Here is a 144,179-nt window from a genome sequence, read left to right as displayed (position 1 = left end):
ATTAGCAGCAAAGGATCTTTTATATGCACCATCCCACGGACAGGATAGTACATACCACGGCCTTTGTTACACCAGTTGTGGAGCGCTGGCTGAAACGAGAAATAGCCCAACAGGTCCACCGACGGGGAGTGGTGAATACAGGCACTTTTAGTTTTAAAACACTACTGAATATTTTTCATTATTAGAGCCGTTTTTATTAATTGAAATCAGATGTTACTTAGATTGTATTGTTTAGATCATCCATTTCTGTACACCGGCCTCGGTGGTGTCATGGTTAGGCCATTGGTTTACAGGCTGGTAGGTACTGGGTTCGGATCCCAGTCGAGGCATGGGATTTGTAATCCAGATACCGACTCCAAACCTTGAGTGAGTGCTCCGCAAGGCTCAATGGGTAGATGTAAACCACTTGCACCGACCAGTGATCCATAACTGGTTCAACAAAGGCCATGGTTTGTGCTATCCTGCCTGTGGGAAGCGCAAATAAAAGATCCCTTGCTGCTAATCGGAAAGAGTAGCCCATGTAGTGACGACAGCGGGTTTGCTCTCAAAATCTGTGTGGTCCTTAACCGTAAATAAAATGTGTTGAGTGCGTCGTTAAATAAAACTTTTCTTTCTTTTTCCATTTCTGTACATGCGAAGTGTTTCTGGTCATTTTGATATTTCTAATACCACAAAATGCATTTTTCATGTTTTCAAAAAACGCACGTATCTTTTTTAAAAAGCACGTATCTCTGATAATAAAGTACGGAATTTAGCTCTGTCGGTTGAGTGCTTGCCCGAGGTGCTTGCGTCGCAGGATCGAACCACCTCGGTGGATCCATTCAGCAGATAATTTTCTCGTTCCATCCAGTGCACCACAACTGGGCAAAGGCCGTGGTATGTGATTTCCTATCTGTGGGAAAGTGTATATAAAAGATTCTTGCTGCATTAGGAAAAATGTAGCGGGTTTCCTCTGTTGACTACGAGTCCGAATTACGAAATGTTTGACATCCAATAGCTGATGATTAATTAATCAATGTGCTCCAGAGTTGTCGTTAAAAAACAAAAATTCTCTGAGAATAACGTGCTGTGGTCTATTCTAAGAGTATTTCCCCATTTTAACACCACAGACTCGTGTTTCACTCTGTTGTAAATTTATCCAAATGTGTTATAAGTTTGCAAATTAACCACACTTTGTGGGGGCGGGAAGTAGTCCAGTGGTAAAGCATTCGCTTGATGCGCAGTCGGTTTGGTATCATCGATCCCCGTCGGTGGACCCACTGGGCTATTTCTCGTTCAAGCCAGTGCACCACAACTGGTATATCAAAGGCCGTGGTATGTGCTATCCTGTCTGTGGGATGGTGCACATAAAAGAGCCCTTGCTACTAATGGAAAAAACGTAGCGGTTTCCTGTCTATTGTCCGTCCCACAGGGATCGCATTTTTTTCATACTATGTAATTTACTACAAGTTATTATTTCCGAGCCGAATGATTTGTAAATTGCATACACAAATTATATTTCTTTGTTATTTCCAAAACAGTTGTACTTTTCTTCTTACGTCAAACCAAACTGAAATTATTTACAAAAAAAACATTGTAATAGAAAGATGGGACGGACTATAGGACTATATGTCAAAATTACTAATTGTCTGACATCCAATAGCCGACGATTAATAAATCAATGTGCTCTAGTGGTGTCGTTCAACAAAACAAACAAACCAAACTTAGTGTCCATGTTTACATTTGAAACTAGGGCTTGTGACTTTAAAGCGTTAAAGTAAGTTACGTAATCATCAATCAGTGATATTTATACATAAATCTATTTCTATACAGGTGGTGTTCTTTTTAAATCTTTGATGTTTTAATGAATGAATGTTTGTTTAACGACACCCCAGCAAAAAACCCATACATATCGCCTATTGGGTGTTTGTGTCTCATAGCTCTTAGTTGTGGTTTAAATCGCTTGAATACGACAGTTCTATACACTATTTTTAATATTTTAAACATTGATTTAAAAAACCAAAAAAAACAACAACAAAAAACATACATTTTTGTGAAAACTAATTCTATTTTATGTTGTATATCATTGGTTCTTTGACATGTAAAAGTTTGAAGGAAGGAAATTGTTTATTTAACGACGCACTCAACAAATTTTATTTACCGTTATATGGCATCGGACATATGGTTAAGGATCACACAGATATTGAGGGAGGAAACCCGCTGTCGCCACTTCATGTGCTACTCTTTTCGATTAGCAGCAACGGATCATGTATATGCACCATCCAATAGACAGGATAGCACATACCACGGCCTTTGATGTACCAGTCGTGGTGCACTGACTGGAGCGAGAAATAGCCCAGTGGGCCCACCGACGGGAATCGATCCCAAACCGACCGCCGTAAACGTTTGACGTCCCGTGTTCATTCTAGGTATTGTTAAACTTTCATTTATGCATTGCATAAGGGTACAACACGGAGGGGGTGACGGCAAATCCTCCACCCCCAGCAGTATACTTATATAGAATATATTTTAAAGTCACTGATTTCTAATTCGCAATGATTGCAATGATATAAAAAAAAATTGATGTGTTTTAGCATAGACGTGCGTATATCAGTGATACAATAAGACGACAACACAAAACAAAAGGTTTTATTTTTTTATTTATTATTTATTTATTTTTTATTTATTTATTTTTATGTGAGGAGTATATTTACGTTCCATTATATGATTCGTGTCTCTTCATTATTTGAAATGAAAACTATTTATTATTAAGAGTGAAGACCTGTGTACCACTATTATTTTAACTATGAACATTTAACATTTATCCCCGACTTATAAGTGGTTTAATTTTTTTTAAGTATTTGTTTTACTGAGCATAATATCGTATAGTATGAAAGATGAAAGAGCTGAACTTAAACATACCATGTATATTTACCATAAAAATACAATTAGTCACGTGCAGTTACACCTGAGACTCATCACCTGTTGGGAATAAAAGGAAAGGAATGTTTGTTTTTTGTTTAACGACACCACTAGAGCACAATAGTTTACTAATCATCGTCTAGTGGGTGTCAATAGCCTTGTGTCGAAACCTCTAATTTTTTCCATAAACAGCATATGCTTATTTCGACATTTAGTCTAGAAAGAAAGAAAAAACCTGTTCGTTACGGAATTACCTTGATATCTTAGACATTGATCTACTACTATCCGGGTCAATAAACCTACCAATTGAAGAAAACCATTTAATTTTTAACGCAGTACATAAATATATAGCTGAAAGTAAGAGATTCGAGTTGAACTAACTTATTATTCTGATCTTACTGCCCCATATAAGGTTAGCTCCAACAACAGGATCATTACTATATTTTCTCAACTATCCCATTTCTATTCTATCTATTCTGTACCTTTTATTACTATATATTAAAAAATATTAATTATGTTAAATATTTTATGCCATTAGACATTGTTATTATGCTTTAGATATATATGATTATGAATATTGTCTGATGTCCATCTTGTTTAGGAGAGCACTTATATAAGATCTGCCTGTTGTGCAATCCTTTTGATTCTTTTTGATCAATAAAATATCTCAAAACAAAACAAAGAAAAACCCCGCAACCACTATATGGGCTAACCACAACAATAAAGTAGCAAAGGGATATTGTTTTAATACACTTTCGCATAGACAGAACAGTACATACCACGGCCTTTTATGAGGTACACATCGTGGGACACTGGTTGGACTAAAGAAGAAACCCTTATTGCCACCATGAACGATGGACCCTACGACCCATCGCACCTCAGACGGGCACTCTACTACTGAGCTATATTCCGCTTCATTTTGGGAATGAAAAAAGTTAAAGTTTGTTTTGTTTAACGACACCACTAGAGCATAGTAATTTATTAATCATTGGCTATTGGATGTCAAACACTTGGTACCCCGCTACATGTTTTCATTAATAGCAAGAGATCTTTTATATGCACCATCCCACAGACAGGATAACACATACCACGGCCTTTTGATATACCAGTCGTGGTGCACTGGCCGAAGCGAGAAATAGTTCAATGGGCCCTCTGACGGGGATCAATCCCAAACCGACCGCGCATCAAGCGAACGCTTTACCACTGGGCTACGTTCTGCCCCTCATTTGGGAATGATGTCATAAAATATTTTTATAGAGGACTACAAAAAATGTGCACTCCAACAAGCGCGCCACCTGCACGACGAATCTACGTGTTACCGGGGAAACGGGACACTGCTCCACGTCAGACTTCCATCTCTGATTAACAGGACAAATCGCAGAATAGCTGACTGTTTGAGATTTGAGACGAAATCGGTTGTCAGTTTAACGACACCGCTAGAGCACAATGATTTATTAAAGGAATGCTCGCGCAAGGCTTTTGGACTGGTATGCATATTCGACGATATATAATGCACATTATTGCTTAATATCAATAAGTATATTATTATATTTAATTAATAAAACGGTTAAATGTGACGCAATAAGTATATATTATTTTTCAATACAAAATAAACCACCATTGTCAAAGTGGTCGAAATAACTGTATCATGTTTCGTCCATGCATTAACCTACGTACTAACATGATAATCGGAGTGTTGTCTTAGTTAATTTGTCTATCGTGTACTTGCCTCCACCAGTGGCACCGGCCTCGCAGAGTTCGCAGCCCCGTACCGGCTCTCTGAGCGAGTTCTTAAGGGTCCAATGGGTAGGTATAAGGCCACTACACCCTCTCTCTCTCTCTCTCTCTCTCTCTCTCTCTCTCTCTCTCTCTCTCTCTCTCTCTCTCTCTCTCTCTCTCTCTCTCTCTCTCTCTCTCTCTCTCCGGGGCAGCGTGCTTGAACCCTAATTGGAAATAAGCACGAAAATAAGTTGAAGTCAAGTCCACCTGTGATTCCTCATTGGCAGGTGTATATTTGGTAGGTAACCAGACGAGGCAATTAATTACTGCCATCTAGGCACAAAAATACGTACCGATATTATTAACATCACAGTATATGGTGAAATAACCTGCCATTCCTAAAATGGTAATAGACATTATCAGCCGTTATGCCTTATTACTGTAAATAGTTCTGTAAAACCCTTGATTAAGAATACTTTCCCATCTAAAATCGCAGAACTGACCAATTACGTAGTTCAAAAGAAAAGAAAATTAGCATTTGGGTATTATGAATATTTTTGCTCCAACGTAGCCTACTAGTATGCATTTTTTTCTTTGGATTTTTTAAAAGAGAAAAATACTATAACCCCATTTTGTTATATTGATGCAAACTGAAATATATTTAGTTAAATAGTTTATTACATTATCAAGTCATTTATGTTGTTTTACAAGTCAGGTTGATGAAAGGGAAGCGTCCTGTCGTAAATTACTGCGTTCGTGTGCATACAGGAGTTGGTAGGAGCTGACGACACTTTCTTCCAAACTAGATTATCTCACGCGACAAAAACGAAACAAAATGGCTGACCCCAGTTAGCAGGAATAATCACGTTTTTTTTTTTATTAACTCTAAAATTACGCGTTTTTCATTTCTTAAAGTGTCAGTATGTGTTGGTGGTCCGGGTATGCATCTTTCCAACACATAAGGCTCATATTTGACTTATCCTCCCCTTTAATCATCGGCTATTGGATGTCAAACATTTAGTAATTCTGACATATATCTTAGAAAGGAAACCCGCTACAATTTTGCATTAGTAGCAAGGGATCTTTTATATACACCATCTCAGTCACAGACAGGATAGCACATATAACACGGCCTTTGATACACCAGTCAGCTTGTCGAGGTATGGGTTTGTATGTGTGGGCTTGTGGTGATGATGGTGGTGGTAGTGGTGGTGGTGGTGGTGATGTTGACCAGTGAATCTTAAGGTCGCCAGCATCTATCCACCCTTAGTGCCGACAAAACTGGATATTCGAGAAACTACTATATAGTTTAAGTTGGACGCAAAACATGATTGGCATTTTTGTGAATTTGGTCAAAACATTTGTGGCCAATTAGCAAATTCAAGTTTAAACAACCAAACTAAATATAAGAAGGTTCAAGTACGCCGTTCTGGGCAAACTGTCTTTCTACGAGAGGAGGTTATTAACGACCACTTGTTTAATAGATACAAGTAGGTGTAGCCAGGCGCTCGCCTGAGGTGCTTTTGTCGCAGGAACGAATCTCCTCAGCGGACCCTTTCTTACTCTCTTCACCACCCCCATCCGTCCCAACGAGTGTCACGCGACTCGTATAATAAAAGACATGATACGTGCTGCCCTGTTTGTGGTATATCAAAAGGCCGTGGTATGTACAACCCTGTCTGTGGGATGGTGCATATAAAAGATTCCTTGCTGCTAATCGGAAAGAGTAGCCCATGAAGTGGCGACAGCGGGTTTCCTCTCTCAATATGGTCCTTAACCATATGTCTGACGCCATATAACCGTAAATAAACTGTTGAGTGCGTCGTTAAATAAAACAATTCTTTAATTTTTTCTTAAAGACTGCGTTTCAGAATTATCAAATGTTTGGCATCCAATACCCAATGATTAAAAAACCAATAAGCTCTAGTGGTGTCGTTAAACAAAATAAACTATAATTTTCCCGCTGAGCCGTATGGGTTAGAGCCGGTATTGGGATGCGAACCCAGCAGTTACCAGCAATTACCAGAAAAAAACACAATGACTTAGCCACTGCGCCACAAACGCCGATACTATAGTTCATTTAATTTGTACATTTAATGAATGTAGTTTATATCACAGCCCTGCAGAATAATCAGCAAATTAATATTTTTACTAGCAGCATTAATTACGGACAAGACAATGCGCGTGAATAGGGGAGTTTCTGACATCAAAATCTTTACTGTTCAAACACGTCATAACTCTTGTCCTTACAAGCCAGTTTCATTTTCCCAGATTGTTAGCGGCGCGTGGCTAGCACGCGACTTGTCATCCAGTCTCAACTCCCGTCACGCATGGGCGAAGTCTCGTTCACGGGAACTTTGATGTTACATCTACAAGTTCATTTGATGTCCTGTCGGGGAGCGATGACCAAAAAAAAAGAAAAAGAAAAAGTGCTTTGAAGTACCGCGGGACACACAACTCTTTACCCAGTCCGCGCATGAATCATTGCTCATTCGCTGCTCAATCAGCTAACGCTAATAGCAAATCGCGTTTAATTACTGCACGTTTTGTGTCATGTGACCCCGACAGATGGGCGGCGCCTCCTGTAGGCCATGATGGACCGAGAAACCAACAGATGGGCATCTACAGATTTTACCGTTATCCACAATTACCGGGGCCACGGTCTTTGACTGAGCGTAAACGCGTTTTAATATCACTCATTTTGTCTATTATCTTACCGCTTCACGCGCTGTCAATAGAAGGCGACAGATCTTGTTCACAAGGGGATCGCGAGAACTAAGAGACGAAAACCAGTCTATTGTTCGCGCCGTCAGAAATAGTCCGAACAACTGCTTCACAACTGTTCAACATAGAAGAAGCGGAAAGAGAAAAAATAAAAAGAACCTTATTGTTGCATCTTGAGCAACCAGTGGAGCAGAGTTTTTACCCTCCATGCTGAAATATTTAAATTGAATTCATTATATATTAATGCAGATGGCGATGCTCTGTTCCATATTCATATTTAGAAACTTAAAAAACTGTGTACTATATTTATGATCCTGTCTTGGCGGTGACGCAGACCAGAATACTGACGCCATGACGTTGGGATATTTCTCTTTCTAGTCAGTGCACCACGACTGGTATATCAAAGGTCGTGGTATGTTGTATACTGTCTGTGGGATTGAAGAAGAAGAAGAAGAAATATTTTATTTAACGACGCACTCAACACATTTTATTTACGGTTATATGGCGTCAGACATATGGTTAAGGACCACACAGATATTGAGAGAGGAAACCCGCTGTTGCCACTTCATGGGCTACTCTTTTCGAATCTGTGGGATGGTGCATATAAAAGATCCTTTGCTATTAATGGGAAAAGCTGGCGGGTTTTCTGTTTAAGAGACGGGACCCAGCTCAGTGGTAAAACATTCGTTTAATACACGGTCGGTCTAGGATCGATCGCCGTCGGTGGGTTCATTGGGCTATTTCTCGTTCTAGCCAATGCACCACGACTGGTATATCAAAGATCGTGGTGTATGCTATTCTGTGTATGGGATGGTGCAAATAATAGATCCCTAAATTATTACTAATGGAAAAAATATAGCGGATTTCCTCTCTAAGACTATATGTTAAAAATATCAAACGGTAAATCAATGTGCTCTAATAGTGTCGTTAAACAAAACGAATTTTACTCATTTCAATTTATTTACGTTTAAGCTAAAATCAAGAAGGGGGGGGAAAGTAAATCTTTCAAAAACAAAGAGTCGTTTTCCATGTGCGAGGTTTTTGGCGTGGATGCGGTACGTAAAAAACCGACGCGCAAAACTGGCTCATGTGAAATTTCTGCTTTGATAACCATAAGAATTATTTTCTTATGAATCCATTTTGCAAAATGTCAAACCCATCGCATTTGGAAATCCTGTCCTAATTGAAAGTGCATTTATGTTATTGGCCAAGAATAGTCATTATTGTACAAACATTAGTTCTCAAATTCGTTAGTTGCAGAAAAAAAAAAAAAAATGATGAAAACATATACATTAAGAAAATCACGGTTTAATGACACTAGTAGAGCACACTGATTTATTAATCATCGGCTATTGGATATCAAACATTTCATTTTTTCTCTACTAGACTAGCCTGAGGTTCTTGGGACGAACCCACTGAGTTTTTTTCCACGTACCAACCAGTTCCCCACGACTGGTGTATCAAAGGTCGTGGTATGTGCTGTCCTGTCTGTGTTAAAGTGCATATAAAAGATCATTTGCTGTTAATGGAAACTCTAGCGAAGACTACGTGTCAGAATTATCAAATGTTTAACATCGAATAGCCAATGATGATTAATTAATCAATGGGATCTAGCAGTGCCGGAGCGGGGCGTAGCTCAGTGATACAGCTCTCGCCTGATGCGCGTTCGAACTAAGATCGATTCCCGTCGGTGGGCCCATTGGGATATCTCTCGTTCCAGCCAGTGCTCCATAAATGGTGTAACAAAGGCTGTGGTATGTACTATCCTGTCTGTGGGATGGCGCATTTAAAAGATCCCTTGCTGCTAATCGAAAAGAGTAGCCCATGAAGTGGCGACAGTGGGTTTCCTCCCTCATTATCTGTGTGGTCCTTAACCATATGTCCGACGTCATATAACTGTAAATAAAAATGTGTTGAGTGCGTCGTTAAATAAAACATTTCCTTCCTTCCTTCCTAAAATGATGAAACCATTTATACGTAGGAAATGAATGTATAGCTAACGCCACGCTAGCATATAAAATGCTGTTTCTTGTTTGAACGCTATAATAGAATACACAAAGCCTTTTTATCAGTTTTCCATCATTCTGACAGCTTTTTTTAATTTTTTTATCTCCACTGTCGACAGTCGTCTTTGTATTTACCCGATGCCGCATTTCGCAAGGATCTTTTTGCACCCAGTCAATTACCATACATACATCGTGCTAAATACTGCGTACATAGACGAATTCGATAGATACAACTGCAATGGGCGTTGTCATCTTTCTCACTTAACTAATATTAAATAGTATTTAAATGTACTCACCTTTTTATGACACCCAATAGCCGACGTGTCTTTTTGTGCTGGGGTATCGTTAAACATTCATTCATTCATTCATTCATTCATTCCCACTTAACATAAAAGTGGCTATTCACACGGCGGCCGTGTATATAGCTTCGGCTAATGCGGTCTGCTTATCTACACGGTGATCGTATTTTGGGAGGAAAGCCTAGTAGATCACCACACACTAATTTAACAATCCCGTGTGTAGCAGGGATTACATCTAGAAGTAATCTACTTTATTTCCGAGTGTATTAATCACCTGGTATTAATCGTCTGGTACTCCTCAACTAAAAATGTTTAAATCGAATAAAGTCTTGTATCTATGATCACCAGATGTGGGGTTTTTTTTTAATTTGTCCCTCATCTTGGTGATTCAAATAGGATGTATTTTTAAAGGTACTATCAATAGCAACAACAACCCTACCGCCCAACCCACCCCCAACAAAACAAAACATAAAATCCCCACCCCAAAAGAACTAACAAAACAAAACAAACAAATAAACAAACAAATAAAAACAATGACCCCCCCCCCCCCAACCCCCCCCCCCCACAAAAAAAAAACCACAACAAAAAATCATCACCAAACAAACCCATCCAACAACAACAAAAATAAAACAAACGCAATACCATCAAATATTCTGTTGCGCACAACACATAGCCATTGGGCTATTTCTCGTCCCAGCCAGTGCACAACGACTGGTATATTAAAGGCCGTGGTATGTACTATCCTGTCTGTGGGATGGTGCATATAAAAGATCCCTTGCTGCTAATCGAAAAGAGTAGCCCATGAAGTGGCGACAGCGGGTTTCTTCTCGCAATATCTGTGTGGTCTTTAACTATATGTCCGACGCCATATAACCGTAAATAAAATGTGTTGAGTGCGTCGTTAAATAAAACATTTCTTTTTTTCTACTGAGAGGACTTCATATACTACTACCTTTGATATGTCAGTCATGGGTAATTGGCTGGGAAGGGAAAACCAGTTGGTCCGCCGAGGAGGTCACATCATACGATCCTAAGTTCAAATTTGTTTTATTTAATGACACCTCTAGAGCACACGGATTAATTAATCATCAGCTGTTGGGTGTAAATAATTTTGTAATTGTGACATAGTCTTAGAGGAAACCTATTGCATTTTTCCATTAGTAGCACGGGATCTTTTGTATGCACATTCTACAAACAGGACAGCACATACCACGGCCTTTGATATACCAGTCATAGGGCACTGGATGGGGCAGAAAAACCCAATCCAATCAGAAAATGGGACGCAAGCACCTCATGCGAGCACTCTATCGACTGACCTAAATCCCGTTCCCATATAAGGTTCAAACTAAGTTAATTAAAAAAAACCTATACATATTACTGGTACCGCAGTACATTTTAAACTACGGCTAAATGGTGACAGAAGAGAGAGAGAGACAGAGAGAGAGAGAGAGAGAGAGAGAGAGAGAGAGAGAGAGAGAGAGATACAGACCACACACCCACACAGAGAGAGAGAGAGAGACGAGAGATGAGAGAGAGAGAGAGAGAGAGAGAGAGAGAGAGAGAGAGAGAGAGAGAGAGAGAGAGAGAGAGAGAGAGAGAGAGAGAGAGGAAACCTAGGTTACTCCTATCGAAAATGCCACAAGGGATCTGTATATGCACTTTCATCCTCATAGATACTGGTCACATTTGATGTATCAGTCGTGAGGCACTGGTTGGAACGGAAAAAACGACTCCAGTGGGGTTTTCTCTAATACCATATGTCAGAATTACCAAATAACTAGGGTATCTAGAGGGATTTTAAAACAGCAGCATTTAAAGAAAGTATTCTATGTACATCTATATACAAAACAAATATTACGTCTGTGTGCGCATGTGTGTGTATGTATATGTTTATGTGTGCGTGCGTGCGTGTGTCTGTGTGTGTGTGTGTGTGTGTGTGTGTATTTCTTATGTCCCATATCAAATCATACAAAGCCATCACTCCGTACGTGGCATTGCTGTCATTGTTAAAACCGTTTTATCGAGTTTTATTATTATTGACTGGTGTTAACTTCACAAAGTAAATCAATTCGCTTTGCGTGTCTCAGTCGTTTGGCAAAGACAAGGGAGAAACACAGAAAGAAAAAAAGTCCCTTCTGGTTGTTCTCACAGAATTCCTTTTAAATGGTAAACCATATTTATGCATCACCCTTCTGTACAAAGAAATATTGGTATTTGACTCGCGCTAAGTCAAACGAATAAAAAAAAAAAAATGTTTTCAAGTTTACCAAGCAACAAGTTCGGTGTGTAATTATCCGCCGTTGTCTGAACAATGGAAAGCACTTTACCTGTCGCAGGTAAAGCTTTGTTTGCTGAAATGTTTGCAAACGACGATCAATACTCTGAGCCGAGACGGGCACGTCTGGCCCTAAACAATAAACGGGCTATTATCAGCAATTATAGGCCCATTAACCGTGCATCGACCACCTGTTAGAATCTTGTACTTGCGATAAAACAAATACTGGTACATGTCTAGTCTACTAGTGTGGTTGCAGACTTTCCAAACAAGCGTTAGCTGCAGGTAACCAGGAACAAAAAAAATAAAATATATATATATAAAAAAATAGGTAAATAAAATTTCCAAGAATATTTAGCAAAACAGCCCCAGTTTGTAAATACATACAAATATACTGGATATTGCACCTTTAACTGCGCATCACCAAAATGTGATCCATACTAAATATAGTAAACTAGAATACGATAACAAAATAATGGGGACTATATTTTGTACTCATCTTTATCACATAAAAAAAACAAAAAAAAACAAAAAAAACACACACACTAAGGACAAGCAACGAAAACAGCAGCAACTACAACAAAACATCGTTCCATAACTGACCGGCCTCGGTGGCGTCGTGGTTAGGCCATCGGTCTACAGGCTGGTAGGTACTGGGTTCGGATCCCAGTCGAGGCATGGGATTTTTAATCCAGATACCGACTCCAAACCCTGAGTGAGTGCACCGCAAGGCTCAGTGGGTAGGTGTAAAACACTTGTACCGACCAGTGATCCATAACTGGTTCAACAAAGGCCATGGTTTGTGCTATCCTGCCTGTGGGAAGCGCAAACAAAAGATCCCTTGCTGCTAATCGGAAAGAGTAGCCCATGTAATGGGACAGCGGGTTTCCTCTCAAAATCTGTGTGGTCCTTAACCATATGTCTGACGCCATATAACCGTAAATAAAATGTGTTGAGTGCGTCGTTAAATAAAACATTTCTTTCTTTTTCCATAATTCTACCCGCAACATCAGTTGTAATCCATGTAAAAATTAGTGGTGTAACAATACAGCGAACTATCAATATGTTGCAATAGTCCGTGTCTCGATAGATATGCATCGATAGTTAAATTCAACTATCGATAACTATCGCAATTGTTTGCTCAACTATCTATAGTTTCGATAGTATGCACAGTGAAAGCTGCTTAGCATAACAACGACAAAGTGTGGTCTTTACATTATAAATTTATTAAATATGGTTTCACTACCTTGTGACATTATTACAAATAAACAAATATAAACATACGTACACACACACACACACACACACACACACACATATATATATATATATATATATGTACATACACACACATACATACATAATAGTTTTGCGAAATATCTATTCATATTACTGTTATCAAGCGATTTAAGAATCCACAATAGTATTGCAATACTATTGCAATAGTACTATCACTATTGCAATGCTATCACAATAGTATTTTAACTATCACAATATTATTGCAATGGTAAAACTGACCGCAATAGTCACCCCTAGTAGTGATTCGATTGCAACCTTATACATGGGCGTACATAGGATTTTGAAAAGGGGGGTTCCAAAATAGATTGCAGAGATATTGGGCATATATTTCTATGTTGAGTAAATATAATAATGTCAGATATCAATGTCAGATATATTAATTATTAAAAAAAAGCGATTTCGGGGGGGGGGGGGGTGGGGGGGGGGGGTTCGGTCGAACCCATCGAACACACCCCCCCCCCTATGTGCGCCCATGCTATATAATTGTTTAACAGTAATGCTAATATGAAAAAAAAGTAGTTATACAGATTCGGGAATTTTCGTTTAATTCGAGAAAAACCCAGCCTATCCGCTTACAACAATGGAAGCCCGTGCGTCTATGCTTACCCCCACCCCTCAACTCTGAAGATTATGCACTCCTCACAGTTTAAAGGGGAAGTAATATATAACTGCCCTCCCCCCGTCGAACCAGTTGCTAGCATCTTCAAACGCCAAGATGATTAGTGGGGGTAGCGGCGCCAACATAGATCCTTGATTTGCATTCAACATTAGCATTGTGTCACATTATAAGTGCATTCAACATTAGTATTGTCACATTATATAAGCATTTATCTATAACTGTATCATAATCAGTGAATGTCACCTGCCACGCGATCTACACCTGCTCCCGCCACTCCCCCCCCCCCCCCCCCAACCCCGCCACACACCAAGCAACACCGTGCTAGATACTGGAATAAAGCCAGAATTGTTCTTTATAATTAATTAAAATATGTCAGAGATTGTACACAAGGCACCTGTTAAATAACGGTCTTGGATCGATCTCTGTCGGCGGGCCTATTGGGCTAGCCCCTATTTCTCGTTTCAGCCAGTGCACCACGACTGCTATATCAAAGGCTGTAGTATTTGCTATGCTATCTGTGGGATGGTGCATATAAAAGATCGATCCCTTGCTACTAATAGAAAAATATAGCGTGATTCTTCTCTAAGGTAATATGTCAAACTTACCAATGTTTGACATCCAATAACCGATGATTAATAAATCAATGTGCTGTAGTGGTATCGTTAAACAAAAGAAACTTTAATTTTAGATACTGGAATAAAGCCAGGACAGTTCTTTATAATTAACTAAAATAGGTCAGAGAGTGTACGCATGAACCTGTTAAATCACTGATAATCGGTCTCTGAAATATTGGAGAAACATACCATGTTGGAAGCAAATAGCGTCTTGCAGCGCGAAATTTCCACGCGTTTGCGTTTGTCGGCTAACACTGGTTTACAATTTGATGTGTGTGTATTGGGTTATATTAACTAGTAAACAATAAGAATGAATGTCATCTATTCAGTGCTAAAAGACATCGTGGCATTTTATTGCTTTTTATTTTACGTTCTCAATACTTTATAATCTTCATACCCATCGCAACAGGTCCCAAAGTACATAGCAACAGGCAGCGCAGTAAATTTACCCGCGATTTTGATTGGCTAAATTGACGTCCTTTTCTTTAGTTTCTTCAAATCATTATTGAACAGGTTCCAGTGGAAATATTTGCCTGGTTGGGTTTTTCAATTTGCACAAGCCGTGGCATCGATTTTGTTTTGTGTTTGAATTATGTGTTTCACAATTTGTAAAGATATACACGACTATTTACGTCAATAAGATATTTATTGCGTCGTTGATTAACCTTGTTTCGTAAATCACCTGTTTATATAATGTCATGCATTCGGTGACATTCAGGCACGGCGGAGCCGGGGGTGGGGGTGAGGGTGGCTGGGTGGGGGTGGGGGTAGGGGGGAGGTGAGGGGGGATTTCTAAAAAAAAAATATGATTGGTAGTAAATCTTAAGCCAGAGATAAATTTTACTTGTAGAATGGAGAACATTGCATTTTCGGACATCTAGTTTTCTAAGCAAACCCCCGAACCCTCTAAAAACTTTGCTTTGTGCCCTCGATCTTAGTCAGCCCCCTCTCCGCCATTTCCGCCGTGCCTGACATTATTGACAGTGTTAAAGGCGGTACATATATTTTTGTGTTACTCATTTACCCAATTACCATAATAATGTTTTACTCACTCTCTCTCTCTCTCTTCTCACAACGTCTCTCACTCTCTCTCTCTCTCTCATCTCTCTCTCTCTCTCTCTCTCTCTCTTCCTCTCTCTCTCTCTCTCTCTCTCTCTCTCTCTCTCTCTCTCTCTCTCTCTCTCTCTCTCTCTCTCTCTCTCTCTCTCTCTCTCTCTCTCTCTATCTCTCTCGTTTGTGTTTTGAGGGGGCAGACACGCTGATTTTTGTCCGAATTAAACGAATATGCCCGAATCTGGATGACAACGTCTATTCATTCATATTAACATCGCTGTCAAACGGTTATATAAGGTTGCAAACGAACCACTAAGCATTGTACATGGATTACAACTAATATGGTGGGTAGAATGATGGAAATACATGGTGACAAGGTTTCAGGCCAGTTCATTTTGCTCGAATATCTCTGTCGTTTTTGCCCCAATTTGAGGATTTGCACCCACCCCCGTGTTGTACGTTTATGATTAACATTTGTCCATTCAAAATAAACATGCTTCTAAAAAATAGTTTATAAGAAATACTTCTGCTCATATATATAAATACAGTCTTGTTGTTAGATTAAACAAGCTAAAATGACAATGCTTGAACTTATTTAAATAATTGTATGTTATAAATAAAGATTCCTGCCCATATTTATAAATATAGTTCTATTATTATCAGTGTTTCGAGATAACTTAGCGACTGAACAAACAAGCAAAAGAAACAACCGTTCAGTATGGTTAGCCACGGTAAGCAGTTAAGATAGTTACAAAGTTTGTTTTGTTTAACGACACCACTAGAGCACATTGATTTATTAATCATTGGCTATTGGATGTGAAACATTTGGTTGAGATAGTTACCGAAATTCTATTGGTCAGAATGTAGAAAGGAAAGAAACATTTGTTTAACGACACACCAGAAAGAGACAGATAGAGAGCGAGAGAGAGACACACAGAGATAATATGTGTGAGAGATACTGGGAGAGACAGAGAAAGGGCGTAGAAAGAATGTGTGTGTGTGTGTGTGTGTGTGTGTGTGTGAGAGAGAGAGAGAGAGAGAGAGAGAGAGAGAGAGAGAGAGAGAGAGAGAGAGAGAGAGAGAGGGGAGGGAGGGAGGGATATATATATATATATGATACGCAGCAAGAGATACACTTCCCCGCAAACAGAACAATACATACCATGGCCTTTGGTTTGCCAATCGTGGGCACTAGTAGGTACAGGAAAAAAACCCAATCTGAATTCATTGAGGGCTATCCCCTGTGCGTTCTGTAACCTCACCATGGTGCAGGGGTGTAACATTCTCTTTGAGACCCCTGCGCGTGCTGTAACCTCACCGTGGTGCAGGGGTGTAACATTCTCTTTGAGATCCCCGCGTGTGCTGTAACCTCACCGTGGTGCAGGGGTTTAACATTCTCTTTGAGAACCCCTGCGTGTGCTGTAACCTCACCGTGGTGCAGGGGTGTAACGTTCTCTTTGAGACCCCTGCGTGTGCTGTAACCTCACCGTGGTGCAGGGGTGTAACATTCTCTTTGAGATCCCCGCGTGTGCTGTAATCTCACCGTGGTGTGCAGGGGTGTAACATTCTCTTTGAGATCCCCGCGTGTGCTGTAACCTCACCGTGGTGCAGGGGTGTAACATTCTCATTGAGACCCCTGCGTGTGCTGTAACCTCACCGTGGTGCAGGGGTGTAACATTCTCTTTGAGAACCCCTGCGTGTGCTGTAACCTCACCGTGGTGCAGGGGTGTAACATTCTCTTTGAGAACCCCTGCGTGTGCTGTAACCTCACCGTGGTGCAGGGGTGTAACATTCTCTTTAAGAACCCCTGCGTGTGCTGTAACCTCACCATGATGCAGGGGTGTAACATTCTCTTTGAGATCCCCACGTGTGCTGTAACCTCACCGTGGTGCAGGGGTGTAACATTCTCTTTGAGACCCCCGCGTGTGCTGTAACCTCACCGTGGTGCAGGGGTGTAACATTCTCTTTGAGAACCCCTGCGTGTGCTGTAACCTCACCGTGGTGCAGGGGTGTAACATTCTCTTTGAGACCCCTGCGTGTGCTGTAACCTCATCGTGGTGCAGGGGTGTAACATTCTCTTTGAGAATGGTCAATACAGCACACATTGAACTTTTGAGTAAAAGTCAGTATCTATCTGTGATATTTGTATTTTTATACAGTTCTTTACACTGTTTTTATTTAAATCTTGAATTTTGACACCCGGTAGCCGATGTATTTTCGTGCTGGGTGTCGTTAAACATTCATTCATTCATTCATTCATTGAGGGCTATATATTCTACAACTTATCTGACATTACTGGTGGGTTGCGATAAGAATATCGATACAGTTACTGTTTTCGTAAACACTTGTCCTAGGGTCGTTCTATCAATTATTGTACACGAGAATGGCTCTTTTAAGTCAGTGTCTTGGAGTCGGTTTATTATGCTGTAAGTAGCATAATCAATTCTACTCGGCAATATCGGGATTTAGCTCAGTCGGTTGAGTGGTTGTCTGAAGTGCTTGTGTCGCAGGATCGAACCACCTCAGTGGATCCATTCAACTGATTGGGTTTTTTTTTTTATCTAGCTCACCACAAATGGTCAAAAGCCGTGGTATGTGCTTTTCTGTCTGTTGGAAAGTGCATATAAAAATCATTTGTTGCTAATGGAAAAATGTAGCGAGTTTTCTCTGTATCAAAATTATCAAATGTGTGACATCCAAATAGCCGATGATTAATAAATCAATGTGCTCTAGTGGTGTCGATAAACAAAACAAACTTCAACATTTGTTTACACAGACACCGATATGCTAAAGTAGAACCTGCATTTACTGTGCAATTTTCTAAACGAGAACATGCATTTAATGTGTGCACAGTAGTCGTTAAAAAGGTTCTACTAGTCGAAAGCACGTTACAGCAGCGGCAAACTCGGAACAGTCTCTTTAATAGAAATAGAAATGTTTTATTTAACGACGCACTCAACATATTTTATTTACGGTTATATGGCGTCAGACATATGGTTAAGGACCACACAGATATTAAAAGAGGAAACCCGCTGTCGTCACTTCATGGGCTACTCTTTCCGATTAGCAGCAAGGGATCTTTTATATGCACCATCCCACAGACAGGGTAGTACATGCCACGGCCTTTCATATACCAGTCGTGGGGCACTGACTGGAACGAGAAATAGCCCAATGGGCCCACCGACGGGGATCGATCCCACACCGACCGCGCATCGAGTGAACGCTATACCACTGAGCTACGTCCCGCCCCAGGCTCTTTAATAAGTGCACACACTACTACTATTATATTCGTGGCGGATGGTGAAATCTTACTTTGGTCGATCAATCAGTGGCGTCCATTACCAGAATTGCTGCACTGTGTACGTTATTGATTGTCGGATTTGTGGCCCGCGACATCTGCCTGTTGCTCTGTACACAGCACGTACCCGAGAGACCGCCAGCCCGCATACGTGTAGCAACAGGCCTCGGTGGCGGTGTTTTGATTAAACCATCGGACTTAAGGCTGGTAGGTAGTGAGTTCGCACTCCGGTACCGGCTTACACTTAAGAAGAGTGAGCTTTATCAGCTCAATGGGTAGGCGTAGGGACACTATACAGACGTCTTTTCCACTCACTCCTTGTCCTGAATAGGTAGGTTGGTAGGTATAGGGTTCGTATCCCTGTACCGGCTCTCAACCAGAGCGAGTTTAGCTGCTCATTGGGTAGTTTGAAGACCACTACACCGACTTCTATCTCACCAACCAACTACGTAATTATAACTCGCTGTCCTAGACAGACAGCCCACATTAACAACCGAAGTGTGTTCCCAGTTAATGGGATATAAACACCATTCTCATATTAAATGAAAAATCGTTCTTGTTGTTTTCTTCTTGGGGCGGGATATGACTCAACGGTAGAGCGCTTACCTGAGATGCAATAGGTCGTGAGATCGATCGCCGACGATAGACACATGCTTGTTTCCTCTCCCTTTCGTTCCAGTAGAAGTTTGTTTTGTTTAACGACACCACTGGTGCACATCGATTAATTAATCATCGGCTGTATGTCAAGCATTTGGTAATTTTGATCAGAGGAAACCCGCTACATTTTTTCTAATGCAGCAAGGGATCTTTTATATGCACTTTCCAACAGTCAGAAAAACACATGCCACAACCTTTGTCCAGTTGTGGTGCACTGGTTGGAACGAGAAGAAAGAAAACTAATCAGCTGAATGGATCCACCGAGGTGGTTCGATCCTGCGACGCAAGCACCTCAAGCAATGGATCCAATAGAGTTCCACAACTAGTGTACCAAAAACCGTAGTGTATACTGGTCTATTAGAAACAGCATAGTGATTCCGTGGCGCTTGTTTGGCAGTAGTAGCCTATGTGACGGATGTGGGCTTCTTTTCTTTCTCTCTCAAAGACATACAAATAGAGAGGCAGAGACAGAGAGAGGCATACGCAGAAAAAAAGAGAATTAAAGAGGGAGGGAGGAAGACGGAGAGAGAGAGAGAGAGAGAGAGAGAGAGAGAGAGAGAGAGAGAGAGAGAGAGAGAGAGAGAGAGAGAGAGAGAGAGAGAGAGAGAGAGAGAGAGAGAGAGAGAGAGAGAGAGAGAGAGGGACGGACGGACGGACGGACGGACGGAGAGAGAGAGAGAGAGAAGGGGGGTAGAGAGAGAGAGACGGACGGACGGAGAGAGAGAGAGAGAGAGAGAGAGAGGGGCGGGTGGTGGTGGTCATTTGTTGCACCGGTAAAACAACAAAACACGATCAAAGCACAACAAACGAAAAAACAAACAAGAAGCAAGCAAACAAACAAACAAGCAAACAAACAAACAAACAAACAAAAATTAAGAAGAATATCTCATTTATTAATACTGAAAATAAACAGTCATATTCACATTCTTAGTATGATGAATACTACTAATATAGTTTGTTTTCCTCCCGTCTATCTCAACATCAGTGGCATATGGGCGACAGAAGGTAGACTAGTACGTCCAACAAAGGGCCGTACGTATTCCAATTGGGACATATCTATCAAACAGCGTTAGACATTGTCCCCCGTCGACAGATCTATGTCCCTGGTGATGCGAACAATCACATGTACGTCCATATTAATCTGGGTTATAGGGGCCGTATAAGGTCACCGCCAGATACCGCTTAGAAATGTCCATCTGGCGGGCAGTTCCGGGTTTACAGCTTCTGTATGGTAGATATATACAAAACAACAACATACAATGAATATATCAATCAATCTGTTGAGTTCGTTATTAAAAGGAGGCATTAGTATTTATCAAAATAGATTAATGGCAAAATAATGGAATAAATGAAATGACTGTTTAATGATATCCCCAGCACGAAAAAAACATCGGCTGTTGGGTGTCAAAGAAAGATAAGTAAATACATGTATATTATAGTTATCAATTGAAATATTAAAAACTCAAAGGTTAAATTAAAATGCGTGGATTTGTATGGATGCAACTTTATCAATGAATGAAATGAATGAAATAAAAGCCGATGATATTTAAATCAGTGTGCTCTAGTGGTGTCGTTAAACAAAACAAAATTTAACTTTTAATATGAAAGCGAAAATTGCAATTCAAACAAAACAATTAAAACACTTATTTCACATGTACGATATTACATACCACGACCTTTTAATGCAATTCCCGAACTATTTAAAACATTAAATGTTGTTTTTTTTTTTTGTTTTAAATATATACACCACTAGAGCACATTGATTAAGTAATCATCGGCTATTGGATGTCAAACAGATGGCAATTGTGACACGTCTTCAGTGGAAATCCGCTAAATATTTTCCATTGGTAGCAAGGGATCTTTTATATGCACTTTTCCCACAGACAGGACAGTATATACCACGGCCTTTAATATACCATTCGTGGGTCACTGGTTGGATCAGGAAAAAGCAATCAGAAAATGGGTCCACGGAGGTGATTCGATCAAACGACTGAGTTAGATCCCGTCCCTGGATTAAAGTACAACGGTGTCGTAAAACAAATTACTTTTCAGGCTATCAAATAAAAGTTGGTCTTGGGATCCCCAGGCGTTCTCGCTTGAGAAGCTTGCGTCGCAGGATCCAGCCACCTCGGTGGATCCATTCAGCTGATTGTTTTTTTCTCTCGTTCCAACCAGTGCACCACAAGTGGACAAAGGTCGTGGTATGTGCTTTCCTGTCTGTGGGGAAAGTGCATATAAAAGATCCCTTGCTGCATTAGGAAAAAAAGTAGCGAGTTTACTGTAATGACTACGAATCGGAATTACCAAATGTTTGTGACATCCAATAGTCGAAGATTAATTAATCAAATGTGCTCCAGTGGTGTCGTTAAACAAAACAAACTTCTTCTTCTCAGGTGTTCCATCCTTCCACCAAAGCAACCTGGGCTAGTGCTCTACCGACTGAGCTGAATGGCGCAGTGGTTAAGCCATCGAACTACAGGCTGGTAGGTACAGGGTTCGCAGCCCTGTACCGGCTCCCACCCAGAGCGAGTTCTTAAGGGCTCAAGGCTCAGTGGGTAGATGTAAGACCACTACACCCTCTTCTCTCTCACTAACCAACTAGCAACTAACCCACTGTCCTGGACAGACAGCCCAGATAGCTGAGGTATGTGCCCAGGACAGCGTGCTTGAACCTTAATTGGATATAAGCACGAAAATAACTTGAAATGAAAATGACTGAGATGAATCCATCCCTTCACTAACTACTTGGTCCTCTAAATACGGAAAGTTGTTTCTAAAATATAGCATTTTCATTGAAATAGTGATTTTTCCATATCTAGTAAAGTGGCATTTATTTACGAGTGTACAGTTAATTGTCTGTAAATTCGTCCGGCACTGCGCAGTCCAAAATTCCAAAAATCGTGTCGGACGACGAGTACGTTTTTAAGAGCTTTATGTAAATTTAGAATATCATTACACAACTCTTTTATATTATTTCTCGTTACACCCAGTGCATCACAACTGGTATATCAAAAGCCGTGGCATATCCGCTATCCCAAGCGCGTGTGCAGGAAATTATGTGCGTGTGTGGGTCTAGTCTGTGGTGAACGAATTTTCTAAAGGGGTTCGAGTTATGATTCCCCGGAAAATATATTTTAAAAATTTGCTTAGAGCAGGGAGGGGGTTCCACCCCCTGCCCACATGTCTGTATCCTGTCTGTGGGATGGTGCAAATAAAATACCACTTACTATCCTAGAGAGAGAGAGAGAGAGAGAGAGAGAATTTTTAAAAATAGAAAGAAAAGGGGGAAAAGTAGTAGTTCTTAAGAAATAAAGAAGATGACAGCGACGACGACGCCCACGACGAAACGAAGAAGCAGTAGTAGAACAAAAACATAATCAATGACACCAGACACCCGAGACCTTAAAACGAACCGAAATTTAATTTGGAATCTTTAGGAAAGGGACATGCATTACGTTTCATTACCCGACTTAGCCGTGTTACAAAGACACGCACATGAGTTGTTGCTCTAGGCTTCTGAGATTGTATTTTTAATTCCATCAGCTAATCAGGATTAAAAAAAAAAAAAGAAGTTTATTAAAAAAATTGGCCGCGACCGCCGCTCATCTCAGGAATTCAACACCCTGTGCGGAAGCCGGTGTCTTCTGTTGACGGTTCCTTTCTTTGACGCAGCGCTCAGCGCTTCCTTTACAGAAATGAGTCAACCGTTGGCAAAAACGCTCCGTGATCGAATTCGCACGAATATCTAAATATCGTTTACCTTTTATGCCTGATGGGAATACACCGCGATTAACACGATCCTCATAAAACATACAATGACCCGAGTCTAAGAAGGGTAAATATTTTTTCGAAGTAATTGACAACTTGGTGTAGCGCGTGCCGGCTCTCGTGCCGGTCACGAGCTAACGTATCAGATGTCTGGGATTACTAACGGCATTGTTTCTTTTGTTCTGTAACCGAAGGGGTCGTTTGTTATTCGATGCCGGTTAGCATTGTTGCTACAAATAACGTGTAGACGTCGTAAATTGGCTGGGTGGGTAGTTTGAATCCTGTGTGTACAGCAAGGTCTCAATAATTGTCCAACATTTTTTTTTTTTACTCTCGGACTACTTTAGTCCTAAATTTCAGTATGGGTTAATGCCCAAAGTATTCTCACATACTGTTATAAAAACCCTACGAACATGACAATGGCGTAGCCAGCATGAGGCAGACGAGGCAGACGAGGCGCTTGCCTCGTCTGGAATTTTCCCGGATTTATTTTAGTTTTCCCATGACACTGGTATTTATTTTACAGGTCTGGGTTTGCCTCGGCGTTTTTTTTCCCCCTCTCTATCTACGCCCCAGCATGATACAAACATTTATTACTCACATGGTTACAAATATCTTGGTACGTATCAAAGTGATACGTCCAACTACAACGCCAAGTGGGACGTAACACTTCGTAACATGATGCAAATTAAGATCGATTATGAGTAATAAATAGGACATTAAACTCGCTAACATTTCGTATCATATTTATGCCCCTCGTGAAGTTATGTTCATTGTCACTAGATAAAGCCTAACTAGCTAAATCTCGTGACAACTGACAATTATTTCACTCGGGACATAAACATGATACGAAATAAAAGCTCGTTTAACATCCTATAAATACGTAAATTTTTTATTTAAGGACCAGTTGATATTTTGGGTATTTTTCTTTATATGTGATACAAAATACCTTCTTTTTTTTTCTCTTACAAAGCTTGCATTACTGCGTGCATCACTGGTCAAAATTGGCTCAAATACGGTGATCTTATCCAATTTCTTTTTGACCACCCGATCTAATCTAGCGACCAAATTTAATGAGTAGAATTTTCTTTATTAATTATATTAATTAGAGATGCGCATCAAAATTTTAAAGGCCCACTATTTAGTTTTGGATGTAAATTTCAAAATTGTCCCCTTAATTTTGAAATCCAGAGACAGGCCCCGGGACGGACATGCTCGAAACTCTAGTGGTATATGAGCATGTACAAATTATTCGCACTCGCACTCAAATAAGGTTTAGAAATCATCTGTCATCAAAACTTGCTAACAGAACACAAAAAACTACAACAAACCCGAATGAATATTCTACTGGGCCGTAATTAATTGAGCAGAACAATAGCGTTTACGTGAACGCGTCATGTGTCCAGAAAGAGGAGATTAAAATGTCGGAAACGATCTCACACGTTCATTGTTAAAATATTGTACTGTATAAAAATAGACTACATTTTAAGTATGTGATTGTGTAGTCTACTACATAATCTATTTTTATATTAATGCAAAAATAATTTAAGAGATAAAAAGTCGTGAAGGATTCGGAAAATACTGCACTCGTTTACCATCTTTGACCGAACAAGTTAACTTTCTTGGTGTCTGAAAGTTTTGAAGAATTTGTTTATATAAATATCTAACGAAAACTTAAAGTATTTTATTTATTTCCCACCTTCACGGTATGAAACATTTCCCCTAAAATACCAGCATTTTGGACTGTGACATATAATATCGCACGCCACTTTAGAAAATAGTTTATTATACTAATGTAAGAGTGATAACACAATTTTAAAACAATATGCTTAATAAGAGGCGCGGATTCAGGATGAGGGTACTGGGAGTGTGCACCCCTCCCCCAAACTTCAAAGTAGTGAAACCCTATATATATAGGGGCGAGACATAGCCCAGTGGTAAACCGCTCGCTTGATGCACTGTCGGTCTGGGATCGATCCCCGTCAGTGGGCACATTGGGCTATTTCTCGCTCTAGCCAGTGCGCCACGACTGGTACATCAAAGACCGTGGTATGTGCTATCCTGTCTATGAGATGGTACATATAAAAGATCCCTTGCTGCTAATCGAAAAGAGTAGCCCATGAAGTTGCGATAGCGGGTTTCCTCCCTCAATATCTGTGTGGTCCTTAACCATATGTCCAACACTATATAACTGTAAATAAAATGTGTTGAGTGCATCGTTAAATAAAACATTTCCTTCCTTCCTTCCCTATATATATATATATATATATATATATATATATATATATATATATATATACACACACACACATACATGTAATTATATAATGCATGTAAGTGTTGGCTACTTTGGAATACGTAGGTGCCCTTTTTGGACGATGACACCCCCCCCCCCCCCCCCCCCCCCCCCCGTCCTAGAAAAATAATATTCAATTTGTCACTGTAATCCATAATAATAAATGTTTAAATGCCAATTTAGTCGTCTTCTTATTTTTTTGAAACAAATAAATAATAGTGTGTGTTCACTGCATATATTCAAAAAGTATAATTTAATAAGTGTGTAAATATATATATTTTTTATAATAATTTAATAAGTGTGTAAATAATATTTAAAAAATCCCTAAACTTTCGGCCACTTTGGACCAGGCAAAACACTGTGTATGTTCATAAAAAATCTGAGGAAAGAAAACGTAACCTACAAAATTGTAGCCTGTTTGTCTATAGTCCGTCCCACAGGGAACGCCTTTTTTATTCTATGAAATTTACTACCATTTATTTATTTCCGAGCCGTTTGTTTTCTAAAATACACACCAAAATAGTAAAAAAAAATTGTTATTTCCAAAACACGTTCACTTTTCTTCTTAGGTCAAACCAAACTAAAATTATTTACAATTTGTTTTGTTTTTTTGCAGGAGGATGGGACGAACTATAGAATGATGTTAATGTGAAATTAACAATTTACGTATGACACTTGTTGTGCATACGATATTGTTACGCCACCTATATATTCAACAGGTGGGTAATAACGTTTTTTCCCATGATGTAATCACATATTCTTATATCATGGGTGTCATTTTCTAATAAGTTTTTTTCAGGCGAAATGACCGGCCTCGGTGGCGTAGTGGTTAGGCCATCGGTCTACAGGCTGGTAGGTACTGGGTTCGTATCCCTGTCGAGGCATGGGATTTTTAATCCAGATACCGACTCCAAACCCCGAGTGAGTGCTCCGCAAGGCTCAATGGGTAGGTGTAAACCACTTGCACCGACCAGTGATCCATAACTGGTTCAACAAAGGCCACGGTTTGTGCTATCCTGCCTGTGAGAAGCGCAAATAAAAGATCCCTTGCTGCTAATCGGAAAGAGTAGCCCATGTAGTGGTGACAGCGGGTTTCCTATTAAAATCTGTCTAGTCCTTAACCATATGTCTGATGCCATATAAGTGTAAATAAAAATGTGTTGTGTGCGTCGTTAAATAAAACATTTCTTTCTTTCTTTCCTATATATTCAACAGCTGGGTAATAACGTTTTACACATGATGTAATCGCATATTCATATATCATGGGTGTCATTCTTTAATAAGTTTTTTTTTAGGCGAAATGGGATGTAAGCATAATGCCAGACAGCAAAGTTAATTTGCAGGCATCACTTATCACTTGTAGAACTGCATCTTTTGTATGGTTGTAGGTGTGTGCAGGGGGAGAGTTTCGGGGGGTCAAAACCCCTCCCTGCTCAAGCAAATTTTCTATATTTTCAATATATTTTCCGAAATGGAGGAGGGGGGGGGGGGGGGGGCCATGACTGGACCCCCTATAAATTTCGGTTGCCACAGTTTAATCCCCTCCCTGCTGAAGTTCTTGCATATGAGCCTGGGTTGACATTCTAATGGTAAAAATAAGGAGCAGAACATTGTTTATAGTTTTACTATAACATCATAAGTGCATGAGTTCTCCAATGACATAGGAATTAAAAAAAATATATATTTTGCAAAGAAGACCCTCTTTGGCAATGTACTCATTTTGTACTTCCAATTTTCTTTTAAATACATGTAATACTATTACTACTACTACATAATTTGTACAGAGCTAAATTTGCTGCTATTCAAATTGCACTTTCCATCTACAAGTTGATACAAGTTTTTGATGGGTCACTGAACAAAACATCCATACACAAAGACACGTTTATTAACACGAAATACTTGTCAGACAACATGCACAGCTTTAGAAGGAAGACAAACTCAAATTCAGTTTCTGAATAAAACATTTCATGGGTTGTAAAATATACTGCTCAACAAGTAAACAGAAATTGTTGTTTTATTCAATGCAATGTTCTTTTATCCATCTCCCTTCCTCAGATCTATCTGTGACTCATTTAAGTATGCCGAGAGAAAGAAATAAGGGAACACTTGGTATGGTAGATCAAATACCAGTCACCATTAGCATTGTAACGTCTCTGTACAGTAAAAAGATGCAATAATACAGTCTGTGAGACTGAATGTCAGTAATGTGAGATTGATTGTCAGTCATGTGAGACTGAATGTCAGTAATTTGAGACCTAATGTCAGTCATGCGAGACTGAATGTCAGTCAAGTGTGACTGAATGTCAGTAATGTGAGACTGAATGTCAGTAATGTGAGATTGTCAGTCATGTGAGACTGAATGTCAGTAATGTCAGTCATGTGAGACTGAATGTCAGTCATGTGAGACTGAATGTCAGTCATGTGAGACTGAATGTCAGTAATGCACTCAGGGGTGGGAATTGGTGAACTGTGAAAAAATGAAATCTAGCGGGGTCCCGGAAATTCCGAAATCCTTGGAGGAAAGGACGATTAAAATGTGAGGAAACGCAATGTTCCATGAGAGGAAAACAGCTGATCCGAGGAGAATTCCCACCCCTGCAGACTATATGTCAGTAACATTAGACTGGATGCCAGTAATGTGAAATTGATTGTCAGTCATGTGAGACTGAATGCCAGTCATATGAGATTGAATGTCAGTAACATGAGACTGAATGTCAGCCATGTGAGACTGGATGCCAGTAATGTGAAACTGGATGTCAGTAATGTGAGATTGAATGTCAGTAATGTCTGATTGAAAGTGAGACTGAATGTGAGTAATGTGAGACTGAATGTGACTAATGTTAGACTGAATGTCAGTCATGTAATACTGAATGTCAGTAATGTGAGACTGAATGTCAGTCATTTGAAATTGAATGTCAGTAATGTGAGAACGGATAGTCAGTAATGTGAGACCGAATGTCACTATGTGAGACTGAATGTCAGTCATGTGAGATTGAATGTCAGTCATGTGAGACTGAATGTCAGTAATGTGAGAATGAATGAGTAATGAGAGACTGAATATCAGTAATGTGAGACTGAATGAGTAATGAGACTGAATATCAGTAAAGTTAGACTGAATGAGTAATGTGAGACTGAATGAGTCATGTGAGACTGAATGTGTAATGTGAGATTGAATGAGTAATGTCAGACTGAATGTCACTACGACTGAGAGTTTAGATTGGTCACGTTTTCCGTTTAGTACTGCTGTGATCCCTTATTTCTTTCCATCAGTATATTTGCCTACTTGAATAATCTGATAATTAATTTCCAAATGACTCTTTTATCATTTGAAAACCAACACTTTCAGAAAACATTCTGTTTTCAATTAGCTTAGCGAATCATTACAAATACTGAACAAAATGTCCCGTGACTTTTAATGATGTTAACAAAAACATGGGAAACAGTTGAACTGACAATATCAACAAGGAGAAATTTCTGTGCATTAAACATTTATTACGAAGAGTTTGAGCTAAAAAAGGAAAATCCTGTTCACTCTTTGAACTATGAGGCAAAAACCCCAAAATATTAGGATATTTTGTCTGTGTTTTAATAGAATATTTGTAATGTACATTTTACCTAAATAGATGGAGTGTCACATACTTCAGTGTAATCTATATCTGTGACATCACACTATTGTCCTAGCTGCAGATTATCCTTCAAGACATCAGATATAAACATGAATGATGAATGAATGAATGAATGAATGTAAAACAGCTATGAGCAATGCAATTTGAACTTTTAGGGTGTTCATGTCAGAGATTTGAACCCACAACTGACAGCACTTTAGCCCACGAGGTCACATATTTGCATCATCAAATGATTAATGTAAATCTGATTACCGTAACAGTCCATATACATGTAACAGTAATGTATTTAGACAAAATACATACAACATAAGTCCAAATATTAAATCAGAAATAACAGATTAACACATTTTAGCTGCAGATTTTTTGCCAGAGGATAAAACGGGTATGGCGCTGTACCCATTTTTTGTTTATTGCAGATTTTATTTTTTAAGTTAACTTTTTGACAAAATTAATTACTCTTATCATTACTGTATGATTTTCTTAACCTTAACCCATTTCTTTCTGAGGGAGGCCCCCCATACCCCTTGTTGACTGTGGTTATATTCCATTCCATAGCGCCATACCCCAAAATTTCTTTCTGGCAGAAACACTGAACTCCTACTGGCCTTGGCAGTGGTGTGGTGGTTTAGTCATCAGACTGGTAGGCACTGGGTTCGCATCCCGATACTGGCTCTCACAGAGTGAGTTTTTATAGATATGTGAGATATGTGGTCACTACTCTCTCTCACTGTTAACCCACCAAGCTGGACATATAGCCCAAATAGATGAGGTATGTGCCTTGGATATAAGCAACACATAGACCTATGGAGAAAGTCAAAGGCCACTCACACCAAGTTCTAAACCCTGGCCTGGAACAACAGCCCAGTGCTTAGTTTTATGAAGCAATCTTAGTGCTAAAATAAGCTTCAGTCACGAAGTCCGATGGCGTTAAGATCACTTCGTAAAACAGGACTCAGCACAACGTACTTGAACATTACTTGAATGTAAGCATGGATCTGAATAAAGGTCCAAATGAACCTCCCTATATTGTTATATTTCTTTTCTATAGCATCTTTCTCTTTCGTTTAAAATATGCTATTTAAATACATAGGGGATATTCACTAGTATCAACATTTTAACAATAATTATATAAACTATACACTAGGGGATATGAGGTTAATACCACCATATGCTTTAAAAAACCCAACAAAATCTTGATAAAATATCTTTTACAAAATCTACATTTTTTTTTATGTATGCTTTTAGTTGGGGGTTACATTCTTGAAAAATACTGATAAATGTGAACAGCCACTTAAGTTTGTTTCGTTTAAATTTATTAATCATTGGCTATTGGATGTCAAACATTTTTTTACTGTGACAATCAGAGGAAACCCGCTACATTTTTCCATTATGCAGCAAGGGATCTTTTATATGCACTTTACCCACAAACAGGCACTGGTTGGAATGGGAAAAAATCCAATCACAGAATGGATCCACTGAGGAGTTTCGACCCTATGACCAAAGCACCTCAGGTGAGCGCTTTACTGAGTTAGATCCCACCCCCAGCTTCTTAAGATAATATTAGCTGGCAATAAAAACTCTCGCTCTTTTTCTCTCTCTCTGGTTAACTGACAATCTCTTTTTGTCTCCATCTCTCTCTCTCTCTCTCTCTCTCTCTCTCTCTCTCTCTCTCTCTCTCTCTCTCTCTCTCTCTCTCTCTCTCTCTCTCTCTCTCTCTCTCTCTCTCTCTCTCTCTCTCTCTCTCTCTCTCTCTCACACACACACACACACAATGTAAAAAATATGTACTGAATATAATTCTGGGACTGAAATAACAAAACACCACAGTTTCAGTACACAAGTAAAAGTTTACTACATTAAAAATGATGAAAGTTTTATTTAGAACTGGAAATGAAACTTCTGTAGGAGAACTGTCCAATGTCCATATGAAAACATGATATCAGTCCCAACTCTTGAAAGTCTGGCGTGAGAACCTCAAACTGGCTGTGGCACATTTCTCAATTCTGGATATCTCTTTCAGAAATTTCCGATGGAGATCTCTTCATGATCATATGAAAATGGTGTCCATTGAAATTAAAACAAATATCAGCACCATGGTCTCTTGATGGAAATGATTGGATGAACACACACATTCAGGATGTCAGTTGTAGATGAAGTTGAACCTGAAATATATTTTAAAAATAAGCATTAATTTTTTTAAATGTAAAACCTAGTGAAACCTGTGTTACGTTAAAGTTGAAGTTTGTTTTGTTTAACGACACCACTAGAGCACATTGATCAATTAATTATTAGCTATTAGATGTCAAACATTGGTAATTTTGACACACAGTCTTAGAGGAAACCCGCTAAATGTTTTCATTAGTAGCAAGGGATCTTTTATATGCACCATTCCACTGACAGGATAGCACATACCACAGCCCTTTGATATACCAGATGTGGTGCACTGGCTGGAATGAGAAATAGCCCAATGGGCCCACCTATGGGGACTGATCCTAGACTGACTGCGCATCAAGCGTGTTTTTTACCAGTGGGCTACGTCCCGCCCCTCTGTTACCCAGCCCCTTAAATGGACTGTCCTGAGTTAGTTGCCATAGTTACGATGTTACAGACTAACAGACTCTTTAGTGTAAAATTACATATTAAAGAAAGGTTTCTCAGTGAAACATCAGTGGCTGTATATTAAATGTCTTTCTGATTGTCTTGTTGTCTGTGTCTTGTTGTCTGTACTAGGTCAAAATTAATTTTATCATCCATTAAAGGCTTTTGTATGAGATATCGCTGGCACTATAATTTGCGATATCTCCTGCGATATTCTCCTAGGAGATATCGCTTCTTTTATTAAGTCACTGTGTACATGTATGTTTCAGCGCTAAACCTATCATTAGTGAAGTCACGCCACTGTCGTTCTGCTAGTTAACGAGTCTACTGCTGCCAAATATAGTGACATTCAATCCACATTACTGACATTGTTTACAATTGTCGCAAATGAAAAGAATGATAATGGATAATAAAATGAATACACCCCTTGTGTCTTGTAATATCATAATGTATCAGCACTCATTGATAAAAGTATAAAAATCGTCGGCAAGCCTCGGATTTCATACTTTTATCAACTGGTGCTGATAAATTATGATATCACAAGACATGATATAATGTCTATTTTTTCATATGTATAAAATTATTGGGAGACCAAATCCAGTTTGGACTACTTACAGACAGGATGACCAGAAACACAAACTATATTTAGTATGCAAATTTAGCTGTTAAAACATTTGATTGGTAATGGCTACAAAGTCAGGATTGTCTCTATCAATAACAAAATATATGACTGTTTATAAAATGGCATTTATAAATTAAAGGGTTGACAACCAAAAGTTGAAGTTTAAAAATCTAAAGAGCAAAATGTTTTATTTATTTTTTCCAATTACAGTCTTCATTGAAAAAATGTCCGGCCAGTGCACCACAACTGGTATACCAAAGGCTGTGGTATGTGCTATCCTGTCTGTGGGATAGTGCATATAAAAGATCCCTTGCTACTAATCGAAAAAGAGTAGCCCATGAAGTGGCGACAGTAGGTTTCCTCTCTCAATATCTGTGTGGTCCTTAACCATATATGTCCGACACCATATAACCGTAAATAAAATGTGTTAAGTGCATGGTTAAATAAAACATTTCCTTTCTTCTTTCCTTCATTGAAAAATGGCCAGTGACCACTCACACTGTGAACTGATTGCTTTGCAATACATTTTTAATAAATTTAATTGGATTTTTAAAAATAAATTTTATTTGAAACTTCATGTGATTACTTGCTTAGCTAGCACTATTTCAGCTTGCCTCGATTTTGCTCGTGGAAATGACTGAGTTAAGTAGCTTTTCATGACTCCTGTTACATATATATATATAGGATATTAAACGAGCTTCCATTTCGTATCATGTTTATGTCCTGAGTGAAAATTATTTCAAGAGATTTGAAATGATAGTGAATTTAATATCCTATTTATAACCCATAATCGATCTTAATTGATATCACTCAACTTGTTTGGTTGGCGTTCCTGTAAGGTTGTAGTATGCCAAACGATGACGTCATTGTGTGACGTCGAAGTGTTACATCCCACTTGGCTTTTTAGTGGGATGTATCACTTTGATATGTACCAATATATTTTTAACCATATGGGTAATAAATGTCTTTCCTTAGAAACTACATGGAAAAGACGAAGAGAACAATCATTCTGAGATTACTACTGTCCCCTATCAGGCCCAACAAACTTTCACATCTCCTAAGTTCAAGGACCATAACTCTCTGAAAAATGGGTAAATCACCATGAAAGTCAAACGTAGAACACGATAAAGGTATATACACAAAAGTTTCAGCTTAATTTACGAGGCATTACGAAAAGACTAAGTCCAGAAAACAAATTTTCATATCTCCCAAGTTAAAGGACCATAACTCTGTGAAAAATGGGAAAATCGACATGAAATCAACAGAACAGGCATTGCTGGAAAAAAGTCCAGAAAACTATATGTGGGACAGATGGACGGACAGACACACTGACAGACAGAAGGATGGATATGACACCTATTGTCGCCTCTGGTTAAATTGGCAATACTCAAAGAGCGAATATAGCCAGTTCTAGCTGTTAACAATTATGTAATTAACGGATATACAGAGGTTATTACCAGAGTGTTTTTTGGTACTGTCAATATCATATATTAGGAATAAAAATTGTATTATGCGAGCCTCTGGCGAGCATAATACATTATTTTTATTCCTAATATATGATATTGACGATACCGAAATACACGAGGGTAATAATCTCTTTATCATATAAGCTCAAGCTTAATACAACATGTTTTTGTAAACTGTACACACAACTTTAATTCCATTCCGCCATTACTAGATATTCAAATGACGTAAGAATATGTGGCGCGGTATATTTTTGAATGGAAATGACGTCAAACTCGAATGACGTCATTTTGGATGTCCTTACATCAAAATAAAGTTATGCCTAACGTTTTTTGTTTTCTGATCGCTGGACAGCTTTCAGTGTCAAATTGCCATTGAAATGTTTCTATTTGATGACTATGAATGCATATGTCAATCATGGAGTGTCACCCAAGTATGTTTGCTTAAATGTCAATAAACCTAGTGCCGAGACCTCGACTAATTTACATCTAACTTGCAAAGTTATCAAATTCTTAAAGCATGTGATCTGAAAAATATCACATACTTTGATTGCACTGAAAATGTAAGATATTATATGATAAATAGAGGTTATTACCAGAATATTTTTTGGTACTGTCAATATCATATATTAGGAATAACAATTGTATTATGCGAGCCTCTGTCATAAACCCATGTGATAATTTTAGTGTATTAACCTGGTCTCTAGGTAATGTGTTGCTGTGGATGTGTCATTTGCTTACATGCCAACAAGACCTGTGTTCCTGAGTGTAACGATTTCAAAGATTTAGTTAAAATATGTGACGTCAAACTAATTTGTGCTAATTAGTACTGTAATTTACTAAAAATTGAATTAAAATGTTATTTTAGAAGTGTTATAGGATAAATAGAATTCGCTAGTCATGTTTTTTAATATGTAAAATATCAATCTCGTCTAGCTAATCGGTATTTGTCTCGGCAGAGCCTTAACAAATACTGATTAACATAGACTTGGTTGATATTTTCCATATTAAAAAATATTTTTTTCGAATCCTCTATGTATCAGTTGGTAATGTGTAACATCAGCTAAAAGACCACAATAAAATAAATGCTGTATTTTCATAATTTTAAAAAAAATTAAAAATGGGGGTGGGGAAGGGATTTTTTTTTTTTTTAATCATAAAAAAATATTTTCATGCACTGGAAGAACCACACATTAAAGGGACAGACCCTAGTTTCAACCTGTGAAAATTAACACTAAGTTTAGTTAATACACAAACCTGTAACACATTTGGATAAAACTACAATTGAGTGAAACACGAGTCTGTGACTTTGACATTGTAAAATACCGTCTAAAAATAGACTAAAACTCGACTCCATAACTGTTACTTCTCAGACGCACGTGCGTTTTTAAAAATATGATAAATGCATTTTGTGATATTAAAAACACCAGTATGACCAAAAACACTTCGAATGTACGGAAATTGATCATCTGAACAATAAAATCTATGTAAAGTATGATTTCTGGTATCAAAAATGGCTATAATAGTCAAAATATTGCCTTAGTGTTTAAAAACTAGGGTATGTGCCTTTAAGGATGAAATATGTTTACAGGACAGTAATAATGTATTTTGGGTGAGCCTTTATCCCTGGGTCAAATGAGGATAAAAATCTACAATTAAGAGATCAGGGGTTTTGCCAGAGGGTACGAAAGGTATAATTACAAACCCTAAAATCTTGAAAGTTAATGGATACATTTTTATAATTTTTAGAAATATTATAGTAAGAGAACTGCTTCTTAAAGTTTGTCAAAATACATGAAATGCAGCATCTCATTTCAAAAGATTTCAAACCCATAACCACCTAGTAGGGGCACTTAACATCGGTCTTGTTTTTCTTAACATATATCGATGTGTGTTGACTGACTTTTCAAGTCTCTAAATACCATCACGAGAAAAGGGGTCTGACAGTACATAGAGTCAAAAAAATATCTCTAAGAAAATACAACAAAATATCGGCATGTACAGAAATACGATACTAACGAAAACATGTCGGTCAAACTATAGGCTTCAAAACAATGTATCCTCAAATTATATTTTGGCAGAAAGCCTGGATAGGACTACTTTAAATATGTTTCACTGTACAATTATAAATTGATTTTTTATATAACCTTGCTGCTTGAAATAAAAATTTAATGTTGTTTTTTTTTCTCCTTAGTTTCTATTTTTCAAATTAAAAAAATAAAAATAATTAATTTTGTTTATTATTATTTATTTATTTACTTACTTATTATTATTTTTTACACTTTTCATATGAGTATGCAAGAAGTGTGTACTTGAAAACTCTACAGCTGGTAATTCACATTGTTATAAATCTCTTCTAAAACGTTATACATTTATCAGCAAAACTATGATCCACAAAGGGAGCAATTAAACTCCTCAACGAGAATTTGCCAGGGTAACAATTACAGCTTATACTGCCTGATGCTCAGCTCACATGTGTGTGGATCTGCAAATCTGCCAAAAAAAGAAAGAAAAAAAGCCCAGAAGCTGCAGGCAACAATTTTCTAGCATATACACCCAAGTATTGATTTGTCCCGGGATACTTATTAAAAAAGTGTGAAAACTGCCTGGCTGCCGCTTCCTAATTGCTGTGGTGGGAATCCTCAAAGGTTGCTATGCTACCAGACCTTGTGCCAAGCTCATCTGGTGCCCGGTGAGACGTCTGCCACGCTTAGCCATCTGCCAACCCTATAGGCCCCCCCTCCCACCCCAGCGAGTCCTCCTCACCCACCAGCCAGCCCAGCAGCCACCTGTTCTAGTACTGCAACCTGTTTTCAACACTGTCGGGGTTAACATCCCAAAGGGACCTTCATCCTCCAGCGGGACTTCGCGAGACAATCAACTTGGTTTAGCCAGGGTGACAACACTAATGCAAGTGATCTGGGGGGACCATGACCAGAACAAGAAGCTTCATTTAGCCGAGGGCGAAAACAACACCGCTATGAAGATAATTGTCCGAAGTCACTCTTTTGAACTATGAGGCAAAAAACCTAGAATATCATTAGGATATTTTGTCTGTGTTATAATCGAATACAAACATTAGATGGCAGTGTCCTCGCTGAATAAAACATGTTAACCGTGAAGAGGGATAAAAGGCAATGCTGTTGAAAAGACCTTAAGGGAGTTTTAAGCAATGTTATCTCCCATTAAACGTACAAGTACTTGGTTCTCTCTCGAGGGAAGGATGGTGGCAAAGCGCTCGCTCGCTTGATGTGCGGTCGGTTTGGGATCGATCCCCGCGGTGGGCCCATTGGGCTATTTCTCGTTCCAGCCAGTGCACCACAACTGGTATATCAAGGGCCGTGGTAAGTGCTATCCTGTCTGTGGGATGGTGCACATAAAAGATCCCTTGCTGCTAATCAGAAAGAGTAGCCCATGAAGTGGTCACAGCGGGTGTCCTCTCTCAATATCTGTATGGTCCTTAACCATATGTCCGACGCCATATAACCGTAATTAAATATGTTGAGTGCCTTGTTAAATAAATCATTTCCTTTCTCTTGAGGGCGGGAATGGGGGAGGCGGGAGAGGGAGAGAATCTAGCCGAGTCGGTAAAACGTTTGCCTGAGGTGTTTGGGTCCAAGGATCGTTCCCCCCCCCCCCCATGACTGGTATAGTCTTTGCCGGGAAAGGAGAGTAATAACTCCTACTCCCCTCAGCAAAGTTTTAGGAGAGGGGAAAATTGATCACCTTGCAATACAAATTTTAATGAATTTTATTTGAAACTTCATGCGATTGCTCACCTAACACCATTTCAGGAGAGTGATCTTCAGATCCGGTTAATATAGCTAATGGTAAAAATTGGTATATCAAAGGCCATGGTATGTACTGTCTTATCCAAGGGGAAAATGCATATAAAAGGTCCCTTGCTACTAATGGAAAAAATGTGGTTGGTTTTCTCTGAAGGCTCGGTGTCAGAATTATAATAAATGTCTGGCATCCAGCCGATGATTAATAAATCAATGTGCTCTAGTGGTGTCGTTTAACAAAACAAACTGGTTATCCATTTTACAACCTTCAGAATTCAAAACATTTAATCAGCAGTACAAAATCGATTTGCAGTGGCATTTTTATAATTATTGGGTATTTTCTTTAATTTGGGCCGGATTTAGCTCAGTTGACTGAGGTGCTTGTGTCGCAGGATCGAATCACCTCAGTGGATCCGTTCAACTGATTGGGGTTTTTCTCGTTCCAACCAGTGCATCACAACTGGTCAAAGGCCGTGGTATGCACTTTCCTGTCTGTGGGAAGATGCATATAAAAGATCCTTTGTTGCATTCAGAAAATGTAGCAGGTTTCCTCTATTGATTACGAGTCGGAGTTACCAAATGTTTGACATCCAATAGCCGATGATTAATCAATGTGCTCTAGTGGTGTTGTTAAACAAAACATTTTTTTCTTTCTTTAAATTATTTTTACAAAACTGTCATTGCAAGATATTTACAATGCGTAAACACCTGCGTTTCTTAAATTCAGTCCTTAAACTAATGTTTGAACAAAAACAATGGCTAATGGACTTAAATACTTTAAAAAACCCCAGAAGGGAATATGATAACAGAAAGAGAGCATCAGGGTTTCTGCCAGAGGGTAAAACGGGTATGGTGCCATACCCAAATTATTATTTTTTTAAGTCAACATTTTGACAAAATTAACGATTATTATCATTATTGTATGATTTTCTTAACCCTAACCCTAAATGTAACCCATTTTCTTTGTTGGGGAGGCCCCCCTTACCCCCCTGTTGACTGTGGCTGCATTCAATTTCATAGTGCCATCCCCAAAAATTTCTTTCTGGCAGAAACACTGAGCATACATGTATATATGTTACTTGCCCAAAGTATTCATATTTTGTTTTCCAGTTGTATAAATACTTTAAAAATCTAAATGAAAATTAAGATATTATCAGGGCTCACCCAGCCCCATGGCCAAATTAACCGACTGCTAATTTTAATACAAAGTGGCTACAACATTTAGTATTTGGCTAATATAATTTTGTTTAAAATAGCCTCCTTTTTTTGGTTTTAATTTTCAAGGAATTGTCTATATACCTGAAATTGGCTAAAGCAAATTTCTTTTCATTGTGAGTCCTGTATTATGTAAATGAATCATTTCATTTTAACTTATTTTCGTGCTTATATCCAATTAAGGTTCAAGCATACACACACCTCGGCTATCTGGTTGTCTGTTCAGGACAGTGGGTTAGTTGTTAGTAAGAGAGAGAAGAGGATGTAGTGGCCTTACACCTACCCACTGAGCCCTTAAGAACTCACCCTGGATTGGAGCCGGTACTGGGCTGCGAACCCTGTACCTACCAGCATGTAGTCTGATGGCTTAACCACTGCGCCACTGAGGCCGGTTTAAGTGAATCAAAACAACTGAAAATCGTATAAAACTAAGCCAGGGCCCTGTTCCACGAAGCGATATTAGCCCTAAGATCACCTTAGTGCATAAGGTAGCTATGCACTTAAGATGATCTTAGGGCTAAGATCGCTTTGTGGAACGGGTCTCAGAACTGATTTAGCCTTATGGGAGTCCTCAGACTGACCTCAGCACCAAGTTAAAAACATTTTGAGGTGAAGTGAAAAATCTTTGTCAACAGATCCCAGCTGACCTTAGAACAAGGGGTAGCTGTGTTTTCACCTTGACGTATTACCTGCCCCTGCCACGCGTCGCCCTGCTGGACCTTACCGCGAGGTTACGAGTCCTTTCTTGTGACGCAAACCTCTGACCTCCGTCCCCTTGCTATTGTGCAGACCCCTGCTGGCCCCTAGAGCTCTGGCTGCAAAGGACCACCTGTCAAATGTCGCAACGCCATTTGGTCATAATTTAATTACCGAAAATAGCTCTAAACTCTGAGTGACCGGACCTTTCAGCGAGAGCGGTTCAAACATGCAACAACTCTCTCGCGATTAAAAGTTCCATAATTACAGATACAGATACAAGATGGCACATTGCAAATTCTGTTTTGTTACACGAGAAATTGAATTAGAATTTTGATCATCTAGCTTAGATTATTTGGATGGTCCTAGTGTGCCGTGGCTATTACTGGCTGATTAGGTTATGAAAATCACATAAACCTCAGCCGACCCATGCAACAATTCTCTGCAACACCAGAGGAGGTAATTATCTTTTGATTACCCAGCCACCTGGCAGACTGGTGAGATATAACACTCTCTCCAGTGGATATATACCGTCCTCAGTGGTGCAGTGGTAAAAACCATCAGATTTAAAGGATGGTAGGTACTTGGTTCATGTCCCAGTAATGGCTCCCATCTATAGTGGCCCATTGGGTTATTATTTTTGTTCCAGCACCATCAGACTAAAGGCTGGTAGGTACTGGGTTCGTATCCCAGTAGTGGCTCCCATCTATAGTGGCCCATTGGGTTATTATTTTCGTTCCAGCACCATCAGACTAAAGGCTGGTAGGTACTGGGTTCGTATCCCAGTAATGGCTCCCATCTATAGTGGCCCATTGGGTTATTATTTTTGTTCCAGCACCATCAGACTAAAGGCTGGTAGGTACTGGGTTCGTATCCCAGTAGTGGCTCCCATCTATAGTGGCCCATTGGGTTATTATTTTTGTTCCAGCACCATCAGACTAAAGGCTGGTAGGTACTGGGTTCGTATCCCAGTAGTGGCTCCCATCTATAGTGGCCCATTGGGTTATTATTTTTGTTCCAGCACCATCAGACTAAAGGCTGGTAGGTACTGGGTTCGTATCCCAGTAGTGGCTCCCATCTATAGTGGCCCATTGGGTTATTATTTTTGTTCCAGCACCATCAGACTAAAGGCTGGTAGGTACTGGGTTCGTATCCCAGTAGTGGCTCCCATCTATAGTGAGTGGCCCATTGGGTTATTATTTTTGTTTCAGCACCATCAGACTAAAGGCTGGTAGGTACTGGGTTCGTATCCCAGTACCGGCTCTCACCCAGAATGGCCACATTAGGTTATTTCTCATTCCAACCAGTGTTCCACAACTGGTGTAACAAAGGCCGTGGTATGTACTATCTTCTCTGTGGGATGGTACATATAAAAGATACATTGTTGCTAACTGAGACAAGCAGCCCATGAAAATGATTAAAAAAAGTTATTGCTTAGATAAAAAAAAAAATCAAAACAAAAGAAAGAAAAGATTTTCAATCTTCATTACTGGGCAGCAGCAGGCAGCAATTTTCACATACATGTTTTATGCTTAATACTCTCAGTAGATAGTCACCTCGTTTTCTCCATTACTTTCAAAAGTTTAAAGTTTTTTTTGTTTAATGACACCACTAGAGCACATTGACTTATTTATCATCAGCTATTGGATGTCAAACATTTGGTAATTTTGACCCGCTACTTTTTCAATTAGCAAGGGATCTTTTATATGACCCATCCCACGGCCTTTGATATACCAGTCGTGATGCACTGACTGGAACGAAAAATAGCCCAATGGGCCACCAATGAGAATCGATCCTAGACTGACCGCGCATCAGGCGAGTGCTTTACCACTGGGCTATGTCCCTCCCCAGCATTTGTTCCAGAAAGAAATTTTTGGGTATGGTGCTATGAAATTGAATGCATCCACAGTCAGGCAGAAAGACCCCCCCCCCCCCGAAAGAAAAATGGGTTAATTTTAAGGCTAGGGTTAAGAAAATCATACAGTAAGGAGAAGAGTAATTAAATTTGTCAAAAGATTAACTTTAAAAAAAATTATCTGCAAAAAAATGTTGGTATGGTGCCATACCCATTTTAACCCCTGGCAGAGAAACTCTGTACACCATGATATTGAGATTTTCACAGTTATCAACATTTATATAAATGAATGAATGTTTGATGACACCCCAGCACAAACATACACATCGGCTATTGGGTGTCAAAAAAGGGTAGGGTTAAGAAAATCATACAGTAATGATAAGAGTAATTAATTATGTCAAAAGATTAACTTAAAAAAAACAAAACAAACATCTGCAAAACAATTTGGGTATGGTGCCATACCCGTTTTACTTTCTGGCAGAAACCCTGCTTCCCACCTTTCTTTTGAAAAAAGGGGTATATAGGGGGCATCCCCCCGAAAGAAAATGGGTTACTTTTAAGGCTAGGGTTAAGAAAATCAAACAGTAATGATAAGAGTAATTAATTTTGTCAAAAGATTAACGTAACAAAAATAATAATCTGCAAAATATTTTGGGTATGCCACCATACCCGTTTTACTCTCTGGCAGAAACCCTGCTTCCCACCTTTCTTTTGAAAAAAGGCACTGAACACTGGATTTTATTAGCCAACTGTTATATATTATTATTATTATTTTTTTTTGCAAGACATGCAGTCCTCCCAATTGATCTAGTGGATGAGATCACACAGCAGTAAGTTAACGTGATTAGAGGACGAGTTTCTAATCTGCGATATTAACGTGCTTCACTTCGGCCACCAGGCGGCGCTGTGCCGTCTGGCGAGTGCGGCAGAATGGAGGTAAATGTCAGAACCAATCAATCTTAATACAATCAACAAGTAATTAACTTACTCGGCAGCAACAGATACTGATTATTGTCGGAATATAACACGTACATGACGGCTAAACCGAGGCTTGGCAGGTTAACACTCGGTGTTTTGTATTGGGGAGATTCTGTCCATCATGGTCAGTGCTGGTCTGGCAGTACATTTTAAAGTACAGCACTGTTGATTCCAAGAGGTGGGATGTGGCTCAGTAGTAGAGCACTTGCTCCAAGTGTGATGGGTCACAGGATCAATTGCCGTCAATGGACTCGATGTTTTTTTTCACCCACCATTCCAATCAGTATCACATGCAGATCACATGACTGGTATATAAAACTCCCCTGAGTTTGTTTTGTTTATCATTAGAGCATATTTAATTTATTAATCATTAGCTATTGAAAGTCAAACATTTGTAATTTTGACATATAGTCTTAGAGAGGAAACCCGCTTCATTATTCAGTTAGCAGCAAGAGATCTTTTATATTAATGCACCATCCTACAGAGAACACAGCACATACCACAGCCTTTGATATACAAGTTGTGGTGCACTGGCTGGAACAAGAAATAGCCCAATGGGCCCTAAAATGCAGATTTATCCTATAGACTGACCGCGCATCCGGTGAGCACTATGTTAGTGTAATAAAGTAATTAATTTCACTTTAATTTTTTTTTTAAAAGACAGAAAAAGAGAGAAAAAGAAAGAAAGAAAAGTTTTAAAAAAGTATATTATTTCTATCACTCATAAATTAAAAAAACAATATATAGGGAAAATGTAGAATATGATATGCGGAGAGATAGTTTTTCACATAAATTAGTGTTTACATTTCAAGATCAATTATCTTGCATACATATATGTATCTGGAAATTCTACTGTGTTTCCATATTCCATATTCAACTGAATCAGGACTGTATTTTTCCATACCACAGTCCTAACATCACCAGCTTTTAATTCATATATACTGTTTACATTTATTTATTTCCTTCATAATTAATACACAATTCACAATTTCCATAAATACATTATAAAATCCACCTACAATCCATGAATATGTTTTTGCTTCAAAATTGTTTTATACAAAGTATACCCACAACTAATAACTGTTTGTGTTTATGAATTTACGCTAATTTATTTACTGCTAAAACAATTTATTTATTTCATATTATAATTTATTTACTTTGTAATATCATTTATTTTGAAAGAAAATATTAAAAGAACATAATTTAGTATTAACTAACTTAATTTATTACTAATTATTAACACAATAATTAATTTATATAATTTGTCTATCTGCCAACCTTAAAACAATATGAAAGTTTATCATATATAAAAAAAATTGAGGGTTTTTTTGTGGGTTTTTTCAGTTTAACAATATTTTATTTTATTTCATGTTATTTTATTTTATTTTATTTTATTTTATTTTATTCCATTTCATCTTATTTTATTCATTTATTAATTTTTTTTGGTACAAATCATTTATACAATTCTTTTGTTTTGCAATTAACACTTAAAACGGTCGGCAACAAATATTCTGTTGTCAATAGCAATGTCGCAGCAGTCAGGGGTTGACAAAATAAAACCACGCTCCAACCAACAAGCTCATCTGACAGGTCTCCGTCCGACGCAATTAGCCCCCATAGAATCAAACACGTCTGTATGATTCACACTTCTCGCCGATTCACCCCTTGTTCTTTCGCAAAAATAAGTCGTGCCCGTTGTCTGTGCTACAAAAACCCCTGGCCAGATGGCATGGAGCGGAAAAGTGCGTAAATCATCATGTTGATTATAGCGCAGTGATCTCCCACTGTCACCTTCAGACAATGGGAAGATCCCAAGGGTCATCGTCTTTTTGAATAACAAGGAGATGCACACTGCAAGACAAAGGGAGTCGAGAACAAAACTGGGAGGAAGGAAAAAAAAAAAGAAAGAAAGAAAAAAAAAAATAGTTCGGCAAACTTTCCCCGAACAATTGAATGAGAGTGAAGAAAATTAAATGCATATAAATGAGATAGGTCCTGAACGGGCTAGGAAGTCAGTTACACTTTGTTTGTCTGAATCACGTCAAGGGTAACAGAAAGATTTGTAATGTGTCAAATAAATTCGGATCATTTATGCACACAGAGAAAAAGGTCATTGTGATGGACGCAAGTGAAGATAATGAAAACATTAATTACAGTTTAAGAAAGAAGACAACAAGACAGAACAAAGAAAGGACCCCCCCCCCCCCACACACACACCCCTACCCCACCACCATCTTTCTTAAGAAAAATAAAAACCTTTAGTGATGGATAACGTACATACAACATAATTTGTAAATACACCATTTTCATATGCATGCAAGTTTATTATTACTTTGCCCAATGTTTGAGGGTATTCTCAAGGTGAACAGAAAATTTTGCAAAATTATCTAAAAAAAACCCTTCAAAAATGGTGTGTGTGTGTGTGTGTGTGTGTGTAAAAACCCTTACAGTAACATGAAATTGTTCTACAAAGTATCATATATTACATAAAATAAAATCTGTCAATTGTTTTTAAAATTCACAACTGGTGAATTTAACAAATTGCATAGTTATCACTGCTTTTTATACATTTGCAACAAATATGTTTGCTACCATAAACTTAAAGTGTTATTTTATAAAACCAAGACATACAACATTTTCAAAAAAAATACCACCAAAAATTAGTTTTAATGCCAAAGAATGTTGATAAAAATACAACATAAAACCTCCAACAATTTCCATGCATAATTTTAGGAGAGGGAATAGTTTATCAAAAAGAATTAGTTTGTGTACTCAATAGCCAATGTATTTTTCATGCTGGGGTGTCGTTAAACATTCATTCATTCATGAATATTAATACATACATAAAAATATTTGCCTTTCTTGACAACCAATAGCCAATGTGTATGTTTGTGCTGGGGTGTCGTTAAACATTCATTCATTTATATAAAATTAATGTTGATAACTGTGAAAATCTCAATGTCATGGTGTACAGAGTTTCTGCCAGGGGTTAAAATGGGTATGGCACCATACCCAAATGTTCTGGCAGATTTATTTTTTTATGTTAACTTTTTGATAAAATTAATTACTCTTATCATTACTGTATGATTTTCTTAACCCATGTTATTTCTGGGGGAGGTCCCCCATACTCCCTGTTGACTGTGGTTGCATTCAATACCATAGCACCATACCCCAAAATTTCTTTCTGGCAAAAACACTGATGTGTCAGAATATTATTAGTTGAGGCAGCATGGCATTATTTCTGGTATTATAGATGGTGCTGTTATACCTACCACAGTGAATTTTAATTAAAAAACAAATGTCCACATGCAAAGTCAAAATCAACAAGCACACTTGCTAGACAAGCAATATTATTGAGTTTGGTCCTATGCAACATGTATAGCTAACAACAGCAGTGTATTCAAGTGTATTTAGCATATGCAGTATATTCAACACTATCAACAGCAGTGTATTCAAGATCCAGTTAGCATCAGCAGTATATTCAACATGTAAATCTAGTAACAACAGTGCATTCAAGATACAGTTAGCATCAGCAGTATATTCAACATGTAAAGCTAGTAACAACAGTGCATTCAAGATACAGTTAGCATCAGCAGTATATTCAACATGTAATACAAGCAACAATAGTATATTCAACATGCCGGTAGGACGTAGCCCAGTGGTAAAGTGTTCGCTGGATGCCTGATCGGTCTGGGATTGATTCCCGTTGGTGGTCCCATTGGGCTATTTCTCGTTACAGCCAGTGCACCACGACTGGTATATCAAAGGCCGTGGAATGTACTATCCTGTCGGTGGGATGGTACATATAAAAGATACTTTGCCCGTTACTACTAATGGAAACATGTAGCAGGTTTCCTTTCGATGACTATAAGTCAAAATTACCAAATATTTGACATCCAATAATTTTTATAAATAAATCAATGAGCTCTAGTGGTGTCGTTAAACAAAACAAACAAACTACATGTATATTCAACATGTAAAGCTAACATCAGCAGTATATTCAAGATACAGTTAGCACCAGCAGTATATTCAACATGTAAAAATAGTAACAGCAGTATATTCAACATGTAAAACTAGCACCAGCAGTATATTCAACATGTAAAACTAGCACCAGCAGTATATTCAACATGTAAAACTAGCACCAGCAGTATATTCAACATGTAAAACTAGCAAAACTGGCACCAGCAGTATATTCAACATGTAAAACTTGCACCAACAGTATATCCAACATGTAAAACTAGCAACAGCTAGTAACAGCAGTATATTCAGCATGTAAAACTAGCACCAGCAGTATATTCAACATGTAAAACTAGCAAAACTGGCACCAGCAGTATATTCAACATGTAAATATAGTAACAACAGCATATTCAACATGTAAAGCTAGTAACAGCAGTTCATTCAAGATACAGTTAGCACCAGCAGTATAGTCAACATGTAAAACTAGCACCAACAGTATATCCAACATGTAAAACTAGCAACAGCTAGTAACAGCAGTATATTCAGCATGTAAAACCAGCACCAGCAGTATATTCAAAATGTAAAACTAGCAAAACTGGCACCAGCAGTATATTCAACATGTAAATATAGTAACAACAGCATATTCAACATGTAAAGCTAGTAACAGCAGTTCATTCAAGATACAGTTAGCACCAGCAGTATAGTCAACATGTAAAACTAGCACCAGCAGTATAGTCAACATGTAAAACTAGCACCAGCAGTATATTCAACAAGTAAAACTAGCACCAGCAGTATATTCAACATGCAAAGCGAGCACCAGCAGTATATTCAGCATGTAAAACTAGCACCAGTAGTATATTCAACATGTAAAACTAGCACCAGCAGTATATTCAATAAGTAAAACTAGCACCAGCAGTATATTCAGCATGTAAAACTAGCAAAACTGGCACCAGCAATATATTCAACATGTAAATATATTAACAACAGCATATTCAACATGTAAAGCTAGTAACAGCAGTTCATTCAAGATACAGTTAGCACCAGCAGTACAGTCAACATGTAAAACTAGCACCAGCAGTACAGTCAACATGTAAAACTAGCACCAGCAGTATATTCAACAAGTAAAACTAGCACCAGCAGTATATTCAACATGTAAAGCTAGCACCAGCAGTATATTCAGCATGTAAAACTAGTACCAGTAGTATATTCAGCATGTAAAACTAGCAACACTGGCACCAGCAGTATATTCAACATGTAAAGCTAGTAACAGCAGTTCTTTCAACATACAGTTAGCACCAGCAGTATAGTCAACATGTAAAACTAGCACCAGCAGTATATTCCACGTGTAAAGCAAGTAACAACAGTGAATTCAAGATAGTTACCACCAGCAGTATATTCAATATGTAAAACTAGTAACAGCAGTGCATTCAAGATAGTTAGCACCAGCAGTATGTTAACATGTAAAACTAGTAACAGCAGTGTATTCAAGATACAGTTAGCACTAGCAGTATATTCAACATGTAAAGCTAGTAACCGCAGTGCATTCAAGATACAGTTAGCACCAGCAGTATGTTAACATGTAAAACTAGTAACAGCAGTGTATTCAAGATGCAGTTAGCACCAGCAGTATATTCAACATGTAAAACTAGCACCAGCAGTATATTCAACATGTAAAGCTAGTAACAGCAGTGCATTGAAGATACAGTTAGCACCAGCAGTATGTTCAACATGTAAAACTAGCACCAGCAGTATATTCAACATGAAAAGATAACAACAGTAGCATAATATGCAGCCAATAAAGTTAGTAACAGCAGTGCATTCAAGATACAGTTAGCACCAGCAGTATGTTAACATGTAAAACTAGTAACAGCAGTGTATTCAAGATACAGTTAGCATCAGCAGTATATTCAACATGTAAAACTAGCACCAGCAGTATATTCAACATGTGAAGCTAGTAACAGCAGTGCATTGAAGATACAGTTAGCACCAGCAGTATGTTCGACATGTAAAACTAGCACCAGCAGTATATTCAACATGAAAAGATAACAACAGTAGCATAATATGCAGCCAATAAAGCTAGCAACACCAGTGCATTTCAGATACAGTTAGCAAATTTTTTAACATGTAAAGCTATTGGCAACACCACACACACCACGTAAAGCTAGCAACAGAATATCAACAGGCTCGTTTTGCCTCCAAGTGTTGGCGTGCACCCATCACCTGGCTACCTTGTATGGCCAAGCGTGAGCCCGGCACGCGACTACAACACTTCAAAAGATTGGTAATTGTTGTCATGTGCCAACCCGAGGCTCAAGGGAGATAAAGACTGGGTACAGACATGCAATCTCATCCCCCACCCATCCACCCACCTCCACTAAGAGATGTGATCAATACAGCAAAACATAGACATCAATCAGTTAACAGAAATAGAGAAGAGAAGAAAATCAGTTTAATCAAGTTTTAAAATCTGTATTAGAAAAGGTTGCAAAAGATTTTTTTTTTCATAAGATAATAATTAGAAAACTTGAAATTGAATAATAAAAAATAATAATAAAGATGATGTGGTCAGTGAATTAAATTCACATTAAAAGAAAACTTGATATTATTATTATTATTAATTTTTTTTTTTTTGAAAGAAGAAAAAACCCCAGCAGCCATTCAACTAAATTCACATTAGAAAACTTGATATTGAATGGAAAAAAAAGTAATAAAGATTATGTGGTCACTGAATTAAATTCACATTAAATGAAAATTTAATATTAAATAAAAATTAAAAATTAAGTGGTCATTGAACTAAATTCACATTAAAAAATATTGATATTGAATAATAATAATAAAAAATAATAATAAAGATTTTCTGGTCACTGAATTAATTCACATTAAAAGAAAATTAATAAATACCCCCCCCCCCCATAAAACTAAATTCACAGTAGTAAACTTATTAATAAATGAAAAGAAAATTTAATATTAAAAACAAAATAAAATAAAATTAAGTGGTCATTGAAGTAAATTAAATTAACATTAGAAAAGTTGATATTGAATAATATATATATTTTTGATAAAGATCATATGGTCACCGAATTTAATTCACATTAAAATAAAACTTGAAAACTTAAAAAAAAAAAATTCAAATAAAAATACAAATAAAGATAAAGTGGTCACTGAATAAAATTCACATTAAAACTTAATACTAAATAAAATAATAAAAAATCAAGATAAAAAAAACCCCAAAGATCAACCTAGTGAGAAGCCCAGATTTTTTTTTTTTTTTTTTTTTTTTTTTTTTAACTCGATACCATAAAGCTGCAAGTTAAGAAAGAAAGAAAGAAAGAAAGAAAGAAAAAAAAACCCCTATATAATTCTCAGTTTGGTTAATAACCCATCATGAAGTGTGCACACCTTTGTATCAATTCAAATATTTGAAATAACGTGTTCCGCGAAGAACTCGGGCAGATGGCCCCGGCTGCCCTGTTCAGCACTGAGATGGGCGGACCTGAATACAACAAACACAACCCGAGTGTTGTGTCGACGACCCAGCATCTCGGCGACCAACAGGTTAGACACGAACACCTGCCTCTACCTGTCTGTACAGCGTCTCCCACTCAACAGGTAATCCAGTGTGAATGTCCTCAGCCAATCTGATCAGCTCCTTGAGGGGTTTTGCATAAATATACAACAGCAGACGGCTATTGTAATTCCGTAACCAGGTTAAAAGTTTTTTTTTTTTTTCTCTCTTTTTTTTATTATATATGAAAAAAGAGAGAAGGTTGTTATAGGTGTTATTAATGAAATAACTGATTTAGATTGAAAGTTGATGGAAACAAAAAATTATTTCATTATATTTTATTTTTATGTAGTTTAAAAAAAAAAAATCTACAACAGCAGATGTCTGTTGTAATTCCGTAACCAGGTTAAAAGTCTTTTCTAAAAAAAATTCTGTTATTTTATATATATATATATATATATATATATATATATATATATATATATATATATATATATAAAGATTTCACAGGTGTTTTTAAATAAAATAATTGATTTATATTTAAACTTGATTGGGAATAAAATTATTTTATTATATTTTATTTTTATGCAGTTTACAAAATAAAATAAAAATCTGCATATACATGTATGTTGACAGAAGATGCCCGTTATGATTCTATAACCAGGTGTTTTTTTTGTTGTTTTTTTAAAAGAAGAAAGAATTTCATACTGTAGATGTTTAAATAAAGGACTAAAATATCAAACAGTGGACCCATTAGGCTATTTCTTGTTCCAGCCAGTGCTCCACAACTGATGTAACAATGGCTGTGGTATGTACTATCCTGTCTGTGGGATGGCGCATATAAAAGATCCCTTGCTGCTAATCGAAAAGAGTAGCCCTTGAAGTGGCGACAGCGGGTTTACTCTCTCAGTATCTCTGTGGTCCTTAACCATATGTCTGACACCATATAACCATGAATAAAATGTGTTGAGAGTGTTGTTAATTAAAACATTTCCTTCTTCTTAACTGATTTGCATAAATCCAGATGAGAGATGCCTATTATAATTTATAATTCAACAAGCATTTTTTTTTTTTTTTTTTTTTTTTTGTGTTCAAATAACTGAAATGATTAACTTAAACTTGATTGGAAATAAAAAGATATCTTTTTCATCTAGTTAAATGAAAAAAAAGAGAGAAAAGGCAAAAATTAAAAACAGGAAAAAAAAGAGAAAAAGCTACAGGTACTATATGGACTTAGTATTTATGTATCGGGTTACTTGAGGTTTATACTGGAGAATACAAGATTTTACTTCATACAAAAATCCAAATGATTAAATGATTTAAATTCATTTCATTGCTATATAAATTAATGGTTGAACAGTGTTGCTGCAACAAACAATAACATTATTTTCAAAAAAACAGTGTGAATTTAAAAAGGAGTATTAAAAAAATGATTTAGTCATATTTTTATTTATCTATTTCTTAAATATTAAAATCTTCTCAACATAAAAAAAGAAGAAGAAAGAAGCCCAGAGAAAAAAACAATAATAACAAACCAACAAAGCAAATTAGATATTTATAAAAGAAAAAACAAGAGAAGACTTAAAGAAACTCAAAAGACAACAATTTTAGTGTTTTATTGCAAATATGATTTCTGCAAAAAATCTAATGATTTCTGCAAAAAATGAAATATGCAACATAAAACAACAGGTATAAAACACTTGTGACCTCCCTCCTTCCCCATTCCCCCAACCATCCCACCTTTTAATGACTAAGTTATTACACCACAAAATCTCTGCTCAACAAAAAAAGCGAACTTGGTGTGCCAATAAAAGTTAGATCTGGTGCATGACCTTTCATTGTCTGCTACAAATCAATCATCCTGGTCCAGTGATCGGCGACAATCTCAACGTTTTATATCTTGTGACAAATTTAAGACTTTTAGAACCAATATGCAAATACAGCTTTGTCGAAGACAGGGCCTTCGTATGGATCGCAGTGATTAGAGAAAAATGTGGGGGGAAGATTGCTCTCGACTCGTTCTCTCGCAGACAATGGGTTTCCAGTGCAACACAAACGGAGACAAAAAGTTTGACAAACTCGCCTTGAATAGGTCATCATTAACATTACCGATTACTGCACCGTTCCATGGTCCTCCAATAGGATCATGGCCAGAGGACGCAAAAACACACAGAGACACACACACAGAGACACACACACCCACATATCCCCCAAGACGATGACGTGGCACAATTCTGTTATCATATCACACTTGGAGTGTCAATACAATATTTTCCTCTCTAATAAATCACACGGGAAGACAATGGAACAAAAACAAGCATTGCCAACAGCTTTGTATTCACCACCCCCCCTCCCTCCTTAACCATGGAGTGGTCACGAATCGCGACAGGCTAGCCAGACAAAGACTGTCCCCATGCAACAAAGCACGGGACTTCTCTAATAATAAGCTCAGTGCGAGATAAGTGTCTTTTGTCCCCTGTTAATTAAACAATTGATGGATAGCGCAGAAGGCAAAGACAGTGATCTGGAAATCTCCTCTGAAGTCCCAATGTGAGACACTGGATAAATATTGATGGATGTGTTTTTCTCGCTCGTCACCACTGAATGTTTTATGATTAGCTTCCACTGCAAATCTCTGCATCTTTGCGAGAATTAATCACTAATCACTGGCTTCGCGAGCGATCTTAAACTAAAGAGTGCAGGCTTCATTTGCAGACACAGCTGACTTCCATCACCAGGTTAAATTGGCAGCAGCGCTTACATCTGAGGGGGGTTACACAAGCATTTGTCTTCAACGGAGAAACATGTTTTGCTGTTTTAGGGTGTAAACCACCAAATCAAATCGCATGGACAGACTAAAACTCCTACATGCAGCGTATCATATCATTTCATTTCAACTTATTTTCGTGCTTATATCCAATTAAGGTTCAAGCATGTTGTCCTGGGCACACACCTCAGCTATCTGTCCATGATGGTGGGTTAGTTGTTAGTTGGTTAGTGGTTTGTGAAATAGAAGAGAGTGTAGTGGCCTTACACCTACACATTAAACACTTAAGAACTCATTCTGGGTTGGAGCCGGTACCGGGCTGCGAACCCTGTACCTACCAGCCTGTAGTCCGATGGCTTAACCACTGTGCCACTGAAGCCGGTTGCAGCGTATCAATTGACAAAAACACCACAGACATAAATACTATCACCCCTTACCCTTAAAGTAAATCAGAAAAAAATGGGGTGTTAAGCTGCTCATTTCAGACATAACGGGCAGCGTCCATGACTACCCTAGTTCCACGCAAATATTGTCAAACTACTTTTAGTAGTAAGACCCTGCACATGTCTGAAACAGGGGCGGGATGCTGCCCAGTGGTAAAGTGCTCGCTTGATGCATGGTCGGTTTGGGATCAATCCATGTTGGTGGGCCCATTCGGCTATTTCTCATACTAGCCAGTGCACCACGACTGGTATATCAAAGGCCATGGTATGTGCTATCCTGTCTGTGGGATGGTGTATATAAAAGATCCCTTGCTGCTAATAGAAAATGTAGCGGGTTTCCCAGGGCACAATATTTCACAAGAACCATTGTTCTGTTCGCGTGTCGGTTACGCAACTTTAAAATCATGAGAACTGCCAATCGGTTATGTGGTGAACTATTACATTCTAAAAGTTAAAGTACCATATATCAGTAATGAAAGAGAAAATCAGTTTGTTTTTAAATACATTCGAACCACAAATGTAGCACAGAACCGTAGTTTAAGTGTTTTAGGATTAGGTAGGCCTAACTCATAGGTTACGAGAACTATATTAACCTAACCGAACAATTGGCTAACTAAGTAAAACTCACGTGAACTGACTTCCGGTTACCTAAGATTTTGAAATACTGTCCCCTGGTTTCCTGTCTATGACTGTGTCAAAATGACAATGATTAATTAATCAATGTGCTCTAGTGGTGTCATTAAACAAAACAAACTTCTTTTTTTTAATTTATATCTGAAGCACTATAATGGTAGTTGGTACATTGACACTAGTTCACATTAAAATACAAAAAGTACACCCAAGGTGGTAGAAATTTTGACCTGAGACGAGGCTTGCCAAGTCACAAGGTCAAAATTTTCATCACCGAGGGTGTAGTTTTTCTATCCCACATTACCGCATATGATGGAGTCATTTTCTCTTATTCATTAGGTAAATAAAACATTATTTTAACTTTTTTATTTGACCATTTTATCATAAATAAACTACACTATCATATTTATTGTTTGTTTCATGTGTTGAATAAATTTGACACTACAAATTAACAAGATAGCTTTTATATCATGTTATTACTAACGACGTCATGTTAAACACAAGCACGTGATATCCCATGTAGGATAGAAATTTCTTACATAGCTTTCTTTCATGGGATAGCTCTGTCCAATATACCTAAGGATGAGAGAAATTGCACTCTTGTTAGTGTCGATGGGGAAATACAGGGCTAGCCCTGCTAAATCATGTTAAAAACTGCAAAACGCATAGAAGGAAGGAAAGGTTTTATTTAATGACGCACTCAACACATTTTATTTACGGTTTATGGTTAAGGACCACAGAGAGGAAACCCGCTCTCACCTCTTCATGGGCTACTTTCTTTTCGATTAGTAACAAGGGATTTGTTATATGCACCATCCCACAGACAGGGTAGTACATACCACAGCCTTTGATATATCAGTCATGGTGCACTGGCTGGATCGAGAAATAGCCCAATGGCCCCACCGATGGAGATAGATCCCAGAGAAGAATTCTGAGAGTACTGCTAAAGCAGCAATACATGTCCTTTACCGAGACCAACAAATTTTCATATCTCCTGAGTTCAAGAGACATAACTCGGTCAAAAGTGGATAAATACCCATGAAAGTCAAATTTGATCTGTAACACTACATCAAATTTCAGCTCAGTATCTTGAGGCAATGCGGAAAAAAAGTCTGGAAAAGACAGATAAACAGAGACAAAACCTATAGTTCCCTCCTGTTGGACCAGTAGGGAACTTATAATGACCAAAATACAGGCATTTGAAATTTTATTTTAACCTGAAATTGCATCAACAGTCAAGGTGGAATTTCACAATAAGTAAAAATTGCTGATGTTTGTGTGTAGCAGGGTTATTAAACAGTCATTTTCTTTTAATATATCAACAACAGCAGCAGCAAGAACAACAGCAACAGTAGCAGCAACAGCAACCAATATTACAAGTAATTTTGAGTTAATTTACTCTACGTGTATTTTCTCCGAGAAACAATTCATGAAGTCCAATAATTAATTGTACCAGGGGCGGGACGTAGCCCAGTGGTAAAGCGCTCGCTTGATGCGCAGTCGGTCTGGGATCGAGCTCCATCGGTTGGCTCATTGGGCTATTTCTCGTCATAGCCAGTGCACCACGACTGGTATATCAAAGGCCGTGGTATGTGCTATCCTGTCTGTGGGATGGTGCATATAAAAGATTCCTTGCTGCTAATCGGAATGAGTAGCTCATGAAGTGGCGACAGCGGGTTTCCTCTCTCAATATCTGTGTGGTCCTTAACCATATGTGTGACACCATATAACCGTAATTAAAATGTGTTGAGTGCGTCGTTTAATAAAACATTTCTTTCTTTCTTGTTTGTAATTGTACCAATAGTCGAAATTCAGCAATGGTCCTTCATGTCAATTCAACAACTACTACAAATCAATAATATTAGCACAGTAATAGATGGCACTTGATAACAAATGTCCCCATTAATAGTTCTGTCGTGGGTATAACAATGAATCTAACAGAAACATTTTCATTCAATCAACAAGAATTACAATCACAAATATTTGTGACATTTTCTCTGATATTTTGGCACTTTTTTTTCCTTGTAGTAAACTATTCTGGAAATTATCATTTGATGAGAGATGTATTTCCTAAACAAATTCTGGTGTTGTGGATGTCTACTTTATTGGTACAGGCTTGGATTCAATTACTGATTAAATAAAATGTCTGTAGGTAAATCCCACTGGCATATCTAGGTAATGCCTATCATATGGATGTTGTTTGTGCAGTGAGGTGGGATAAAGGTAGCTGATGGAAGGAAGGAAGGAAGGAAATGTTTTATTTAACGACGCACTCAACACATTTTATTTACGGTTATATGGTGTCGAACATATGGTTAAGGACCATTTAGATATTGAGAGAAACCCGCTGTCGTCACTTCATGGGCTACTCTTTTCGATTAGCAGCAAGGGATCTTTTATATGCACCATCCCACAGACAGGATAATACATACCACAGCCTTTGTTACACCAGTTGTGGAGCAATGGCTGGAAGGTAGCTGATGGATGAAAACACTGGTGACAAAAAATTAGTTTGGCATTGTACTGTCCCACCCCATAAAATCAGTATGGGTTTAGTATACATTTTCAACCTCAAGAAGGTGACTGTATTTTCCCAACCCAACCTAGTAAAATAATATAGGATTTAGTTTAAAATTTAACTCTGAAGAAGCTGGATGTACAGTTCTTCCAAGTAAAATCATTATGGGTTTAGTTTAAACTTTTAACTTAAAAGTTTGTTTTGTTTAACAACATATCACTATAGCACATTGTTTTATTAATCATGAGCTGTTGGATGTCAAACAGTAGTTAATTTTGACATATGATGTGGTGCACTGGCTGGAACTAGAAATAGCCCAATGGGTCCATCGACAGGGATCGAACCTAGACTGACTGTGCATGAAGCGAGTATTTTACCACTGGGTACGTCCTGCCCCTCCGTTAGTAGCAAGGGTTCTTTTATATTCACTATCCCACAGACAAGACAGCACATACCACAACCTTTGATATAACAGTTGTGGTGCACTGGCAGTTGGCTAGAACGGGAAATGGCCCAATGGGCTCACCGATGGGGCTTGACCCAAGACCGACTGACCTTCAAGCAAGTGCTTTACTAATGGGTTAGGTCCCACCCTTATACACTGTATTTCCTGATATATTTATTGATACAGGCTTGAGTGAATCCCACTGACATACTAATATAGTACACCTTCAAAAGAAAGAAAGGAAGAAATGTTTTATTTAACGACACACTCCACACATTTTATTTAGTTATATGGCGTCAGACATATGGTTAAGGACCACACAGATTGAGAGAGGAAACCTGCTGTCGCCACTTCATAGGCTACTCTTTTCGATTAGCAGAAAGGGATCTTTTATATGCACCATCCCACAGACATGGTAGTACCTACCATGGCCTTTGATACACCAGTCATTGTGCACTAGCTGGGACGAGAAATAGCCCAATGGGCCCACTGACGGATATCAATCCCAGACCCACCGCGCATCGAGCGAGTGCTTTACCACTGGTCTACATCCCACCCACCGTCGTATCACAGGGATGTTGTTTGTGCATGTACAGTTCTTCCATGTAAAATCATTATGGGTTTGGTTTCAACCTTTTAAACTTAAAGAGTTTAAGAGAGAGAGAGAAAGAGAGACTGGATGCGAACAAAGACAGAGTGTAATGCCTGGCGGACAGACACTTGTCAGTGGAGACAAAGGTTCCACAGAGGCAGTGCTCACCCACGGATGACAGGTCGGCATCGACCGCGCTCATCACTTCATGCCCAGACATGTATTTACCCAAGCACCCTCAAGAGTCCTTCCCCCAGGGCCCTGCAGCTCCCAATTAACACCCAGAAACAGAGGCAACAAGAAACAAGTGATGGCCATAATTAAGACGATTGAGTTGTCACGTTAAGACTATAATCTGGCAAAATCACGGCCTTTCCCATTCGCACTAATTGTCTCAATTTTGCTGTTCTTTAAGAAGAAGGTTTGAGTCCATTTTGGCAGGGGTATTATCACTTCTCAAGGCTACGTTTAAATCATATAGAAGTCTCTTCAAGAGTTATACAGGAGTCGTACTTATACATGTATTTTTAGTTTTCACACAAGATTGGCCATTCATCCCAATTATTAATACACATACTTTATTTTATGTACTTAACGTAAAGCACTCGCTTGATGTGCAGTCAGTCTGGGATCAATCCCCATCGGTGAACCTACCAATGCACCACCAGTGGTATATCAAAGGCCATGGTTTATGCTATCCTGTCTGTGGGATGGTGCATATAAAAGATCCACAGTTACTAATGTAAAAATGTAGCATGTTTTCAAAGATTATAATATGTCAAAAATTACCAAATGTTTGACATCCAATAGCCAATAATTAATAAATCAATGTTCTAGTGGTGAAGTTAAAAAAAAAAGAAAAAAGGTGGGATTTAGGTTAGTCAGCAGAATCTAGCACTAAGAGGCTTTGGTTGTAGGATCAAAGCCCATTGGTGAACCCATTGCCTGATTGGGTTTACCCCATCCTAACATGTACCCCATGACTGGTATGTGCTATCCTGTCTGTGGGAAAGCAGACCTCGTCAGGAAAAAGGAAGGAAATGTTATATTTAACGACGCACTCAAAACATTTTATTTATGGTTATATGGCGTCGGACAAATGCTTAAGGACCACACAGATATTGAGGGAGGAAACCTGCTGTCGCCACTTTATGGACTACTCTTTTTCGATTAGCAGCATCCCACAGACAGGATAACACATACCATGGCCTTTGATATACCAGTCGTGGTGCACTGGCTGGAACGAAAAATAGCCCAATGGGTCCACCGACTGGGATCGATCCTAGACCGACCACGCATCAAGCCAATGCTTTACCACAGGGCTATGTCCCGTCCCAGGCTAAAGATTATGGTTAGCCATGTTAAGATATTACCACATTGATGTGGGAAGTAAAATATTACTGTCCTTGAACTAGATTCAGGGGAGTGATGGGGTGAAAGAGTGAGAGCTACCATGGGGGAGTACTTACAAAAGATCCCTTATGACTATATGTCAAACTTACCACATGTGTGACATCCAATAGCCGATACTTAATGAATCATTGGCTACTGGATGTCAAACAATTAGTTACTTGACACTCAGTCCGCAGAGTAACGCTGTCATAGTTTTGCATTAGCAGGAATGGATCTTTTCTATGCACTTAATAAAAGGACAGCACATACAACAGTTTTTGATATGCCAGAACTGGGACATGGGTTGGGATGGGAAAATCCCAATGGGTCCACAGAGGAAGTTTGATCCTATGACCCCCAGCACCTCAGATGACCCCTTTACTGACAAGAGCTAGATTCTGCTCTGCTACCCACAAACCAGAAAAAAAGAAGTTTGTTTTGTTTAACGACACCAATAGAGCACATTAATTTATTAATCATCGGCTATTGGATGTCATACATGTGGTAATTTTGACATATAGTCTTAGAGAGGAAATCTGCTACATTTTCCCATTAAGGTCAGGTCAGGTCAGGTCATAGGTTTCAATGTGCAAGAGAGCACAAGCAGCCTGACCAGGGTTGGTAGCGGGCAGGGTGTTTTGTGGTGCTATTGCAATTTGAAAATGTCATATAGGATTAAATCCAAATGAAAAAGTTTGCATAATTTCATGAGATAATTTTGAATGGTACATCTGAAGTTAATTGGAGCCATTAGGTTGATATGACTTAGTGGGCCAAGCTTAGCTCTTAATTTTTTCATTAGCAGTAAGAGATCTTTAATATGCACCATCCCACATAGAGGATAGCGCATACCATGACCTTTAATACACCAGTGGTGGTACACCTGCTATAATGAGAAATGGCTCAATAAACCCAGTAATGAAGATTGATCATAAAGCAACCGCGCACCAGGCGTGCACTTTACCACTGGGCTACATCCCAACCCCAAACCAGAAAAAATGCACCAACAGATAAACTATAGACTGTGCCTTCCTTGTGGGTACAAAAATATAAACGGAAAAATTTACAAAAAAGAAAAAAAAAGCAACCGCCCCCCAAAAAACCCACCCATCGTGATGAATATTTTATGACCAATTAAAAAGTGTCCCGACGGATTTGAAATTTGCATATGCTAGTTGTAATAATTACGTTCAGACAATCTAATTTTCCAAACACAAATTTGCGATTAAACAGAAAGTTCTGGATTAAAAAAAAAACGAAGCCGAATCAAAATACTAGAGCAGATGTACATGAGTGAGTCAGCTCGAGACCCAGCGACAGTTCCGCGGTGTCGGTGAATTAAATCAGTCAGTTTTAATCACTTCCAATGAATATATTGTGTCAAATGGTGATGTGCCTCATTTAGTTTAATCCAACAGAGCCACCTTCCAGCCTGCGACATGAGAATCGTTTAGATTTTTATTGGAAAGATAATGTAAAATAATTGTAACTGGGCCCACTCAACAAATATGTAATGCAAAATCGGGCAATTTGTTTAGCCCGTCTACCTTAGAACTCATTTTTTACATGTAGTTTGAAGATAATGAAAAATAACTGTAACTGGACCCACTCAACAAATATGTAATTCAAAACCGAGCAATTGTTTTTAGCCCGTCTACCGTATAACTCTTTTTAACATGTAGTTTGAAGATAATGCAAAATAATTGTAACTAGGCCCATTCAACAAATATGTAATGCAAAATGTGTGTTTTTTTGCCCGTCTACCCTAGAACTCGTTTTTAACATGTAGTTTGAAGATAATGTAAAATAATTATAACTGGGCCCGTTCAGCAAATATGTAATTCAATACCGGGCAATTGTTTTTAGCCCGTCTACAATATATCTCTGTTTTTAACATGTAGTTTGAAGATAATGTAAAATAATTGTAACTGGACCCACTCAACAAATATGTAATTCAAAAGCGGGCAATTGTTTTTAGCCCGTCCACCATATAACTCTTTTTAACATGTAGTTTGAATGCATACACAATGTATTCTGTTACCAACCTCCTCACCCTTGGGAATAATATAATTTCTCAACTTGAATCCCTTGTTACCAACTGAAAAAATAAGTCCATAGAGTTGAATCAGCGGGTTTCCTCTTTAATTACTTCTGTGGTTCTTAACCAGATGTCTGATGCCATAAAACCATAATTAAAAATGTGCTGAGTGCTTCATTAAAAAACCCATTTCTTTCTTTCTTTTTTGCTAAACCCATTAGGCTATTTCTCGTTCCAGCCAGTACACACAACTAGTATATCAAAGGCCGTGGTATGTACTAACCTGTGTGTGGGATGGTGCATATAAAAGATCTCTTGCTACTAATGGAAACAAAATATAGCAGGTTTCCTCTCTAAGACTATGTTTGAATTACCAAATGTTTTGACATCCAATAGCAGATGATTAATAAATCAATGCGCTCTAGTGGTGCTGTTAAACAAACCAAACAAACTTTTTTGCTAAACTTGACAGTAATTTTTTTTTTTAAAGTTGTATATTGTATCAGAGGGTCAAACATGGTTGCATAATACCAAAGAAGAGAGTTCCGTGTCAAAGGTCGAGGTGCACCATCAAATTATTATGGAGTAAAAGCAGCTGTGGGTGTGATTTGTAGTAATATGTGACATTGATTATTTGTGCAAATACTACGGTATTATCCACTGACCATAAATAAATACACTTTTATTTGTTATAAAGTTGTTATGCATATATATACCAGAGGGTTGAAACTAATGTAGGGTACCCTAAAAAATGAACCTGCAATTTTCAGCAAAAATTACGTTTGCTATTAAAAACATTAATTAAATCTCTTAAATGGTATGTGACCCCCCATTTTCTTACAGGTAAATTGGAGGTGTTTTATTGCTGTACTTCCTGGGTGTGTTGATACGCTGCTTATATCAGTTTTATTAGTAAATGTTAACATTATCGGCAATAGGAATTGATTTGGTCTATTAGAACCTGTATACAAGCAGTAACTCAGTGATGTACAAGTAAGTTTAGATTTCAATAACAACTGGTTGATGTGATTTAACAAGTGATGATACCTCCATGCCAGAGTTTTAATAACAGGGACTTGCTATATGCTTACAGCTATTGGAGATAATTTAATGTTACCCATCTTGAGTACGGCCCTCTGGATAAAGAACCCCTATGCAAGGATGTATATTTAGGAAATAAAAGAATAACATCTGTGGACGTGGTGAAATTTCAGCTGTTGAAGAGAATATTATTTCTTAATATTTGAGCTGATTTGTGAAAAAACATCTTTGTCCAAGCATTAAAGCATACTGTCACAGATGTAAGGACTTTATTTCACTAAAAGTGGATAATAAATGAAAATTACATTAATTTTTGAAAACCAAATCTGACTATCGCATTATGTTAACTGAACCATGATGAAATGAAATCCATGTAAACTCTCTCGACAATTTTAGTTTTTGAATTATGGACCATTGCCACAATTAAAATATTTTTACAAAATATCATTAATAAGTGGTGTATGGTGGCTACGTACATGTATATGGTTGAATAAAGTACCTTTATGGACTAATCAATTAAACAAAATTCAGGTAATACTTTGTTAGGCCATTTAATAGGTCAGTGGTCTGTGACAATATGCCTTTAAGCATTTGTGGTGCTTTAAAAAAGGGACAAAATGCCAACAAATTAAATTCTCGCCCATCATAAAAAAAAAGAAATTGGTGCACTGTGAAGAACATCCACAAGTGCAACTATAAACCAAGTTTCACTGAGCTAGAACTTATAGTTTGTGATAAACTGACCTAGATGTGAAACTTTAGCATTAACTAATAAGGAAGAAAGAAAGAAAGAAATGTTTTATTTAATGACACACTCAACACATTTTATTTATGGTTATATGGTGTCAGACATATGGTTATGGACCACACAGATTTTGAGAGGAAACCCGCTGTCGCCACTACATGGGCTACTCTTCCAATTAGCAGCAAGGGATCTTTTATTTGCACTTCCCACAGACAGGATAGCACAAACCATGGCCTTTGTTGAACCAGTTATGGATCACTGGTCGGTGCAAGTGGTTTACACCTATCCACTGAGCCTTGCGGAGCACTCAATCAGGGTTTGGAGTCGGTATCTGGATTAAAAATCCCATGCCTCGACTGGGATCCGAACCCAGTACCTACCAGCCTGTAGACCGATGGCCTAACCATGACGCCACCAAGGCCGGTTAACTAATAAGGAAGGAAATGTTTTATTTAACGACACACTCAACTCATTTTATTTAAGGTTATATGGCGTCAGACATCAGGTTGAGGAACACACAGATACTGAGAGTGAAAAGCTGCTGTTGCCACTTCATGGGCTACTCTTTTCAATTAACAGCAAGGGATCTTTTATAGGCATCATCCACAGACAGGATAACATATACCACGGCCTTTGATATACCAGTCGTGGTGCACTGGCTGGAGCGAGAAATAGCCCAATGGGCTGACAGACGGGGATTGATCGCACATCGAGCAAACACTTTACCACTGGGCTATGTCCAACCCCATATATAATGAATAATTACAGTTTTAACATACACCACCAGAGCACATTGATTTATTAATCATCGGCTATTGGATGTCAAATCATTTGGTAATTTTGACGTATAGTAGCAAGAGATCTTTTATATACACCATCCCACACAGGACAGCACATACCACAGTCTTTGATACACCAGTAGTGGTGCACTGGATGGAACGAGAAATATATGCAATACAAGGTGTTTTGGATGTCCTAATGTTGGTAGTATAGGCCAACCTAAATTTTACCTCCCAATCATTTCTAGCAAGAAAAATGCAGTTTGAGTTACTACACACATTAAACAGGACAGCACATACCATGACCGTTGGTATACCAGTTATGGGGCACTTGTTGGGGAAGAAAAAAGAAAAAAAGAAGAATAAAGCAACAAAAAAAAGAAAACAAAAAAACAGAGCAAAAAATGATCCACCAAGGTGGTATGATCCTTAAATCCACGCACCTTAAGTAAGTGCTCAAGGACTGAACTAGATGGCGAAGCGGATCCTAAAATAAATGTCTCATTATCTTTGTCTGGACTGCTTAGTCCTAGAAGATGACACAATTACAATGACACTACTCAGTCTGAAATGGATTGCCATAAGAAACATAGACCCATATCAGATCTTTTATTACAGATATATAACGTGCAATAAAAACAACCACATTACTGCACGGAGTCGAACACTTATTTTAGTACTGTATCAGATTAAAAAGAGTACCCAGTGCAACTGGATGTACAGACACAACACAAAAAACAACAATTAAATCAGATCCCAGGTCTCGACCTTAGCAGTAGGCCGGGGTGTTTTAGCTACCAATATCTCATTCCGTCTACCACAGGGCTCACGCGACCGGGCGAACACAGGGATCACGCGACCGGGCGAACACAGGGACACAGGGCTCACGCGACAGGGCGAACACAGGGCTCACGCGACCGGGCTCACACAGGGCTCATGCGACCGGGCTCACACAAGGCTCACACGACCGGGCTCACACAACCGGGCGAACACAGGGACACAGGGCTCACGCGACCGGGCGAACACAGGGACACAGGGCTCACGCGACTGGGCGAACACAGGGACACAGGGCTCACGCGACCGGGCGAACACAGGGCTCACGCGACCGGGCGAACACAGGGACACAGGGCTCACGCGACCGGGCGAACACAGGGACACAGGGCTCACGCGACTGGGCGAACACAGGGACACAGGGCTCACGCGACCGGGCGAACACAGGGCTCACGCGACTGGGCGAACACAGGGACAGGGCTCACGCGACCGGGCTCACACAACCGGGCTCACACAGGGACACAGGGCTCACGCGACCGGGCGAACACAGGGCTCACGCGACTGGGCGAACACAGGGACACAGGGCTCACGCAACCGGGCGAACACAGGGCTCACGCGACCGGGCGAACACAGGGCTCACGCGACCGGGCTAACACAGGGCTCACGTGACCGGGCGAACACAGGGCTCACGCGACCGGGCGAATACAGGGCTCACGCGACCGGGTGAATATAGGGCTCACGCGACCGGGCGAACACAGGGCTCAACACCGGGCTAACACAGGGCTCACGCGACCGGGCGAACACAGGGCTCACGCGACCGGGCTAACACAGGGCTCACGCGACCGGGCGAACACAGGGCTCACGCGACCGGGTGAATATAGGGCTCACGCGACCGGGCAAACACAGGGCTCAAGCGACCGGGCTAACACAGGGCTCACGCGACCGGGCGAACACAGGGCTCACGCGACCGGGCGAACACAGGGCTCACACGACCGGGCAAACACAGGGACACAGGGCTCACGCGACCGGGCGAACACAGGGACACAGGGCTCAAGCGACCGGGCTAACACAGGGCTCACGCGATCGGGCAAACATAGGGCTCACGCGACCGGGCGAACACAGGGCTCACGCGACCGGGCGAACACAGGGACACAGGGCTCACGCGACCGGGTGAACACAGGGACACAGGGCTCAAGCGACCGGGCGAACACAGGGCTCAAGCGACCGGGCGAACACAGGGCTCAAGCGACCGGGCGAAATTTGTGTCGCCTTTTTAAAAATAGTCATCATTTGCAATGTACACATCACGGATGAATGGTGAAGAACCCGAGGAACACCTATTCATAGATAATAATTAAGTGTGAAGGGTCTGGGATTTTGAAGAGAGATTGGCACGACAAAATCATGCGACATGTCTGGCACTAATAGTTGGCCTAAACGTTCTACTGACTGTTGAAGCACACTCAAACAAAAATGCATGCTTGCGGCTAGGTTGTTGCAAGGTAGTTACAAGGTAGTACAATCAATGCAAGCTATTTGCAAGCTAACATTTAGCTCGCATAAAGTAGTCAGTATTTCTGCAAGCTTGCCGCATGCATGTTTTCATTTTGCAAGCTTGCTGCATGCATATCTTCAACTGTGCAAGCTTCCTGCAAGCATGTTTTCATTTTCACAAGCTTACTGCATGTATATCTTCAACTGTGAAAGCATATCTACACTTGTGGAGAAAAAGCCAAGTCCAAATAATTTTCATGGTTATTTTTTTTTAATTCACAACTTCTCATATGATTTATCAAATTCAGTGGGAACAGTGGCTAAACAACCAAACATACATGTAACAGATTTAGATAGTATTTACAATAATAATTAAAACAAAATTAATATTAATACATACGAATGATAATACAATATGGTTAAAACAGAATCATCTTGTAATGATTGGATTTTCAATTGGCCCCAAAAATAATAACATATGCATGGCCATGAGAGGATGACATGGGCCATGTTTGTTTGAAATTAGCCTGGTGGAATTTGAGATGTCTGAGCCAATCAGAGGCCAGGGTGGCCATCTTGGATTTTGAATCAGCCACAAAAATAACAACACTTAGTAAGTCATGAGAGAATCATTTGGACTAAGTTTGATTGAAACCTGCCTGGTGGACCTTGAAAAGAAGCAAAAAAAATTCTCTGTCAATCAGAGGCCTATCTTGATTTTAAATCTGCCCAAAAAATTACAAACTTGGTCAGGGCCATGAGAGGATCATTAGGAATACATATGGTTTAAATTTGTATGGTGGAACTTGAGTAAAAGTTAAAAATGTCTCAGTTATTCAGAGGCCAGGGTGGCCATCTTGGAATTTTTATTGGCCTGAAAAATAACAACACTTGGTCAGGTCTATAAGAGGATCATTTGGACCAAGTTTGGTTGAATCCTGCTTGGTGGAACAGGAGAAACAAACAAATGACTTTACACCACAGTGTGGATCTCCAGATAGTGGAGGAATATAACCTAAAACAAGAAGAAGAAGAAGAATATAGGACCAGGAGCTTTTTAGCATATTAGTTTAGTCTAGACTATCCCACATACATGGAACATGTCTATCAGACAGGTAAACTAATTTTGTAGCCTAAGTATCTGACAACATGTAGCACCTATTTTTTTTGTTTTAACTGTTTATGTTTTTCACTTTAAAACCATTTTTTTTTTTAAAAAGAATTATACAAGATGCAAAATGGCTGCCACTGATGCAAGCTTGTAGGTAGGTAGTTGCAAGCTTGCAGGAAGCTCGTCGCAAGCATGCGGGAAGCTCATCGCAAGCTTGCGGGAAGCTCGTAGCAAGCATGCAAGTAGCTCATCGCAAGCTTGCAGGAAGCTTGTCGCAAGGTTGTAAAAAGGTTCCAAATATTAGCTTAAACCGAACAAGCTTGCGGGAAGCTTGTCACAAGGTTGTAAAAAGGTTCCAAATACTAGCTCGAAACGCGGTAGTTACTACCGTGTAAAATATGCTTGTACAACCTTGTCGCAAGGTAGTTACCAGCTATTTATTAAGCTTGCAATTTTTGTTTGGGATTGTCAGGCGAATGTGCTGGAAATTGAATAAGACTATGGCGAATGAATATTTTTAGGGAGTTTGGGTCATGCTCCACTGGAAAATACATTGAAAAAAAAAATTTGTTTGCAGCAGACCTTGACATGAAAAAAAAATGCGTGGAGTAATTAACTAGCTTTACGTAGACTTTGTCATAATGAATAAATTCAACATACAAAACAGATGTCGAAATTATAAAATGATACAAGCAACCCTGTCCTAGTGGATTTTTAATAATAAAAAGGTAACCTGTCCTTCACACCCAGCGGCCACCTAAATTGTATCCCCAAGTTGCTAAAGTGTCTGTGTTAACTGACCACCGTAAATTCTATAAACATTTTTTTTTTTTAAAACAACAGTGATAAGGTGCAGCAGATAAGCAATTTTCACACCGTCATGGATACTAGTACCCATTCAGGCTGACAACTCCACAGTGTATCAATTAAGAAACTGTGACTGTGGTATGCATTTAATTGCCTCAAGGTAATCTAAGCTTGACCGCGGTAGATTAATCTCCCCAAGTTGCTAAAGTGTCTGTGTTAAGAGACCACTGTAAATTCTATAAACATTTTTTTTTTTTAAACAACAGTGATAAGGTGCAGCAGATAAGCAATTTTCACACCGTCATGGATACTAGTACCCATTCAGGCTGACAACTCCACAGTGTATCAATTAAGAAACTGTGACTGTGGTATGCATTTAATTGCCTCTGGGTAATCTAAGCTTGACCATGGTAGATTAATCTACTAGGACAATACTCTGCATGGAGTAATTATTAAATGAGAAGACAAACTTGTGAGAAAATTAATTCTAAACTGTTGAATTAGTGCTTTTCAATTACATTTCATTATTTCTAAACAAGGCAACGTGGAAAGATGATTTAAAAACAACAACTATAGAGCACATATCCATCAATTAGCAGTACATGCAGATGGTAAAAAAAATTAATAATAAAAATTAAAATACAGATTGTAAAAGTTGCACCTGTATTAAAATAACTTCGTTTTGCGTATTTTATTTTTTGGATTAAAAATTCAAGTCTCCCTGTTGTTAAAAACTTTGCCCTCTCTAAAGTTTGCAAGAAAAGTGACTTTGCATGGCATGGCATAATGTTTTTAACATGCTCCTATACCACTAAGGTTTCGAGCATGTGACTTTGCTCTATGATTTTGACCTCGCACGAGGCCTGTACCAGATGTATAAACCTGGTAGTCCGCCTGGCTACTAGATTTTTTTTGCACATCCAGTTACTCTGCAATCAACAAGATGCTTAAACACCTAAAAAATAAAAAAACCAATCCATCTAAAACAATGTTTAAATAAATAATAAATGATTTTGCTTTTTTCTCTCCTTTTTAAAAAAGTTTATTAAAACTATAGGCTACCAATTTTACCGAGGGCTACCAACTTTCATAACCTGGAAGCCCGGTGGGCTACCACTGAAAAAAAGTTAAGGTTAAGGCCTGGATCTGATGCACAAGCTGCGATGAAAAGGGAAACTAAAATATTAAATGACATATAATATTCCCACTGATGCTTTAAGAGATTATCATCCTCCTATCTGTGCTCTAATCCAGTGTCTTGATTAATGTATTTATGCATTAAACCTGTAAATGTTTTAATTTCCACTGATCTCCTCTGGGTGCCCGGGCTCTATGATTTGTCATCCTTAATTCTGCTAGATGATGGCAAGAAAATGATATTCTATTATCGGTGTTAATTCTACGGCTTTGACTGCAGGGCAAACAAATTGCTCACTGGGGATCGAGACAAACAAAATGGTCGCATTGACCACGCTGTGTTTCTAGTTGTCAAAAAATTATAGATTGGTGAAAAAAGCAGGGGAAACATTGTCAGACAAAAGACAATGGATGCGGCACTGGTGAAGGAAAAGAGAAGGAAATGTTGCAACAATGGTTTTTAAGTAATTCTGCACCACTTTATGTGACATCCTGGTGGAGCACCATATGATAAATGGGATTCTCAGAGCTAGGGCTATTCCAAAAATGAGCCAATTAAGGGTAGCGTGGCTAAGGATTTTTTTCTTTCCTTTTTCTTTTTTTATTATTATTTAATTTTTTTAGGGGTTTGTGGGGTAGTAGTGAGTCTACTTATTTAACACCTTCCAAAAACATCAGCAACATCCCCCACCAACAAAAAAAAAAAAAAATACAGCCAAATAAAATAACACCAAATGTTTTGAGGGTTTTTACCAATGTTGTCTTTTTTTTTTTTATAGAAATAAATACTGTTTTCAGTTTTTTGTTACAGTTTCACTGATTATTGTGTGCAGACATGATCTTTCTTGTCTGTTAAATGTTCTGTTAGAATTGTTGTAAGACAATCAATAAGGAATTCTCAGTCCTCAACAACCCCCGCAATTACCCATGCCACTTTTTCACTGTCAACTACATTCGATTTACCTTAATTACAGAGGTTGTCAATACTCAACATTACTAATGTATTTTGGGACAATAGTAATAAACATAAAAATAATAATATCGGTAAATATATATATTTTTTAATTATTATTTAAATTTTTTAAATAATAATAATAAATAAATAATAATATTAAAATTTACTTTAGTATATGGGTGTTGATGGGTATTTGAATAAGAAGCTGCCTACCATAAAGGTAGTCAGTGTCACCAATAGTTGCATCCATTAGAATGAATGTTAATACATGTTAAATGTTTAGTGTTTTTTTTTTTTTTTCATGCCATTCATAAAGTTTGTTTTGTTTAGCGATACCACTAGGACACATTGATTTATTAATCATCTGCTATTGGATATCAAACATTTGGTAATTTTGACATATAGTCTTAGAGAGGAAACCCGCCACATTTTTCCATTAGTAGCAAGGGATATTTTATATGCACCATCCCACAGGCAGGACAGCACATACCCCGGCCTTTGATATACCAGTCGTGGTGCACAGGCTGGAACAAGAAATAGCCCACTTTGCCAAACCGACTGTGCATCAACCGAGCACTCTACCAGTGGACTAAATCCAACACTTTGCCACTTATATGCATTGTGATGAAAATCCATAGGTGCAATAATAAATCAGGAATCAATGATCTAGGATTTATAGTTTGTGGCAAATGGAGTTAAACGCAAAAGATTTATGCCATCACAGCCTTTGGTATATATACAATTTGTGGGGTATTGGTTGTGACAAGGGAAAGAATAATATTGTGTAATTAAAAGTTGATTAGAGGACCAGTGTGAATCGATTACAACTGATGATCAAATTCCAACCGATTACAGGTTTCCTAAATAGAATAACACTTCACAAAGCGATCTTAGTGCTAAGATTACCTTAAAGTTTGTTTGCTTTGTTTAACAACACCACTAGAGCACACTGATTTATTCATCATTGGCCATTGGATGTCAACAATTTGGTAATTGTGACAAAAAGTCATCAGAAGAAACCCGCTACATTTTTTCCATTAGCAGCAAGGGATCTTTTTTTTAAAATATATATATGCACTTTCCCACAGACAGGAAAGCACATACTATGGCTTTTGACCAGTTGTGGTGCACTGGAACGAGAAAACCCCACTATCAGCTGAATGGATCTACCGACGTGTTTCGATCCTATCTTAGGCATCTCAGGCGAGAACTCAACCGACTTAGCTAAATCCTGCCAACAAGATCACCTTAAATGCACTTAAGGTGATCTTAATGCTAAGATTGCTTAATGGAATGGGGCCCTGGTACGCAAATAAAAGTGACCAGACATCAGGCAGCATTTAATATTTAGCTAAAAATGACAATCCTGAATCTGATTAGGAAAACAATGAAAAAAAATGACAAACCTAGTCAATTGCAGTCAGTGCAAATGACAGCTGATTTCAGGACAAAGAAAAACTGGAATTAAGCCACAAATACACATTTGCATTTATTTTTTTAATCAATTTTCTTTTTATTAAGGCAATTGGACTCTTTAGAGCCAGATGAACTAGAGATATTTGCTGTTACTAAATAGTCTCATAGAACACAATGTCTTCTACAAAATCAACATTACTGACAGGTCTGTTGACGGGAACCTGCAGCTACGATAACCTTCGTTTTAATGCTCATTTGAAGTGTAGAAATACTAATAAAAAGGTAGCTATTTGGATAACAGAGTCTGTTGATAAATATGTATATGCTTTAGAACCGAAGTAGAAAGGAAGGAAATGTTTTATTTAACAACACACTCAACACATTTTATTTATGGTTATATGGCATCAGACATATGGTTAAGGACCACACAGATATTGAGAGAGGAAACCCGCTGTCGCAACTTCATGGGCTACTCTTTTTGATTAGCAGCAAGGGATCTTTTATATGCACCATCCCACAGGCAGGGTAGTACATACCACGACCTTTGATATACTAGTCGTGGTGCACTGGCTGGAACGAGAAATAGCCCAATGGTCCCACTGACGGCACATCGAGCGAGCACTCTACCACTGGGCTACGCCTCGCCCCCGTCTGTTGACGGGAACCTGCAGCTACGCAAACCTTCATTTCTGGTTGATACAGGATATGATTGGTGGGTCGGGATACAGGGGTTGTGATCCCCCCACATCTGTTTGAAGTGCCCTGTTTAATCACTTACAATATACAACATTAAACTGTCCTGAAAATGCATCTCTTAGCATCTGTATTTCAAGGGGCGGAATGGAATGTTGCCCAGTGGTAAAGCATTCGCTTGATGCATGGTCTGTCTGGGATCGATCCCCGTTGGGCTATTTCTCGTTACAGCCATTACACCACGACTGGTATATCAAAGGTCGTGGTATGTACTACCCTCTCTGTGGGATGGTGCATATAAAAGATCCCTTGCTGCTAATAAAAAAGAGTAGTCCATGAAGCACACGACGACTGGTATATCAAAGGCTGTTGTATGTGCTATCCTGTCTATGGGATGGTGCATATAAAAGATCCCTTGCTACTAATGGAAAAATGTAGCGGGATTTCTCTCTACGACTATAAGTAAAAAAACAAACAAAATGTTTGACATCCAATAGCTGATGATTAATAAATCAATGTGCTCTAGTGGTGTTGTTAAACAAAACAAACAAACTTTATGCCAAAAATATATAGTCCTTATATATTTTATCATAAATATCTTTCTGGATTTCTGTTTATATATTTATTAAAACTCAGAATGCAGCTTACATTTTTTAACTAAACAATTTTACCATTATAACCATTCATTTGCTGAACTTATAACATGATTGCAAGATATCAGAATCAATTGTTATTAGTTTTTCAAAAATGTCTGTTAACATTGGTTCTCGAGGACTCCATTTTGTAATTTGCCTTAAAATATTTAAAATAATTTTTATAAATTATTATAAGTACATGTTTTGTTGAACAACATATATGTTTTGATAAAACACTGAAAGGTTTTGTTGGAAAGTGTAGGCTGTAAGCTATACCACTAAACATTTAACTCACCAAAACATGTAACATAGTTAACAATATTTACGGCTCATGCATGCTACATGATTTGATGCACTAAATTTTGTTACATAGCGGCCAGTTTAGTGCTCATTTGAAGCATAGAAATACTAATAAAAAGGTAACTATTTGGATAAAAACTGTTGATAAATATTTATATGCTTTACAGTGTTCGAGATTAAAATTTTTGGCCAGTATCCCAGTTGGATACTAACATTTCAAAATCTGGTATCCCACCTGAGAATTTAGTATTATATGGTATCCCGGTGGGATACTGGATTCTTGAAGTCTGGTATCCATTATTAAATTCTGGTATCCCCGGGATATCGGGATACTGTTAATCTCGCACACTGCTTTAGAACAGAATGCTTATGCTCACGGAAACTGGTTCACCCATGATACATACATACACACACACATTAATAACGAAATCATTATTAAGGACACTTGGTAAGTGATCATCATGTGGCAAACGAACGAAATCAAACACCAAACCTAATTTAGTCAAGATTAGGTTTTTCACATTTCTTTTATAAATTCAAGTGACATCCTGCAAATATTTAACAGAAGAATCTATTCAAAACACATTGGCAGCATATTTTCAATGTAAATAAATCATAAATTTGTAAAAATTATTGACCTTCGCCCGGCTCCGTTTCCGGGGAATGAGGCTAAATCGGAATTACTGTCAAAACAGAACCATTTTCTGCTAAAACCTGAAAATGGTTGGTCCGAAAATACATTTAATTTTTTGCTTCCATTTAAGCCATATAGCCATAGATTTTAGTGCTGTTTGAGCCAACGCTAGCTTCCATGTCCAATATGGTTCCCGGATTTCGTTTGGGGCTGTTTTGGCACAGTATACGGTACATGTATTGTTGTGTATTTCGTCATCCTTCTGAACCATATGTTTGAATGGTTTGGAATTCTGGCGGAGTCAAGGAGTTAATGCCCCAAAAAATAAAATAATAATAATTTACAGTCAGTCAGAAAAAACCCAGATCGCCCTCTGGATTGGTAATTGCATTTGTTAACTCATCCACCAGATTGTTTACTCGCAAGTACTTTCTGCACCCCTGCCATTCTACAGACAGGGTAGTACATACCACAAACTTTAAAATACCAGTCATGGTGCACTGGCTAGGAAGCTCCATAGCATTTCACAAAGGCTATCCGATTGTCCAATGGTCAAGGCAGGTACTAAAATAAGATTGCCTGATTAAAATGTTTGGATTCTGGGGATAGCCGGAAGTCAGTTATATACAATTTGTCAGCAGTGGAATTTACTTGGTTGGGTATAGTTCTTAGGGCAGGTCATAGGGTTTTACGTGCACATTCAGAGCAAGCTGCAGAGCACCCCAAGGCTCTTAATTCTTGACTCTCTCTAAAAATGCATTCGAAGGGAAATAACTGATGTTAGACTGACAACAGTCAGTCAAGAGTTATTTCCCTTTAAAACATGACCAATATTTATTTCACATAAGGCTGTTAAGTACTTGGTTTGCAGCCCGGTACCGACTCCCACCCAGAGTGAGTTTTAACAACTCAGTGGGTAGGTGTATGACAACTACACACTCTTCTCTTTCGCTAACCACTAACAACTAACCCACTGTCCTGGACAGACAATCCAGATAGGCGAGGTGTGTGCCCAGGACAGGATACTTGAACCGTAATTGGATATAGGCACGAAAATAAGTTCAAATAAAATGAAATATTTCATACAAATAACTGACTTGATGCACTTGTTAAGCTGAAAAAAAGTAATATTGTGCATGTGCCTAGAATTGTACATCTATTTTAGCACCCCAGGAGAATGCAAAAACAGTGTAAAACACACTATCCCGGAATTACCCAGTCATCCATGGTGCTAGAAAATTATGCTGCGTAAACAAAAACTATACTTACATGTATGGTACTAAACTATAAAAGTTTCTGAATTCAAAACCATCAAAAATTTACATATATTTATTACAATTCAATTTACTGGGTCCCCATTATGTATTTGCAGTCAAACCAATAATGGTTTTCTTGGGAATTATGTTGACAATCTATTCAGTCTACAGATCAGCGTAAGAAGCATTCAGAACCCAATTGCCGATTTTCATTACTGGAACCATGGACTAGTGATACAGCTACTGTGAAAGTGGCGCTCTGTGTCAATGAAGTTACTGATATGCAAACATTGTAGCTTATGTAACAACCCCCTGCTCAAAATTAAGCAATCCTTAACCAAAAGTTTGTTTGTTAAAGTTTGTTTTGTTTAATGACACCACTAAAGCACATTGATTTATTAATCATCGGCTATTGGATGTCAAACATTCGGTAATTGCAACATATAGTCTTAAAGAGGAAACCCGTTACATTTTTCCATTAGTTGCAAGGGATCCTTTATATGCACTATCCCACAGGCAGGACATCACATACCACGGCTTTTGATATACCAGTTGTGCACTGGCTGGAACGAGAAATGGGCCCACTGATGGAGATCGATCCTAAACCGACTGCACATCAAGCGAGCTCTCTACCACTGGGCTACGTCCCGCCACCAATCCATAACCAACTGTTATCAGCATACTCAGCAGAGAAAAGAAGTTATGACAGGTGTTTTGTCGCCCTCCACCCCATCCCCCAATCCCCCCAAGAAGAAAATTCATAACTGGCTATAGATCAACTACCTGTACAATAATGTTGCCAGGAAATATGAGGACTCGAAATAGTGTCCTGCGAATAGCCAAACGCTGCCCCTATTTTTAGACCTGGCAGGAGAGTCAGAAATTCACCTGCTAAAACCACTAAAATATTGCCGGCCTTTTTTCATGAGTAAGATGGGTTTTCAATTTATTATGTATGTACATAGAGGATAATAAACGAGTTACCAGTTATTATCAAATTTATGTCCCAAGTGAAATAATTTTCAGTTGTCGCGAGCTTTCGCGACTGACAAATGAAAATTATTTCACAAGGGAAATAAATTTGATAACAGCTGGTACCGATTTTGTTATTCTATTTATTACCTCAGCTATTTTTTCTCTAAAAGCCTTTATTTTCGACGCACATGCATGAAGGCCAACCTGTATAGAAACGATGTAAACCACTTTATGCACTTTTCTGAGAATTGCTATAACTTTGTAATTTAATCACGTTCATAGATAATTATCAAAAACAAAAGTTCTCTTTATTCTGCTATAAAATCTATAAGGAACTGCATTAAAATGACATTTTGTTATAAATTTAACACCAAAACCAGACAGCCGTGCACGCAAACTCTTTAAACTACATGACAACATTTTGTGTGTTTGCCAAATCGTGATGACGTCATATTTAGTACCGACAAGGTCATTGGTTTGTAAGCGTCAAATTGTCCAATAGTATTGTTCGTTAAGACCAATGCAGAATATTTCTCAATGAGAAAATATGGAAAATATTTTCCCTGTTATGAGTCACCGCTGGGATAATAAGTATGATTATCTCATCTTCTATTTAGCTTGTAATTCTGTTATATTTAATTCCATAATGCTTTAAACTACATCTCAGAGGTCCTAATTTTTCACGCACAATCTAAACATATCCACTCATCTCGCATAGTCCTGTTTTCCAGTTGACAATATTTTACAAACATTTGTCCATGCTGCTTGCTGCACAGCGGCCATTTACAGTGTCAATTTTGATGTCTTTACACCATCAACAATATCTCATTTGATCACATCATTAATCAAAACATATCCATACTTACTGTACCTGTTTTGTGGGTATACATTACAGATCTAATGATTCACATGTGATTGTTTTTACTTTGGTTAATATTAAAAGATTAATATTTATAATTTATTATCCATATACAGCCATATACAGCACACGTGTAATAACAAGTGTAATGACGTAGTTTTGGGAAGCGACATCACATAACGTTACTTCCCTAGTCCTAGCTCTGACTGTGGATGTGAATTATGAAATTATTTCGACGTCTCCTTCTAGTTGTGGTTGAAACATTTTGAGACGGTCCTTGTTATTCATAAAAAAATAACAATAATATGATGGATAATAAAGAAATTATTACACTCACATGCGAGTCGTACTGATTTTCCAAACCTCGGGGCAGGATTCATGTATTATCCTCATTCTCACTCAGGCGATACATTTGTATCATAAAATCAGTACGACACACAAGCTTGTGTAATAATCTCTATGTACTAACCTGCCAAGAGCCTGAGGGAGACTGGAAATGATTGGTCCATACCCAGCAGCGTTATCGTAGAGTTCAAACAAGGGTGCTGCTACTAACTTATAATTCCGTGGAACCGCGAACAATGCTGAAAATTAACAAAAAAAATTGCAATCCACTAGCCATGGGATCAGTGATTTAAAAATGTACTAGCCAGGATTAAAAATGTACTAGCCAGGATTAAAAATGTACTAGCCAGGATTAAAAATGTACTAGCCAGGATTAAAAATTCACTATCCCTACTTTACTTTTACTTAATACAATTTTACTAAATAATAGTAATAATCTGATATGTCACCTAAAGAGGGAGATAGAGCTTAAAAAACAATTTTACTAAATAATAGTAATAATCAGATATGTCACCTAAAGAGGGAGATAAAGCTTAAAAAGACTAAGACTGAGAGTTGGGGTGGGGTCAGGATATTCATATTTACAAAATAGACTTAAATGCAACATTTGACAAAAAAAATTCACTAGCCATCGGGCATGGCAATAGTAGTTATTTGCTAGCTCAACATTGAATATCACTAGCCATGGGAGTGGGGCTACCATAATCTAGAAGCCCTGGCTTAAGAAACAACCCAGACACATGAGATTGTGGTTAGTGTTATGAATCAGTTGTAATTTCATCATTAATCATCTGCCCTACATTCAGCATAAAGCAAGCAATGCTAAAGTTTGCGAACTATTTGACTGGTTCCCAAATCGGTCATTTTGTTTGTTTTAATGTGAAGTGCCTAAACCAGTGTAGCAAAACTTTTCCAACTGTGTCTGGCTGACATCAGCTCACTTACAATCAATTTGCATCAACTAGTTAACATTCAGTTATACAACTGGTTGGAACTGAAGAAAGATTTCAATTATTAGAACCATGCATCTGATGCCATGTTCACCAGGTAAGACCCAACAAATCACTTGTTTTACATTTAATATATACAGTAATACTTCGATAACTCGATCTTGAAGGAGACAAGGATTGTAGCTGGATGATTTCACTTAATATTGTAAGAAGCTTGCACTTCACTGCCTACCTCTAATTTCTAAACTCCGAAAACTATGCATCCCCAGTTGAAAGGCGAATTAATACATAACAGTCACCCCCATCCATTTTGTTGGCATCTTCCGACGCCTGTGATACATTTATTTTGCATATATTGTAAAAGTAAGTTAATAACAAAACAAAACAGATAACCCAGATGAATTTGAAATTAATATGCTTGGGCATGTATTTACTGACAAAAAAAACAAAAACGTCTAAGGCTACACTAGAGCAATAGCGGTGTAGCAATAGACTGGGAACTGATAAGTCACTATTGTTTTTGTTGGATGTTTCCTCCCTTCAAATTTTATTTGAGATATTGATTCCACATCTGCAGAAAATTGATACAGGTAGGTTTATCATTAGTAATGTCAATTTTTTTTATAGATTACTGATAAATATCAATTAATTTATGTCAGTATTATGCAAAAATAGATGCAGCAAATCTTTTTTGACGATTCCATTTGATTGCGAATTCATTTAAGTGGGATACTAAACTCTCACGTGGGATACCAGATTTTGAAATGATAGTATCCAACTGGGATACTGGTCATTTACGATCGAGAGATCAGTTTTCGAGAGATTGAAGGTGGAGTTATCGAAGTTTGACTGTATTTAGTTTCTGAATTCTTCACGGACAAGATTTTGAAATCAAAATTTTCCTTGTCATCATATTGGTAGACCAACCTATAAATATTTGATTATAATCAAGCAGTTCAATGGAACATCATTAATTGTGGTTACTATCAAATATACAAGATATCTTCCAAGATATGGTAAGTTTTAGTCTGTAAACCAATTGTTTACCAGTACATGGTTAGAATAATTACATTGTAATTACTGTATAATCAATCCAAAAAAAACATTTAAAAAAAAAAAAAAATAATGAAAAAGAAAATAATGCAGTAAAATGTGTATTTGTAAAATAATTTATCCTATAACCTAAAATATCCATGTCGTAAACCCATGTGATAATTTAGTGTATTAACCCATGTAATAATGGTATGTAAATTTAAAGGTATATGCAAATTTACAAGGTGTCTAGGTAATAATGTGTCAATGGGTTATTTGTTTACAAGCCAACAAGACTAGAATACATGAGTGTAATGTTTTCATAACATTTAGTTAAAGTGCGTGACGTCAAACTAATTTGTGCTAATTGTGATGATGTCATATTACCAATAGAGGCAACTTTAGTACTGTAATTTACTAAAAATCAAATTAAAATATTCTTAAAAGTGTTATAGGATAAATAGAATTCTCTACTTGTGTTTTTTAATATGTAACACATCACCCTCATCTAGTTAATCGGTATTTGTTGAGGCATAGTCTCGTTTAATATTTTCCATATTAAAACATACTTGTGACAAATCCTCTCTATATAAAACAATTCTTTCATATTCTAGAAAAAACATACTTTATAAACACGCACGAGAAATAGAGGATACTCCCCGAATGTCTTGTGATATCATAATTTATCAGCACGAACAGGCTGGTAGGTACTGGGTTCGGATCCCAGTCGAGGCATGGGATTTTTAATCGAGATACCGACTCCAAACCCTGAGTGAGTGCTCCGCAAGGCTCAATGGGTAGGTGTAAACCACTTGCACTGACCAGTGATCCATAACTGGTTCAACAAAGGCCATGGTTTGTGCTATCCTGCCTGTGGGAAGCGCAAATAAAAGATCCCTTGCTGCCTGTCGTAAAAAGAGTAGCCTATGTGGCGACAGCGGGTTTCCTCTAAAAACAGTGTCAGAATGACCATATGTTTGACATCCAATAGCCGATGATAAGATAAAAAATCAATGTGCTCTAGTGGCGTCGTTAAATAAAACAATTTTTTTTTTTTTTTTTATCAGCACGAGTTGATAGTAGTGCTGATAAATTATGATATCACAAGACACGAGTGCAGGCATCGAAATAAGTCGAGAACAGTTGTTCAGGTTACCGGGAGGTTACCACATGTAAGGAAAGTCGAGAACGGTGTTTTGTTTTTGACAAAAAGTTTCTTTTCCGATTGTAAACCAGGCAATACATTTCGAACTTCTGCGTTTCATTTTCTTGAAAGGAATTGCATCGATGTTGTGCAATTGCAAGCAATTATAGTCATTCCGCGTTTAAGCAGCGTCCACTAGATGAATACACTTCTGCGTTTCGTTTTATCGTATGAAATTGCACCGATGTTCGTGCACACTTGTACAATTGCAAATCAATTTCGGCAATCCGCTTTTAAGCAGTGCCCACTAGATGAATTTCCTTCCAGATTTCGTTAGTCTTACCGATAACAGGAATTCAATTCTAACTTTCATATAGTTGTGGTAACCTATAGGTTACCAGGCTATATTGTGTGGTAGACTGCAAATGGGTTACCAGACACAATGCTCATTTCGATGCCTGCGAGTGGGGTACTCTTTTTATCATCCATTATCATTCTTTTCATTTTCAACAATTCTAAACAATGCCAGTAATGTGGGTTGAATGTCACTATATTTGGCAGCAGTAGACTCTTAACTAGCAGAATGACAGTGGCATGATGTCACTAATGATAGGTTTAGCACTGACACATACACAGTGACATAACAAAAGAAGCGATAGGATTTATCACAAATTATAGTGCCAGCGATATCTTCTACAAAAACCTTTAATGGATGATAATGGAAGTTAGAAAACTAAACCTGAATCTTTAAATAGTAAAGCAAGTGCCTTGCCAAAATGTTTTTATTTGGTCTATTAATAGTAAAATAATAGATATGACAAAAGTTTCAATGAATTTAATATCATCACAGTAAGTGGTATTGCTAGATACGATAGCATTCTAGGAATCAACCGATATTGGTCTTGTGCAGTGAATAGCACTATTCAAATAATATTTGACTTCACAACATTGTTTTAGCATGGGGTGGGGTGGGGTGGGGTGGGGAGGGAGGGTATGTTGGTGACGTCCCTTTATCCCTAGCTTCAACAACATACATGGCTAGTATATATAAATACGATTAATAAACAAACAAAATTAGCAGCAGAAACTAAAATTGTACAATCCACTGAAGAGCTGAACAACCCTTTATTGGTTAACAGCAAACAATCTGACAATGTCATGTTAGTCTTGTGCAAAATGAAACCAAACCATGTGAAGTCAGTGATATGTCTATTAATAAACAAAAACAACCTGCTGACACATTTTGTATAGAGAGAAGTGAGGTGTTCAGAAAGCCTAAATGAAAAACATTTACACCATTGGAAATACATCGGCTACTGGATGTCAAACATTTGATAATTCCGACATAGTCTTTCAGAGGAAACCCATTACATTTATATTTATCAGCAGCAAGGCATCTTTTATATGTATTTTCCCCACAGACAGGTTAGGATGGCTCATAACATGACTGTTGATATACCAGAATGGCTAAATGAATTAACAATAACATATCACTCCATGATGACAACTGGCTTCTCCCATAAGCAAATCAGTTTTAAACAACAGTTGAATTGAGTGTTTAAAAAAGAGAAAAGTTGCAGCTTCTCATTTAGTAAACCTCCACAGGAACAATAACCAAAAGGTTGGTGCTAAATGGACTCTACAAAAGCTCCATTTCTCACAATAATTTAACCCTTTGTGATTGTGCAGACCTCACCATTTAAGATTTAAGGGGAGCCATCACACTGGCTACCCTTCATTCCCATGAGACTAGTTCAAAGAGAGTAATTAAAACCCCCCATAGCATGTGAATTTGAAATTATCTTTTTTAAAGGACTGACTTATGGGTTATGCAAAACAAAAATTACAGGTTTTTTTTGGTTTCATTTTGTATAACCTGTTATAATCAAGTATCATGATGTCCTAAATTTAATGCGAGAATGAAAAATGGGTTATGGAAACCAGACTTGCAACAAGTGCCAGCAAAAATAAACTATTGTTCTCACAACTGTCCGATCGATGTCTGTGCAGCAATCACTATATTACACACAGCACCACTTGTTCTGAAACAAGCACTCAAGTGAAAAAAACAAAAAAAAACTGAGATGGCTCTATGATAAATATCTGAAGCTTAATTCACAAAGCTCGCTTAGGCGCTCTTAAACAACATAACATATTCTTTTCAAGACTCTCTCTCTTTTTTTTATTATTGTACTGCAAGATCACAAAATTGAAAGAATTAGTGAATTCAATGCTTGGTTCTCTAGTAACTTTGCAATCTCGTAATGCAAATGCAAATAAGACATGCAAAGACGATGTGATTCTGCTTAAACGAGCTCAAGAGAGTTTTGTGAATTAGGCAAGACTGAAATACATACCTGCTGCACGTAACTGGACCAGCAACAATCTCATATGTTCAACTGGCCTGCTTACATGTGGAGGTATGAATGGGTACTGTCAGAATAGAAAGAAGAGGTTAAAGTCATTACATGACAAACGTACCTTTCTCCGGCAGCTGCACAAGGAACAACCACTTTCTCTCTTTTGGCTTTGTAACATGGGCCGGTATGTACGGATACTGAAGGAGAAGGAAATAAAAAAGAAGAGAAACAGATTTCATGTTTGGCAGGTCTACATTAAAGAGTGAACCATACCATATATTAAAATAAAATTAATAAGAAATGATGAAGACAGGGTTTTATTTCTAAAATTTGACTTGACACCCACAGTGTTCTCGCTGGGTGAAAATTAAAGGAGGGCAGCCACGCAGAACCACACCCTTAAAAAAAAGCAAAAAAAAAAGCAAAAAAACAAACAAAAAGCAAAAAAAAAAAAGGGGGGGGGGGGGGGGAAGAGAGCTTGGTGATTACCATTTGTTGTGTGTTGATAGACTTTGTGGAAAGAGATACTCCTTATTTTGATTACAAAAAGTTTATACGAAATACTAGCAGACTCGTCTTTTAACTGAACCGAAGATGTTATCGGTTTGATATTCACTGGCAGTTCCAGTTTTGCTGAACCGATCAAAGTTTTAATATTATTATTTTAATAAAGATTTCAAGATATATGAAAAACAAAAAAAAGACGTTTGTGTGATCCCCTAATGTCGAAAATTTTTTTTTGTCATGAATCGATCGCTGTGATAAAATATTATCGCCAACTGATAAAAAGTAGTTTCGTTTTTGTAGTGGCGGAGTATATATTATTTGGCACCCAAGATGAATGATTTTAATGCTAAACACTACCACTTCCATTGATTTTATAAGCGGTGATATCCCCCCAAAATGAAAAATTTACAATATGTTATAAGAACTGCTGAATAAACAGAATGACAGAAATGACAGGAAGTAAAAATCGTCAGTTACAATCAATTATATCTGTAACTGAGGACAAAATATCAGACGACAGTTAGTGGAAACAAAAGATAGAGTGACCGTTCTGATCACGTGACAAATTTGGTGCCAAATAAGTGGGGGGGTTTTTCAGTTGGAGACTGCTGAATCCATAACAAATTAAAATGTTTTCATTGCTCAAATAAAATATAACTTTTATTGCTTGTATTAAACATACAAATGAATAAAGGTATGGGACAAAATAGAGGTTAAAAATATTATTAAATTACATTATGGTAACTATCGTAAATGTTTCGTCAGTTGCTTTTTTGTACACAACGCGGCTTGTTTCCTTTGATGTCCAGTGTGCAGACTGATCATTGTGGGGGTTTTTATGTGTGGAAAAATGTGTACATTTGGAAATAGCAGAGATAGATGCTGGAAAATAAAGAAGGGCGCAGAAAAATAAAGGAGGGCGGAGAACGTGAAAGGAGGGCGGCAAAATGCAATAGCAGGGCGGGCCGCTCCACTTAAATGGAGCAGCAAGAACAATGACTCATGGCTTTGATTTTAGGAATTTTAGCGTTGTTTTACAAAATTGTTGGGAATTTTCAGTTTCATTAAAAAAAACACAATCTTAGTAAGCCTTGTTAAGAATAAAAAAGACTAATACTATACATATACTTGTATTTATTCAAATTACTATCTAATCTTACGTATTGTTTTCAAAATATGCCTTTATATAATAATAAAAAATGATAATTATTTACAATGACTTGGAATTTTTTACTCCAAAAATTGGGAATAAAAAAGAACATAGCTCTAGAGGAATGGTGGGGAATGATGCCGATTATCAGTTTAGAAACATAGGTGATAAAACCCTGAATATGGCAAAATTATTCTTACAAAATAGACAATTCAATGCAACAATTTTAAAGAACCAAAAGCTCAAGAGATTTCTTTTGCAGAAGTAAAAATTAAATCGTCTGGATCCACATTTAAGTGTATTAGTTTCACAGAATACTTTATTAGTTATTAATAATCAGACCTTGCCATTTAAGGGGAGCTCACTCTCACTGAGACAAATTCAAGGAGAGTAATTTTTAGCTCCCCTTTGCATGTGATTTTTATATGGTATGAATATGGTAATATCTTAAATGGCTCCCCATAATCTAAGTTATGGAAGCAATTAATCACTACCCTTGATTTTTTTAGAGTGAAATCTGAATAAAGTTTTTCACCATATGCATTGATCAACAGTAAGGGGTGGGACGCAGCCCAGTGGTAAAGCACTCGCTTGATGCGCGGCTGGTCTGAGATTGATCCCTGTCGGTGGGCCCATTGGGCTATTTCTCATCCCAGCCAGTGCACCACGACTGGTATACCAAAGGCAGCGGTATGTGTTATGATGTCTGTGTGATGGTGCACATAAAAGATCCTTTGCTACTAATGAAAAAATGTAACGGGTTTCTTTTCTAAGACTATATGTCGAAATCAGCATATGTCTGACATCCAATTGGTGATGATTAATAAATCAATGTGCTGTAGTGGTGTTTGTTAAACAAAACAAACTTCTTCTTGATCAAACATTTAAACTGGTACATGTGCCTAAAACATATCTGGCATTCACTGTTGAAATTAATCTACACATAAAATTAAGTAATTTTATTATAATTAAATTTTATTTTGTGTACTATCCTGCCTATGGTGAAGTGCATATAACAGATCCCTTGCTTCTTCTTTTTTGAGCAGTTATCTACATGACTGTTTTGTCTTCATTCCCCATACCAATATAGTCAAGAATTTTTGCTCTTAGTAGTTGTTTGAAAATAAGTAATATTAGGAGGTATTCTCACCTGAGGTGGTTCAAAATTTGGTCTCCACCAATTTCCTATTGTATCTTCTATTACCCAGTCCATGGGTGCCCCATCTTGTCGACCTAGTGTCTGCAATTACAAAACACTCAAAGTAAATTTTGTTGTACACTGATGTAAAGAGAAACTTATTCATAGTACCAAGATAAATGGCTATTTTTGACGAACTGTTCTACTACCTAGCCATAATGTCTGAGAAAGACAGAGAGAGAGAGAGAGAGAGAGAGAGAGAGAGAGAGAGAGAGAGAGAGAGAGAGAGAGAGAGAGAGAGAGAGAGAGAGAGAGAGAGAGAGAGAGATAGGGAGGGGGAGAGAGAGAGAGAGAGAGAGAGAGAGAGAGAGAGAGAGAGAGAGAGAGAGAGAGAGAGAGAGAGAGAGAGAGAGAGGGTGAGGAGGAAGGAGGGAGGGAGAGAGGGTGGGAAGGAGGGAGACACAAACTGTTGTATACTCAATAATTTAATGAACTCTGACCTCTGTTAGTAACCTCTTTAATCCATCCACCTGATCCTCCCCAGCATTCAGTTCTCCCCCTGGTCTGAAAGCAAAACATAAACAACATGAATTTCCCCACAATCATCACAGCAAGAAATCACCTTGGCAATAACAACATCAAACTACCATGCCTTATACCAGCCTCTGACAATTGTGAGAATGATCGTGTCGTTTGTGTGTGACTTGCACATCATCTGGATTTCCATCACCTATTTTTCACTTGTGTAATTAAATTTAGAACATTCCCACAGACAGGACAGCACATACCATGGCCATTGATATACCTGTTGTAGTGCACTGGTTGGGACAGGAATAAATCCAATTACAGAATGGGTCCTCTGAGGTGGTTCGATCCCACAACGATCTACCGATCGAGCTAAATCCCCCCGCTTCCAATTAATAGAACAGAAAAGCAAATGTGTCTACACAGTGAAATCCCTCGAAACTGGACACCGTTGGGACAAAGAAAAAAGTCTGCCATGGGCGCAGGTGCCGGCCTTGGTTGGTTCCTCCACCCAGGACACGAAAGGGTTGGGGTTGGTGGGAGAGAGCACCAGCAGCCCGACTGGAGCTGGGTTATACGGTGTAAAGAGGTTAAATGAATGAATGAATGAATGAATAAATGTTTATCAACACCCCAGCACAAAAATACACTATCGGCTATTGGGTGTCACAAATGGCATGTATATGAAAATATTATTTATATATATATTTATGTAAAACCATAGTGTAAGGAGCTGTTGGGGAAAAAGTATAATACAACACATAAAATCGAGGTTAAGTTTAATGCTGATTTAAAAAAAAAAAGCCCACGAAAAACGTTCAGTTTTGAGGGAATTCCGGTTTACAGTGGGTCCGGTCTTGAGAGATTTCACTGTTTTATGCTTACAGTTTGAAGAACGTTGTTCCTAGCTGCAGCAGGAGAACGTGAGGCAAGCCGTGTTCGTGCACAATGAGAACTCCCTCCACGGACCGCCGCATTCCAATCTTGTCAAACTCCTCCCTCATACGCTGAAACCGAGCCGGAACAGAACTGTCTTTTTCATATAGCGGCTCCTTTGTACCAAATGTGTAGTTGTTTAATGGATACCTAAAAAAACACAACCCCAGAGGTGATATCTGTGTAAAAGTATATGAGTTCTAGTCTGTTTAGTTTTCAGTGTTTGATTCATCAATTGTGAAACTTAGTGCAGTGTGCGATTTTGGTTTAAACATTTTAAGTATCATAAGGTCTCTGTATTTACAAATCTCGAGAGCCTGCCACCATCCCAGCGAGCCCTGCTGTGTCTCCAGTAGAACAGAAACCATAAAAAAAAGACTGCTATTCAAGACTGGTTTCCCAGGATTTTGAGATATACTGTATGCTGACTGTCATTTCAAAGAATCAATGTAATTCGTACATTTAATTTTTACAAGCCAAGCTAGAGAGTCCTATATGATTTTTGCGAGCCTCAGGATCCCGGACTCTACTCAAAATCGCGCACTGTAGTGTTTAGATATAAACTATAACAGATCTGCATAAATTACATAAGGGCTAGCTCTGGCACTCGCCAAGTTTGCCAATTGTGAATTTTATTTTAATTTGGCGAAATAATTTCAAGTATTAATTGATATTTTGTTATAAAATTACTGGGTTTCTGTAAGTTTAATAGATAATTTGCTATAAAATAACTGGGTTTCTGTAAGTTTAATAGATATTTTGTTACAAAATAACTGGGTTTCTGTAAGTTTAATAGATATTTTGTTACAAAATAACTGGGTTTCTGTAAGTTTAATAGATAATTTGTTACAAAATAACTGGGTTTCTGTAAGTTTAATAGATAATTTGTTACAAAATAACTGGGTTTCTGTAAGTTTAATAGATATTTTGTTACAAAATAACTGGGTTTCTGTAAGTTTAATAGATAATTTGTTACAAAATAACTGGGTTTCTGTAAGTTTAATAGATATTTTGTTACAAAATAACTGGGTTTCTGTAAGTTTAATAGATAATTTGTTACAAAATAACTGGGTTTCTGTAAGTTTAATAGATATTTTGTTACAAAATAACTGGGTTTCTGTAAGTTTAATAGATAATTTGGCGAAATAATTTCAAGTATTAATTGATATTTTGTTATAAAATTACTGGGTTTCTGTAAGTTTAATAGATAATTTGCTATAAAATAACTGGGTTTCTGTAAGTTTAATAGATATTTTGTTACAAAATAACTGGGTTTCTGTAAGTTTAATAGATATTTTGTTACAAAATAACTGGGTTTCTGTAAGTTTAATAGATATTTTGTTACAAAATAACTGGGTTTCTGTAAGTTTAATAGATAATTTGTTACAAAATAACTGGGTTTCTGTAAGTTTAATAGATAATTTGTTACAAAATAACTGGGTTTCTGTAAGTTTAATAGATATTTTGTTACAAAATAACTGGGTTTCTGTAAGTTTAATAGATAATTTGTTACAAAATAACTGGGTTTCTGTAAGTTTAATAGATATTTTGTTACAAAATAACTGGGTTTCTGTAAGTTTAATAGATAATTTGTTACAAAATAACTGGGTTTCTGTAAGTTTAATAGATATTTTGTTACAAAATAACTGGGTTTGTGTAAGTTTAATAGATAATTTGGCGAAATAATTTCAAGTATTAATTGATATTTTGTTATAAAATTACTGGGTTTCTGTAAGTTTAGTAGATAATTTGCTATAAAATAACTGGGTTTCTGTAAGTTTAATAGATAATTTGCTATAAAATAACTGGGTTTCTGTAAGTTTAATAGATATTTTGTTACAAAATAACTGGGTTTCTGTAAGTTTAATAGATATTTTGTTACAAAATAACTGGGTTTCTGTAAGTTTAATAGATATTTGTTACAAAATAACTGGGTTTCTGTAAGTTTAATAGATAATTTGTTACAAAATAACTGGGTTTCTGTAAGTTTAATAGATATTTTGTTACAAAATAACTGGGTTTCTGTAAGTTTAATAGATAATTTGTTACAAAATAACTGGGTTTCTGTAAGTTTAATAGATAATTTGTTACAAAATAACTGGGTTTCTGTAAGTTTAATAGATAATTTGTTACAAAATAACTGGGTTTCTGTAAGTTTAATAGATATTTTGTTACAAAATAACTGGGTTTCTGTAAGTTTAATAGATATTTTGTTACAAAATAACTGGGTTTCTGTAAGTTTAATAGATAATTTGTTACAAAATAACTGGGTTTCTGTAAGTTTAATAGATAATTTGTTACAAAATAACTGGGTTTCTGTAAGTTTAATAGATATTTTGTTACAAAATAACTGGGTTTCTGTAAGTTTAATAGATAATTTGTTACAAAATAACTGGGTTTCTGTAAGTTTAATAGATAATTTGTTACAAAATAACTGGGTTTCTGTAAGTTTAATAGATATTTTGTTACAAAATAACTGGGTTTCTGTAAGTTTAATAGATATTTTGTTACAAAATAACTGGGTTTCTGTAAGTTTAATAGATATTTTGTTACAAAATAACTGGGTTTCTGTAAGTTTAATAGATATTTTGTTACAAAATAACTGGGTTTCTGTAAGTTTAATAGATAATTTGTTACAAAATAACTGGGTTTCTGTAAGTTTAATAGATATTTTGTTACAAAATAACTGGGTTTCTGTAAGTTTAATAGATATTTTGTTACAAAATAACTGGGTTTCTGTAAGTTTAATAGATAATTTGTTACAAAATAACTGGGTTTCTGTAAGTTTAATAGATAATTTGTTACAAAATAACTGGGTTTCTGTAAGTTTAATAGATAATTTGGCGAAATAATTTCAAGTATTAATTGATATTTTGTTATAAAATTACTGGGTTTCTGTAAGTTTAATAGATAATTTGCTATAAAATAACTGGGTTTCTGTAAGTTTAATAGATATTTTGTTACAAAATAACTGGGTTTCTGTAAGTTTAATAGATATTTTGTTACAAAATAACTGGGTTTCTGTAAGTTTAATAGATATTTTGTTACAAAATAACTGGGTTTCTGTAAGTTTAATAGATAATTTGTTACAAAATAACTGGGTTTCTGTAAGTTTAATAGATATTTTGTTACAAAATAACTGGGTTTCTGTAAGTTTAATAGATAATTTGTTACAAAATAACTGGGTTTCTGTAAGTTTAATAGATATTTTGTTACAAAATAACTGGGTTTCTGTAAGTTTAATAGATAATTTGTTACAAAATAACTGGGTTTCTGTAAGTTTAATAGATATTTTGTTACAAAATAACTGGGTTTGTGTAAGTTTAATAGATAATTTGGCGAAATAATTTCAAGTATTAATTGATATTTTGTTATAAAATTACTGGGTTTCTGTAAGTTTAATAGATAATTTGCTATAAAAAATAATTTCAAGTTTAATTGATATTTTGTTATAAAATAACTGGGTTTCTGTAAGTTTAATAGATATTTTGTTACAAAATAACTGGGTTTCTGTAAGTTTAATAGATATTTTGTTACAAAATAACTGGGTTTCTGTAAGTTTAATAGATAATTTGTTACAAAATAACTGGGTTTCTGTAAGTTTAATAGATAATTTGTTACAAAATAACTGGGTTTCTGTAAGTTTAATAGATATTTGTTACAAAATAACTGGGTTTCTGTAAGTTTAATAGATAATTTGTTACAAAATAACTGGGTTTCTGTAAGTTTAATAGATAATTTGTTACAAAATAACTGGGTTTCTGTAAGTTTAATAGATATTTTGTTACAAAATAACTGGGTTTCTGTAAGTTTAATAGATAATTTGTTACAAAATAACTGGGTTTCTGTAAGTTTAATAGATATTTTGTTACAAAATAACTGGGTTTCTGTAAGTTTAATAGATAATTTGTTACAAAATAACTGGGTTTCTGTAAGTTTAATAGATATTTTGTTACAAAATAACTGGGTTTCTGTAAGTTTAATAGATATTTTGTTACAAAATAACTGGGTTTCTGTAAGTTTAATAGATAATTTGTTACAAAATAACTGGGTTTCTGTAAGTTTAATAGATATTTTGTTACAAAATAACTGGGTTTCTGTAAGTTTAATAGATAATTTGTTACAAAATAACTGGGTTTCTATAAGTTTACGGTAATAGATATTTTGTTACAAAATAAGTGGGTTTCTGTAAGTTTAATAGATAATTTGTTACAAAATAACTGGGTTTCTGTAAGTTTAATAGATAATTTGGCGAAATATTCTACTGACCCAGAGCTAGCCCTGACTATATTCTTTTTTACTAGATATCATTTTCACGAAAAAAGTGAACTTCCCATGTTAGTATTTGTCCGAATGAAAGTGAGGTCGGATGCCATGGAACATTCACAAGTTTGGTAGAAATATATCTAGCAGGTTCTTTGGTTTCAAACTGAGCAAAACACAAAATCAGGGTTAGAAAAAAAGAAGATGAAAATCATACATGTATATAAATACTGCCTCAGTAAATTTGCATAACCTACGTCTGTATTTGAATTACATAACCTTTTTTTTTTAATGTAAACCAAATAAAAAACATATTGCTAATTCAGTAACTTTTAATACTGGTAAAATGGTAGATCAAGCCTGGTGCTTATACAACTTTTTTAGAGTCTAGACTCAAGACTAACAGAAAGAAAGAAATGTTTTATTTAACGACACACTCAACACATTTTATTTATGGTTATATGGTGTCAGACATATGGTTACGGACCACACAGATTTTGAGAGGAAACCCGCTGTCACCACTACATGGGCTACTCTTTCCGATTAGCAGCAAGGGATCTTTTATTTGCGCTTCCCACAGGCAGGATAGCACAAACCATGGCCTTTGTTGAACCAGTTATGGATCACTGGTCAGTGCAAGTGGTTTACACCTACCCATTGAGCCTTGCGGAGCACTCACTCAGGGTTTGGAGTCGGTATCTGGATCCGAACCCAGTACCTACCAGCCTGTAGACCGATGGCCTAATCACGATGTCACCGAGACCGGTCGAGACTAACAGAGTCTGAAAGACTAATGTCATGACAAATTGTATGCGCGTGACACCATTAGAGATGGAGTCTGGACTCTAAAAGTATGGTTCCAGATATGCCAAATAAAAAAGTACATTTAACCAATACATGAACAAAGCAATTGTTTTTGGGTTTGTGATGGTCTGCTAAACTGACTGTAACCATTCCGATTAGTTTTGTTCAAAACAAGAAAATTTTGGCTCTGTAGGATTATTTATCACCTTGGCATAAATGAAACATTTTGTATACATTTAAGGAGAGGCCTGTTGGCTGATTGCAAAACTGCAAATGTGTGGTAATAAATATTGTTTAAACCAAATGTTAAACCTCAACCATATTTACTTTCATGCTTAAAAGAGAGATTCTATGACCTGTATTTGTTTTGGTTTTATTCGGAATTCATACTCCTTTAAAAGTTTTTATGCATAATGGTATTCACCAATTGTTCCATAACAGTAACACCGGCTCACCAAGCAGCTTGAGTTCACTGTGTGATCACATGATATGGCCTGTGCAGCTAAGAGCATTGATTGTGTCCAAACACACTGAATACAGGATCAGACTAAAACAGCACCACTACCAAAAGAAAAACACTTTCATTGGCGAAAATGTAACCAATTGTGCTGTCTTTATTAAATATTGAATAATTCAACATTTAATAAAGACAACACAATTGGTTAGGGTTTTCAGAATAATGTAAACAATGCATGTTTTCTGCAAACCCCTGTAAACGACTGTCAGCATTTCACCAACGTCCATCTAGCTGTTATTACTTCTCTCCCGTACATTGACATAAAAATAAAACAAAGTAATAAATTATTAATATAGCTCTTGTTTTACAGAGCATATCATCCTCCACAACTTGTAATGACTGTGGTTCTGTTTTAGCCATGCATTTTTAAATATTTGGTGCTGTTTCAGCCAACAATAGGTTCCAATTTGTCCAATTTCATTCCGTTTTGGCATGGTGCCAATTTTGCTATAACACCACCCAGGGCTTCTAGAATTTTATAAAAATCCACTAGTCATGGGATCAGTGATTTTAAAAATGTACTAGCCATGATTAAAAATGTACTAGCCCTACTTTAAATAAGTACAATTTTACTAATAGTAATAATCAGATATGTTACCTAAAGAGGGAGGTGGAGCTAAAAAAATCCTTAAATTGGGGTAGAAAGAGGGGGCAGGATATTTATATTTACAAAATAGGTAAATGCAGCATTTGACAAGGGTTTTTTTTCCACTAGCCACCGGGCTACTTACAGTAATTATTTACTAGCCCAACACTGAATATCACTAGCCATGGGAGTGGGGCTACCATAATCTAGAAGCCCTGCCACCACAAAAATAATATTTTAACACTTACATGTAACAGTCAACAAAAAACTGTGAATTTGTATGTTAAATACCAGCAAAAAAATTGTAAATACCAGCAAAAAAAAAAAAGAGCTTTATTTTGTCTACCGACACACCTAGAGCACATTGATTTATTTATCATCGGCTATTGGATATCAAACAGCCACATATTTCCATTTGTAGCAAGTAATATTTTATACACACTACACCTCTGTGCCAGTGTTTTAGCTAGGATTTTAACAGGGCAGAGCGCTGGTTTAATTGTAGGGAATTTTAACAATAAAGTAATATTTTACGACAATTTTACATTTATAAAAATCATACAGGTCTACATATATCAAGTAAACAGTGTTGTTAGTTTGCTTTGTGCCATGTTATAAGGATGTAATTAATATTGTATTTATAATGACCAGTTACACCAGTTAAAACTATATGTGTCTTGGTCTGAGTATTTGCAAAGGCCATGTAATTAATATCAAAATCATTAACCTAAAAATTACTTTATAAACTTAAGATATTAAGAAATTAGAAAACTCGCACTTGACGTTCTGTAATGGTTTATCTCAATGGTCTCCTTTCATCAGGGTGCTTCATTAATTAGTTTAAGTGATTGGTGTGACCTATTTGCAGTCATAATGACTAACAAAAGAAAAGAAAAAACATGCCACAGTACTGTTTTACTTTTTACATTTTTGGCACTGAATTAGGACTGGGCAGAAATAAATGTGGCACGGTGGCACAAAAGGAGGGCAGGAAACAGCACCCTTCCATTTATTGCTAGCTAGAACACTGACAGACAGGATGGTGCACTGGCTGGAATGAGAAACAGTCCAATGGGCTCATCACTGAGATCGATCCCAGAGACTCAGTGCAGAGCACATATTAAGACAATACTTAACTTAATGTGCAGGGCTTCCCTCTACTTAGCAAATTTAAAATGGCGGACAAATGTTTTATGTTGTAGCTGGAAGATTTATTTTGTTAATAATGATGAAAGTACTTCAATCAGGATTTAGTGAGTAAGGTAGTTTAGGTATGTTATACATTTTTTAGTTTGTGTGTCCATTTGTTGCACTATTTCGGTTGAGAAACGGTTGAAACATAGTGCCACAAGTTTTAAATACCAGCTATATATAGAGTATGTAACAATATTCGGACATAGAAAGAACCACACTTTCTACGGTGCTTTGGGCTAATCATCACTGGGAAAGTCCTGCCCCAAATATTACGTGGATGCAATCATGCAGCTATGTGGTCAACTTGGTCACAAGTACTCTGTTTTATACAAAGAAATTAATTTGATGGCAAGAGTTCCTTATTTTCCCCTGTATAAATTTTAAAGAAATATTTGTTAGAAATAGTTTAAGGTTAGTGATAGTTATATACAATACCTGTTAAAACAATTTGTTCTATAAAACCAACATAGTGTTTTTATTTCGTTATCCAGTATCGCTATGTTTTGCTTTTGAAAAATTAGACATTTTGACTATTCTGTGTAAAATTTACGGAAAAATATCCGCTCGGTCCTCTTCCCTCTCTCCCTCATCAATGTAAAGAGGGATTTTTTTATGCGATCATGGGGCTTATATATGGAATAAATGAAGGGGGTAGGGCGACCGGGCAGATATTTTCCCTTAAAATGCAATTTCACAGATCCACTGCATGTTCGAGCGGTTGGAGTACTTGATGGTGTCAGGACGTTTCGGCCCCAGACATTTTGGCCCCTAATGCAATATACAGCGATCTAGTGTTCGTGTATACAGATATATGCTGTAATTGGTATAGTAACACTTTAGATGGTCACATACACCGGTAATAATATAAATAAAATACAAATCTGTAACATTAATTTGTCCAATAACATTCAGTGTGTACACACACACACAAACGTGCATGCATACATATATACAATAGGCCTACATACATATTATACACTGTGACACACACACACATAAACATGTACGTCATCGCATTCATGTAGAATATCACTGATAAAACAGGGAAAACATTCTTTGTGATCGTACCTAATTTCTGTACACATGTAACCCCTACTGATGCCAAACATCAGTGGTTCCAATTCTAGCCACATGTAAAGCGCCCCTATTATGGGAAGGGTCTATATGGAAATATAAGTAGAACAAACGCAAAACAATTTAGTAAATTGTATTTACACAAACAAGAAAATCAGTATAATAATTATGTTAATTTTTGGATTATTAAAGCTAAATACAGGTTTGGTTGGTTGGCTCTTATTTATTCTTTAACACTCAGATATTATGTTTAATTAAAAAAAAAAAAAAAAAGAGAGAAAGAAATTACAATACTTACGATAAAATTTAATAACAAAACACAAGTGACTGAATAATTGGTAACCAGTCAATTCGTACCATAGTCATTTCGTACCATAGTCATTTCATACCCAATTTTACCATTTTGTACACAAGTCATTTCGTACCCTGGTCATTTGGTCATTTCGTACACAAGTCATTTCGTACCATGTCTGTTTGGTCATTTGGTACCTTGGTCATTTTGTACCTCAATCATTTATTGTGCAGCTTAGTTGAATGATAGATAGTGAAATGATGAATTACTGATTTAAAGTTAGAGTAAACTCAAACAAGAGATTTATGTGTTGGAAAGATGCATACCCGGACCACCAACACATACTGACACTGAAAAATGCGTAATTTTAGAGTTAATAAAAAAACATGATTATTCATGCTAACTGGGGGCAGCCATTTTGTTTTGTTTTTGTGACGTGACGTCAGCTCCGTCCATCTGCTCTATGCACAGTGTAAACAAACACTCTAATTTATGACAAGGCGCTTCGCTTTCATCAACCTGACTTGTAAAACAACATAAATGACTTGATAGTATAATAAACTACTTAACTAAATATATTTCAATTTGCATCAATAGAACGAAATGGAGTTATAGTATTTTTCTTTTTTTTTAAATCCAAAAAAAAAAGAGCATATTATTAAGCTTATTGGTATGCTACGTTCGATCAAAAATGACCACTCATGATATCCAAGTGATAATTAATTTTTTTTTGGGGGGGGGGGGGGGGAAACACTACATAACTGGCCAGTTTTGTGATTTTAGATGGGAAAGTCTACTTACAGAATTACTTACAGTAATAAAGCAAAATGGCTGATCGAAATATACACCTGCCAATCAGGAACCACAGGTACAGGCCACGGAAAGAAAAGATCAATTAACTAAGAATACTCTCCGATTATTATTTCAGTATGTGGGTTAATTTATGTACAAACCATAATACCGTTATTTCAACACTTTGACAATACTGGTTTATTTTATATTAAAAGTAATATATAATTTTTGCTGGCTTACTGGGATGACTATTATTACAGAATATTGCGATGCATCCACAAAAATCAGGTATGTTTTGTTTCTTCAATTCGAAGACTAATTCCTGACGTGACACGTTAGGTATTACGTAACCACCAGATCACCAGAGGGCGTATTAACTGGGATGGTACAAAATGGCTGCGCCCGTTATATATAATAGCCGTCACATTTAACCGTTTTACTAATTAACTATACGATTATACTTGTTGATATTGTGATAGGGGAGCTTGAAATTAATCACCTCCTATTTGTAAATAATAATAACAAAGGGTATTTATAGCTCAGATGCTTGGGGGAAGCCTATCAAGCAACAATGTATTACATATTTGTTGGCGGTCTCCAACTTAGCTGTGTACGTCATAGGCCTTCTTGACATGCGTAACGTTGGGGTCCTGACGGTCGGCACCGCCGGGTCCCATTGGTCGGCACCCCTATACGATCTATTAAAAGAAGTGTCTCAGAACACTTGGGGTTCTTCTTAGTTTTCGATTCTTTGGTTATGTTTTGTTTTTAAAGTCGGATTAACTTCCGAGAACGTTCGGGCTTTAAGTGAGTAGCAATTTTTGGGAAATAAACATACAATTTTATTATTTATTATTCATCTATTTTATGTATCATGTATAACATGCCTTCTTTTAAAAAATTGTCATTTGTAAATAAATATCTATCGTTTTGGTTACCTTTCAAATTGTATTTGTTTGGTCATTTATTTTATTAATTACAAGAAATCATCCAGTAAAGAACCCAGTCATCCTGTTACAATATTAAGCAATAATGTACATTATATATAGTTGAATATGCATACCAGGTCAAATGCCTTGATTGTCCCTTCCTTTAAAAAATAAACATTAGGCTAATGCAACTGTATTGAAACCCCACCCCTTAATAAAGACAGTGGGCTAAGGGCATAGGCCTATATAAAATGGGGGGTGTGGGGGGGGGTGTCGTATCATATGAAATGATCAAAAGTGCCATGGGTTAACTGTCAGTTCGTCTTAAAATTAAACTGTCACCTTCATGTGGCAATATACATACATGTATATGTTTAGAAAAGTGAATTCAATAGGGTTTATGGCCACTGAAACACATTTCGTCGTTAATTTACCTCTCTTATTCATTTAAACCTTTATTCATTTGCTCACTTTACAAGGTATGTTTACACGTCAATGTTTATTCGTCAACAATAAAAATAAGTGGCATACCATGACAAAAATAAGACACCGAGTTCGAAATGACCAAACATTATGGTATGAGATGGTAAAAAGTAGGTATGAAATGGCTATGGTACAAAATAACCAAAGCACTATGGTACGAAACGACTATGGTACGAAATGACTAGTAACCGAATAATTTGATTTAATAAAACAACAATAACTGGGGCCGAAACGACTTGGGTTATGGGGCTGAAACGTCTGGGGCTGAATGTGTCGTGGGGCCTAAACGTCTGGAAAGCATACTCGACTACAGTCCCGATGGTCTAGAGTTCAAATCCAGGCCTAGCACTACATCGTTTGTAGTGTTTTATGCAATACCCAGTTAATATGGCTAATTCAATACCTCAAATAAGGGAGAAATACGGAACTCTTTCCCAACGGATGTATCAGACCGACTAGTCCCCGGTGTGGCCTTAAAATAAATTATGATCAACCCCTTAAGTTGCTTAACAATGCCTCAAAGAAATCAGCCCAGTTTAAAATGAATGATTTACCCTGTTGCATTATTTTACTTACAGATTTATGGTTCGCTCTAATGTCATTGCAAATGCTCCATGTGTATACTTTGATGAAAAAGAGGGGCTAGAACTTCCATGCGGCCAACCTGCTTTCCCTCTTGGGTTCATTTTGCCGGCCATTTTCATTTTAACTGGATGTTAAGTTTTTGTTGCGCCCTTTTCACAAAGTGTCAAAGAAAGCGACAGAGAAGCCAGTCATCAAAACAAGAGGCTTCCGTTTGTAGCACTTTCCGTAAAAACATATTTGTTTTGATTATATTGTAAATTGTACACCCTTTATCCTTAAAAATGAGACAGTCCTTTATGCAACATAATTTATGAACAGCAATATGATGTTAATAAAAACACGGAACAGTGATAAGTTATATAGTCCCAGGTTTTAACCAAACTGACGCCTGGAATTACGACTCGGACTAAACTTCTATGAAATTTTATGCGGATTCTGTGAAAAGTAATAATATAGTACGGCAAGACATCTGACCATTCCAGCATTCGCAGCATTATCATTCAGTATATTCAAGCTTAGGTTTAGGATTAGTGATTGTATTAGCATGCTGGAAGGTTTGGAACTTTCTTCCTTTTTTTTGTGGACCAATTTAGTAATTCCTGGCTGATCGGTGAATGCAGCATACACCAAATGGTGGACATGACGTAGCCAGTTGATGCACAGTTTGTTTGGTATCGATTCTCGTTGGTGGGCCCATTGGGCTATATTTCGTACCTGCCAGAGGGTGAGAAATAGCCAAGTGTTAAAGTGCTCGCTTGATACACGGTCGGTCTTGGATCGATCTCCGTCGGTGGGCCCATTGGCCATTGGGCTATTTCTTGTTCCAGCCAGTACTCCACAACTGGTATATCAAAGGTTGTGATATGTACTACCCTGTCTGTGGGATAGTGCATATAAAAGATCCCTTGCTGTTAATCAAAAAGAGTAGCCCATGAAGTGGCGACAGTGTCGGCAGGTTTTCTCTCTCAATATCTGTGTGGTCGTTAACCATAATGCCATATAACCGTAAATAAAATGTGTTGAGTGGATCGTTATATATAAATAATTTCTTTCTTTCTTTCTTTTGTTCCCACCAGTGCAGGGGACAATATTTCAAAATCTGAGGTAACCGGAAGTCGGTTCACATGGTTTTTACCTAGGTAACCAATTGTTCGGTTTCGTGAATTATATTTGCGTAACCTGTGGATTACCTGATCGGTTACCTCAAAGTTACGTTGAAATTATATTTTAAATATATATTTTTTAGCTCAAACATAAAGTTAAAACAAAATACAAAAGAAAACGTTTTATAAAACAGTTTCTTTAATGCTTGCAAATCAAGTGACTTGTAGATGTTTCTTTTGTTGTTGTACGATCGTAGCGTTGTAGATTTATTATTATTGTTATTGTTATTGTTATTATTATTATTTATTATTATTATTATTATTCACCACTTGCCATCGGGATCGCAAAAAGTAATTTTTAGTTGCTCGAATCTAAAAACCACTGTCCTCGTGGCATCGGGCCACCGTATTCTAGAACCTCTGTGCAGCTTGCTGAAGTTAACACTATTAGCCCAGTACTGAAACAAAATAGATACATTTGGAGGAAAAATGTCCATTCCCTGGTTCCTCTGAAATATGATGCAAAGCACTCAGTCACTCACTGGTGCATGATTAGACTAATCTTTTTTTTAAATATAAATAACAAATAAAGGCTACCATTTGTCACTGATAATATGTAAAATTTAGTATACAGCAGATTTAAAAACCCCCACCAAAAACCCAAACAACAAATGTCCAGTTCCTCTGAACTATAAAACAGGCTACTCATTGGTGCATGATTAGATTAATAAAAATAAACCTTATAATAACATAAAAAGAAAGACCACAATTTGGCACTGATATTTTGCGGTGGCGATGCTATACTCACTTTATCGCTGGTGCTTCTATACTACAGTGACGTTCCAAATGTTTGTTATTTAAAGCTCATTATGCAATGTTTGTATTTTTCAGCTTTTGTGAAATTTTTGCATTTTTGTTTACGTTAAAACTGTTTTCAACCTTAGTAAAATTATAGGCAATCCCATAGAATGTCTACATATATTCCTTTAGAGATAGAATAGCAGCAGATAATTTAGGCACCTTAGCGGTCCGTGCACATTTCTTTAAAACTTTTGGCTCGACTCTATACTGAGCCTTTGGTCGCAAGTTACAACAGTTGTAATATACCGTTGTCTACTGGTTTGCCGCGCATCAAGTACTAAAAATCAGTCTAAAACATTTGCCGGAATACTAGTAGTATGTCTACATGAATAAATTTCCTGTAATCGTGAAGTTTGCGAGTTTTAATTTCTGACAGGTCACGACGTAACCGATTTGCGGTTCGCGTAAATTAAATTTTGCGTAACCGACACGCGAACAGAACGCGGTTTGCGTGAAATATTGTGCCCTGCAGTGCAGGGCCATTCCATGGTAATGATTTAAGCCAGTACGTGACATTCTGACTCTTATGATCTCCTTCACTAAAAATCCTTTTTAAATGTAATTGCAGTTTTATCATTTATAGACTCATTACATATAGTAGTATAAGCATATCAGGCCTGATTTTGTTTTTGTAAAAAAAATATGACTTATAAAGTGAAAAGTAAAATGTGCCAGGACGTGACGAAATGGACATCACTTTTTTAACACTGCAGTAAATTCCAAAACTCTGCTCTCCTGATAGAATGTTTGCTTATTGAAATACACTGTTTAACACACTATCCGGTCTATTTCTAAATGCCATATAGCAATTTACTAAAAAAATATTCTTTATGATTTACTTTTAAAAATTTAAGTACGAGCCAGGATGTGACGAGCCAGGATGTGACTTTTTGTCCAGTTCACTTACACAGCTAATAAATGATACGTATATGAAATACTACTAATGAAACACTGTTAGTTTATGAAACCAATGATATTTACTGGTTTTAAGTGTTTTTATCATCAAAATAAGTGCATTAAATCAATTAATTGAACGGTTGTTGTGCAAAAAAAAAAGTTCTCGTACAATATTCATATAATATACTTTTATAACCAGTGATACTGTAGTGTTTTCCCTAGCTTGTTTTAGCATGGTGCAGCACCATGCCTCAGTAATCTAGCACCATCTTGCCTTAATCAGCACCATGCTGCCCTGAGATTAAGAAAGCCTTTTTCACTAAATAAAATGCCCAAAAATGTATTATTAATTAATAAAAATGAAAAACAAGTGCCCTGAAAATGGTAAAAATTTCCCAAAAATGTTTGGTCTACCTTGCCTCAAGTACCAAATTTCTAGAGAAATCACTGTTTATCCTGATGTTGCTAAGTCTGGTGATTTTTGTCTTACCATTACAATACTGGTACAAACTAAAAAGATGAAGCATAGCAGGGCTCACATTGGAACAAATTTTGGTTTAGCCAATTTTCGGAAATGTGGAGTATTCCCTCGAAAAATCATTAAAATGTGGTCAATTTGAGGAATATTTTATTAGTCAAATTCTATATTTTGTAGCCATTTTGTATAAAAATTAGCTATTGGCTAATTTGGCAATGTACAGGGTGAGCTCTGGTATAGGCATAACTTTTTCGTTGGCTGCGGCATCAACTTTTGCATTTAGTTCAACATTGATTATACAAATGTAGCTACATTTCTCATAACTTACATGTCTTGCATCAGTAAAGCTTCATTTATAGTTCTATCTATGAACGACGCACTCAACACATTTTATTTATCGTTATATGGCATCAGACATGGTTATGGACCACACAGATATTGAGAGAGAAAACCCGCTGTCACTTCATGGGCTACTCTTTTCGATTAGCAGCAAGGGATCTTTTATATGCACCATCCCACAGACAGGGTAGTACATACCACAGCGTTTGATATACCAGTCGTGGTGCACTGGCTAGAACGAGAAATAGCCCAATGGGCCTACTGACGGGGATCGATCCCAGACCGACCGTGCATCGAGTGAGCGCTTTACCACTGGGCTACGTCCTGCCCTTGATATGAAAGAAGGCAAAGTAGTATTTTCATATGCAGTATATTTTAGACATGATGTCCTGGCTCCGTATTCATAAACGTACTTAAGTCAATGTATGATACCTAAATACATACCTAAAGCACATAAATAGGTATCATACATTGACTTAAGTACGTTTATGAATACGGAGCCTGATACCTAATTTTTTTAATTTGACATGAAATATTGACAAAAAACAAATGTCACGTCCTGGCTTAAAAAATTTATTTTTTTCCAAATAAAACTGTCATTAAAACCCATAAAACAAAAGTAAATTGGCAATAAAAGTATATTTGTATGTGCTTAAGGGTGTTAACTTTAACCTATAATAAAAACTTAGTTTAACAGATCATTTTGAAATTTTCGAACCCATGGACCAAATACCATGGAATGGCCCTGCACCACGACTGGTATATCAAAGGTCCAGTCTTGTACTGTCTTGTCTATGGGATGGTCCATATAAAAGATCCCTGTCTATTAATGGAAAAATGTAGCAGGTTTTCTATCATTGTATCTAAGACTATATATATGTCAAATTACCAAATGTTTAACATCCAATAGCTGATGATTAATAAATCAATGTGCTCTAGTGGTGTCATTAAAGAAAACAAACTTTAACTTTCAACTAAAGAGTCAAATCAGCACCAAAGTAGTCTGAAAATGTGTGCAGCATACATCAGCTGATGCAACGGTCTTTTCTTTTGCATTATACAGGTTCTGGTCGAAGACGACATAAACAAAACTACAGGTTGGATGTGATTGTCACATCTGCCAAGCACTCTTACCGGCCTTGGTGGCGTTGTGGTTAGGCCATTGGTCTACAGGCTGGTAGGTACTGTGTTCGATCCCAGTCGAGGCATGGGATTTTTAATCCAGATACCGACTACAAACCCTGAGTGAGTGCTCCGCAAGGCTCAATGGGTAGGTGTAAACCACTTGTACCGACCAGTGATCCATAACTGGTTCAACAAAGGCCATGGTTTGTGCTATCCTGCCTGTGGGAAGCGCAAATAAAAGATCCCTTGCTGCTAATCGGAACGAGTAGCCCACGTAGTGGCGACAGCAGGTTTCCTCTAAAAAATCTGTGTGGTCCTTAACCATGTGTCTGACACCATATAATCGTAAATAAAATGTGTTGAGTGCGTCGTTAAATAAAACATTTCTTTCTTTTTGACACCATATAACCGTAAATAAAATGTGTTGAATGCGTCGTTAAATAAAAAAATGTCTTTCTTTCTTTTTTTCTGCCAAGCACTCATCTACCGACTGATCAGTCAGGAGCCAGCAGTAAATATAGGTTATTGGATGAACAAGAGTGTCATATGGAATTTATGAAACAAGTTTCAGTGATGTCAGTTACAGTGCTAATGAATGATGTCAGTATCACAGCAACTACTGTCACAAACATCCTGCTGCTATAGCAACTGTAGTGATGCCAGAAGTGTGCCATAACAGTTTTCAGTGTATTATTATGACCCATGCCATAAAGATAGCGTGTAAAAATACAACTGTTTATTGTAGACCATGTCGGTAATAATACATGTATATCAACTTTGATGAATTTGATAATAGAAAGTAAAATATGGCCTGCTGCAAATAAACCTGCACAGGGTAAGTGGAGGGTTAGACAATTAGGACCTCTAGATTATGGTAGCCCCACTCCCATGGCTAGTGATATTTAGTGTTGGGCTAGTAAATACCTACCACAACTAGCCTGACGGCTAGTGGAAAAACCCTTGTCAAATGCTGCAGTTACATATTTTGTAAAAATGAACATCACCTCTTTCCACCCACAATCTAAGGATTTTTAAGCTCTATATTCCTTTTTAGGTGACATTTGATTATTACTATTAGTAAAATTGTATTTATTTAAAGTAGGGCTAGTGAATTTTTAATCATGGCTAGTACATTTTTAAAATCACCGATCCCATGGCTAGTGGATTTTTATAAAATTATAAAAGCCCTGTTATAATATTAAAATTATAACAGAATCTTGAGTTCAGCCTCAGCAAAATAGAAGAAGAGATGATTGTACATACATCTATCTCTTGAAAAATTACCTGTGATTTTTGTTGTAAGTTTAGTAGGTGATTTTTTATTTCACCTGCTATGTAGGTCTAAAAAATGGACTGCAGTTTGCTTTTTTCGCAGGGTGTTGTTTCGAGCCCTGTTATTATGACACAATATGCCATGGGGAAAATACAATATTTACAGGGCTTCTAGATTAATGGTAGCCCCACTTCCATGGCTAGTGATATTCAATGTTTGGCTACTATGTGGCGACAGCAGGTTTCCTCTAAAAAAAAATCTGTGTGGTCCTTAACCATATGTCTGACGCCATATAACCGTAAATAAAATGTGTTGAGTGCGTCGTTAAATAAAACACTTCTTTCTTTCAATGTTGGGCTAGTAAATAACTACTATTGCCATGCCAGATGGATAGTGAACTTTTTTGGTCAAATGTTGCAGTTAAGTCTACAGTGGACTCTGTCTAAATCCGACTCACTTCGTACCGTCGAAATAGTCCGGTTTACATGGAGGACCAGTTTAGGCAGAGTTCATCCAGAGTTATGGTTCTTGAATGATCAACAACTCGCGATCAACAATGACATTTGAACCCATGGATGGTTGGGAAACACAGTCATACAAGCCAGACTTGCAATTGATTATTTCACAGACATAAAAAAATATACTTAAAGGGACATTCCTGAGTTTGCTGCAATCTTTAAGATGTTATCGACTAACAGAGACTTTTTAACTATTGTAATTACATATATTAGTGGCAGAACGTTAAACATGTTTCTGGTTATTCTAATATTTGTACTAGGTTAAATTTCATTTTATTTCCTAAAACATTGTTTATTCGTACGTACAAATTAAAATTTTTGGCTAAATCTTTCTGTTTTTACTATGGATTTGAATCAAAATATACACACCCATACACTAATATTAATCCGATTGATCTAACGAGTAACGGCCTATCGAAATAAGAGTAAACTTCATACAAATGCGATTACATTTTGTATTTGATCTTGCGATGGCGTCCTGTTTACTTGGCAATTGACTATAATTGTTCAACTAATTAAGCAGCCCGTCGTTCAGTCAAATCCCAATCCGGTGTAGACAGGGCTAATTAATACATGAATGGTTCTTTTGTTCTTGATTTTTGATTCGTAGTCCGGAGTAGACAGATTACGGATTAGGCAGAGATTTATACCTAAGAGATAAACGGTAGCTGGACGGGGATTTAGAAATGGACCGGTTTACGCAGAGATCCGGATTACACAGAATCCGGTTTAGACAGAGTCCACTGTATTTTGTAAATGTGAATATCCTGACCCCACCCCAACCCCCAGTGTTAGTGTTTTTAAGCTCTATCTCCCTCTTTAGGTGACATATCTGATTATTACTATTATTTAGTAAAATTGTATTAAGTTAAAGTAAAGTTGGGCTAGTAAATTTTTTAAATCTCTGATCCCGGCCATGGCTAGTGGATTTTAAACAAATTCTAGTAGCCCTGATTTATGTAACTGTTTATTGTAGACCATGTCGGTAATAATACATGCATACAAGTTGATCTTTATGTAAATGTTTGTATAGGTCTCTGCTGCTGAATGATGGGTGACCATGTTAAGGTAGATCCTGGTAAGGACATCTGTTCCTGCACCTGCTCGGATGGCAGGACTGTGACGGTAGATCTCCAGACTCTATGTTCGTACTCAGGCTACTTTTCGGCACTGCGCCAGAGTGAAATGCAGGAGACTCTGTCTAGAAGCATCACCTTCCACCTGTTCTCATCAGACATTCTGACGCTTGTGACCAATCTCATACATCAGTATTCCATGACGAAGACGTGGACTCCATTACTGGACAATATGTCTTTAACAGTGATAGAAGATCTGCTTTTTGTATCAGATTATTTAGATATTCCCTCCATTAGGGAGATGTGTGAGTGTTGGTTGACATCTATATGCAGTGTAGCAGAGCTGGACCATTTTGGAAATTTGGTGCTGTTGTGTAATGTATACAATCTGAAATCGTTACGAAAAGAGATTTATTCTTACTGTAAAATCCATATGATGGTAATCAAAGATGACTTATCGGTGCTAGATGTGCTGAGTTTTGATATCATGAAAGAAGTATTGGAGAGTGATGAAACTGATGTGGATTCGGAGTGGGACTTGGTTGACTGTGTTGGCAAACTGTTTAATCACAATGAAATAAATATCAGCTCTGAGGAGCAGCACAAACTCCTAACGCTCATCCGAGTTCCAAGACTTCTGGTTGACCAGGACCATCAGTTGTTGCTGAAGGATTTGGAAAACGATCTTGTGAAGACATTCCTTCAAACTGCTGTTGCCAGCTGTAAGTCGGAACCAAGACGGTATACAAAGACGTTTCCATGGCAATTTCGCCTCAGACGGCCCAGAAAAGCTGTCATTTGTTTCAGGGTTCCTTTTGCCAAGTACCTGATGTCTGCTGTGATGGTTTCTCCTGTCTGTGAAGTCGGTGTGGATGACAAGCAGGGCGTGACAAGCAATAAAAGCAGTACACACACAGGTGAACTCGCACACTCTGCACCAGGAATTGTCTGTAGCACAAGTGAAAGCAGTACATACACAGGTGAACTCGCACTCTCTGCACCAGGAATTGTCCGTAACACAAGTGAAAGCAGTACATACACAGGTGAACTCGCACTCTCTGCACCAGGAATTGTCCGTAACACAAGTGAAAGCAGTACATACACAGGTGAACTCGCACTCTCTGCACCAGGAATTGTCTGTAGCACAAGTGAAACTCCAGCAGCCAGCCGGGAGCTAAACTTCCACAATGTACCTGAAAGCCTAAGAAAAAACATTGATTCAAAGAACCTGCGTGAGTTTGCTGTCGCGAAGCTGGGGCGGTCAGTGTATGTGGTTGGAGGCCAGGGTCGGTATTCCTTGGCTGGACAGTTCGCTTTGGATTCTGTGATGAGGCTCGATTTAGATGCACTGCAGTGGCATATGGTGAGAAGAAGACATGTTTTTATTTCACTTCATTTCATTTCATTCTTGTTCCAGCCAGAGGCACCACATTACTTCTAATTACTTCTGTGGTTCTTAACCAGATGTCCGATGCCATAAAACCGAAATTAAAAATGTGCTGAGTGCTTCATGAAATAAAACATTTCATTCTTTCTTTTTTTTGCTAAACCCATTGGGCTATTTCTCGTTCCAGCCAGTGCACACAACTGGTATATCAAAGGCTGTGGTATGTACTAACCTGTTTGTGGGATGGTGCATATAAAAGATTCCTTGCTAGTAATGGAAAAATGTAGCGGGTTTCCTCTCTAAGACTACATGTATATATTTAAAAATTGGACATCCAAAAAAAAAATCAATGTGCTCTAGTGGTGTCGTTAAACAAAACAAACTTTAACTTTCATTGATTTATTCATTATTCATTCATTCATTCATTCATTCATTCATTCATTCGTCTTTACTAATAAATACATCCTGCCGTAATCAGTGCTCCAAAACTGGACATGGTATTTACTGTCTTGACTACATGGGAAAGTGCATATAAAAATTCCTTGCTCCTAATAAAAACATATAGTAAATATTTGACAACCAATAGCCGGTGATTAATTAAGCAATGTTTTCTAGTGGTATTATTAAATCAAATAAACTTTATTCACACTAACCTCTACATCTACAGATAAATAGATAACTAGTTTAACGTGCCGACATACCACTAGGGTTTCGAACACGCCCATCCAGAGTCCGACCTCCGATAAGATCTACAGGACAATTCATGTTGGGTATGAAACAGATGGTGTACACTTCAATTTTGGTAAATCTGATGTATTTCTGGTTATCCTGGTGTTTATAGTACGTAGTTCAAAATACGTTTTATGCAAATCAGAAAATACATGTTAGTACCTCAGAAACTGAAGTGAGTAGATTTAAAATAATGACATACATGTAGGAGTAGGACCATGGGGTGTGATGTTTTTCATCCCTTAGATTAAATGTAAGATATAGGGGGTGCCAGTAGCAATCGGCAGTGCCATCGAGATTGCTGTGGAGTACATTAGATTAGGGTTTTTTTTTTATTTTCCATGGCATATTGTTTTGCTGTGGACATTTTTTTTTTATCTGCATGAGTTGCACAAGTTTGAGTCTGGTTGTACATGTATATTTTTTTTATGTGTACATGTTTCTGTTGGTAACAAAAGTTCAAATCAGTTGTCTCTGGTGAATCATGGCTGTTATAGTGATATTTCACAAAATACATGACGATACGTTTTTCTAGGATACGTGCATGCTGTCAAAACGATGTTTGTTTTCTCTGGTACCTGCAGAGGGTCAGCTCTTGGCTATTGGGGGAGTGAACTCTGAAGGAGAACTTTCATCAGTCGAGTCATTCAATCCTTATGACCACACGTGGACGCCAGTTGCCTCCCTTGGTTACAGAGTTCACGAACATTCAGGTAACCTTTTTCCTTTTGTCTTTTCTCATTAAGCCGTTACATGATGTTTATTTTGTTTTTGTAAACTTAAAACTTCCAATCATTTATATCATACATTATTTTATTCAAACGAGATGCTACAGTTGTGTGTATGTTTTTAAAAACCCTAAAAAAACCTATGTTTATTGTATGACATTTAGTGAAATATCTTAAAATATCAGTGAAATAAAAGTGTTATCAGTCACTCACTATTTCACTCTAAAATGTGTTATCGTGACTCTAAAATGTGTTATCGTCACTGTAGAAAGTATTATTTTCACTGTAAGAAAGCCGGAACTACTTCGCTGCTGGTATTTTAAAAATAAAAGTAAATTGCCAAAAGTTATATAATAAATAGAAATTTCATGTTTTATGTCAAATATGATTTATATTTCATCTTGTGAAGTTTGCAATCATATCACACTTGTCGATGTTGCATGACTCGTGAGATATGATTGCACTCGATGAGATATAAATCATATTTGACAAAAAACAAAATATCCTCTATAACTATCATGGCACTTTCCAGATGGTTATAAGAGTACTTTACTGTATATACATTTTCTTGTTTAGGATGTAGTAATATATTCTGTTATTTGGTAAGCCTAATGATTGTAGTGATAGGCGTTGGAACCAGGTGATCTAAGTGTGGATTTGAAAGAATATTTTTTTTTTGTTGTCTCTGACAGTTAACAAAAATGTAGCTAATAATTCTTGATGCTATTAGAAATTGTTTTATTATGGTCAGAGTTGATTATAAACATTTTGAATTGTTTTATAACAATTGTGTGTGTGAGTGTGTAGATCATATGACCTCAAATGTAATAACTGGCCTCACCAATTTGCCCCCCCCCCCCCCCCCCCACACACACACACCTTCCAGTTGTCGGTATCTTCCGACAGTTATAGTAGTAGCTCAAACTGAATTAACCTCCAAATGACCTTTATATATACAGTCAGACTTCTTTACTATGACCGCCGTCTTCACCTTATCTTCAAACTGACACCGACAGAGCAAATTAGGAACAAACTTGCATCCGGACGTTTGAAAACTCCTCTTTATACAATGACATTACATAATCACAGATACCGTAGCATGTTGGCAATACACACACAGCCACTTAGAATCCTTGATTTCGTAGTGAGCCGACAGTGTCGCATGCTGTCCGAGCTACCGATGTCTGCTAAATCTGTAGACATGTCTTGCTTTTGCAAATAAGCCTTCAGTCAACCAATTAAAGGATTAACTTCAAACAATCAAGTCTTCTATTTGTATGATATTTTGTAAACGAAACAGGTACCAGTCGTAGATGTCTTTAACCAAGAAATGATTAGACAGACGGTGAATGCGCGTTGTTTGATATATTTAATGTTTTTAAAAAACATATTTAATATATGTATGTGTATTTTTTGTTTTTAATAATACTTACAATGCATTAATGTTTTACATGCTATTCAGTCATCAGTGAATATGAATTAGTATTTTTTGCTGCGTCATATTGGCAAAGGAGATAACTAATGACAATTCGATATAACGACAAAGTGACGCAGGGAAAAACATGGTTGTTGTAACGAGGTATATATACATGTACATGTTTGAAAAATATATGTTTGGAAATAAATTGCATTTGAGCTACTGACTACATGTAGTAGTACAGCCATTAGGACAATCAGAAACACATTCAGTATACAAATCCTGATATTTTAAACAAGAAAATGTCTTTGATATGTAATTTTAGTGGTTAGAAATGCTCTGTTAGTTGGAAGCTTCTTACTTACACATATAAAAAGGTTAACAAATTCAGAACTGTCTCTTTAAGAAAATTTAAATAAAATGGATGCAATAAATCTATTTCTTAGGACAGTCCACTGTACAAGATGAATATAATAAAAACAACTTTCTTAGTAATGGAGTGTAATTGAGTTGTACATGTTTATCGATGAAATGGATATTGCAGTAAGTTACAAATTTTTATTTTTCTGCTGTACGTACAACAAACAGAACACAGAACAAACAGTTTCATGGTAAAAGTTTTTCGAAATGTTATTTTGATTAATTTGATATTGGAGTAAGTTATACGGTTCACTGTGGTAAGTAAAAATGTGGTTTTTGGGGGGGTAATAATTTGTTATACATTTTACCATATAGTAACAACAGTTTCATGGCAATACAGATGTAATTTGAAGTCAGGTTTTATATTAATGAAAACGCCATATAACCATAAATACATGCAATGTGTTGAGTGCGTCGTTAAATAAAACATTTCTTTCTTTTTATATTAATGAAATTGTGTTTTAATTAGTGCTGCAACGATAAACCGGTATACCGCTCGATACGAACCATGGTACACTTTTGCGTATCGCGATTTTTATATGCTATTTGTTTTCCTTGTATCTTATTTGACTTGAAATAGGCAAACAAACAAACAAAAACCACATCATTTTATTAATTGGTGATGACAGGAAATGTAACAATCACGTCAAGCGTAGTCGGCTTACTTGTTGGCATACGAAGTGATAGGTCGGTTATACTTGGTTCTAACTTCTAAACAAAACGTGTTGAAAGTCCAATAAAAATAACCAGTTAACGATAATTACAAATAAATGTTTTGTTACTTACACATTATCATTCATTGTTCATTTACATTGGAATATGGCTATGGCTATCATCTTCAAAGAAATAAACCAACAAGTGAGAATCACACTTCGCAGTTTTTCACTGAACTCGGAATACTTCAGCTGATCATTCAAAATACCTTGGCTAATAACCTCGGCTCTGGTTCGGTCGATCGGCAAAACATTGCGACTCAATACGTACATTTCCATGTCAAGCGAGCAGCAACGGAAAAGCCTGATAGTAAGGATTTCCGAATGTGACAATTTATGAATAGTTTGACACCGTCACACCGGTGTTCTAGTAGACTAGTATTGTGTTAAAAAATACAAATATGGCCTAAAACATTTAGCCTGACAGCTGAAACTAATAAAGATCATTAAAAAGTTATGCCTTCTGTTTTCATTAAAAAAACCCAACCCATAAATATTAAATTTAAATAATATCAACTATATTGCAACACATACTGCAATACAGTTTCTTATATCGCAATATATCGCAATACTGTTTTGACTGTATCGTTGCACCCCTAATTTTAATACATGTATGTTATTTAGTAAACTTGTACAAATATTTCTATGTTAATAGCTTGTAATCATGTTATAACTAAATGCTATAGTAAGTCAACAGGTACACTGTAGTAAGAAAAGTTTCGTAATAATAGTTTGTATATTGATGAAATTGATATTATTTAAGGTAATAAACACTTTATCAGACTTTGCATTTTAAGGTGCGCAGGTGCAATCATGCTCGTACAGTGCACGTAATTTAAATCTGATGAGTGTGAAAAACAGCGCACATTGCACTCAACAAACAGCGCACGTAAAATAGATGGGTATATTTATTTCTACTGTTTACAAAAATAAAGTTTTCATAGCTCATTTAGTTGATAGGAAGGTCCTTTTATTAAAACAATAAAAATTACAAACATGGCAGTGGCTTCAATGCAGTCATTAAACTGGTATTTCTCTTTGTTGAACAAATTGAGAAATACTGGTTTAATAGACAATTTTGTAGACGTACCAGTCAAAATCCAGCCGGAGGAGCTACACTGCCTGTTTTATTTATTTTGGAGAGTGATTTTTTTTCACTTGCCTTAGCATATTGAGGTGTGCAATTTTCCACTCGCCTATAATTTTCAAAAACCAAGGACTGCTTTATGACACATTTCAGCATGTGTGTACAAGGATGACGTGTATGTGTCTGGGGGCCACAACGGCCACCACCATCTCAACTCAGTGTCCTGCTACAACATGGTGTCACGGGAGTGGAGGGAGCGCGCCACACTGCTGTTTGCACGGTCCTACCACTGCATGATAGAGTGTGGAGGTAAACTGTTTGTCATTGGAGGATGTAAATTCAGACGGAGACAGCTCATCACAGTGCAGGTACAAGTTATAATTAACAACCTTGTCGTATTCAGTGAAACCTACAGGTGCATGTATTAACAACCTTGTCATATCAGTGAAACCTACAGGTATTAATAACCTTGTCGTATTCAGTAAAACCTACAGGTGCATGAATTAACAACCTTGTCATATCAGTGAAACCTACAGGTATTAACAACCTTGTCGTATTCAGTGAAACCTACAGGTACATATATAACAACTGTAACAGGTGTTAACAGCTTTGTCGTATTCAGTGAAACCTACAGGTACATATATAACAACTGTAACAGGTGTTAACAACTTTGTCGTATTCAGTGAAACCTACAGGTGTTAACAACCTTGTCGTATTCAGTGAAACCTACAGGTACATATATATAGCAACTGTAACAGGTGTTAACAGCTTTGTCGTATTCAGTGAAACCTACAGGTATTAACAACCTTGTTGTATTCAGTGAAACCTACAGGTACATATATAACAATTGTTACAGGTGTTTTTAACAACCTTGTCGTATTCAGTGAAACCTACAGGTATTAACAATCTTGTCGTATTCAGTGAAACCTACAGGTATTAACAACCTTGTCATATTCAGTGAAACCTACAGGTTTTAACAACCTTGCCATTATTCAGGAAAACCTACAGGTTTTAACAACCTTGTCATATTCAGGAAAACCTACAGGTTTTAACAACCATGTCATATTCAGGAAAACCTACAGGTTTTAACAGCCTTGTCATGTTCAAGAAAGCTTCCCCGGAAATATGTTATGATAGTGTCAGGGTTGGGGCCCTGATTTCACTACCTTACAAAGTACATAACAAACAATATACTAATATATAAAAAAGGAGCAGTGACAAAAGTGGAAATAAAAAGAAGATTGAAAAGAGAAAACTTAAAATGAAGTTATAGATATACTTCCAAACTGGTGTCATACTTAAAATTATACACATATCAAAAGTACTAAGTGTCTCAGTTGTGGCCTTCTAGAACTTTTAACCATGGTTCCCAAATGTCATCGAATTCTGTATGTAAACAGTTTTTGTAATATATGTATTTTTCTATTTGTAACTTATCTTTAATAAAATTGTTGATACCAGTTTCATTTAGTGTACTCTTTTGTAATTTTGATTTGTATGTGTAATATTTTACGTTAACAATTAACCAGTTTACAGATATATGTTTACTATTTATAATTCTAAATAAGACTGTGTTTCTATTCAACTGGGTATAATCACCTTTTTGTAATAACAATTTTTCTATAATACTCCAGAGTTCGACGACTTTAGGACAGTCATAAAATAGATGCTGTAAGTGTTTCTGGTTCATGTGAACAAAAGTTACACATACTAGAATCGATCAGTTTTATTTTATATAAAAAGGTATTTGTTGGTATAATTCTATGTAAAATCTGGTACTGAAACCACAACAGCGTTGGGTCTTTTAAAGAGCAAAATGGTAAACTATAATATTTCGCCCATAATGAAGAGGTAAAATCACACCCTTCTGCTGAATATTTCATTTGTGATGTAGGAACTATCGATGATTTATTTAGTAGTTTGTAAAAGCTTTTACTTCCCAATTGGTCTTTTAAAAAGAATTTATTTTTCGATGGAAATATTGGATTTTTGCCTAAATTGAATGTTTGGTAATTTGTATTTATTATATCACGCATAAGGTAGTACTAAACCAAATAACTTCCGGCTGGGTCAAAGTTCGAGGTGCACCCAACTTTTGATAGAGAAGTGAACACCACAAGTCCTGTGATTGGTTATAAATGTGAGTGTGTTGGTTGTAAAAAATAATAGTTTCATCTGGGTAAACAAAATGTGCAATTTTATTTCATCTAGTACCAATGTGTCAAGTAGCCTTGTGCTTGAAACATGTATGGGGTACCTGTAAAAAAAAAGTACTCTAATTTTGTGCGAAACTAGGGTAGTCATAGACGCTACCCGTTATCTCAGAAATTAGCAGCTTGACCCCTATTTTTTTCTGATTCACTTTAAGTGTAAGGGGTGGTAGTATTTATATCCGTGGCGTTTATGTCGGTTGATACGTTGCAGGTAGGAGTTTTAGCCACATATGTTACTATTGTCGTCTATGGGATTTGATTTGGTAGTATACACCCATAAAGGATTTGACAGCCGTTAATAACGAGGTATATTCTAAAAAATGTGACCTTATGTTATATTTTGCTTTGAAGGTATCAAAGTTCATGTATCGTCCTTCGTCATCTAATAAATCTTGTATAAATAATATACCTTTTTCAATATAGTGTTTATAAAATATAGTTTTTTTGTCTATTAATATGTTATTATTATACCAAATATTAGAACTTAACAAATCATCATTATTAAAGCCGCGTTTTTGTTGAAGTATTAGCTAGCTATTTAATACATCTTTCCAAAACAAATTATGTATGTTCCTTTTCTTAATTTGTTTAGTTGTTAAGCCTGTTACAGATTGAAACAGAGTTGTCCAATTGGATCGTGATAGGAATAATCTTCTTATCCAAGTCAATTTCAGTGCTGTTGTAAAATTTACAATGTCTAACATTTTAATACCCCCAAACTGATAATCTTGCATTAAAACTTCACGTTTAATTTTATCTGGTTTCTACAGGTATTAACAACCTTGTCATGTTCGAGAAAACCTACAGGTCTTAACAACCTTGTTGTATTCAGTGAAACCTACAGGTTTTAACAACCTTGTCATATCAGTGAAACCTACAGTTACATGTTTAACAACTGTTACAGGTATTAACAACCTTGTCATGGTCATTGCAACCTACATGTTTTAACAACCTTGTCATGTTCAAGAAAATCTACAGGTATTAACAACCTTGTCATATTCAGTCAAACCTACAGGTATCAACAACCTTGTGATATTCAGTCAAATCTACAGGTTTTAACAACCTTTACAGGTTTTAACAACCTTTACAGGTTTTAACAACATTGTGATATTCAGGCAAGCTAGCCTACAGGTATTAACAACCTTGTCAAATCTAAAGGTTTTAACATACCTTGTCATATTCAGGAAAACCTACAGGTTTTAACAACCTTGTCATATGCAGTCAAACAAGAAATATATAGAGGGTAATAATCAAGTAACCAATTATAATCAAGTGGAATCATTTTCATTTGTCACAAGCTTTAGCAAGGAACAAATGAATGATATTTCACGAGGGACATAAATTTGATAATAACTGGCAATGAGTTTGTTTTTCCATTTATTACCTCAGCTGGGTTTCTTTCTTCTGTGAAAGCATTTATTTTCGATATCCATACATGTATGTGTCTATATACATGTATATAGAAACAATGTAAACTACTTTACATACTGTTCTGAGTATTGCTATAACTTTGCATTTTATTCACTTTCACAGATAGTTTTATAAAACCAAAGTTCGATTTATTGTTTAAAAAATCTGTAATGAACAGGACCAGGTATTAAATAAAATTTTATTACAAATTTAACAATGAAAACTGAGAAGTGTAAATGCAGAGACTCTTTAAGCCATGTGACGTCGTCGTGTATGTTTGCCAAATCATGATGTCAATAGCTTATAAGTCCAAATTGTCCAATAATATTGTATGTGACAACAATACATAATAATTTGTCCTTGAATTTATAAAACATTGTCTACAATTGATTGGTAGATTGGTCTCAAAATTATGATTGACATTAAAATGAATTCTTAGAAAGTTATTGAATTTTTAAATGAGTATTTAGACAAGATTTGTTTTTTATAATTATGAAGTTTAACAACACCTGAGCACATGTTAAAGTTTGGTTTCCAGATATCTATTACATTTGGCCACTTGATCTACAGTGATCTTGGTGCTTTTGGTCCCCCCCCCCCCCCACCCCACACTGTCTCTCTACCTCTCTGTCTTTCTCTACCAGGTGTTGAAATTACCTTATGTTAGACACCAAGTATCTATAGTTTAAAAAATGTACTGTGACGGTATGATAATATGACTATGTTGCTGTCTGAAAAAAAGTACTTTTCATAACAAATTAAATGTGTATAATTACAGGCAGTATTTTGTTGGGCCATATACATGTAGAAGATCAAAAACCATGCAACCATGCATTTAACTATGTCATTGATTTCTTTTGTGGCAGATTTGGTGTTTTCATAACAAATTAAATGTGTATAATTTCCCTGCCATATTTTGTTGGCCCATATAATAGATAAAAAACCATGTAACCGTGCTTTTAACTGTGTCACTGATTTCTTTTGTGGCAGATCTGTGAAGTTTACAACATGGAGGCCAATCAGTGGACGCAGCTGGTATCAAAGTTCCCCACACACTTCACGGCTAGTCTGTCGACGTGGCGGATGGGGTCTGACATCGTCCTTGTCGGCGGTTACAGCTTCCGACAGAATCGGTACAGGACGAAGCAGTACATTCTCCACACGGACGACTACACATGGACCGTGGAGCAGGTCAACTTTCCCAACAGAACGTTCGGATGGAAAGAGGCGGTCTTCCACGAAGTGTTGCTGGGAGAAAACACATACAGTCAAACATTTGATAAAACACATAGAGTCAAACGTTTCTCAACAAAACACACACAGTCAAACGTTTCTTAAAACACATATAGTCAAACGTTTCTTAACAAAACACATACAGTCAAACGTTTCTCAACAAAACACACACAGTCAAACGTTTCTTAAAAGACATATAGTCAAACGTTTCTTAACAAAACACATACAGTCAAACGTTTCTTAACAAAACACATACAGTCAAACGTTTCTTAATAAAACACATACAGTCAAACGTTTCTTAACAAAACACATACAGACAAACGTTTCTTAACAAAACACATAGTCAAACATTTCTTAACAAAACACATACAAACAAACGTTTCTTAACAAAACACATACAGCCAAATGTTTTTTTAACAAAACACATACAGACAAACATTTCTTAATAAAACACATACAGACAAACGTTTCTTAACAAAACACATACAGTCAAACGTTAGTTAGCAAAACTCATACAGCCAATCGTTTCTTAATAAAACACATCCAGACAAATGTTTCTTAAAGGTACATGTAGGTCAACTCAAACAAAAGCCTTATATGTTGGAAAGATACATACCCGGACCACCAACACATACTGACACTTTAACAAATGAAAAATGATTATTCCTGCTAACTAGGCGCAGCCATTTTGTTTCGTTTTTGTGACGTCCGATGGTATAGCTTGGGGCGATCTGATTAAAATTAGCTCTACTGGTCTCACCAGTAGATCTAACAGCATTGCATGGACTTCCATATCCAGGTGACATTGACAAAAAATGGGGAAAAGTGCAGTAATAAACTCTTGATTGTATACTAGCTTTAACAGATTTTATGGCTATACCATTGCGGTTTTTTGTTCGTCTTGAAACAAACTTTATATAAAATTTTATATTGAAATTAGTTTCCAGCATACTTCATAATTCACCTGAATCATTTCGTATACCCTCGACATAATCCCGAATGTTTTCAAATTCTTTTCAAATCACTGGCATGATTTTGCAAGTAAGGTTTTGATTGGTCGAATGAAAGGTCAACTGGATATGAGCTCCAACCGGCTGCTGTTAGATCCACATGTAATAGTGGAGCTAATTTTAATTAGATTGAGCTTGGAGCGAAGTGATGTCAGCTCCGTCCATCTCCTCTATGCACAGTGTAAACAAACGCTTTATTTTACAACAAGGCGCTTCGCTTTCATCAACCTGACTTGTAAAACAACATAAATGACTTCATAGTATAATAAATTATTTAACTAAATATATTTCAATTTGCATCAATAGAACAAAATGAACAAACCACATAGAGTCAAACATTTCTTAGCAAAACACATACAGTCAAACATTTCTTAGCAAAACACATACAGTCAAATGTTTCTTAACAAAACACATACAAACGTTTCTTAATAAAACACATACAGTCAAACGTTTCTTAGCAAAACACATACAGTCAAATGTTTCTTAACAAAACACATACAAACGTTTCTTAATAAAACACATACAGTCAAACGTTTCTTAGCAAAACACATACAGTCAAATGTTTCTTAACAAAACACATACAAACGTTTCTTAATAAAACACATACAAACAAACGTTTCTTAACAAAACACATACAGTCAAATGTTTCTTAACAAAACACATACAGTCAAACGTTTCTTAACAAAACACATACAGTCAAATTTTTCTTAGCAAAACACATACAGTCAAACGTTTCTTAGCAAAACACATACTGTCAAACGTTTCTTAACAAAACACATACTGTCAAACGTTTCTTAACAAAACACATGCAGACAAACGTTTCTTAACAAAACACATACAGTCAAACATTTCTTAGCAAAACACATACTGTCAAACGTTTCTTAACAAAACACATACTGTCAAACGTTTCTTAACAAAACACATAGTCAAACATGTGTTAACAAAACACATAGAGTCAAACGTTTCTTAACAAAACACATACAGACAAACATATATTAACAAAACACATACAGCCAAACATTTCTTAATAAAACACATACAGCCAAACGTTTCTTAACAAAACACATAGAGTCAAACGTTTCTTAACAAAACACATACAGTCAAACGTTCCTTAACAAAACACATACAAGAAACGAAACACATACAGACAAACGTTTCTTAACAAAACACATACAGCCAAACGTTTCTTAACAAAACACATACAGACAAACGTTTCTTAATAAAACACATACAGCCAAATATTTCTTAATAAAGCACATACAAACGTTTCTTAACAAAACAAATACAGCCAAACGTTTCTTAATAAAACACATATAAACAAACGTTTCTTAACAAAACACATAGAGCCAAACATTTCTTAACAAAACACATACAGCCAAACATTTCTTAACAAAATACATACAGTCAAACGTTCCTTAACAAAACACATACAAGAAACGAAACACATACAGACAAACGTTTCTTAACAAAACACATACAGACAAACGTTTCTTAACAAAACACATACAGACAAACGTTTCTTAATAAAACACATACAGCCAAACGTTTTTTAACAAAACACATACAGACAAACGTTTCTTAATAAAACACATACAGCCAAACGTTTGTTAATAAAACACAGAGTCAAACGTTTCTTAACAAAACACATACAGCCAAACGTTTCTTAACAAAACACATAGAGTCAAACGTTTCTTAACAAAACACATACTGTCAAACGTTTCTTAACAAAACACATACAGCCAAATGTTTCTTAATAAAACACATACAGTCAAACGTTTCTTTACAAAACACATACAGCCAAACGTTTCTTAACAAAACACATACAGACAAACGTTTCTTAACAAAACACATACAGACAAACATTTCTTTACAAAACACATACAGCCAAATGTTTCTTAACAAAACACATACAGCCAAACGTTTCTTAACAAAACACATACAGTCAAACGTTTCTTAACAAAACACATACAGTCAAACGTTTCTTAACAAAACACATACAGGCAAACATCTCTTAACAAAATACATACAGCCAAATATTTCTTAATAAAGCACATACAAACGTTTCTTAACAAAACACATACAGCCAAACGTTTCTTAATAAAACACATACAAACAAACGTTTCTTAACAAAACACATAGAGCCAAACGTTTCTTAACAAAACACATACAGCCAAACATTTCTTAACAAAATACATACAGTCAAACGTTTCTTAACAAAACACATACAGATAAATGTTTCTTAACAAAACACATATAGTCAAATGTTTCTTAACAAAACACATACAGTGAAACATTTCTTAACAAAACACTTAGTCAAACGTTTCTTAACAAAACACTTAGTCAAACGTTTCTTAACAAAACACATAAAGTCCGACGTTTCTTAACAAAACACATACAGACAAACGTTTAACAAAACACATACAGCCAAATGTTTCTTAACAAAATACAGACAAACGTTTCTTAACAAACCCTGTATAGTCAAAATGTTTCTTAACAAAACAGAGAGATGCAAATAGAAATTATTAAAACAGATACATCTAAACATTTCTTAACAAACCACCTGACATAGATGCAAATAGGATTAGTAAAACGATCCTTGTAGTTTTCTAACTGTTTTTTCACAACTAATATTTTGAAAAATATATTAGTAGATCGACATAAACAGGAATTAGTGAAACGGTTGTTATAGTTTTCAAATTTGTTTACAACTAAGATTTACATAAACAGGAATTAGTAAAATTGTTCTTATATTTTTCAAACTTTGTTTTCAACAAAGATTGTGAGAAATATATTGGTAGATTGACATAAACAGGAATTCTTAAAAAGTCCTTTTAATTTTTTGTCCTTACGGGTATGACTAAGTCTAGAAGATTATCGCAAATGTTAATTCTTTAAAAAGTATTTAAATTTTTAAAACTTTGTTTACAACAGATTCTCAGACTGGCCTTTAAGATTATAATTAACAGTGGCAGATTATGCATAACAGAGGTAAATTAACACAAACATGAATTATAGAAAAAAATCCTTGTATGCCTACATGTATTTTTAAAACTGTTAAAACATTTATTAGTAGACTGGCCTTTTCATTAAAATTGGCAACTTGACACAAACATGAATTGTTAAAAAAAAGTCCTTTAATTTATAAAACATTGACTACAATTGATTGGTAGATCGGTCTTAACATTATAAATAACATTAAGATGAATTCTTGAAAAGTTATTGAATTTTTAAGTGTATTTTGACAAGATATTGGGTTTTATAAAATTATGAATTTAGATTCTTTCTAAAGAGAGAATTAAATATATGTAAAAAACACATTCTTAAATTGTTCATGTTATTTATTTATTAGTTCCCTACAAGTCCAACTGGAGGGGACTATAGGTTTCATCTCCGTCTGTTTGTCCGTATGTCTGTCCCACATATAGTTTTCCGTATTTATTTTCCACAGTGCATTAAGATATTGACCTGAAATTTTGTGTATAACTTTATCATGTACTGTTACAGATCAAGTTTACCGGCCTCGGTAGCGTTGTGGTAGGCCATCGGTCTACAGGCTGGTAGGTACTGGGTTAGGATCCCAGTCGAGGCATGGGATTTTTAATCCAGATACCGACTCCAAACCCTGAGTGAGTGCTCCGCAAGGCTCAATGGGTAGGTGTAAACCACTTGCACCGACCAGTGATCCATAACTGGTTCAACAAAGGCCATGGTTTGTGCTATCCTGCCTGTGGGAAGAGCAAATAAAAGATCCCTTTTGTTTTGCAATGCCTCAAGCTGTTGAGCTGAAATTTTTTGTGCAGCTTTATCATGTTCTATTACACATTACGTTTTTCTTTCGTGGTAATTTACCCATTTTTGGCAGTTATGGCCCTTGAACTTAGGAGATACGAAAACTATTTTCATGACTTTGTTGCCAATGCCATGAATTGAACTTAGGAGATACAAAAACTATTTTCATGACTGTGTTGCCAATGCCATGAAATACTGAGCTGAAATTTTGGGTATAACTTTATCATGTACTACCAGCCTTGGTGGCATCGTGGTTAGGCCATCGGTCAACAGGCTGGTAGATGCTGGGTTCGGATCCCAGTCGAGGTATGGGATTTTTAATCCAGATACCGACTCCAAACCCTGAGTAAGTGCTCTGCAAGGCTCATTGGGTAGGTGTAAACCACTTTGCACCGACCAGTGATCCATAACTGGTTCAACAAAGGCCATGGTTTGTGCTATCCTGCCTGTGGGAAGTACAAATAAAAGATCCCTTGCTGCTAATCGGAAAGAGTAGCTCATGAAGTGGCGACAGCGGGTTTCCTCTCAAAATATGTGTGGTCCTTAACCATATGTCTGACGCCATATAACCGTAAATAAAATGTGTTGAGTGCGTCGTTAAATAAAACATTTCTTTCTTTTATCATGTACTTTTACAGATCAGATTTAACTTTCCTGGCACTGTATGCATATTTTTAACAGAGTTGTGACTCTTGAACGTAGGAGAAACAGATAATTGTTGAGCATGTGTTGCTTTAGCAGTACTCTCAGAATGCTTGTTGATTTTTAACTTTTTAAATATTTTTTTTACTATCATGTTTTTGATGAAGTGGTTCCAGTTTATAACATTTAGGAATCACAGTTGTGCTTCATAACAATATTCCCTTATTATTGTTACAAGAAAGCACACCACAACTGAAAATAAAATGGGTTTTGTTAAAGGAGGGGCATGTAATTATGAATGGCTTTGATAAATAAGACTCCTCACCTTATATCAGGTAAGGTAAGTATTAAACAAAATGGGGGAGGATCTCCTTGGGACCCACCTATATCTGCCACATAATTTTTTTTATCATACAATGAAATTTAAAGTTTGTTTGGAAAGAGAAATTGATTTATTCATCATCAGCTATTGGATGTCAAATATTTGGTAATTTTGACATATAGTCTTAGAGAGGACACCTGCTACATTTTTCCATTAGTAGCAAGGGTCTTTTTATATGCACCATCACACAGACAAGATAGCACATATCACGGCCTTTGATATACCAAACATAGTGCACTGGCTGTAACGAGAATTAGCCCAACTGATGGGAATCGATCCTAGACTGACCACACAACAACCAAGTGTTTTACCACTTGGCTATAACAAGCCCTCATTATTCAAAGAAATTTTCAACATATCTGAAAATTGGCTAAAACAAAATTGTTCTTGTTATGGTAGCATTATACAGTTAACTCCCTTGTGTACCCGGGTGCGCAAAGAGTTCGCTTGTTGTTTTTGCGAAGATCCATGTTTGGATGGCTAATTATTTGGAATAGGAAGCAAATTCTTAAGCTTAGTGATAGCCAAGGAGTAATTTTTTAAAATGACAATTAGTTGTTAACCAGCAATGTAAATGGTTTTACTATAATGAGGCTTATTCCAAATAATTAGCCTTCAGTTGGTTTAAGTCTCTTGTTATGTAATCTCAATTTTGTTTGTTTTCTTTGTAACTTTGAATGGAAGTGTGTGGGTACCACAGTTTGGCAAATGAAATATGGGTATTTTTAATTTTATTATAGGGGGACACAGTCTGGTTTTCCTTGTGGCAAAAGTGGGGCATGATCATTTTGGGTGGCTGATTTTGTGAAAAATTTAATTGCTAAACCTTTATTAAAATGAGAGTTTTTATTAGGTTTGATGAGCAAAGTTTCCGTAAATATGTGTGTGATATCCGCCAACTCCTACTTGGGGGTGGTATGTATGGGTGTGAACATGGGTGTTAAAAATGCACCCAAAATCATACATTTTCGACACATCATGAAAGTAACGGAAATATTTAACTAAAAATATTTAAAATAAGTCCTCTTTATAATTATGACCATGTTTGTCATTTCCTTGAGACTAAAAATACCTGTATCTTTTTTTATTTTTAAACCATAGTTGGACATTTAGGATGCCATGGGCTGGTGTGCATAAATCTCAGCTGAAGATTCACAAATAACTGTGGTCTGCTACCTACATGTTCCATTGTAAACAGAAATAAATTAATTATGTTTATACTTTAAACATTGGATTTTCAGGGCATTTTAAACTTATGGGGAAGGTGTAATGCCCAACCCCAGGGATTCCACCACATGCAACAACACTTAACCACTTGAGATTTAACATGTGAGTATTGTACACATAAGTGTACGAGGAAGGGCATGTATAATAGAAAAAAAAGTGTACAAGGCTGAAAAAAACCCTCAAATTCGGGTAAAAAAGAAATTTGCTAACCTCAAACCTTTTCACCATGTATTGCCATCATTATACCCACAAATTAGTTGTAATCCATATAAAAATGTGCAGTGATTCGTTTGCAACCCAGTATAGCTATTTGGTAGTAATGCTAATATGAATAAATGTTGTTATTCGGGCATTTTTGTTTAATTCGGGCAAAAAACAGCCTGCCCTCCAAAAATAAATGGGAGCCTGTACATCTATGATAGTACACTTTACACATATTACATTTTGTGGACACTGAATACTTTCCATACCATGAAGACCTTCTGAATCAGCAAGTTAGACAGCTTTGTCTTAGAATCATGATTGCAGAATATTGCCTTGGAAGAAATGAGGTTTTCATAGATCAATTAAAGCTTGATGCAAATGGAATAATCCAGGCATACAGACGACATCAGAAGCATTTTGTGAAAAACATTTTGTTCCACTGGTTGACATTAGAATAGGTGTCTTTGTATAATCGTTGCATTGATTCTGCAGGACAGGATCTTTCCAGGTTAGTTGAGTGCTTGCATGTGGGGCTTGGGTCGAAGTGGTCCCATTCTCTGATTATTATTTTTTCTGCCCCTGCCAATGCTTCACGATTGGTATACCTGTCAAGATCAGGCATTTGTGGTAGTTTATTTGCAGTATGTAATGTTTACTTTATTTGTATTGTATCGTATACCAGTAATAATACGGTACATTAATATTATTTTGTTGAAAGCTTTGAATGCGTGTTTTTGTCAGTTGTACGGTATGCTAGTGTTTGTTTTGGTGTGGCTAGGTTGCCATAACGATAGCCTTGGGTGTGTTTTGAGTCGACTGGTGTATAATGTCTGTGAATGCACGTGCAGTCAGTGAGGCTGTGTTAATAAAATAGTTCATGTGTGCAAGAATCTTTTCGTACTGGGGTGTCGTTAAACATTCATTCATTCATTCATTCATTCATGTGTGCAAGAATCTGGGCATTCAGTTAGTTTCCATTGTGTATGGGTGTAGTTATACCTAGGAAAGGAATTGTTGCCAGTGGCGATTCTTGGATTGGCGTTTGTTTACATGTAATGCATATTGGTGTATTTTATGTTAGTAATATTCTGTATACGCAAATATTTCCGCGGCTAAAATAATTCGCAGTCGGGCTTTCATTCGACATTTTCGCGACTGTGTCCCCTAATAAAATTAAAAATACCCATATTTCATTTGCCAAACTGTGGTACCCAGGGCTGTAGCTAGCATTTTTTTTATATTTTATTATTATTAAATCAAATCAAGGGGGGGGGGGGGGGGGGGGGGGACCGAGTAGTTAATAGTCTAAAACTCCTTAAACGGCCCTGGTACCCACACACTTCCATTCAAAGTTACAAAGAAAACAAACAAAACAGATTACATAACCGCAGACTTGATCCAACTGTGTGTCACTTCGATCAATCCACGTGTCCGTGCAGGTTTACAGAATCACGTGGCCTTGCAGACCCCTACTTGATTCTGATATGGGTTGGGCGTGTAGAGATAAGACTATATTATAAGGGAAATAATATTTGACCAAAAATCGGAAATAAGTTCGCGCGTAATTAAATTTGTGGTGCTATCAACGTGTTCGCGATTTTCGCGGTATATTTTATTCGCGAACATATTTGCGTATACAATTGATGAATGTGCCTCGTGTATGAATATACCCCATGTGTTTGTAAAGTGTTGTATGAGGATTGAGTGTGAACCTTGTGGTATTTTGTATTTTTCATATATACAATATTAAATATGTAAAATTGCTTTGTGGTTCTGTTGTTACTTCAGTTTGTGACAATACCAAAGACCTTGGTATGTGCTGTTCTGTCTTTGAGAAAGTGCATAGAAAAGATCCCATGGTGCTAATGGAAATTGTAGTTTTCACTCAATGCCACGTCGGAATTTCCAAATGATCCACCTCCGATAGCAGATGATTAATTAACCAATGTGCTCTAGTAGTCTTGTTAAACAAAACAAACTTTACCTTTGAAACTGTATGGTGCCGAATAAAAAATGCCATTAAATATGCATCACACTTTAAGGTGTTAAAACTCTAGTTAACTCATAACCGCCAGAAGATGAAAACAACTTGAGGGGGTGGGGAGGGGTAAGGGCAGCTATTTCTCCCATCCCTAGCCATGCAAGACGGGCTTATTCCATGATGTCAGCCCATGCGGAATAAATCGGTCTTGCATGGCCACGTGACTTTTGTTGTTTGAACTGATATTAACATTGGGTGACGTCACGTACACGGCAAAATAACGCAATAAATGCTTATCTTCCATTAAAGGCTTTGATAGGAGATATCGCTGGCACTATAATTTGTAGATATCGCTTCTTATAATCTTGATTGGTAAAATTTTAATCACAAGACAATGTTTTGTTACGTCACTGTGTTTGTTTTCCATCGGACTACAGGCTGGTAGGTACTGGGTTCGGATCCCAGTCGAGGATTGGCATTTTAAATCCAGATACCGACTCCAAACCCTGAGTGAGTGCTCCACAAGGCTTAATGGGTAGGTGTAAACCACTTGCACCGACCAGTGATCCATAACTGGTTCAACAAAGGCCATGGTTTGTGCTATCCTGCCTGTGGGAAGCGCAAATAAAAGATCCCTTGCTGCCTGTCGAAAAAAGAATAGCCTATGTGGCGACAGCGGGTTTCCTCTTCAAAACTGTCAAAATTACCATATATTTGACGTCCAATAGCCGATGATAAGATAAAAAAATCAATGTGCTCTAGTGGCGTCGTTAAATAAAACAAACTTTACTTTTTACTGTGTTTCAGCGCTAAACCTACCATTAGTGTCTGTGACGTCAGGCCACTGTCGTTCTGCTAGTTAACGAGTCTGCCACTGACATTCAACCCACATTACTGACATTGTTTACAACTGTCGCAAATGAAAAGAATGATAATGGATGATAAAAAGAATACCCCACTCTTGTCTTGTGATATCATAATTTATCAGCACTCGTTGATAAAAGTATAAAATCCTCGGATTTCATACTTTTATCAACTCGTGCTGATAAATTGCAAATGAAAAGAATGATAATGGATGATAAAAAGAATACCCCACTTTTGTCTTGTGATATCATAATTTATCAGCACTGGTTGATAAAAGTATAAAATCCTCGGATTTCATACTTATATCAACTCGTGCTGATAAATTATGATATCACAAGACACTCGGGGAGTATCCTCTATTTATATTTCATAAAAACAATGAAATTATACCATCATTTTCGGTTTATACTATAAGTATAAACCATATTTGGGTACGATCTTTTCAATGGTTATGATTATTTTATTGTAAGATAAAAAAAAGTTAAAAAAAGGTAGGTTTTTCACGTTTTCCTAAAATGCTTGTTTTTCATCTACTGGATGGGAGAAAAATAATCCTCCATTATGTATCCATGTGGGACAGGGCTATTTCACCCTCGGGTACATAATATATACAAATTATGTACCCTCGGGTGGGAAGGCCCTGTCCCACATGGACACATATGAAGGATTCTTTTAATATTGAATCCCAGCATGAAGTGGCGACAGCGGGTTTCCTCTCTTAATATCTGTGTGGTCCTTAACCATACATGTATGTCTGACGCCATATAACCGTGAATAAAATGTGTTGAGTGTGTCGTTAAATAAAACATTTCCTTCCTTCCCAGCAATTAAGAAAATGCAGGCGCGTGCGCAGGGAGGGGGGGCGAAATGTTTTCCAAGGCGAAATGTTTTTTCATATCCCGATTTTTAATGTAATTTCTTTCCAAAACAAAATGTGGTCAGTAAGCAGCTCGGCTAGCCAGCAGAAAGCACCTCAGAATAGCCCTAGAAGGGGTCAATTTTTCAAAATTTTCCATTCCCAGTCTGGAGCTCCACGCGGTAAGACGTGTTTGTTTCGCTTGTGCACACACTGCACGTGCTTTCGTGTGCTCGACTTGGGGGTCCTTCATTTTGTTGTTTTTGAAATGAAGTTTTCTACTGGGATGTATGCGGCCATTGAAACTGATTGAACGCTGGAACGCTTCTCGTTTCGACAGCCTGCACCACCAGGTTGGATTCTTTTTTAGCGAGATTCCTTGCCTCCACGTCATTTCTCCGTCCGACTGTCGACTGGGTTTTTTTCGTGACTCGTATGACGGCCATTCTGCAGAACGCCACGGTTGTTCGCGTCTAGTCTCTACATGCCCGAGCCTGTCCTAGCAGCACTGGAAAGATTGACCGCCCCACTCTAAGAAGAAATAGGAAGCGGGGTCGGCCCCTACTACTCTTTTTCTAGACTTTACCTTGCTTTATAGTGATACCATCTCGTATCCTCTGGAGTCGGGCCCGTCCGCACCACTATACCAAACCATGACGACTGGACTATACCCTAGTCTGATACTCTCTCTCTCGTTCAGACGGATCCGGCTTCTCAAGATCTGTATTTCAGCACAGCAATCGACTGTCAATCTAGGGGTTTTCTTGACGGGAATGCAACCCATCTCGTCCCTTTAAGCTGTGCACCCAAACGGCCTTAACGAGGCCACTCGCGTGGACATATCGATCGGACTTTAAACTTTTAGATCTGCGTTCAAAATTTTATGTCGAATTTTTTTTTTTTTTAAATATTATTAAATAGTCCGATCCTCTCTTCTTTCTCTTATTTAATTTTGGACTGTCCTTCTAAAATGCTCCAAACTATATAAATATTCGGCCGAGCAGTCAATTCTTTTTTATTTTTGGCTTGTAACCTTTTTATTTTTTTTATTTAATCTATTAACTTTTTTACTAATTGCTATTTTCAACACACACCACCCCCCCCCCCCCCCCCCCCCCCCCTCCATTCCGAGTCAGGTCACCGATCTTATCGGAGGTCGGACTCGGGATGGGCGTGTTCGAAACCCTAGTGGTATATGGGCACGTTAAACTAGTTATCATCATCATCAAAATTTTCGGCGGGAGGGCTTCGCGCTGGCGGCGCTCGCGGTGTCGGGATTCGCCAGACACCTCGACCTCACCCTGCAAAATTTCCTGCGCACGCCCCTGAAATGTTCACAGCAAAACCGCAAAAGAATATTGTTGACAATTTAATAAATATACATGTACATGTAGTTTAAGGCAAAAAAGTGTCATGGAGAATTAAAAACTCCACGGTATTGCCGATTGCTGTGGGCAATTGAAATGGTTATATATTAATATGCTTTTCAACAAGATGATGGCTTTGCATTATTGTGCAGAGATGTGGGTTAATGTCCTATGCCCCACCCCCAGCTTTCTTCCAATGCCTATAGATGACAATGTCTGAACCCTACCGAGAGTTATGATCTGGTGACTGATGTTTCACTTTTAAAAATGACTTTTTTAGGCCTATACATGTGTACCTTAATGATTACAATTCAAGTTTTCTTCGCATACTGTAAGTTATAATGTCTTAATAGCTGCATCCCCATTTACAATGAACATCCTAGAAATCATTCATCAGATTTTTTTTTAAATCTCCATTATGTAATGCATAAGCCTCTTTTCAGTCAGGTCAATCACCCCTTTGTTGTTGTTTTCTTCCCTCTATAAAATGTTATATGACAGTTCTATAAACAAAAAAGTAAAAATTCTGTGAATATTTTTTGAATCATTCTATAAAATGAACTTTCAAAACACCCATGAATTATATTTTAAAGAGTTTATTGAGTTACATTTTATATATTGACAGAAGTAATTTTAGTTTATACATGTATATAACATCACAGTAATATCTAATACATCACTCAAAACCAGTTGAAGACTAAGAAAATATATATGCAAGTGTATTTTCACATTTACTGACTCTCAATTTGTATTAAAAACATAAAACCCTTCACAAACAACTATAAAATATGTACATATAATGTACAGAACATTGAAATGTAGGATAAATACTGAAACAAACGACTTAAAATGGAAACCGAACAATAATAAACAATAATTAACATACATGTACATAAAATACGCAATGTTTAGTTAAAATATTGGGAACTTCCCTACCATTTTGTGCATGATATTACTGATATGTACACCAAAGCGTGTAATAATAAGAAATAAAAATAGTAGTAGTACTAAACATAGTATTGTGAAAATTGTTGTAAGCTAACAAAGCATGATTGCCCTCATCAAGGATAACTATATATTATTCATGACCTAGGCAATAAATACATACTTTTAAACATAAAATCTAATCACATACATATTTCCAGTTCCTTAAGGTAGCATGTTTAAAATATATCATGTCAGAAGGCTAGTGCTTGTGTAACTGTTCCTAAGTATTATTTTGGACCAACAGGGCAAAATGGCTTTGCATCACCAAAAGGCTCAAACTGGATTTCTTCCCCATATCTGAAGGCTTGAGGTCCAATAAATTTTAAAGCAGTCGGAGTTCGAAGAATCGGCGCACAGGCAATTACCACAACCGAGACTCTCGTTCCATACCGGACCTCTTCAGTGGGTATCGGCTCAGCCGTGTCGGCATCAATGATGCATATCATGTCAGGGACACACGCCATTGACTTTCCGTGCTTCCCGTCTTTGTCAAGAGGAATAATAATGAGATTCTCGTTCTGGAACTCTATGAGGATTTTCTGTTCTGCAAATTCTTCCAGACCTTCAATGATGACTCTTCCCACGTTGAAACCTCCAGTGGTTTCTCTTCTCACATCAGAAATCTTGCCCGTCAGAACATGAATCGCAGTCTCGGTGGCAAGAATTGCATCGACTGGTGATTTCTTTTCAAGTCGAGCTTTGAGAATGGCGTTGCCGAGACGCCATGCACGGCTTATGGAGTGTTGGGCGCATTTAGTCATCACATCGGACTTTGTCATTGGTGTGAATGTTACCGCTGCACAACAACCCATTTCTATGACAGTATCTCTGAAATAATTCTCCAGTTGCTTTGCTGATGGTGATTCCAGCATTACAGCTCTACGGTTTTTATGATCAACCAATGTAGCAGGATATGGTTTCACTCCATACATGTAAGGAATAAACATCTGGAGCTCTGGAAATGCTCTGCCCATTCCGTCTGCATCTATTACTGGAATATCAAGGTTGGCACCTACCAAGAACGGTTCTAAGGCATTCATTCCGCCTATTTCAGCAGACATCAATGCTTTGATAGTCTTTTGCCCTATTCTTTTAGCCCTACTACTACCTTCATCTTTAAATCTTTGTTGATAATCATCAATGAATGTCATACCTGCCCTTGTCTTAATTTCCACTCCTTGTGTGTTTAGGATGGTATTGTCCTTGTATTGGCCTATTTGATAGAGATCTTCCATGCATTTCAGTGCTCCAGTCGTCTCCACGGAAGACACAAGTTGCTCGTACATGATTAATGGAGCTCCCATAAATGCCACTGCAACTACCAAATCATTATCTGGATCAGCATTCTTCAGTAGGAATTCTGGAGTCACGATTCTGATCTTTTTGCCATTTCGGACTGCTTCTAATGCTCTGAGTCGACCGAGATGGGGGCTACCTCCACCACCACAACCAAAAATGCCTGCACCGACAACAATGCATTCTATATCCCACTCTGATAAAATCCACTCGCCGCTTTTCTTATCAATCGAAGGTTCCAATGGATGTTTCATAGCATCGCCATCTATATTCTTTCCAGAAATCTTCTGTCCTGTGGAGGTGTATTCTTGCTTCTCAATTGATATAGTTGACGTTTTTGTCTTTGTGTCACCAGCTGATGTAAGTTCTGATGGTTTCCATGCTTCAAGGTCCTTATTGGTAGTTGTAAAACTAACCATGTTTCCAACAACCTTTATCTTGATTCTAGTTGCTTGGCCAGGTAGATAGGATAATGTCATATCTACTTTGTCAATTATTTCAATGGACTTTGGATCAGCTCCTGCTTTGATAGCTATCTCTGTTGCCTTAGCTATGTAATCAGCTAGAGCCATGTCTCTAGCTGCCACAAAAAACGGCTTCCTGGCATTCTGTTCAGCTATTTCTCGCTCTTTTCCATCAGGGTCGTCTGTTACAGCGTCAACAGCTTCTTTGACCTTCAGGTTCATCAGTTCAACATCCAGCATGTCCATCATACTAACGACCGACTCCACAGTTCCAGAAACCTGACACAGTCCTGCTCCAATAGCGTTAGCCACTCCAAAATGTTCTGGTCGAATCACTTTTGATGCACCTTTAATAGGCTTGTTTGGGTTAAGAAGAATACTCCCGCCTCCTACAAGTATAACTGGCAGATTCTGGTCAGTGAATTTGACTTTATCAATGCATTCCTCAATCATCTGAATAATTTTGTTCAGTGCTGCTTCAACAGTTTCTTTTGAAATGTTCTTTACATTTTCTGGATTACCAAGTTGACATAAGCCACCTGCAACAGCTATGTCAGTTGTAGTTAATTTTCGTCCCGAGTCATCGGACGTTGAGGCAAATACTTTTGCTTCTTCCATTAATCTGAATCCTGCACTTAATGGACCAATTGTCACACCCTGCAGTTGTCCATCATCGGTTTTATTGTGTACTATATACGATCCACCTCCAAGACCAATGCTCAGCACATCAGGCATACGGAAGTTGGTTCGTACATTTCCAATTTTGACATTAGTTGCAGCTTCTCGAGGGAATTTGTTCTTTAAGACTCCCACATCTGTCGTGGTGCCACCAATGTCAATCACAATTGCATCCTTGACATCGCACAAGTAAGCAGCTCCTCGCATGCTGTTGGTAGGGCCTGATGCAAACGTATGAACTGGGTGATGAATTACATTTTCTGAGTTGATCAGAGTTCCGTCATTTTGTGTCAGGAAGATTGGACAGGTTAATCCAGCAGCAGTTAGAGCATCATGGAAGCCAAGAATAGTCTTCTTGCACAAAGGCTTCAGACATTCATTAAGGATAGCAGCATTTTCTCTTTCCAGTAATCCAAGGGAGCCAATCTCATGAGAAAGAGTGATGCTTGGATCCCAGTCAGGGTCTTCAGGAAACATATTGCGAATAAGATCAGCCACAAATATTTCCTGCTCATTTCGCACAGGAGAGAACACCCCACTGAGAACGATCCCAGATATGCCAGCATCTTTTATTTCCTTAACAACTTTGTAGATCTGATCATTAGAAACAGGATCAATCTCTCTTCCATCAAACCTATATCCTCCATCAACAAGATGTACAGAACCACAGATGACGTCCTTGAGATGACGAGGAAAATCACTAAACGGAGGCAGTGCATGAGACACTGTCCCACACAGGCGTATCACTGCGATCTTGGCCAGATCCTTGCCCTGGACTGCGGCATTGACGAAGTGTGTTGTTCCGATATTCATCTGGACAACAGCAATCTCGTGACCTTTGTCGTGTGCCTTGACTAGAGCTGAATGGACGGCTCTCTTGACGCCCGTTGTGACGTCACTGGTCGTCAACTCTTTGACAGCAGATAACACTTGTGGCATGTTTTTTTCCAGCGATAGGACGACGGCGTCTGTGTTGGTACCACCCACATCGACACCGACGACGACGGGTATGTGGCCTGCAGACATGGTGTTTAATTGCCTGAAATACACAACAAGATTGCCTGTTTTTTTATGTTTTAGGTATCATCATCAAATGTACCATCACTGAATATTACTGGTACAGTGAGAATGAAATTCCAGGTACATTTTCAGTTTTGATTATTACAATGTAGAACTTATGTGGTAATTTATGCAGTCATTTTAATTTAGATTTACGTATGAATTTTTCTATAATTGAGACCAATCATTCTATTATTCTAAATGAAGAATCTCCCTGATATTGCATTTACATAGACAAGCACACAATAACTAGCCTATGAAGTAATTAAACTGGAAGAACGTTTACCTTTTTATCATAAAAGAAGAGGGAATTTTATCATAAAAGAAGAGGGAAGCTATGTGACGTCATTCATCTAAAAACAATAACAAGTTAGCCACAATCATGTTTAAGGGTGAGTGTTAAATTTTTCTTTTAGTGGAAACATGACCCGATCTCCCATAAACATTTCGCTCGCCAAAGTCTAAAATTCTAACAATGTGTTAACAACCAAGATAATTACTGCCGAATTTTTCAAAATTTTCTGGATAGATCTTGGTTATTTTATTGTTCAATCTATCAATTACAGGTATGCTAAGAAAGAAATGTCTAATGTTCAAAAATTGGGAATCATAACATGTATCCCGAAACCAAACAAACCTAAAGAATTTCTAAAAAAACTGGCGACCAATAACTCTCCTAAACTGTACATATAAACTGGCTTCAGGTTGTATTGCAAATCGAATAAAAAATGTTCTTGATAAAATAATAGACTCAGACCAAACAGGCTTTACTAGAGGAAGGTACATTGGTGAAAACAATAGATTAATTTATGATATTATGCATTATACCGAAGAACAAGATATCCCTGGTTTACAATTATTAATCGATTTCGAAAAAGCTTTTGATTCAATATCTTGGTCATTTATCGATAAAGCCTTAGACATTTTTAACTTCAAAACATCAATGAAAGCCTGGATTAAAACACTATATAGTAACTTGGTATCGAGAGTAATTCAGAATGGATTTCTTTCATAGCCATTTAAACTAGAAAGGGGCTGTAGACAAGGCGATCCTTTGTCTCTTTACATATTTATTTTATGTGCTGAAATCCTCGCTATCATAGTAAAAATCTCTAATAATATAAAAGGTATCACTATAGATGGTGAAAAATATTTAATATGATTTTTTATAGCATTACAAAATCCTGTTCTTCCATATACCTTAAAGGTTTTGTTCAAAGATCAGAAAGGTTGCAAACATATATATGATTTACTGAACGCTCAAACCATCATTCCAAAATCACAAATAAAATATTCTAAAGAAGGATATAGCTATGATATATATGATTGGGGAAAATATTACATTCTGCCCTTTAGATCTGTCAAACACACAACGTTATCTTGGTTTCAGTATAAAATCATACACAGAATTTTTACAACTAACAAATTTCTAAATATGATTAATTATATTGATTCCAATGCCCGTAGTTTTTGCAACAAATCACCTGAAACCATACAACACATTTTATTTGAATGTAGTTTAGTACATTCTCTGTGGGAAGCAATAGAAGAATGGATAAGAAATGAAACTGGAATTAACATTACTCTAAGCAGAGACATTATGTTAGGCATGATCAACAACGAAAAAGGTAATTTTGTAAATTGGCTGACTATCAACATAAAATATTATATTTACAGTATGAAAATACAAAAAAGAAATTTACAAGTCAATGCCGCGAAAAATATTCTACAAAATAATTTTGAAATAGAAAAATATATTTATACAAAAATTGCAGCTATGAAGCATTTCATAAGCAATGGACACCCTATAAAACACTCTTTGAAATAATGTTTTAATTAAAAATAATGCTTTGAAAGTTCACTTGGAAATAGAGTACTAATTAAAATGTCATTCTCTAATACTCTTTCAATATCCCCACAACTTCTTTATACTTATCTACTGCTGTTGCTTGCACACACACACACACACACACACACACACACACACACACACTCTCTCTCTCTCTCTCTCTCTCTCTCTCTCTCTCTCTCTCTCTCCCTTTCCGTCTTATAAATATCATAGAAAGCATTAACATATTTAAACAGCATATTTTGTTTAGATACTATTGTTTAAATATGTACTTTGTAAGGCAGTGGCCACGGCTCCCCAACCTATTCACTGCCTATGTTCTGGGGGCAATAAATCTTCAAAAAAAAAAAACCCAACCAAGATAAATTAGGCCCAAAACACACCGAACCTGGCTCTAGGTCTGGCGAGTATGGTACCAATCGAAAATGAAACGCACTGAATCGTATGTGACAACAGGAAAGATATATGTGAATCAAAGTTAGATTGTCATAACTATTGTTGGCGTTTATAGAAAAATATATATACCTAAAGATATGAACGCAGTTAATATATACGCGCATATTAAAACCTAGCAAGAGTTACAGACCCAGATGTCAAAATACACCAGAGATAGTGACTTTGACCATACTCGCCAGACCCAGATTTGGTGGGGGTTTTTGGGCCTTACTCTCCTACTTTTAATTACCGTTAGCTTTCCCCAAACTTTGTCCAGACAGAAATCGGGGTGGGGGTGGGGTGGGGGACATTACAATGACACGAATTCCACATTATAAAGTAACTATGTCACCTATATCGACTGCGCTGAAATCTAAGACAAAAATTATACAAGTTTTCGCTATCTTCCAAAACCATTTTGTCCCTCGGGTTGGAATTGCCTTATCACAACGGTGATAGATTCTATTAATATGTCATGAGGATTACTTTATACCATAACGCATGTCATGGCAGAGCGTTACATTACATCACATCCTTCCACGCCCTCTTTTTCTATAAAAAGGCAAATGGCCGAACCGGCTTTGAAGCTCACTGGAGGGCTTAAAGGCATACTGTCACAGATTTAAGGACCTTATTTCTCTAAAAATTAATAATAAATCAAAATTACATTAATTGTTACAGACCAAATCTAGCTATTGCATCACTTTAACTACACCACGATAGAGTGAAATCCATGTCAACCCTCTCAGCAATGTTAGTTTTTGAATTATGGACCATTGCTATAATTCAATTGTTTTTACAAAATATCATAAGTAGAGTATGGTGATTACGTAGATGGCTGAATAAAGTACATTTAGGGACAAATCATATACATATATATTTTAAAGTAATACTTTGTTAAGCCATGTAATAGGTCAGTGGTCTGTGACAATATTCCTTTAAATATGGGGCATCCATTTGAGAACAAGCACGGCGACCCCCAATAGGCAAGGTTCCAATAAGAGCTATAATTCGGCAACCTGTGTCAAAATCACTCAAATAGCTCCTCAATTTACTTCTGATGAACCGTTCCAAATCATGCGCCAAATTACCTCAGAGAAACTGCGCAACTATTTTAATAGTTTGGACTTAATCCTACGGGACATTCAAAGTTCAATAGCACCACACAATAATACCTGCATGGTCGGACTGCTGGTGCTCTCTTGCACTTGCCAGCGCAGGCAGTCCCCTCTCCCTTCCACCCCAAAGCCCTTTCCTGTTCTGGACGGAGGAGCGAAGCTGGCGTAAGTCGATACCTGCACCCATGACAGGCGTGCGTTACAACAGCTTGACCTGAATGTGTACGTTAAGCCATTTAGCTTAGTAGTAACTTGTTTAACGTGTCGAACACGCCTATCCCGAGTCCGGCCTCCGATAGGATCGGGGGTCTGACTCGGGACAGGGATATTAAGCCATTTGACCTGACCTGACCTGTCGGTTTTTTGTTCTATATCTTAGCAAAGTATTAGTCAATGTAGGTGACATGGTTAGTCTAGTATGTGGGATCCGTGTCATAGTAATGTTATTGTTTTTTGTTTGTTTTTTTCCACACGATTTTTATCTGGAGAAAATCTAAAAGTAATTAAACTTAAAGATAGGAGAGAAAATTATAGTATTTGTTGACAATGTGGTTCGGACTTTAGACCGTCACCATGCGCAGTACACGGGCTTGCGTTGAAGCGTTTGACAGCCTGAGCTAGCACATGTTTAGACAAAGAGAGTAATAACGTCATCACTGATTGGATTAATTTGACCTCTACTGCCTCTTGAGAATAAAGGGTTGCTAGTCACTTCTTACCATGGTCATTACGTACCTAATTTGGTCGTTTCGTACCCTGGTCATTTCGTACCATTGCAAAAAGTCATTTCGTACCCTGGTCATTTCGTACCATTGCAAAAAGTTATTTCGTACCGTAGTCATTTCGTACCTTTGTCATTTCGTACCATAACTGAAAGTCATATCGTACCATGGCATAACAAATTATAACAATCACCCTGGTAGTGTCTTTTACAAAATAACATTAAATTACACATTTGTGGTTAATTTAAGGGATATTTTATCAGCAAAAGACTAAAAATTTATTGCCACTTTTTATAAGCATTAGCAGTTTGCTAATTTGGCAATCAATAGGGTAGTTAATGTTTTATAGGTTGTTATTGTTTATTTCTTAAATAAATAAGATGCAAAAATAATATTCGCCAATTTCAACTGTAACTGAAAAACTTATTCATATTTATTTATTATTATTAGCATATTTATTAATTGTGAATATAAAAAGCGCACTTTGGTCAACTGGATTACTGCCCATTTATTACAGTAGAAACACGGTTTCCCTTCATAGACATATTTTTCCATACAAGTGTGTAAGTAATCTGTCTTAAGTTCTTTTCTTTTGTTTGATGAAAATTATATACAAAACTATACGGATTATCTTGGACCTGAAATGCATTCATCTGCTTTAAGGGGGTAACCAGTCAATTCATACCATAGTCATTTCGTACCCAATTTTACCATTTCGTACACGTCATTTCGTACCTTGGTAATTTCGTACCATAGTTATTTGGTCATTTCGTACCCAAGTCATTCCGTACCATGTCTGTTTGGTCATTTCGTACCTCAATCATTTATTGTGCAGCTTAATTGAATGATAGTAAAATGTTGAATTACTGGTTTAAAAAATAAACATTTGGCTAATGCAACTATATTGAAGCCCCACCCCTTAATAAAGAAAGAAAGTAAGAACAAGAAAAATATGATATATTACTTTCATCTCCTCACGTTTCCGTTCATCATTATATTAAAGGGACATTCCCGACTTTGCTGCATTATAAGATGTTTCCGACTAATAAAATATTTCTACCATTAAACTTACATATTAAATATATTTTCTTGTTTAGAATATCAGTGTCTGTATATTCAATGTGTTTCTGGTCGTCTTAACATTTGTAAGAAGCCCAAACTGGATTTTGTCTTCAAATAATTTCGTACGTACGAAATAATATATTTTAGGAAATAAAATAAAATTTAACCTAGTACAAATATTAGAACGATCAGAAACACGTTTAACATACAGACACTAATATTTTATGGTGAAAAATATATTTGATATGTAATTACAATCATTAAAAAGTCTCCGTTAGTCGATAACATCTTAAAAATTGCAGAAAACTCAGGAATGTCCCTTTAATTACCAAAGAGCACCTTGTGTTAGAATAAGATATCAAGATCTTCCAAGTCAAGCCGATCTCAGAAAAACCTTAATTACCCACAAAGACTGTGTGTTACAAGGTATGTTTACACGTCAACGTTTATTCGTTAACAATAAAAATAAGAAGTGGCATACCATGATAAAAATAAGATACCGAGTACGAAATGACTATGGTACGAAATGACCAAACATTATGGTACGAGATGGTAAAACGTAGGTACGAAATGGCAATGGTACGAAATGACTGTGGTACGAAATGACCAAAGCACTATGGTACGAAACGACTATGGTACGAAATGACTATGGTACAAAATGACCATAAATTATGGTACGAAATGGATGGTACGAAATGACTTTGGTACGAAATGACTAGTAACCTTTAAGGGCTATGTATGTTTAATGTGTTAGTTTGAACATATAAGCAGAGCAATGAGGACGAAATCGAACTTGACAGTTATACAGGTAAAATGGAAATAACAGTCGCAGTAGTATGGGCAATAACGATGCTGCACAATAACGTGTTCTACATTTCAAACTGTCCAAATAAAGTTTGACTGCTTTTATGCTATTAGTAAGCACCATGGGGCATTAAGCACCACTGACTAAACCTTATTTTATTTCCATATATTTCAATTACAAAGCATTGGGGGCTTAAGGCATGTCCTTGAACAGGTCAGAATAAATGTAAAAAAATGGAGTATTAATTAACATTGAAACCTTGGTGATTGATTTAACTTTTTTGAACGGTAATCTTTTTAACAATGACTAGCCAAGTAAATCTAAAATCAGCTGACGACAATTTAGTTGCAGAGAAGGCCAGAAATGATCTGTAATGAAATTTGTTTTTGAAGTTTCAAAAATACATGAATTACACGTGGGCGTGGCTGTCAATGATTAAGAGGGTGGGTTTTTTTATTTTTAGTACATTTCAAAGTTGTTATTGTCCAGAATACATATTTCTTGTTCTGTTATTTAATAAGGGAATAAGTAGACAAGTTGTTTTGACTTTTATACCTCTTATGGAGGGAAATAAGATTATTGTTTTAAAAAATGCCCCCCTAATTTATGGTTTGTTGGAAGTTAAATAAATTGTCACATTTGGTAAGCTTTTACAAAGCATTGCATAATGTATGAATCTACCATGGTATGTTGTAAAGCACATGCCATTTTTATATGGACTGCTTAAAATTAAGTTCTTTGTAATGATTATGCACTGGGCTTAATGAAATGCCTAGGGTACGAAATGACTTGGCTACGAAATTACTGGGGTATGAAATGACTTTTAGAAACAGCATTGGTACGACAATGAATAGATCCAGGTAGGGACAGATGAAATGACTAGGGTCCCATTGTGTGCAGGTGTTACTTACAGTGCTGTGGAACTGGAAGAAATCAATTACTTTTTTCAATGAAAGTACGAAATGACCAAGGTACGAAATGACTTTTTGCAGCAGAATTATGGTACGAAATGACCAAGGTACGCATATGTATTTTGGGTACGAATTATACAAACAAACTATTTACTTACCCACCTTTATTCACTAGTCAGTTAGCCGTAATGACTTTTCTCTTTGTAGAAAAGCAAAACAAATTACTTTTTTCAATGGTACCTGACCAATATTCCAAACGAAACTTGGGTACGAATACAAACAACTAACTGCATGTGACACGGATATTGTTCATTGTAGTCTTGTTAAAAAAATACTTTTTGTTCGGAGCCGTTCGTTAGCAAAAGTAGCCATTCGGAACACTTCGGTCATTTACGGATTCTCTGGTTGCTGTGTACGTTTTTTTTCGATCTGTTTTGTTACCTTCGAATCACTGCGGTTGGGGGTGGGGTGTGAGTTACGAGTGTCTTGTTTGAAGTGAAGTTTTAATTACTTAAAAACCCCCACCCCAAATCATCATCCATAATGTGCAACACTAAATTGCCCTAAAGACGAGTCACTGGGGATTTTTACTTCAAAAGGTTTCCTGAAAGCATACCCTCGAACCGGCCTAAAGAACTCACTTCCTTTGGGAGATCTGCTCATTTACCGTAAGCAAATAGCCAATTTTTGATGATTTGGTACCACCCAGAGGGACAAAGGCTCATAGGGTTTTTCTGATGTGTCTATGCATGTAGATAATAAAATAAAGTGATAGCCTTCCGTATCAAGTAGGTTTCTGTCATTTTCACCCTGTAAATTGAATAGTGCGAAAAAAATTCCGAAGCAAATTTTGGGAGTAGGGGAAAGTTAATTTGGAATAACTTTCCTTAGAATCACCCTATCATAATAATTCACCACTCAAAATGTGTGTCTTGAAGCCCTCTAACGATTACATATCATAATATGCAAATGAACCACAAAAGTAGGTCATCAGAGGTCAAAAGGTCACCGATTTTGAGTCAAGCTCAGAATTTGCGGATTTCAGCTTTGCCTCGTCATCTATTAGCACATTTGCCAAAATCAGGCCTAGAAATGACTGGAAACTATGTCAGAAGGAATTTCCAACCAATTAAAGGTACCCATGTTCAGCCATCTAGAGAAATATTGAAACGGAAACAAACGAGCCACTTTTATGATAATATTATATCAAATTTACCATCAACATTAACTAACAAAACACCCTATTAGAACAAATAAACACTCAAAATGTTTATTATGAAGTGCTCTTGGCATCTGATGTCTTTTAAAGAAAATAATTATTGGCATGTATAAAAGTAGGTCATCAGAGGTCATCAGAGGTCACAAGGTCACTATTCAGTGTTCTATGATTTGATGGTACCAACTAAGCTCATTCTGAAAAATAAGGATGGAAACGGCAACGAGAAAGTCATAATAAACACCTGTGGTTGTGTCTGAGCACCCTAATTCAGTTTTTGTTTTCAGATTGAACAGGTACAGGCTAGTGGAAATCTTGAAATTCCATCAACTTTTCATTGAACTGATCTTTAAAAAAATTATTCAAACTATTGTCAATAGATGACACTAGCTGTCTATTTCACTTTCACCAAATGGAGGTAGAATGTAATCCTTTGCATTTAGTTCAATTTCTAAATATCTTTACAACCTTGGCCACATATACTTGGTAAATTTGCAGCCCTGTAATACATAGGCAATATATACATTATTCATAAACTGTGATCTGCAGTAATAAAATGTATCTTATCTTATTTTATCGTATACATCTAGTGCCATATCCACTTAGACTATTGTAACAACACTGCAGTATTTGAAGGTCACAGGTTTGGTACTGCATATAGGAATGCAGGACTGGCGTTATCAAAAGATCACCCCACACCTCTGGAGTAGATGCAATTTATTCATTCTGTCCACTGATGAATAGCAGGATGAGCAATAGTGGGTGCATCCTAAGATGATGAAATGGTTTTCATTGTTGTTCCATTCTGGCAGGTCACTGGTCTTATTATAAAAACTTACTGTGAAGAGCTGGAGTGTGGATCATGTACATATACTTTGGTGTAAGGCAAAGACACGGGTGTTAGGTAAAGGCACTGGTCACATCAGAGTAACAATTTCATGCAGCCTGTGCAGTCCTTTTACCTTGTTTCCAAAAGAAAGCAGGAGTATTATATCCTGTTAAGCTATGGAAAAAAAGCAGGGGCAAGTATGTATCTTTTCCCAGGACGTCATATATACCATTGATTTGATGATATGTAAATAATTTACCTGTACCACAGGCAAACCATATTCTCACATTTGTTTTACCCAAGGTAAACAAATGATGGAACTTGCCAGTTGGGATGACATATATATTTGTGTTAACAGTGCGCACATGATGGCTGGTACAGTCGTTCATAATAACGTTCTGCACATGAATTAAGTGTGATGTTTGATTCTTCATAGTCACATGGTGGCATTGAACGAACATTTGCTTGAAGAATAACTGTGCCGCTAAACGTAATGGTTATTTCTCTTCGTGGCAGTCTATGGTGGCAATATTAGTAGTGTGGAGTATTATTTAGCTCATCTTTGTTGGCTAGATCACGTAAATTATCAGTCCAGTTTTATAGAACCTTGTTTTTACAAGTAACCTGACATTTGATGAGTATGCTAGCAACATCTTATTTTTTTCTTTTGCCATAAACATAATTATATGGATAATAATAAGATGAATGGTGAAACCACAGTACTTCCATTTCGGTATGGGACTATGAACAGAGCCGTGTCCCGTGTTCTCTGTCAGATGATCTCAGTATCACCCGAGCCTGGAATACACGAATCCTATAGTGTTTATCGAGTAATCATTCCCATGACGGGTCAAACATTCAGGGGGAAACCATAATTGCATCCAATACCGACCTCCTTGCGTTGGTATAGGACACATATATCATGAACAGTAATCAAAGCATCCACGGGAGAAAAGCAAAGAAAAGGTATTCAAGGAAGCAGGCATCCTGGCTAAAGTGAAACCCCTGGCCTTGCTGCTCACCAAACATCTTCAGTGGATGTTAACACTACTTTGCTTCTTTTTTTTCGGAAAAAATAGATAGCCTGTCTGATGTGCATGGAACTACTACCCTGATGTCACCTGTGTCGTTACCAATATGACACTCAATTCTTACACCAAAGCAGACACAAATGGTCCATATCCCCAGCTACTTACAGTTATCTTGTATGATAAATTCAAGGACCTGAAAATTGTCAATGAAGCAAAGGGAAGATGATAGAAACCATTTCATTTACACCAGGATGCCCGACTGTGAGCACTCAAAACAGGTTGCCTACCAGGATGAATTATGGCTCATCAGTGAACAGTTACCAAAATGCACCCACTCGATGGAGGGGTGGGGATGGACTTTTGACAAAGACAGCCTTTCTACTTGTAGCCTGTAAGCCCTGCAATAAGTTAAGTGGGTGTCTCAACTACAATAGGTCTTAAAGATAAGATTATAGCATTACCTACATAATAATGGAAAAGTAGATACAATCTTTACTTGGGACGTTTGGGTGCTTAATAAA

General features: G+C 37.0%; 3 protein-coding genes across 5 annotated transcripts; 1 reads left to right on the top strand and 2 right to left on the bottom strand.

Annotated features, from left to right (window-relative positions):
• Positions 1 to 30,981: 30,981 nt before the first annotated feature.
• LOC121388287 (cleavage and polyadenylation specificity factor subunit 5-like) lies at positions 30,982 to 98,003 on the bottom strand. Of its 2 annotated transcripts, none has more exons than XM_041519566.1 (7): positions 97,859 to 98,003; positions 86,298 to 86,498; positions 85,388 to 85,451; positions 84,900 to 84,989; positions 82,214 to 82,289; positions 76,731 to 76,845; positions 30,982 to 31,316 (listed from the first exon to the last, which is right to left on the bottom strand). In XM_041519566.1, the coding sequence occupies exons 1-7, from the start codon at positions 97,984 to 97,986 to the stop codon at positions 31,295 to 31,297; spliced, it is 696 nt and encodes a 231-aa protein (XP_041375500.1). In that variant the 5' UTR covers positions 97,987 to 98,003; the 3' UTR covers positions 30,982 to 31,294. The 2 variants fall into 2 exon arrangements, with proteins under 2 accessions (XP_041375500.1, XP_041375501.1); XM_041519567.1 differs by lacking the exon at positions 82,214 to 82,289 and adding an exon at positions 82,090 to 82,165.
• Positions 98,004 to 103,034: 5,031 nt separating this feature from the next.
• LOC121389395 lies at positions 103,035 to 117,205 on the top strand. Of its 2 annotated transcripts, XM_041520999.1 has the most exons (5): positions 103,035 to 103,270; positions 105,495 to 106,900; positions 108,189 to 108,366; positions 112,172 to 112,386; positions 116,632 to 117,205. In XM_041520999.1, the coding sequence occupies exons 2-5, from the start codon at positions 105,509 to 105,511 to the stop codon at positions 116,977 to 116,979; spliced, it is 2,133 nt and encodes a 710-aa protein (XP_041376933.1). In that variant the 5' UTR covers positions 103,035 to 103,270; positions 105,495 to 105,508; the 3' UTR covers positions 116,980 to 117,205. The 2 variants fall into 2 exon arrangements, with proteins under 2 accessions (XP_041376933.1, XP_041376932.1); XM_041520998.1 differs by lacking the exon at positions 103,035 to 103,270 and having other exon boundaries at positions 105,290 to 106,900.
• Positions 117,206 to 129,782: 12,577 nt separating this feature from the next.
• Positions 129,783 to 140,799, bottom strand: LOC121388978. The gene is made up of 2 exons (XM_041520541.1): positions 140,745 to 140,799; positions 129,783 to 133,660 (listed from the first exon to the last, which is right to left on the bottom strand). Exon 2 carries the CDS (start codon positions 133,645 to 133,647, stop codon positions 130,411 to 130,413), a length of 3,237 nt encoding a protein of 1,078 aa, XP_041376475.1. The 5' UTR covers positions 133,648 to 133,660; positions 140,745 to 140,799; the 3' UTR covers positions 129,783 to 130,410.
• Positions 140,800 to 144,179: the final 3,380 nt, after the last annotated feature.

Source organism: Gigantopelta aegis, chromosome 14 (assembly GCF_016097555.1).
Source record: "Gigantopelta aegis isolate Gae_Host chromosome 14, Gae_host_genome, whole genome shotgun sequence".
Lineage (NCBI taxonomy): Eukaryota > Metazoa > Mollusca > Gastropoda > Neomphalida > Peltospiridae > Gigantopelta > Gigantopelta aegis.
The sequence above is the reverse complement of the archived record's forward strand: the minus strand, read 5'-3'. Positions and strand labels throughout refer to the sequence as shown.

What these genes read in the sequence shown, in the direction of transcription:
- LOC121388287 (XM_041519566.1), bottom strand. Translation starts at nt 97,986, where the DNA reads ATGAAAATGGCCGGCAAAATGAACCCAAGAGGGAAAGCAGGTTGGCCG. An exon ending in TAAAGAGGTTACTAACAGAG is followed by an intron (nt 84,990 to 85,387) that starts GTCAGAGTTCAT and finishes TTGTAATTGCAG; the next exon opens with ACACTAGGTCGACAAGATGG. An exon ending in CAAATTTTGAACCACCTCAG is followed by an intron (nt 82,290 to 84,899) that starts GTGAGAATACCT and finishes CTTCTCCTTCAG; the next exon opens with TATCCGTACATACCGGCCCA.
- LOC121389395 (XM_041520999.1), top strand. Translation starts at nt 105,509, where the DNA reads ATGATGGGTGACCATGTTAAGGTAGATCCTGGTAAGGACATCTGTTCC. An exon ending in ATGCACTGCAGTGGCATATG is followed by an intron (nt 106,901 to 108,188) that starts GTGAGAAGAAGA and finishes ACGTTTTTCTAG; the next exon opens with GATACGTGCATGCTGTCAAA. An exon ending in CAGAGTTCACGAACATTCAG is followed by an intron (nt 108,367 to 112,171) that starts GTAACCTTTTTC and finishes GACACATTTCAG; the next exon opens with CATGTGTGTACAAGGATGAC.
- LOC121388978 (XM_041520541.1), bottom strand. Translation starts at nt 133,647, where the DNA reads ATGTCTGCAGGCCACATACCCGTCGTCGTCGGTGTCGATGTGGGTGGT.